The sequence below is a fragment of the Paramisgurnus dabryanus genome, chromosome 2 (assembly GCF_030506205.2).
Source record: "Paramisgurnus dabryanus chromosome 2, PD_genome_1.1, whole genome shotgun sequence".
Taxonomy (NCBI): Eukaryota; Metazoa; Chordata; class Actinopteri; order Cypriniformes; family Cobitidae; genus Paramisgurnus; species Paramisgurnus dabryanus.
This window is the reverse complement of record NC_133338.1, coordinates 55,304,672-55,448,850: the sequence shown is the minus strand read 5'-3', so window position 1 is coordinate 55,448,850 and position 144,179 is coordinate 55,304,672. Positions and strand designations below refer to the sequence as shown.

General features: G+C 40.9%; 1 protein-coding gene, 1 long non-coding RNA gene and 1 pseudogene across 2 annotated transcripts; 1 reads left to right on the top strand and 2 right to left on the bottom strand.

Annotated features, from left to right (window-relative positions):
* Window positions 1-24,772: 24,772 nt before the first annotated feature.
* On the bottom strand, window positions 24,773-117,728 carry LOC135743921 (macrophage mannose receptor 1-like). The gene is made up of 33 exons (XM_065261825.1): window positions 117,577-117,728; window positions 116,056-116,457; window positions 115,109-115,282; window positions 114,828-114,983; window positions 114,632-114,745; window positions 113,162-113,302; window positions 102,938-103,120; window positions 102,300-102,457; window positions 102,079-102,192; window positions 101,611-101,726; window positions 101,385-101,533; window positions 101,089-101,285; window positions 100,764-100,879; window positions 92,405-92,486; window positions 92,137-92,281; window positions 86,101-86,139; window positions 84,790-84,953; window positions 76,614-76,684; window positions 64,448-64,548; window positions 63,975-64,114; window positions 63,429-63,531; window positions 60,663-60,817; window positions 59,867-59,884; window positions 42,937-42,996; window positions 37,300-37,405; window positions 36,922-37,154; window positions 36,643-36,808; window positions 36,145-36,297; window positions 34,851-34,967; window positions 34,610-34,771; window positions 34,491-34,523; window positions 28,537-28,569; window positions 24,773-25,370 (listed from the first exon to the last, which is right to left on the bottom strand). The coding sequence occupies exons 1-33, from the start codon at window positions 117,647-117,649 to the stop codon at window positions 25,162-25,164; spliced, it is 4,383 nt and encodes a 1,460-aa protein (XP_065117897.1). The 5' UTR covers window positions 117,650-117,728; the 3' UTR covers window positions 24,773-25,161.
* On the top strand, window positions 72,254-75,322 carry LOC135743932 (uncharacterized; annotated as a pseudogene).
* Window positions 117,729-123,209: 5,481 nt separating the features above from the next.
* On the bottom strand, window positions 123,210-127,218 carry LOC135743937 (uncharacterized). Its single transcript, XR_010530613.2, has 3 exons — window positions 126,975-127,218; window positions 124,162-124,226; window positions 123,210-123,791 (listed from the first exon to the last, which is right to left on the bottom strand). It is a non-coding gene; the product is annotated as an uncharacterized lncRNA (long non-coding RNA).
* Between the last annotated feature and the right edge of the window lie 16,961 nt (window positions 127,219-144,179).

Genomic DNA, 144,179 nt, shown 5'->3' with positions numbered 1-144,179 from the left:
TAACAAGGTGTGGTGAGCTTGAACCTGCTTACATCACGAGGCATTTTTTGGACCCAACATCCAATACAAAAATTAAACTGCAGTAGCCACCGTTTAACCTGAAGAGGGCAGCACTCAGACGTTTTTACACCAGTATTGAAACACTTTTTAACCAAATGTCAAAAAACTTACTAAAATCAATGAACAGTACTAATAAAACCCCATTTTCACAGATCATTAACTAAAAAAAAGTTGGTTTATTGTTTATTACTCTTTAAGAAAACAGCTATACTGTTATTAAATGATTCTTCAGACTGTTTTTTAATCAACAGGGCTCTAAAATGAAATGAATGACAACTATAGCAGATTACGACATAGATTTCCATTGATTTCTTAAACCTGTTGCAAGTTGAGAACCTTTATAACATACCTGGGCTAGTTATTTTCAGTTTTATCACAACCAACTCGATTCACGACTGCATAAAAATACTTCCCTTGGCATATTGCGTTACAAAACTGGTGTACTGATCGCATTTCTAGTTTATGTTAATTAGCTTATACGGGCTACGTTAATTAAACAGCTTATAAGGGCTGACTTCGCATTAGAATCATAACACAAAACAGGGAACGTAAATCACCTTGTGTTTTTTTAAACTGAGGTGAACAGAGCGAAGACTTATTACAGTGGAAAGAAAAGATGTAACCCTCGTTCCCTGAAGGAGGGAACGGAGACGTCACGTCGTGACCGACGAATTGGGAACTCGCTTAGAGAGACCAATCTGCTTCGAATACTACTAAAACGCCAATGAACTTGGCATTGAGATATTTGCATAATGCTGGCACCGCCCCGCCAGGTGCCTATATAAGCAGCAGGTGCAAATATGGAAATTAGCTTCTTTTTCGCTGAGAAAGCCGGAAAGTGTGACCGGCCGTAACAGCAGGTGGCAGCACCTGTGGCGACGGGACGTGACGTCTCCGTTCCCTCCTTCAGGGAACGAGGGTTACATCCGTAACCGAGACGTTCCCTTTCAGTCGGTCACTACGACGTCACGTCGTGACCGACGAATTGGGAATCCCTACCAAAACGCCACTAGGGGCTGACCTCTTCCAGTGTCTGCAGAAAAAACCCTCTAAATCCCCTCAAGGAATGGAGAAAGGATAAGGCAGAAGGCCGGGCACTAGATGTTCCTTTAACCCCACAGAGGTGCCAGCGACTGGGAAGCGCCCTACCTGAGCGGGATAGGAACGCTGCGGAAGCCACCGCCCCTCTTAAGGGCTAATGGTGGACAATGAAAAATAAAGACAGCCGTGGCTGTGTAAGCAAAGCAGTGCTCTGCTAAGGGAAACGTGGGCTGGTAGGATTAACCCCACGGAAAATACTCACAAAGGAACCCGAGCCAGACACGTAGGTTCGCGAGGATACAGCTAGTGAAAGGCTGACAGCCAATGTTCCGCAACAAAGGCTGCCAAGGCAGCGGAGGAAGAACAATTCAAACCATTACGCATCTTTGCTCTGAAGGCCTTCCATACTGAAACAGTTATGAAGCATCAGTTGGAGGCTGCAAGCCGACCTGCGAGACTGCTCTCCGTGCTCCCCCTGATGAGGAAAGAACACGAGAGGATACAGGCTCGATACGAACACTGTAGAATCTAATGAACGTATTAGGTGTCGCCCAACCAGCAGCTCTGCAGATGTCTGTTAGCGAGGAACCACGAGCAAGAGCCCAAGATGAGGCAACACTCCGTGTGGAGTGCGCTCTCAAATTAAAGGAGCAAGGAATACCCTGAAGATTATAAGCCAGGGCGATAGTATCAACTATCCAATGAGACATCCTCTGCTTGGTGACAGCTTTCCCTTTCTGCTGGCCACCATAAATCCGTAAATCCCCTACTCTCTTCACGGAGGCCAATGCTAGCAGGGTCAGAGCTTTCATTGATAAAAGCTTCAGACTCGCAGACTGCAAAGGCTCGAACGGAGGTCCCTGAAGGGCTTTCAGCACCATGGACAGGTCCCAGGGAGGAATAGAGGGAGGGCGCGAGGGGTTTAGCCTACGAGCGCCTCTTAGAAATCTAATAACCAAATCATGCTGGCCAACTGATCTGCCGTTGATAAGTGAGTGATGAGCAGAAATAGCGGCGATATCAACTTTAATGGTGGAGGGTGACAGCCTACCGTCTAACCTATGTTGAAGATATAAAAGCACAATGTTTATAGGGCATTCTCTGGGGTCCTCGGGTTGCGAAGAGCACCAGGTGACGAAAAGGTTCCATTTAAACGCGTAAGCCCGTCTTGTGGATGGAGCTCGTGCCGCGTCGATTGTGTTAGATACCGCTTGCGGTAAATCACCTAAACCTTGCGCGCGCTCAACGACCACACATGGAGATCCCACAGGTCGGGCGCGGGTGCCATAATGTGCCCCCTCCTTGAGAAAGAAGGTCCTTCCTCAGGGAAATCCGCCAGGGAGGGGCTGTCGCGAGGAGCATTAGTTCTGGAAACCAATTCCTGGTCGTCCAATAAGGGGCGATCAGTAAAAGGCTCTCCTCGTCCTGCCTGACTTTGCACAGTGTCTGTGCGATTAAGCTCACTGGGGGGAATGCGTATTTGCGCATCCCCCGAGGCCAGCTGTGTGCCAACGCATCCACGCCGAGGCTGCCCTCAGTTAGTGAATAAAAAAGCAACAGTGGGTATCGTCCGGCGACGCAAACAGGTCTATCTGCCATTCGTCGGGGCGCGCAGCTCGGGAAAGCACGTCTGCTGCTGTATTGAGCGAGCCCGGGATGTAAATGGCACGAAGGGACCTCAGATGCTTCTGACTCCAAAGGAGGAGATGACGAGCGAGATGCGACAGGTGACGGGAGCGCAAACCGCCTTGACGGTTGATATACGCAATGGTCGCAGTGTTGTCGGTGCGTACTGGTACATCCTTCCCTCGCAGCTCCGTAGCGAAGCGTACAAGTCCCAGATATACTGCCCACAACTCGCGGAAATTGATATGCCAATGCAACTGGGGTGCTGTCCACACCCCTAAAGCTGTATGCTCGTCGTACGTGGCTCCCCAGCCCGTGTCGGATGCATCTGTGTGGACAACAGCATGCCGAGAGACCTGTCTCATGGACACACCGGCCCTGAGAAACGCGGGGTCTGACCACGGGGGGGAATGTTAGGCGACACGCAGGTGTAACAGCTACACGATGGATGCCAGCGCGCCAAGCTCTCCTCGGGACTCGATCGTGAAGCCAACGCTGAAGCGGTCTCATATGGAGCAGCCCGAGCGGTGTCACAGCCGCTGCTGCTGCCATATGCCCGAGGAGCTTCTGAAATTGTTTCAGCGGGACCGCATTCTTCCCTCGAAATGAACCGAGGCAAGTCAGAATTGACTGGACGTGCTCTTCTGTCAAGCGCGCCGATAAATCGATCGAGTCTAGTTCCATAGCGAGAAAAGAGATCCTCTGTGTGGGGCAGAGTTTGCTCTTTTCCCAGTTGACCCGAAGACCCAAACGGGCGAGATGCCGAAGCGTTAAATCTCTTTGTTCGCAAAGCGTCCGCCGAGAATGCGCTATTATAAGCCAATCGTCGAGGTAACCCAAAATGCGAACACCGCTCTCTCTGAGGGGTTTTAACGCCGCCTCCACTACTTTCGTGAACACACGGGGAGAGAGACAGCCCGAACGGTAAAACTTTGTACTGGTATGCCCGCCCCTCGAATGCAAACGGAGAAACGGTCTGTGACGAGGGAGAATGGACACATGAAAGTACGCGTCTTTCAGGTCTATTGCCGCAAACCAATCTTGGGGGCGAATTGAATTGAATATTTGCTTCAGTGTTATCATCCTGAAAGACCTCCTCTGCAGAGATTTGTTCAGAACGCGCATATCCAAGATCGGTCGTAACCCACCGCCTTTTTTGAGTACTATGAAATACGGGCTGTAGAAACCCGACCTCATCTCGGTTGGAGGGACCGGCTCGATCGCGTCCTTCGCCAGCAGGACTTCGACCTCTGCACGCAGTACATGTGCGTCGGACGCTTTCACCGTGGTGAAACGAATGCCCGAGAATTTGGGTGTGTGCCGGTTGAATTGTATTTCATAACCGAGGCGGACAGTGCGTGGGGCGGTGGGGCGGTGAAGCGAGACAGGTGGTACTGTCGATATGTCTGCTGTGACAGCATAAGTATTGTTGACAGCATAAAGTTGCCGATGACTGGTCCCCCTCCGTGGCCTGGAAGATGTTCTAGCGGGGGGGGGGGGTGGTGGGGGGGGGCTGGAGTTAGCCGCCGCAGGGCGCCCTCGGCGAGGAGCAGACGGGGCAGCTGGCGCTGGAGGGCGAGATGCAGGTCGCTTGCACCGGGGCATGATCTGGGAGATTGCCTCCGTCTGCTTCTGGGCGGCGGAGAACTGCTGGGAAAAAGACTCCACCGACTCACCGAAGAGGCCAGTCTGGGACACTGGACGAATTCCAAGAACTTATTCTTCTCCGCATCCGACATGTTTGCCAGACATAGCCATAAGTGGCGTTCCTGGACCACAATCGTGGACATGGCACGACCAATCGCCTGCGCTGTCACCTTCGTTGTGCGAAGAGCCAGATCAGTGGCAGCCCGGAGCTCCGAAAGGACAGGCGAGTCGTGTCCTCCCTCGTGCAGATCCCTCAAGGCCTTTGCTTGGTGAACCTGCTGCAACGCCTTTGCGTGCAGGGCTGAAGCCGCCTCTCAACATGCCTGCTGGGCAGCGCCCGTTAAACCGGACGACTGTCTGCAGACACGGGAGGGGAGGGTTGGGTGGTCCTTCCAGGAGGGAGCGGTGGCCTGACACAGTTGCATCGCGACTGCACGCACCACGTGGGGGATCCCCGTATAACCCTTAGCGGCTCCGCTGGTGAGGGAGGTGAGGGGGGAGGGCTGAAACGGCCATAATCTGGTTGAAAACGGCGACTTCCAGGTTCTTGTCAGCTTCTCGTGCACCTCGGGGAAGAATGGCACTGGCGGAGAGGGTTGTGAAACCCGGGCAGCTCCAAAGAACCAATCATCCAGGACGGTTCGGGCTGAGGGGGGTTAACAACAAATGGGCAATGTTTGAAATAGTTTGGCCGTATAGCCTTTCAATTCAGGACCAATAGATTAAAAACATTACCCATTTGTAGATGTTTGCATCTTAATTTATATGTGGTTTAACAAACGTAGCCTCTCTTGTTTTACGTTGTTTCATCGCATCTTTGTTGTTATATACAACAGACTCTCCACTTTATGTTAAAAGGTTTACTAAATAAAAACCTAATCAATCTTTATTATTTTGCAGACTTTGTTATGTACAACACTCTATTGGTGGTATTACCTGTTACAGATTCAAACATATTGCTATCCTAGTTTGTTTTGATGTAAAAGATTTATCAAGTAAGTCTAAAACACTTTGCCTTGTTGTTTTAAACAGGTAGTACTACCTTTAAGAGTTTGACAAAGTGTTACATAAACTACAGAAATGAAACCAACTGTGTTCATAAAACAATCACAGATATATGTTGTCACTTACAATAGAAAACAAGACGACTGATATAAGTATAATATTGTCTGTGCAGATACAACTAAGAACATTTGATGAGTTTACAAAATCTCAGTCATTAGTTGACACTAGCAAAGAATTTTTTTGAACGAGTGTATGAATAGACAAAAGTGTGTAGCCTAGCTAAGTTTGAAAAGCAAATGTTTGTTTAAGAAATACACATGTAAGAAACATCTGATGAATTTACAAAATCTCAGTCATTAGTTGCCACTAACAAATAAAAACTATGAACAACTTATGAAAAGACAAACGTATGAACTCTGCCTAAGTTTGAAAAGCAAATGTTTGTTTAAGAAAATACACAAGTAAGAAACACCTGATGAATTTACAAAATCTCAGACATAAGTTGACACTAACAAATAAAAACTATGAACAACTTATCGAAAGACAAATGTATGAAGACTGCCTAAGTTTGAAAAGCAAAATGTTTGTTTAAGAAATACACACGTAAGACCATCTGATGAATTTACAAAATCTCAGACATTAGTTGACACTAGCGAAGAAAAAACTTTGAACAACTTATCAAAAGACAAACGTATGAAAACTGCCTAAGTTTGAAAAACAAAAATGTTTGTTTAAGAAAATACACATGTAAGAAACATCTGATGAATTTACAAAATCTCAGTCATTAGTTGCCACTAACAAATAAAAACTTTGAGCAAGTGTATGAAGCGACAAAAGTGTGAATCCTAACTAAGTTTGAAAAACAAAAATGTTTGTTTAAGAAAATACACAAGTAAGAAACATCTGATGAATTTACAAAATCTCAGACATAAGTTGACACTAACAAATAAAAACTTTGAGCAAGTGTATGAAGCGACAAAAGTGTGAATCCTAACTAAGTTTGAAAAACAAAAATGTTTGTTTAAGAAAATACACAAGTAAGAAACATCTGATGAATTTACAAAATCTCAGACATAAGTTGACACTAACAAATAAAAACTTTGAGCAAGTGTATGAAGCGACAAAAGTGTGAATCCTAACTAAGTTTGAAAAACAAAAATGTTTGTTTAAGAAAATACACAAGTAAGAAACACCTGATGAATTTACAAAATCTCAGACATAAGTTGACACTAACAAATAAAAACTATGAACAACTTATCGAAAGACAAACGTATGAAGACTGCCTAAGTTTGAAAAACTAAAATGTTTGTTTAAGAAAATACACAAGTAAGACCATCTGATGAATTTACAAAATCTCAGACATTAGTTGACACTAGCGAAGAAAAAACTTTGAACAACTTATCGAAAGACAAACGTATGAAGACTGTCTAAGTTTGAAAAACAAAAATGTTTGTTTAAGAAAATACACAAGTAAGAAACATCTGATGAATTTACAAAAATCTCAGACATAAGTTGACACTAACAAATAAAAACTATGAACAACTTATCGAAAGACAAACGTATGAAGACTGCCTAAGTTTGAAAAGCAAAATGTTTGTTTAAGAAAGTACACACATAAGACCATCTGATGAATTTACATAAGGTCACACATAAGTTGCCACTAGTGAAGAAGTCTATTTACAATGTATGAAAAAGGCCAATATATGAATGCTGCCTAAGTTTGAAAAGAAAAGTTTGTTTCAGAAAAATACGCGAAACTAGGAACATCAGTAACAAACCATAGGTAAAATATAATTTCATGTTTGCTTATTATGCACTGATAGATGTTAACCTAAGTTGAACCTACCCCTCAGGCAAACCAATGGTCTGCTCAACTTCATAAAGATCCTGTCATTGCTCCTGTCATTGAGGGGGTTTTGTGCTGTAAGTCGTAAAGCTAAAGACGCTGATTGACCTTAAAACCTAATCTAGCCTATATCAGGTTAGTATGTTCGAATAGTATATTTTTATTTTTTTAATAAGTGTTAAGGTTTACCTATTTAATATGTGTACATGATTTTACCGTTATGTAGAGGTACATCCTATCTGGTGTTGTTGATATAGATAGTTTAATGGAAGCACACACCATGTTTAACAAAACCACACACACACACACACACACACAAAAAAAAGTCTAGTGTGTCTCTGTAAGCCATGGCAATTTTTTTTTTTTTTTGTCTTTAAAGAATTGTTTGTTGTCACGTTAGTGACAACCTGGCTTATGACATTGTCAACTTTGATAAATAATATATGCATACATTTTATTATTCCCTCAAATGGATAACAGCTGGGTTTAAGGCTACATTAATTAAAAATAAACACCAAAATGTGATATAAAATGTCTTAAACCTTTTAAGTTTCTTTAAATCGCAAATAATGGATAACATGATTTAATCAGTATCTGTGTAATGAAGACTAAATCTAAAAACCCCTTTACTTCTTGTCAATGAGGGGCACAGACTTAATATTAAAGCTTTAGTAACAAACAGAGACATCATAGACCCCCATGCAAACACACACGCTGTTTAAATCAGAGGCGTTCTAAAACTAGAAATGCTGACAGAATTGCATTTGTTGTATAATAAACACTTAGAGGTTGGGATCCACAGCGGACACAAAACCAGAAAATGGGGTCAAAATGTCTTAAACATTAAAAAGTTTTGTTTTAAAACCATAGATATGTGAGTGCATGTGTTTATTGCTCTATGCAATAACATGCTTTAATCATTATCTTATGAGTATGGGATAATGATATGCCTAAAATAACTTTTATATAGCCAGAGCTCTCAGAATTACATTTATTGTGTAATAAACACATATTCACAGTTGGTTTTAAGGTGTCATAAGATTAAAACAGACCCAGAATATGAGATGAAAATGTCTTTAATCGTTTAAAAAGTTTCTTAATGGCCTATATGTGCACGCAACCGCGTATGTTCTATTGTGAACGCCGGAGCCCCCGATCTTTAATGGCTTGAACAGAACCCTCTGCTTGAAAAGCTTCTCAGATCTCGTGAAGCGAATCAGCTTTTATTTAGTTTAAAATAAATAGACTTTCTGTCTAAAGAATAGTAGACCTACGGAGGTTTTGGTACAATTTATTGCTTAAATATAAACGTACTGAATATTTCATTAAATAATTTTGTAATGTTACATACTTTTAGATCCTGCAGTGTCTCCCCTAAATTAGGCTCTGGTGCTCTACCTAAAATCTAAAATAAACCTTTTAGTTATTGTCAATGGGGCTGAATTACATTTATTTATTTTACCAACCCAGAGGTTTAGAAACAGTACGGTCTGCTGAACACCGCTGTCCAGACACACTGGGGGTTGTCTGCTGGTTGATAGCGGATGGTGATAGAGAGAGAGAGAGACTGAAACTGATCGTCCAAAACAACAAACTTTTTTCCACATCAATAAATATGACGAACACTCGCAAGACAAGAAACACGCACTGGAATAACATGTTCAAGAAACCTTTTATTTTGACAATGCGTACCGTGTTACATTTATCGTAAATACACATGTACACATGTGGATGACATTAATGAATTCAACCCAGAAGAGGGTGTGAAATGTCTTAAAACGTTTAAAAGGCTCTTAACACCATATATAAGAGCGCATCAGCCTACGTTTTCTGACAACTTTGTTGCACGCATTCACATGTTTTTATCAAAGACTTGGTTAAAGAAAGTCCCAAATCTAAAATAAAACCCTTATTATACCGGAGCGGACAGAATTACATTTTATTGTGTAATAACCATATCTTCACATTTGATTTTAAGGTGTCATTATTTTAAAACAAACCCCAGAAGATGAATTGAAAATGTCTTTAATCGTTTAAAAAAGTTTCTTAACGGTGGATATGAACACGCATCCGCGTATGTTCTCTATTGTAAACACAGGAACGCAATCTAATGGCGTGAACAGAATATTGTGCATGAAAAGATTAAGATTTTATTTAGTTTAAAATAAATACCCTTTAGTCTAAAGAATATAGTATTGATGGGACCCCGGTGATTTTGGCATTGTTCATCGCTATACACATCTGAATATTTCATTAAATAATTTGTTACAACCAAATGCTTTATTTTTGTCAGAGTGACCTTATTACACATTACCATAGCAGTTTTAAAAGACACTAGTTTACAATCAGCCCCCCCTGTTGTGAACATTATCTCTTACACACCCCTGTCATAAGATCAGCATCAGAAACCTTGTGTCTGTTCAGAAAATAGACTAGTTCGATAGAAAATATCAGAATTAAGTTTAACCAGTACAACTAAGATAATTTATTCTTGCGTGATTTTAAAGAAGTCTCTTGACAAAACAAACGTATATATCAAGTTGTATTTATAAGATAGGCTACACGCAGACAATTCACCTAAAATCTAAAATAATACTTTATTTTTGTCAGAGCAAGCAATATAAGACTCTTTGTATAATATACACATTTTCACACATGGTTTTAAGAATCATTTAATTAAAAATAAACCCTAAGATGGGATGAACACGTCTTAAAAACATTTAAAAGTTTATTAACGTCATATATAAGTTCTCTGTCACCATCGGTGCATGTCTTAATCAGAGACTTGGTTAAAGAATCCCCTAAATTTAAAATAAACCCCTATTTTACCATAGTGGACAGAATTACATTTATTAAGGTTTATTTTAAAATGGCATATATGTACATTCATCCGGCACTTTGTCAGGCACCGCCGGATCTTTAATACACGGGAAACTATAGAGCAGGTCATGAAAAGATTCACGGAAGTCCTGAACCGTTTAAAATTTTATTTAGTTTAGACTATCGTCTAAAGATTGTAGTATTGACGGCGCCGAAGGTTATGGCTCAGGTCATTGCTTAAACTATACCCGTATACGGAATATTTAATTAAATAACTTGTGATGTTACAAACAAAAGTTTTAATCATAGCATTGTTCATGATTTGTCTAAATCTAAAATAAACATTTACTTTTTGACACCTTAATGGTGAATTATTTTACCAACATTGAGTTTTAGAAATCTTTACTCGCTTACAACACGCACCCCCTGTGAAAGAAGGCAGGGCTTGTGAGAAAGGAGGGGGGGATGGGTGAGACGCAGGCAGCAAATGTCAAAACACGAGCTGTCACACACGAGCTGTCATTAAACATGACAGCATAGGTTTGACATAAAACACACGCAGGAAAAACAAACCACTAAATGACATGTCATAAACGATTACACACTCGCTGTCTAAAGTTGACAGCTTGTACACCGTTTGATTGATAGTCCCGCCCCGTCAAACACAAGCTACCAGAACACGACCTGTCAGGGGGTGGGGGAGGGGGTCATAAAAGTTTGACGAGAGGTGGACCGCTATAACTACTCACATGTACTGCGTGCAGAGGTCGAAGTCCTGCTGGCGAAGGACGCGATCGAGCCGGTCCCTCCAAACGAGATGAGGTCGGGTTTCTACAGCCCGTATTTCATAGTACCCAAAAAAGGTGGTGGGTTACGACCGATCTTGGATTTGCGCGTTCTGAACAAATCTCTGCAGAGGAGGTCTTTCAGGATGATAACACCGAAGCAAATATTCAATTCAATTCGCCCCCAAGATTGGTTTGCGGCAATAGACCTGAAAGACGCGTACTTTCATGTGTCCATTCTCCCTCGTCACAGACCGTTTCTCCGGTTTGCATTCGAGGGGCGGGCATACCAGTACAAAGTTTTACCGTTCGGGCTGTCTCTCTCTCCCCGTGTGTTCACGAAAGTAGTGGAGGCGGCGTTAAAACCCCTCAGAGAGAGCGGTGTTCGCATTTTGGCTTACCTCGACGATTGGCTTATAATAGCGCATTCTCGGCGGACGCTTTTCGAACACAGAGATTTAACGCTTCGGCATCTCGCCCGTTTGGGTCTTCGGGTCAACTGGGAAAAGAGCAAACTCTGCCCCACGCAGAGGATCTCTTTTCTCGGTATGGAACTGGACTCGATCGATTTATCGGCGCGTTTGACAGAAGAGCGCGTCCAGTCAATTCTGACTTGCCTCGGTTCATTTCGAGGGAAGAATGCGGTCCCGCCGAAACAATTTCAGAAGCTCCTGGGGCATATGGCAGCAGCAGCAGCGGCCGTGACACCGCTCGGGCTGCTCCATATGAGACCGCTTCAGCGTTGGCTTCACGATCGAGTCCCGAGGAGAGCGTGGCGCGCCGGCATCCATCGTGTAGCTGTTACACCTGCGTGTCGCCTAACATTCCCCCCGTGGTCAGACCCCGCGTTTCTCAGGGCCGGTGTGTCCATGAGACAGGTCTCTCGGCATGCTGTTGTCCACACAGATGCGTCCGACACGGGCTGGGGAGGCACGTACGACGAGCATACAGCTTCAGGGGTGGGGACAGCACCCCAGTTGCATTGGCATATCAATTGCTGCAAGTTGTGGGCAGTATATCTGGGACTCGTACGCTTCGCTACGGAGCTGCGAGGGAAGGATGTACTATTACGCACCGACAACACTGCGACCGTTGCGTATTTCAACCATCAAGGCGGTTTGCGCTCCAGTCACCTGTCGCATCTCGCTCGTCATCTCCTCCTTTGGAGTCAGAAGCATCTGAGGTCCCTTCGTGCCATTTACATCCCGGGCTCGCTCAATACAGCGGCAGACGCGCTTTCTCGAGCTGCGCGCCCCGGCGAATGGCGACTCCACCCCCAGACGGTCCAGCTGATTTGGAAGAAGTTCGGTCGTGCGCAGATAGACCTGTTTGCGTCGCCGGACGATACCCACTGTCGCCTGTTTTATTCACTAACCGAGGGCAGCCTCGGCGTGGATGCGCTGGCACACAGCTGACCTCGGGGGATGCGCAAATACGCATTCCCCCCAGTGAGCTTAATCGCACAGACTCTGTGCAAAGTCAGGCAGGACGAGGAGAGCCTTTTACTGATCGCCCTTTATTGGACGACCAGGAATTGGTTTCCAGAACTAATGCTCCTCGCAACAGCCCCTCCCTGGCGGATTCCCCTGAGGAAGGACCTTCTTTCTCAAGGAGGGGGCACATTATGGCACCTGCGCCCCGACCTGTGGGATCTCCATGTGTGATCGTTGAGCGCGCGCAAGGTTTAGGTGATTTACCGCAAGCGGTATCTAACACAATCGGCGCGGCACGAGCTCCGTCCACAAGACGGGGTTACGCGTTTAAATGGAATCTTTTCATCACCTGGTGCTCTTCGCAACGCGAGGACCCCAGAGAATGCCCTATTAACATTGTGCTTTTATATCTTCAACATAGGTTAGACGGTAGGCTGTCACCCTCCACCATTAAAGTTGATATCGCCGCTATTTCTGCTCATCACTCACTTATCAACGGCAGATCAGTTGGCCAGCATGATTTGGTTATTAGATTTCTAATAGGCGCTCGCAGGCTAAACCCCTCGCGCCCTCCCTCTATTCCTCCCTGGGACCTGTCCATGGTGCTGAAAGCCCTTCAGGGACCTCCGTTCGAGCCTTTGCAGTCTGCGAGTCTGAAGCTTTTATCAATGAAAGCTCTGACCCTGCTAGCATTGGCCTCCGTGAAGAGAGTAGGGGATTTACATGCATTCTCTGTTGACGATTCGTGCCTTCAGTTTGGTCCTGCTGTCTCGAGCGTGACATTGAGACCCAGACCAGGCTACGTGCCCAAAGTTCCCAACACTCCTTTCAGAGATCAGGTGGTGAGCTTGCAAGCGCTGCCCCCGGAGGAGGCAGACCCAACCATGGCTTTGTTGTGCCCCGTACGCGCAGTGCGACTCTACGTGGATCGCACGCAAAGCCTCAGGACCTCAGACCAGCTCTTCGTTTGTTATGGTGGCCAGCAGAAAGGGAAGGCTGTCACCAAGCAGAGGATGTCTCATTGGATAGTTGATACTATCGCCCTGGCTTATAATCTTCAGGATATTCCTTGCCCCTTTAATTTGAGAGCGCACTCCACACGGAGTGTTGCCTCATCTTGGGCTCTCGCTAGTGGTTCCTCGCTAACAGACATCTGCAGAGCTGCTGGTTGGGCGACACCTAATACGTTCATTAGATTCTACAGTGTTCGTATCGAGCCTGTATCCTCTCGTGTTCTTTCCTCATCAGGGGGAGCACGGAGAGCAGTCTCGCAGGTCGGCTTGAAGCCTCCAACTGATTCTTCATAACTGTGTCAGTATGGAAGGCCTTCAGAACAAAAATGCGTAATGGTTTGAATTATTCTTCCTCCGCTGCCTTGGCAGCCTTTGTTGCGGAGCATTGGCTGTCAGCCTTTCACTAGCTGTATCCTCGCGAACCTATGTGTCTGGCTCGGGCTCCACATTGTGTCCCACCGGGTTCCTTTGTGAGTATTTTTCCGTGGGGTTAATCCTACCAGCCCACGTTTCCCTTAGCAGAGCACTGCTTTGCTTACACAGCTACGGCTGTCTTTACTTTTCATTGTCCACCATTAGCCCTTAAGAGGGGCGGTGGCTTCCGCAGCGTTCCTATCCCGCTCAGGTAGGGCGCTTCCCAGTCGCTGGCACTTCTGTGGGGTTAAAGGAACATCTAGTGCCCGGCCTTTCTGCCTTATCCTTTCTCCATTCCTCGAGGGGATTTGGAGGGTTTTTTCTGCAGACACTGGAAGAGGTCAGCCCCTAGTGGCGTTTTGGTAGGGATTCCCAATTCTTTGGTCACGACGTGATGTCGTAGTGACCGACTGAAAGGGAACGTCTCGGTTACGGATGTAACCCTCGTTCCCTGAAGGAGGGAACGGAGACGTCATGTCCCGTCGCCACAGGTGCTGCCACCTGCTGTTACGGCCGGTCACACTTTCCGGCTTTCTCAGCGAAAAAGAAGCTAATTTCCATATTTGCACCTGCTGCTTATATAGGCACCTGGCGGGGCGGCGCCAGCATTATGCAAATATCTCAATGCCAAGTTCATTGGCATTTTAGTAGTATTCGAAGCAGATTGGTCTCTCTAAGCGAGTTCCCAATTCGTCGTTCACGACGTGACGTCTCCGTTCCCTCCTTCAGGGAACGAGGGTTACATCCGTAACCGAGACGTTTTTTGCTATAATGTTTTGGAAAAAAACATTTCGGGTAAGCCTACTACGAGTAATCTTACCACATGCAGTTTAAGACTTATGAATGGATACAGTATAAATATGCATCATTATTAAAATATATAGGTTATGGCATGTTATTTAGAAATTAATAAATTGAATGTTTATCTTGTATGGACTTGAACTTGTTTTAAAGCGTCTTTGCTTACAGCCATTAGGAAACAGGTTTCCCTCGTAGATGGTTTACTTCTTTTAATTGCTAATAAAAGATTTCAAATAAATGTGTTTTTACTCGTATAGGAATAGCTGTGTAATAAGTGGGATAATGTACAAATAAATCCCTTCAGTTATATCACCCTGTCGAGAACGTGTCCTTACCTCCCCTTACACCTAACTGTGATACTTTCTAAACTATTAATCTTTCTCGACAATATTATTAATCAAACATACACTTAAATTGATAAGAATTTTTTTTTCAATTCAATTCAATTTTATTTATATAGCGCTTTTCACAAAAGTCAATTGTTTCAAAGCAGCTTTACATAAATAGAAGCAGTGAAAAGCACAGAAAACGACAGATAGCACAACAAAATACATGATAGCATGAGCAGTTAAATTTGCTGCGGCTATGACTCAATATTATAATTGCACGTATTACTAAAGCAACGTATAGAAGAGGAAGCTAGGTAAAGCCCAAAAAGGCTGCCTCCCCGGGGTGAAAAACCCCCTAGGAGAAAAAAAACCCGTGCTTTTATCCGAGGAAAAATAAGTCCTAGGAGGGAAAAACCCTTGGGAGAACGGAAATGGAGATTTAGCGGAGATTAAGCGGTTCTGCCGGTGATCGTTTGTCAGGTATCAGCTGGGCATTACGTTGAAGGACAGCCAGTAGATCAGAGGTGTGCCGACTTTCACATCTACCGGGACTGGGTCTGTTTGTCTCGTCCTCGGGTCGTGGACGAGACAGGGAGAGAAAAACAAAATCGTATTAGCGTAGCGGCCGTTCATATGTATTGAAGTGTCACACAGTGATGTGGTTTAACTCAGCTTAGTTCCAGACAGACTAAATATTGCGGCATAATTATGTTATCCACAGTTGAGGATTTAGCAAATTGGGGGCCCAATGCGAGGGTATATATGGTAAATAAGGGTCGCCTTCCGATCTTTGAGAGAAAATGAAACCTGACGACCAGTTTGACTAAGGCCTAAAGCCCCACTGTCGTCGTTAATGCAGGTTCAGTGGCAAACGGATCTATATTGTATACCATTTACAGGACCAGGAGAAAACGCCAAAAACATCGCAACCCGACCATACGTGTTAACCCGTTTGACTAAGGCCGGAAGCCCCACTGTCGTCGTTAATGCAGGTTCAGTGGCAAACGGGTCTGTATGGCATACTATTCATAAGACTTACGATAGCGCCAAAATCGCAACCTGACCATACGTGCCAACCCGTTTGACTAAGGCTGGAGGCCCCACTGTTGTCGTTAATGCAGGTTCAGTGGCAAACGGGTCTGTATGGCATACTATTCACAAGACACACGAAAGCACCAAAATCGCAACCCGACCATACGTGCCAAACCGTTTGACTAAGGCCGGAAGCCCCACTGTCGTCGTTAATGCAGGTTCAGTGGCAAACGGTGGCAAACTATTTAATGCAATTCATTTTAAGTGTTCATGCAGAAAAGGTTTTTATTTATTTATTTGGTTGGTCTGTGTTATGACCGTGAGTGCTTTGTTCCGTGAAAAAAAAAAACTATTGCGAGTTAAGAACCTTTACTAGACAAATTATGCGAATGCTTTGTTGAAGAGAAAAGTTTTAAGTCTAGATTTAAAATGATCGACTGTGTCTGATTCTCGGACATCGGTTGGTAAATCATTCCAGAGCTTAGGGGCTAAGTAGGAAAAGGATCTTCCACTTTTAGACACTTTTGATAGTCTAGGGATAATCAATAGGCCAGAATTTTGCGACCGTAGTGTGCGTGATGGATTGTATTCTGATAGTAATTCTCTAAGATATGAGGGTGCTAAGCCATTTAAAGCTTTGTAGGTGATTAGTGATATTTTGAATTGGATGCGATATTTAACTGGTAGCCAGTGTAAAGATGCCAGAATTGGGCTTATGTGGTCATACTTCTTAGATCGAGTAAGTACCCTTGCAGAAGCGTTTTGAACTAGCTGAAGCTTGTTGATCTGATTTGAATGGCATCCCCCGAGTAGCGAGTTACAATAGTCTATTCTAGAGGTCATAAAAGCATGAATAAGCTTCTCTGCGTCAGATGTAGATAGTATATGGCGTATTTTTGAGATATTTCTAAGATGGAAGAATGCTGTGCGGCAGACGTTGGCGATATGACTATCAAAGGATAAGTTGCTGTCGAACATCACACCTAAGTTCCTAACCGTGGAAGATGGCACCACAGTACAGCCATCTATGTGCAATTTGTAATCTGACATATTATGTTTGTAGCGATTTGGTTCAATAATAAGTACCTCTGTCTTATTGGAGTTGAGCTTAAGAAAGTTATGTGCCATCCAGTCACTAACATCGCTAATGCAGTCTTTTAGCTTAGAAAACGTGTGTGTTTCGCTGGGATGCGAGGAGATGTAAAGCTGGGTATCATCCGCATAGCAGTGAAAACTTATGTTATGTTTCCTGATAATGTCTCCTAGGGGTAACATGTATAACGAGAACAGGATAGGACCTAAAACTGATCCCTGCGGTACACCGTATTTAACCAGGGAGTGATATGACTCTTCCTCATTTACATAAACAAAGTGATAGCGATTGGTTAGATATGACCTAAACCAGGCTAGCGCCTGACCACTGATACCAACATAGTTTTCTAGTCTATTGAGTAGGATTCTGTGGTCTATTGTGTCAAATGCTGCACTAAGGTCTAGTAATATAAGAATTGAGATTTCACCACGATCGGATGTTAATAGGAGGTCATTTGTAACTCTAAGCAACGCTGTCTCTGTGCTATGGTGGGGCCTGAATCCTGATTGGAACTTTTCATATGTACTATTATTTGTCAAGAATGTGCGTAACTGGCTTGCCACTACCTTTTCTAATATTTTCGAAAGAAAAGGGAGATTTGAGATTGGTCTAAAGTTATTAAGTTCTCCTTGGTCAAGCTGTGGTTTTTTAATCAGCGGTTTAATAACTGCTAGTTTGAAAGCTGTTGGAATGTATCCTATTTCTAGCGATGAGTTAAAGATGTTTAGAACCGGGGTTGACACTACAGGGAATACTTCTTTAACACTCTGGGGTCGGCTGCGGCGCGGGCGCCGCAAACTCTTTAATTTTCGATCACTCCCCAAAGAGACTTAGATAACTCTGCTGATTTTTGACATACAGATATGATTTATACATCATTTAAAACGTAAAGTTGTCTAGTTTTTTTCTGTCCACTCCCAATAAAAACAGCATGTTGTGCTTTTCGCAAAATTAAGAAAATAAACATGATGCGCGTTTTGTTCTCTCTCCCTCAGTGAAGTCCTTTCAGAAACACGTCAGAAAAATGAACTGTAACTTAACGAATATTTGTCATATAAACAAAAGATAAATGTCTACATAATGCTTGGAATGTCTGCTTTTGGAAGATGTAAGTGAAATCGAAAACAAATATTGTAATTCGTTGTTAACTGTATTAGAAGAGAGAGATGTACCGTCTTTCTTCTGTTGCTTCATTATCTATAATGAGCCACGCCCCGCTCCATTGAAGAAAAGAGCAGAGATCATCCATATTCATTAGTCAACCCCACAGTCAATGGACATTCCATTCCGTCTCTGCAGCCAGCCATTCACTGCTGTGTTGAGTTTTAATCCGAGTGCTGGAAACATGACATCTACTTGTTTACTCGTGACTGTAACTAAAGTTATCTCCAGACGCGTGTGTGACTCGATCGACGTCCAAACGCACACACAAACACACAATGCCTCATATTTGAAGCGCTTTGTGGTATCATTATAAAAGATGCGATTGCACACATCACATGTTTACTCGCGCCTAAATCTCCAGACAGACGCGAGTGTGTGTGCTTCGTCAGTGTGACGGGATCCATGTCCAACATATAAATCCTTATTTACTTGCGGATGTGTGTCAGTTTCTCCAGACGCGAGTGTTTTCTTTGTCTTCCGTCAAACAGCTGAGGCGACGGGAACGCACATACACAAACACGCGAGTCAGGAAACTCGACGCGCTTTTTGGTATTCTTATAAAATACGCGATTGCAAACAGTACAATCCTTATTTATTTGCGTCATATCTCCGCACAGCAAGTTTATTAAACACAGGATCACTCGCATGTGCACACATTCACTGCTTTCATGATCAACACATGAGGTAATGGCGGTGGCTGTAAACAAACATTGATAAGTTTATCACGCGTGTCCCTGGTTGTGTTTCTACTATAATGATTACAAAAACACAAATAGGAGTCCAGACAACGATAGGCAGTTGTTCTTTTGAGCTTTTTACTGCACAAAAGTAAACCTCTCGCTGGCCAACCAAACACTAACCCTGTGTTGAAGTGTGTTCATTTTACGATGGCCAAACAGTATCTTTACCAGGATTAGGCTACCATGGATTTTAAAAGGTAACTTATACTTGTGAAATGAATAGAAAATATTTCAATAGAAATATATATATATATATATATATATATATATATATATATATATATATATATATATATATATATAATGTGTGTGTGTATTTACATTATATTGAAAAGTAAACCTTATCATGGTTTTACTACAGAGGTAGTTACATTCCTGTTGAACATCCCCACAAGGCTCATTATTCAATTCTTTTGTCTCTCAGCTGTCAATCACTGATTATTCAGGAGCTTTCCCGCCTCCACGCATACGGCCTCTCTCAAGCAAAAGTGTCTTAGAAATTGTAAATCAATATCTTGCTTTATGTGATTGAGTAGGCCATATGATTTTCACATCATTTTGAAGAAAAAACTCTAGACTACTAGATCCAGTTTGGAAAGTCTTGGGAAACATGTTAAGAATGAGTTTTGTGGAGTTATATCAGTGACTTAAAAATTTTGCTTTTTCAAAAACCACGCATAAACATTTTTCTCTCAAAAATACAAACATGTACATACATGTTGATTATATGATATTGTAGCCCAGTTTGTGATGAACACAGTGTTATGAGACTTTTGCCATTAATATGTTTTTAAGCAACTGAAAAAAGCACAAATGTCAGTGCATGTCAAAACTTCCCCAGGGCCCTAAAAACCCCTTAGACCCCAGAGGGTTAAGTAGTTTTGTGGGAACGGGGTCTAATATACAGGACGATGATTTGGATGATGTAGTTTAGAGAGCTCATCTATTGTAGTAGGTTTAAATGAATCAAGATGTTCGTATGGTAGTCTAGTGTTAAGTGAACTAATGGGTAGAGTGGTGGCTGCCTGGGTAGCTACGATGTTTTCCCTAATAGCCCAAATTTTGTTAGAAAAGAAGTTCATGAAGTCGTTACTATTGTGTTGAAGTTTACTATTGGTTTCTGTTTGTTCTTTGTTTCTAGTCAGTTTCGCAACTGTGCTAAAGAGGAAACGAGGGTTATTATGATTCTCATTTATAAGCTTGCTAAGATATGTAGATCTGGCGGTTTTAATAGCCTGTCTGTAGAGTTTAACACTCTGTTTCCATGCTGCGCGCCATACTTCTAACTTTGTGCTTCTATAATTTCTTTCCATTTTTCTAGCTGCCTTTTTAAGGGCTGCTGTGTGATGGTCATACCATGGAGCTGGCGGTTTTTCTTTGAATCTCTTTTTTCGAATGGGAGCAACGGCATCCAATGTGTTAGAACAGACATTGTTTAGGTTTTCTATTTCAATATCTAGATCGTCACAGTTATCTGCTACATGTTTCATTTGGGACAGGTCTGGAAGAGTGCTAATAAAGCTATCTTTAGTGGTGGAAATAATTGTTCTGGCTAGTCGGTAGCATGTTGTAGATTGAGTGATCCTATCTAGAAGTACAGTGTATGACACAAGGTAATGGTCAGAAACTGCATCACTCTGAGGTGATATTTCGACGTCATTAATATTGAGTCCGAGTGACAGAATTAAGTCTAATGTGTGATTACGAGTATGCGTTGGCCCTGTCACGTTTTGTCTAATATTGAGAGAATTTAGAACATCTATAAACGCACGTCCTAACGCGTCTTTTGGGTTGTCCACATGGACATTAAAATCACCAACAATAAGAGCTTTATCTACAGTGACTACAAGCTCAGATAGGAAATCTGCTATTTCATTAAGGAAATCTGCATGGTGGCCCGGTGGTCTATAGATTGTCGCTAAAGCAAAAGAAAGCTGTTTGTGGTTACGATCAGTTATTTCCATATTTAACAACATTACTTCAAATGATTTAAATTTTAGCTCAGATTTTTGGTTTACTTTAAAAATTGTGTTGTATATTGTAGCTACACCACCCCCTCTCCCCTTTAATCGAGGTTCGTGTTTATAATAATAGTCTTGTGGGGTGGATTCATTTAAACTAATGTAGTCGTCTGCTTTAAGCCAGGTTTCTGTTAAACAGAGTACATCTAAGTTTTGGTCTGTAATTATTTCATTGACAATAGGTTCTTTATTGGTAAGCGATCTAATGTTAAGAAGGCCGAATTTTAACATTCGAGATTCATCTGTTAATGTATTGTTTTCTAATTTTATTTGAATCAGATTTGTACCAGATGTAACAAGCGGTGCCCTGTATTTATTTGTTCGGGGAACAGATACAGTTGAAATGTGCTGATATTTCGGTAAGATTGACTCGAAGTGCTGGGATATAAGTGGTCTTGACATATCACGGCAGCTAACAGATGGACGGTTAAGCCGATCCGTCTGTTTCCTGACCTGGACCCTGGATAGTCAGACTATATCAGAATTAAGACTATTGATCAGATTTTTAGTGAGTATAGCACTTCCTTCCGATGACGGATGAAGGCCATCTCGGGTTAGGAGAAATGGTCTTCCCCAGAAATGCTTCCAATTGTCTATAAACCCTACGTTATGCTGAGGGCACCACTTTGACATCCACCCATTGAGAGACACTAATCTACTATGTGTTTCATCTCCCCGGTAGGCGGGGAGGGGACCAGAGCATATTACATTGTCTGACATTGTTTTTGCAATTTCACACATCTCCTTAATATTATCTTTGGTGATTTCCGACTGGCGGAGCCTAGTGTCATTCGTGCCGGCTTGAATAACAATCTTAGAAAACTTCCGCTTAGCATTAGCCAGCACTTTAAGTTTGGATCTAATGTCAGACGTTCTGGCTCCCGGTATACAGTCGACTATGGTGTTTGGTGCCTCAATGTTAGTGTTCCTGAGTATAGAATCTCCAATGACCAGGGCACTTTTAAAAGGTGTTTCAGCTGGTATACTCCTTATGGGATCGAATCTGTTAGAAATTGTCGTTACGTTATGGGTCTTAGAAGGACGCCTTATATGACTATGCCGCCTAACAGTCACCCAGTTTGAACGCCGACTTGACTCTGATGACGGAACCGAGCCATGTGTATTTTGATAAACACTATGCGCGCTCGATACAGTATTTGTAATATTTACATTAGCATCTGATGTCGGAACCGAGCCATTAGTCTTTTCGCTCGATAGATTATTTGCAACAGTAACATTAGCGGTTTTGCTATCCTCAACTAGCGTTCGGATGCGCGATTCTAGTTCAGCAACCTTCTCAGTTAACCTTAATACTTCAATACACTTAGTGCATGTAAACCCCTCTATGCTAACAGCAGAAGCTAAACTATACATGTGGCAAGTAGTACATGTTACAATAACAAGCGGAGTCTTACCGCTTTCATGCTGGGCGATGGCGTCTTCGTTTACCCGAACGCGGTCCCCGGAGCTACATCGCGTGGGGTGTTCGGTTGTGACACGCCTCGGTCGCCTGCGAACGTCTGGGGCCAGGGTGATGTTTGGCTTGCTGAATCTGCGAAGGCCGGGCAGCGGTTCCTCCACAGCTTCCCGATCGTTTTCATGTCGTTCACGGTCCGTGAAGCTGCATCGCGTGGAATGCATGTTTGTTGCTCGCTTGTGGACGTCGGAAGGCAGGGTGAAGTGGGCGCTGTACCTCGCCTTGGATCTGCTAAAACCGGGAAACAACTCCTCCACAGCTTCCCGCTCAGGTGAGGATAGGTCAGAAAAGCATATATCAGATGAATCCGCCATTAGATCGGAAAATGCTAGCTTTAGCCTCCACCGTGTGGATGCTAGCGGGCTATATGCTAACACTGGGTGTTTATTAGTGATAAAATAGTTTCACGTGGTAGTACTGCTCAATAATCGTCACGGTAAAGTATTCCTATGTAAAACTAATAAGTTATATTATATAAATAGGAATAAGATGGTAAAAATAAAGCTTTTAGATGATGAACTCGACGGAGCTACGATGCAGGATCTGTTCAGCGTGACGTCACAAACCGGAAGTAATAGTATAAGAACAAACGTTGGCGACCACAGGTTGCAACTAATTGCAGGCTGCAACAACGCAAATATACTGGTTCATTTGGCGGAACAAATTATATAAAGTGGGAGAAGCAAAAACTATCATTAACTTTTTTGAAATATTTCAGAAAATTTAAATAGTCTGGCGAAGTGGGGCCACGGGTTGGCACATTCCTGGGATGGTTTCATCTCTTATCTAAATCTGACCATGCTTTTCTGCTTTTCTATAGCACTCAAAGCGTTTTACATATGAAAGGGGGATTCTCCTCAACCACCACCAATGTGCAGCATCCACCTGGATGATGCAACGGCAGCCACCACACACCAGCTTATTAGTGGAGGAGAGACAGAGCAATATAGCCAATTAGTATGATGGGATGATAAGTAGGCCAACAGGTAAGTTTGGCCAGGATGCCGGGGCACACCCCTACTCTTTTTTGAAAGACAAACTGAGATTTTAAATGACCACACAGAGTCAGGACCTCAGTTTAATGTCTCATCAAAAGAACAGTGCTTTATTGACAGTATAGTGTTCCTGTCACTATATTGGGGTCACACATATTTAGGACCCACACAGACCACAGAGTGAGCACCCCCTGCTGATCTCACTAACACCTCTACCAGCAGTAACCTGGTTTTCCCAGGTGGTCTTCCCAGGGCTCAGCCCTGCTTAGCTTCAGTGGGCAAGCTGTCTTGGGCTACAGGGTAATATGGCTGCTGGTTAGAGTACAGAGTAAAGAGTACTATATTTGCCTCTTAAATGTACTTGAGTATAGTCCCGAGAGCTCCCCAAAAATGATACTCGAGTAAAGTACAGATCCCTCAAAATTGTACTTAAGTACTGTACTCAAGTAAATTTACTCTGTTACTGTACAACTCTGGAAAATGCCGCCATATTAGTCTCATCTGCATTCAAGATGAGAGCGTACGCAGTTTACGAAGGGTTCTCTGTGCTCCTCTGTGCCCCCGCCCTCCGCATTTGTCATACATCACTAAGAAAAGTGTGTACACTATGCTGATGCTCTCTCCTGAATACAGTGGAATCTATGATGGTGGCATTATCAGAAGTTTAAGTGTTTTAAACAGGTAACAATGGTCTGCTCTATCAAAGGACTTCTCTTGGTCTTGAGAGGATGCCTATATCTTGATTTTCTATGTTTGCTAATTCAATTGTATCTCTCAAAAGAAAAATATTATCCATAATGGTTCTTTTAGGAACACAATAAGTCTGATTTGCCTGTATCCCCAAGGTTCTCTTTAAGTCTATTTGAAAAAAAAAACTATGCAAGAATTTTATAATCGGTACAAAAAAGTGCAACTGGTCTCCAGTTTCATAAGAGACGCAGATCTCATGGGCTCTCTTCCAGCTCTGCCCTGGTCTCTCTGCTGGCTCTGCCTCCGAAGAAAGACTGTGGTCTTTGACCCTGTATCCACAACCAGGCAAGTCAACCTTCAAAGTCTAAGTTCTACGTTCAAATTAAGAAACTGGAATTAATCTGTGACTAATTTGTGTGTGCTTGGACTATCTTTAAGACTATACATATAATTTCCATTCACTGATCATGTTGGTGGTTTCTGTTAAGACTATTCAATAAACATCACAGTTTTTGTACATCTCTCTCTGCTGTCTTATGTGACATGATAACACTCACTAGTACAGTTTAATCTTAGCCGCTGTACTTTGCTACTTTTGTTTTTCCCTTGATTTTTCTGTGTTTTCTCTGGCTTTTATTAATGAAAAGCGCTTTGAAACATTTAAACAACTGTTAAAAAATGCTATATAATTTTTTTAAATTCAATATACAAAATTATTATACACAGTAAACAAACATATATGATGTATACAAAAACTTTTATTCTGTAATTGATTAGTTAATTAATAATTAGGCAGTCCTATACAGCCTCATCTGGTTATTTTCTAAAGTTAGAAAATAAAAATCACCAATAAATCTTCTGATGTTGTATGACTGCTTCATGTGACTGTCAATCAGGCAAAATTCCATTTACATCTGCATTTACAAACATTCATTTATCAGCTAAGTGTGACATCATTGACACTCAAGGGTATTGATTTTTACAAGTCACAACCAATTACAGTCTTAACAGTTTAAATATTTTAAGCTGCTCCCCCTGTAAAACATTTTGATGCATGAGACCCCTGAACATAATTATTGTGGAAGTTACGCATTACATTAAAACAAAAAGCTGTGTGTGTGTTTATGTGTTATTCATCTTGATTCTGTTCAGTGTTGGCAGCAGGTTCTTTACTATCAAAAACTGTTAGAGGCTGGGGGATGTTAATATATAATCTGCTGTCAAACCATCCAGTCAGAGTCCTGGGATTTCTCTTAAAGAACAGAAACCCGGCAAGACCTGCGACAGCGATTATGACCAACACGACCCCTACAGCGATGCCAGCCGATACCTGAAGATCTGCAATACAACATTAATCACAAATGACTGAGTAAAACAGATATCAAACTAATAAATTAACTCTGTTTAACTATATACATGTGCTGGTCATATGATTAGAATATCATCAGAAAGTTGATTTATTTCACTTATTCCATTAAAAAAAGTGAAACTTGTATATTATACTAGTCAACATTTGAAGTGGATCAAAAAAGTTTAACAAAGTTTTCCTAAGACAAGAACGGCTATTGGGTATTGGTTTTAAGACAACTTTTATGAAAAGTTTTGATCCACTTCAAATGTTGACTAGTGTATATTCATTCATTACACACAGAATGATATATTTCAAAGAAATTTTCTAAGATACTGATTTTGGCAAAAAAATGATCGTGCCTACATCCACAAGGTGGAATTCCTTCCACGATGCCTTGTCCCTTATCAGTGACATCCCGGCCCAAGATTTGAATACGCTTTGTACTAGACTGGACATCAGAGGCCCGACAGAGTGCGAACATCTATTTCTAAAGGAATACTGCAATGTTTTGAAACCGATGACAGTAGCACTGGATATCTTACAGGGCGAAGATAACTGCTACTATGGCAGTCTTCTACCAACCCTGAAAACCCTGATGTCAAGGACGCTCGCACTCCAAAATGGACTGTCAAGGATGACAGCAGACCTACCGGGTTTAATTGTACAGGTAAGACAATTGTTAATAGCCTATTTGAAAGTTAGCTATAGGCCTGCATGTTGTATCTTCATAGTCATTAAATAAAACAATTTAGTTTCATATATATGTTTAAATAGATGAAATATATAGGCCATTTTATTTGAATAAAGTGTAACGCATAAGTAGGCTAAGATCATAAATTTGCGCAATGTATTGGGAGACAAATTGAGTGGGCAGACATGATTTTGACCACTTTATTGAGTTGGTTTTTGTATAAAACCTTTCTTTAAAGTGAATTTCGTTTTGTATTAATTTCATCTTAATTTTAATCAATGTTTTATCAACCAATTGCCTGAATTTAATAAATAAGAAATAAATAAAAGAAAACGGTTTAGTTTCATATTTATGTTTAAATAAAATAAATAAAAAATGTATTTCATCTATGTTGATTATATGAAAAGTGTAAAGCATGAGTAAGATCATTTTGGGCACTATATCGGGAGACAAATGGAGTGGGTAGACATGATTTTGAGACACTTTATTAAATTTGTTTTTTTAGAAAGCCATTCTTTAAAGTGAATTTCGTGTTGTATTAATTTTATCTAAATTTTAATCAATGTTTTATCAACCAATTGACTGACTGAATTAAATAAATAAGAAAGAAGATAAATATAGCATGCAATATAATCATCACATGAAGGCACCGGTGTGAACTGGAGTCTCCGATAAGCTACTTTCCTCTCACAGACTCAATAAATAAATAGAAAGGTTGAAATGTGTACTTTTGAGAAAAAAAAAATTTGTTTAAAATCTTTCTTATTTCTCTAACTCTTTTTTTTCTACCTTGATAGAGTAAGTCGTATGTCTGAAAACTAAGCTTATCTTTATCATTTTGTTCTAGGCTATCAAGACACGGTTCGCACTGGTGTTGGAGAGCAGGGAAGCTTTATTGGCTGCCTTGACGTTGCCGAAATTTAAAGTTCGGTGGGTAGGGGGAGCGGAGTGGAGAGAAGCGGCGCGTGCGCTGCTCATCGCGGAGTATCGCACTCTACCCCATGATACAGAGCCGGCTGAGAATAAAAACAGAGAAGTTGCCGTACACAGCAGTGCCAATGAAAATTACTTTTTCTCTTTTAATGAGGAGGAGGAGGAAGACGCAATGGCCTTTAGTGCAGACTCGGAGGTACTTGAGTACATGAGATCAGGCTCAGAGTTAGAAGTTCTCAACCGTTTCCCCCGAGTAAAAGCTGTGTTCATGAAATACAACACTGCCACACCTTCCAGTGCACCGGTGGAAAGGCTGTTCAGCCTGGGAGGTCTTGTGCTTACCCCCAGAAGAAACAGACTTTCAGATAAACGTTTTGAAAAACTGCTCCTGATGAGGTATAATCACCTATTTTGTGCTGATGTGGAATAGGTTGCCTGCCCATAGACAACTCAAGCCTATGCCTAATATCCTCTTTTCTATCAGCCCATCATACTATGAACTTGGGCCAGAATATTCTGTTAACATAGTCTTTTTAGGCTAGTCATGCTTTAAGTTGTGCTTGATTTTATTTTGGCTAAAATGTCTTTGCCTCTAAGCTGTATTATGATATTTTGTTTCATTTACACAAGCCATCAACATCAAGCCATTTTTAAGTTATTCTTTTTTCTGTTGGATTCAGATGAGGCATGCACGTTTTATTTTGAGACATATGACCCGTTTTGAGGTTACCATGTTGTTCCTAAGGAGCTTATTGATACTGTTTTTTATAATAAAGAGCACAAAAGTAATACCTGTTATGTCCTTCTTGGTATACTTTTATGTACGCATACACATTTAGGAACAGATATTTGGTTCTGCCCTAAATCAAGCAACATAAAAGTAACGTAAAAGTAACGAGTAACGTAAAAAGTTACTTTTCAAAGAGGGCAACTGAGTAAAGTAACGGATTACTTTTTTAAAAAGTAACGAGTAACGAGCAAACACTACTTTTTAAAAGTAACTCCCCCAACACTGGTTGTCAGTTATAATCATTAAAATTAAAAGAAATAAACATTTGAAAATATATTCTAATTATATGACCAGCACCTGTATACCTCCCCTCAAAAATGACATATATTTTGCTGTCATGACAATCTTAAGGAAAATCGATACTCATTTCAGTTAATTTGAACCCTACTACAATATTATAATAGAGAGTACAAATAAATTGAATTAGTTTGATGCTCCATCTGGATTTGATTTATAAGTAAATCAGCTGACTGAAGGTTTTTCTCTAAACATAATAAATGTGTTAACAGTAGAGATTTGTTGTGTTAGCGCTGTTATCTCATGAACTCTGAACACTTTACCCAAGTCATACCACAGTAAAATCTAGGGCCACAATTACACAACAACATTTTTAATAAAGCATTTGAGTTGTTATTATTGATCTGTGTACGCATATTTGTTTACAACATTGTCATGTGTACATGAACCACAAACATTTTAGTACATTTACTACTTGTGACAGAGATTGAGTTCATCATACCTGGGACTGGTGACTTCGCTGTTGTAGGTGTAACTGAAAAATCAAAAAAGTACAAATAAGTGTAGTGTTGTTTCAAGTATCATTTGATTTATAACTAAACAAACTGACCAAAGATAATAAACACCAGTGCCCGAATTCATGGGGGGGATCCAGGATACCATAAGGCACCCCGTTTAAGAAGTAAACATTATACTTGTTTTTAATTTGGACAGCTCTTACATTTATCTTAGTCTTGAACTAGTCTAATCCCTGTCCAGGAAACCACCCCATATTTGTGTTCAAATAGGGTCATATTATAAGACTTTTAAAAGATGTGAAATAAGTCTTTGATGTCCCTAGAGTGCGTATGTGAAGTTTTGCCTCAAAATACCCCACAGATTATTTAAAATAGCATGTTAAAATTATCACTCTGTAGGAGTAAGCAAAAGTGCCATTTTTGGGTGCTCTTTAAATGCAAATCAGCTAATGAAATGCAAACACTGATCACCATAATGGGTAATTGTTGAAATTGAAACTCAATTGTGCTGACAATGTTTTTTCTCTCTCTCTCATAGCAGTGCAGTGACCACACCACACCAAGGTCTTTTGAGGACTTTTGAGCATTCCAGCATTTTACTGGACATTCTATTTGGCAAAGCTGTGATCATATACAATTTAATTTCACTGATTCAAGTGTTTTTGGAGCTGCAGGCACTGATCTGGATGAGCTCACTGACAATGATAAGCCATGGTTTACTGCAAAACCTTAAACAGCTTTGCCAGGCCATTGATGATGCCTACAGGAGTAGGGACAAACACACTGAATAAGAAGATACGAGTAGCTTTTAGAAAAGACCAAAAACCACTCCCATCTGTCAACTGGCTCTGAAACTCCAGACCAGCACTACTGAACGCAAACAAACCACAATAAACCAAATCATTAAAGAAAGTCAAACTTCTTATTTGGAACATTGGGGTAATAAAAGTACAAACCACTAAACAGAAAATACAATCCGTCAGAATATCTCTCAACTGCTAGAGATGTAAAGCAGAGACGAATCCCCCGTAAATACAGACTCAGTGACCACAGTCTGGCAATAAGAAAGGCCGACACAGACAAACACGGCTCCCAAAAGAAGAGCGAATCTGTGACCATTGTGACAGTGGTGAAATTAAGACAGAGACACACTTTCTCCTTTACTGTGGTAAATGTCATGATCCTGTCAGCCCTGTATGTCTTTTGTGTTTCATGTGACCGGATCATGGCAGCCCTCACTGTTGTCTTGTTTTGTGTGGAGAGTCACGTGGCCAGTGTTTGTGTTTTGTGTGCCTCGTGCTCTCCTGTCTTAAGTCTTGACCCCGCCCCCTCGTTCCCTTGTTAATTATTCATTATTAGTTAACACCCTTCACCTGTGTGTCCTCGTTCCCTAGTTTAGTTCTCCCCTATTTAATGCCCTTGTGTCTGCTGTCTCGTGCTGGATCATTGTTCATCTATGGTGATGTTGTGTGTTCTTGTTTTGTCTCATTCTGCCCTGTTTAGTGTCATGTTATTCTTTTGGATTATTGTCTTTGTTTTACCCCCTCGAGGGTGTTTTTGTTATATAATAAAAGTCTTTTGGTTGAGAGCTGTCTGCACTTGGGTTCTGTCTCCCCACACCTGACAGAATGATCCAGCCATTCTAGAACCCAGCAGACAGCTCTGTTTTCGTTTTGTTTTACCTAGTTTATTTTCGCTTCTGTCAAGAGTGTTCCTGTCGTTTGGTGTCTCCAGTTTAGTGTTCGTGTCCCGGGAGGATGAGCCATGTGGCTCCCGGGCGGTAGACGCGAGCCCGCGTTCCTGGTCGGTGAACCGCGGGTCCCTGAAGGGAGGACCGTAAGAGCGTGTTCTGCTCGGGGAGCCGTGAGATCCTGGGCGGTGAGACGTGAGCGCGTGTTCCGGGATGGTGAGCCGCGGGTGCCTGTCCTGGGATGGCTGTCTTTGTGCCGGTTCTGGTTGGGGAGCAGAGGAAGAGTTCCTGCTTCCCGGAAGGCGTGCTGCGAGTGCCGGCTTTTCTGGAGGGAGAGTTCCTGGTGCCTGTTCCCGGTTGGCGAGCTCCGCGGGAGTGTTCCCGGTCTGTGAGCCCCGCAGGTGCGTGTCTGTTCGGCGAGCTCTGCGGGCGTGTTCCTGGTTGGCGAGCCCCGCGGGGGCGTGGTTGGCCGGTGAGCCTAGAGCGGCGCGGGATCCTGTGCCCACCTCCTTGCGGAGATTGGAGTCCCGCTTCTTGTCTTGGGGGTCCGGATCCTTGGCACTGTCTTGCCTTGTTGACTTTTTTATTGTCATGTGTTATTCTTGTGTACCTGTTTCCTGGGGACACCAGGAGGCGTCCGTTAAGAGGGGGCTACTGTCATGATCCTGTCAGCCCTGTATGTCTTTTGTGTTTCATGTGACCGGATCATGGCAGCCCTCACTGTTGTCTTGTTTTGTGTGGAGAGTCACGTGGCCAGTGTTTGTGTTTTGTGTGCCTCGTGCTCTCCTGTCTTAAGTCTTGACCCCGCCCCCTCGTTCCCTTGTTAATTATTCATTATTAGTTAACGCCCTTCACCTGTGTGTCCTCGTTCCCTAGTTTAGTTCTCCCCTATTTAATGCCCTTGTGTCTGCTGTCTCGTGCTGGATCATTGTTCATCTATGGTGATGTTGTGTGTTCTTGTTTTGTCTCATTCTGCCCTGTTTAGTGTCATGTTATTCTTTTGGATTATTGTCTTTGTTTTACCCCCTCGAGGGTGTTTTTGTTATATAATAAAAGTCTTTTGGTTGAGAGCTGTCTGCACTTGGGTTCTGTCTCCCCACACCTGACAGGTAAATATAAATAAAAACACTTTGAAAAAATCTCAAAGCTCATACCAGAGTTTCATAACTCTTCAGATTCAGATCAAATGAAGATGTTACTGGGGGAAGATAGACACCCATCACCTGCTGCTAATTTTTTTTTATCAGATACACACCATCAAAAAATAATCTAAAGCCCTTGTAGTACGGCTGGTAAATAATCAACTTTAAGTTTATTTATGAAGAGACACTATAAAACAATTAAACCTCAGGTGGTGTTGCTAACCCAAATTTGACTCTTAGGTGAAACTCTTTACAGACATGCAACTCTCTGTTCTCCTAATCTCTTCATCACAAAGGCTTTGGCACTGTTAGCCTTAAGGCTCACATCACTGAGTATCTGCTGAAATATATGATGTAATGTATACATATTAGGTGGTTCTAAGATTGTAATTTAATATTAATGTTTAGTATTATTTTGAAGGTCATGGTGCAATGAGTAAAAAGGTCTCATTTCTATAAATCGAAGATATGATGGATTAAGGTTTTAGAACTTTGGATAGAAGATGCATTTCTTGTAGAGGTGGGGTTTTTGCCTTGATATTTCTGGCTAGTTTGACCAGGTGCTCTTTAGTATCACTTGGTACAGGTCAAACTAGATTTTGGTAGTTTTCTCAAGCTGTGTATAAAAGGTGGCCTGGTAAAACATTCTGGGAGCCATTCTGTACCCAGAAGCTCCCACACTCTGTGTGTATTCAAACCGTATGGAGGCATCCTGTAACCAGGAGCTCCCACACTTTGTGTGTGTACTAAAACATCATGGAAGAAATCTTTAACAAGAATCTTCCTACACCATTTTAGGTGTATTATATCCACGATGGAAACACTCTGTAACCAGAGTGTCTATTGCCAGGCATGACTTTGTAACTTTTGCAACTGTTGATCATTTTAATTAATTGGAATTTAATCATATTCTGTATGATATTCTTTAATTGATGTTTGAAGCTGGAACCTGCCTGGTATAATAAATTGTTACATTTGATTCATCTAAATTCTTCAGAAATTGTATTGATTTATTTTTATTCTTTCAGAAATTATTATTTCCAGTAGATTAGAAGGAGTCTGGTATTACCGCAAAATAAGTATGTCAGGATATGATCACACTGGTGTTTTGATGTTGAATGGAGCATGGGGCACATTCATTAAAACTCTAAGATTTATGTCTATCACCTGCCTTAGCAAGTTGCATGATCGTGACTAAAGTAACTATTTTTATGATCGGAGCAAGCATGGAGCGGCCAGACGTAAAAATATTAGTTTACCCGGCAACCTCTGACTAAGACCAGACTGGCAATTTTGTGTCCGTGAGATATACGCAACGGCCGGCATATATCCTGTGCGATATCGGGTCCCTAATGAACGAATAACTAAGACTATGGGAATTTATAAATAATCAAACATATAAATTATGATCAACAGATAATTGGAATAATGCACTTAATTCTTACTATATTAAATTGGAGTCAGATTATAATTTAAACACAGAGGTCAAAGAAATACATTTGAAATCTAATAAATGGAGTTATTCTTCTAGAAGCGCTAAAGGAAAACGAGAACACGAGACCCCTTCATCAGGCCATTGGATACCTTCGTTGGATATGGGTGGCGTCTTACACCCTGATCTTGTATTGTACTTTAAATCTACCTCTCACATGCCTCTGTTAATGTAAATTTGTATACTAAAACTGTTTATATAAATAAAGTCTATTTTATTTTACTTGTAAATATTCTCTGATTCTATTTTATTTGACTTTATTTGATGTTTGCCAGGTCTTCAGAAAACAGAAAATAAGAAAAGGCCCAGACAGTGTCTCACCAGCCTGTCTCAAAGCCTGTGCTGTCTAGCTGTCATCCATCTTCACACTGATCTTCAACAGATCACTGGAGATGTGTGAGGTCCACTCATGTTTTACACAGGCCACCATTATCCCTGTACCCAAGAAACCAAATATCTCAAGAATAAATGACTACAGACCTGTTTATTTGACATCTGTGGTTATGAAGTTCTTTGAAAGATTAGTGTTTCCCCCCGAAGGACATTACTGGACCCTTGCTGGAACCCCTGCAGTTTGCTTATCGAGCAAACAGGTCTGTGACAATGCAGTTAACATGGGATTGCACTTCATTCTCCAACATATGGACAAACTAGGGAATTATGCAAGGATCCTGTTCATAGACTTCAACTCTGCTTTCAACACCATCATCCCAAATACCCTTCTGTACAAACTGAAACAGTTCTCTGTACCCACCTCAATCTGTTGGTAAATCATCAACTACCTGCAAGCTCTTGAAGTTTGCAGGCTACACCACAATAATTGGCTTCATTCAATACGGTGATTAGTCTGCTTACAGACAGGAGCCTGAGCAGCTGGCTGAGTAGTGCGGTCATAACAACTTGGAGCTTAACATGCACAAAACAGTAGAGATGATCGTAGACTTTAGGAGAAAACCCCCTGCACTCCCCTCACTTAACATCATGAACAGCGCTGTGGCTGCAGTGGAGTCATTCATGTTCCTGGGGACCAACATCTCCCAGGACCTGAAGTGGGGCAATCACATTGACTCCAGTGTGAAAAAGGCACAACAGAAGTTGCACTTTCTTCATCTACTGAAAAAGTTCAACCTGCCACAGGTACTGATGACACCGTTTAATTCAGCTGTTATTAAGTGGGTTCTGTGGCAGCAAGAACGCAACGGACTGTTAGGACAGCTAAAAAACATTAATGTGCACCTGCTCAACCTTTAGGACTCCAGAGTGAAGGAACAGGCAGGGAACATCATCATTCATCACAGACCCCTCTCACCCCGGCCCCAACCTGTTTACCCTTCCCCCCTCAGGCAGATGTTGCAGATCTCTGTGCACTAGAACATCTAGGCATTAAAACTCTAGCTTGAACAATTAACACCACATTATCATCTGTCCTTATAGCATTACCATCACTGTCCTGAATACTACTAAATAAGTTTTTTATGTAAATAAAATGTGTGTGTGTGTGTGTGTGTGTGCACTTTGCAAATAAACCAAATTCTGATTCTAATTTCAGCACTGTTAACTCGTGAACACTTTTCACAGGTTATAAATAAACCCAGCAGATGTAGTTCATCATACCTGAGACTGATGGCTTCTCTGCTGGTGGTATAACTGTTAATAAAGACACATGTAGATATTAACATACAGTAAGGTGATGTGATATTAATGCAGATTATTTGTAAGTGTATTTGTCAGACCTTTAGCAGTCTTGCAGATATAACCTCTGCGATCATTACAGCTGCTGGTGCTCCACATCCCAGTGTCTGACTGAACTTCAACACATTTTTTAACATCATCTGGCATCTCCGGTTTCCAGTTTGTGTAATCCACAACCGTATTATCAATCCACATCCAAACACCTGTCACACACAAACATCAGTTCAAGGTTTCTGTGATTTTAAATGTGTTGTATTGATTTAGATGAAGGCTCGTTCTGACCCTTATTACTGGGGTGAAGTCCAATCCAGACTGACTTGACTTCATCCTGCACGATCTCCATGTTTTTTTGGATAAACTTTGATTCTATTGGATCCTCAATACTCACTAAAGATGCACCTGAAATGACAGATAACTCACTGTATCTGCTTTTAAAAACAATCATTCAGCCGTTAAACTAAAGTTCTGAATTCAGTGTTTGTCAGATTTAAATGTATGTAAATGCTTTTAATATTTGGAAACATGTGATCTTTTTAAAGGGGCCAAAGAATGCATTGTAATAATCTGTTAAATTATTCTCTGAAATCTACCAGGAGGTTTGTTTCTTTATTAAAAGAACAGTATGTAGGATTGTGGCCAAAACTGGTACTGCAATCACAAAACTTGTGGCCAAAACTGGTACTGCAATCACACAACTGGTGGCCAATAAACAAAATGACAACATAAACATCAGTTGAGGGCTGCAACTCAACTTTTTAAATGACAATATCCTGGCCGGACCACTGTTGTCGGAGATATAATTATTTGAAATGAAAATGATTTCTTAACGTCTAGTGACATATCAGGGCCATTTTATAATTAATTGATATTAATTTCTTACATACTGTTCCTTTAAGTGCAAAAATTATCCAGAGTCAGTTTTTCCTGTCCATTTACAACCCTAGGATTTGCCTTTAGAATGAAATGGTCTATTATTACCTTATTTGAAAGGGTCATGAATAATAAATGTTGAGCTCTGCTCTGATTGGCTGTTTCTCAGAGCAGCTCATTCAGTAGCTCTGTGTGTGTGTAAAACAGATCTTATGTTTGAGTCTGTATCAGATAAAACATTGAGAAATAATAAATTGTTTGGAGATTGTTAATGGACGTTTCTGAGTGATAAGTTTGTGTTTTATTCAGTATGGACCTGCAAAACGTAACTGTAACGTCAATAGTAGAACTTCAGCCTAATCGCTTGCATATAGCATTAACTAGCATATAGCGTTAACCCAGCAGTCACAACCTTGTTTTTATCATTGTAACAACTTAGTTTTTAATTCAATGTGCAATTTAATGTTGGGGGCGTACATCTCGACTGTAGTGTCACAGTCTGTGTTTTGTTGAGATTGGTTTGTTTTCCAGCGGTCTTTTGTATGCACGGGGTTTACATAAGGAGGAAACAATCGTGTTTAAGGCTCATTATATGTCATTACCATGTACAGACCTCTTATTAATGATCTATGTATATATATAAATACAGTTTTATATTCTAAAACACCTTTAATAATCTCATTGGGAGGAGGATGAAGCATCTCACCCATTCTCATACATTCTACTGTGGCATGAGCCCAGTTTTCTCTGGTGGAGGTCATGAACGTATAGCAGTGTCCTCTAAATGGTATCCAACTTTTCCTCTGATTGGATTCGGGGCAGTTACCCGGCAGCTGAGGAGGATCTGTAGGGGCAAAAACTGTGGACCGTGTGAGGGGTTAGTAGATCAGATCTCTCTTAAACTGAAACTGTCAATTAAAACCATATGATAAACTTTAAATATATTAGTAAACAACAGACATCTGCTGCTTCAAATTTAAATATTTCTAATTTAAATATAAATTCGGGCTCAAAATTTGAGCCTAAAGCCTCTACAACTTAAATGTTTGAAACTTCTTCTGTAAACAAAAATTTAGTTTATGCCATTAAAGTATCTTTGATTTTAAAATCTTTCAAATGACCAAAAAAGTTTGTGCAAAGTTTGTGGTGTCGAGGTTTATCTTTTAAAGGGCCGGATTATTATAAATGATTATTTGTAAAATACCTGCTGATCGTTTACAGAGGGAATAATATGTGTTGTTACACGCTGCAGTTTTCCAGTCTCCATCCGTGTCAATATAAACACAAGCTAAATTGTTTTTGGGTTCTCCTGTAGCCCATTTACTGTAGCTCAGAAACCAGTTATCCACCCAGCGATAGCGTCCAAGTGTCTGAAGAAACCACATTACCACACTCATATGTTAGTAAAATCATTTCTGCAGTGTGTATAGAGTATATGATATTACATGAATGTGTTTATTGTGAAGAGAGATTAATTTATTACCAGGTTACTGTTGAGTCCGATCCACAAAGGTTCTTTGAGTTTGTCGACTTGTAGGCTGGTGTACGCCTGACTGATGGAGTTCAGTACACTCGCAAGATCAGCATCATCAGCTTTACACTGTCTTCTCGCTTCATCCCAGCTCATCTTCTCCAGCTGGACCTTATATGAATCATTGCCCAGACTGAAGTATTTCTGTGGTACTGCTGTGGTCACGGGAGCGGACAGCTGAGAGTCTAACACACAAACAAAATACTTACAGATTATCTACAGTAAGAGATCAACAAGTGACCGATAAAGTCATGGGTTTTCTTCAATCAGTGTGATTGGATTGAGTTAGAGTTATGACATTTATACATTGAGGTCTTTTCTTCATCTAACCTGTGTTCCTCTTGCAGATGAAACCTCTCTCATCTCCACAGTCTTCAACTTTCCACTTACCAGTGGACCTCTCTGGGTGTTTTACCATCACAACACAGTCATAGGTCTACATGGAAAAGAGTTCAGACTATTTGTGTCTAAAGTCAAGAATTTAGCAACACATATTACTAATGATAAACACTTTAAATAAAATAATTAAAAAACAATTCACAGTGGGAAAATATCTTTATGGAGCATAATCTTAAATTTTTTGGCATAAAATAATCAACAAATCATCTACATATGCCCCTTGCCTATAAGGACATAGAAATATCTTTATAGAAATTGAAGTTTTTTTGAAATAAAGTCTCATAATCTTTTAGATATTCAGGTGCTGGTCATATAATTAGAATATCATCAAAAAGTTGATTTATTTCACTATTTCCATTCAAAAAGTGAAACTTGTATTGTATATTATATTCATTCATTATATACAGACTGTCACAGTTATCTTAACTCAAAGATGACAAACAGGCAGGAATATAAAACTAACAGGACTTTAATCACGTAAGACAGCAAAACACGATGACAACATTCAGACGAGATCAGACCATGGACAGGAACATGAGGGCAAACTATAAAGGGTAAGTGATAATGATTAACAGCTGTAACTAATGATGATAATTTACAAACACAGGTGAGACTAATAAAAGGTAACAAACACAAAGAGCAATGATGAATAATGATAACAATTACTAAACAGAACCAAAACCCTGACAGTACGCCCCCTCACGGTAGGCGCGACCTCGCGCCGTAGATGAACAACAATAGAGGCGAATGGGAGGGACAAACAAACAAAAAAGAAAGTGTCCAAAAAACTGTGATGAAAAGGTGAGGGAAGGTCTAGAGCAGGATCCAAAGACCAGACGAGACGAAGCCCCAGGGTGGAGACGCTGGCGGAGGGCACCAGGGTGATGAAAGTCCTAGTCCCACCCTGGGGACAGACGACAGCGTAGACACAGGAGGGAGGATCCAGGGCGGGGCCACGCGAGCGGAGAACCCGGGGGAAGCCGAGGATCCGGAGGGACAGGGCGGAGCTGGTGGGTCTCCCGACCGAGACGTAGGCGGATTCCGGGGCCACGAGGTGGAGCCAGAGCTAGGGAGTCCCATGGTGACGTCTTCGGGAAGGAGGAGCCCAACGAGCCGGAAGGGTGGAGTGAGGGATACACAGGGGAACGAAGAAAACCCGGAGGTGAGGGCGGGACGACGACTGACCAGGGGCGGAACCAGAGGGGTGACCGAAGCCTGGTGACGTCGAAGTGGGGACGGGAGCTGACAAAGGGGAGGGAGGAGAGACCCGAAGCGAGGCCGCTGGTCCGACGAGCCGAGGCGACCTCTGGGTCTCAGGGAGCGGGGGAGGAGAACAGGGAGCGGGGGAGGAGAACTGGAGAAACCCCCGAGACAGTGGGCAGAGAGGCACACCTCGGCTCCGACGAACCAGCGCCGATGACGCACTGAGGATGAGCTGAGGTGTGACGCTGTGTCCGCTGATGTAGCTTCGGATTGGCTGGTGCGGGAAAGCCGAAAAGGAAACCGGATGGGACCAGCAGCGCTGACCAACAGTGACTTACGAGGGGCGGGCTGGACGGAACCAGTGGTGACGATGAGGGGTGGGGAATGTCCAAAGCACAATCCAAGCTGATGTTATAAACCCCAGGGACCATTATTGGCTCACCCTCAGCAGCGGGGAGATGGACGTCCTCCCTGACATCATTAGCAGCTCCCGCGGCGGCACCCCGGAAACTCTGGTCATGCAACCTGGTCAGGAGGAACATCCGGGGTTTCGGCGACGCTGGGCTCCGAGGGTAGCTCTGGCTCGCAGGTCGCACTGCCGGGTTCTCCACCTGCGGTGGGCAGGAGTTCCGGGTAGGGTGAAGTCTGTCTGGTCTCTGGGGGTGGCGATGGTCCGTTGGACCGTCCGAAGTTATCGGACGGTCTGCCTGCTCCAAACCGAGTGCTTGTTTTAACGAAAAACCCATAAAAAATGCTAAAAACGAAACTGATTTTTTCGGTAAACAATAAACTCTAATTTGTAACACGGGGGAAAAACACTAACATGCCACAAACATTTGGTCTGATCTTCTGTCACAGTTCTCTTAACTCAAAGATGACAAACGGGCAGGAATATAAAACTAACAGGACTTTAATCACGTAAGACAGCAAAACACGATGACAACGGTACATTCAGACGAGATCAGACCATGGACAGGAACATGAGGGCAAACTATAAAGGGTAAGTGATAATGATTAACAGCTGTAACTAATGATGATAATTTACAAACACAGGTGAGACTAATAAAAGGTAACAAACACAAAGAGCAATGATGAATAATGATAACAATTAACTAAACAGAACCAAAACCCTGATACAGACAGATATATTTCAAATGTTTTTTTTTTTTTTTTTTTTTTTTTTTGATGATTACAAAGGACAACTTAGAAACATCCCAAAATCAGTATCTCAGAAAATTAGAATTTGTAAAAAGTTCAATTTTGAATACACCTGGTGCCACACTCTATTCAGCTAATTCACTCAAAACACCTAAAAGGCCTTTAAATGGTCTCCCAGTCTAGCTCTGTAGGCTACACAATCATAGGTAAGACTGCTGACTTGACCGTTATCCAAAAAGCGACCATTGACACCTTACACAAGGAGTGTAAAACACAAAAGGTCACTGCAAAAGAGACTGGCTGTTCACAGATCTCTGTGTCCTAACACACTAATAGAGAGGCGAAGGGAAGGAAAAGATGTGGTAAAAAAGTGTACAAGCAATAGAAATAACTGCACCCTGGAGAGGATTGTGAAACAAAACCCATTCAAAAATATGAGGGAGATTCACAAAGAGTGGACTGCAGCTGGAGTCAGTGCTTCAAGAACCACTACGCACAGACGTATACAAGACATAAGTTTCAGCTGTTGTATTCCTTGTGTCAAGCCACTCTTGAACAACAGACAACGTCAGAAGCATCTTGCTTGAAGTGAAGTTGGACTGGTTTTAGGTGGATTTTATTGTCGCCATGGAGTGTCGGTAAGAAAACAGTCAGGAACCCCAGTTCAAAACTTTAATATCCAATAAAGGTTGCATGGATACAGGTGAATTATCATCTGTTGCATGTTTGTCTATGTGTGAGGATTTGTGTGTGTGGTCTAAACAAAGAGGGAAATAAATGAAATGCTAGATTAATATCATAAATATATCTACCCTGCTGAAAAACCAGCAAGACCAGCATATGTTGTGTTTTGGTGCTGGTATGCTGGTGACCACCAGCTAAACCAGCATCAAACCCGCATAGACCAGCATAATTCCCATGCTGGTCCATGCTGGTTTGATGCTGTTTTTTTCAGCAGGGATAACAATAACAGGACTCATATAACACCACTGCAAACTACATGACATAATATATACATATTTAACTATGTGTACTTCAACTTCCAATCTCAGTAAACTAAACAAATGCACTTTCACACGAAGAACTATTACTATACACATACATGAAACTGAATAGGTAGCGTTTATTATTAATAGTTAAATCAATCTTTCATACGGAGAATAAAGGAAATTGTACGTTCGTATAACGACCTCTGACGCAACCTTGAGCTCAAATACATATCATCCAGTTAAAGTATTGAATAGTTAGCATTACTAGCAATAATCATATTTGGGTTTAAGTGTTTATATTTACATAAACAACTGCTTACGCGGAGCCGCAAATCTTATATTATCATCATAATATCAATCGCTACTAACTGCAACTAATCATAGATGTCCAATAATGATAACAACAACAATATTAACAACATTTATTTTTAGTTACAGACGCACACAACACTGGATGAACTTAGAACAAACAACAAACACTTTACATCTTACGAAACTAAAGTTCTCCTCAGCATCATCAGATCGATACTGTGCTCTGATTGGCCACTCGCTCACGCGACTGATGCATGATCACTGTGGAAATTTCCGTGACCAGCACGTGAGCTGTGCATCTATATGAGTGTGTCCGATACCCGGAGAGCAAGTGTCCAGCAGAGGCTGCTATAATTCTTCCTTTTCTACATTGCTTCTGGACTGCTGCTGAGTGGTCCAAAGTTATTTGTGGTCCACTGTGTTTTCTGAGGTCCAGTGTCAATGCAGCCATATACCAGGAAGTTTAAGAGCACTTCATGCTTCCTGCTGCTGACCAACTTTATGGAGATTTAGTGCCAAAGCTAGCGGTATCTTGTTTAAGGGCCATGGTATCCCTGTTCTGAACTGGCCAGCAAACTCGCCTGACCTTAACCGCATAAAAATATGTGGCATTGTGAAGAGTAAAATGTGACAATGCAAAAGAGCTGAAGGCCACTATCAGAGCAACCTGGGCTCTCATAACACTTGAGCAGTGCCACAGACTGATCGACTCCATGCCATGCCGCATTGCTGCAGTAATTCAGGCAAAATGAGCCCCAACTAAGCATTGAGTGCTAAATGCTCATACTTTTCATGCTCAGTTGGCCAAGATTTCTAAAAATACTTCCTTTGTATTGGTCTTAAGTACTGAATTTGGGATTGTCCTTAGTTGTCAGTTATAATCATCAAAATTAGAAAAAAAATAAACATTTGAAATATATCAGTCTGTGTTTAAGTAAGGGATAATCCATGGCTAGCCATGCATTAAGTAAGGGATAATGTAGAGGCCGCCGGTAGTTATTGGGAAATAAGCCCCGACAGTGTGATCAGGACCCGACGCGAAGCTACATTATCCCGCTTATTACACGGCTACTTGCCACATAAGAAAAAAAACTGGACATGAATATGAATTTGAAACATTTTATTGGCATATTTGTTTTAAATTAACATTTTTATCCTTCCGCGAAACTTTGCACAGATGCATAAAATGATCGTAATACCTTATTAAGATCCTCTGCTTCATACTTGTCTGTCTCCATTTTTTCTCTTTTAGCCAGTCTTTGAGAAGTTTTAATGCCCATTCTGTATTTTTTTGTGTGTTGGCTTCGTAGCTGTCATGCTCTATTTTGTCAAGTTCAGTCTCAGTAAGCTGCCTGTGTCTTGTCGTGGTTGTCGAGTGTTTGTCACAAGATGGCGCCAAACAGACAGTAATCTTTATTGATCTTTATTGGCGCGGAGCGATTTTACTCGTGCAAGTAGTCCGGCTATGCGTTATTATTTTGGAGCGGTTATTATTTGAAAAGAACGAACCTGCAAATGTCTCAACTGACCAATCAGAATCAAGCATTCCAGAGAGCCGTGTAATAAACGGTTTTAATGCACACCTTCCAGCCAATCAGAATCGAGTATTTAAACAGACCATGGTATAAAGAATGAATATAATATACACATTTCACTTTTTGAATGGAATTAGTGAAATAAATCAACTTTTTGATGATATTCTAATTATATGTATAAGATATAGGTAAAGATACGGCTTTAATACTATATGCCGAAATGTTGGCACCAGTAACAATATACATAATGTCAATGACTTTAAGAAAATCTGTTCATAGACTATGAAGACATTTATCTGAGTATTACAGGATAATGGTTCAGAACTATACTTAGGTTGTTTGGGAACAATCAAAAACACATGAAAACCTACCGTATAGTCAATTGGATAGTGGTTAGTTATACGGCGCCAAGGTCCAGAAGCATATATGTCCTGAAATACAGTAGAAAAAAAATCTAAATCGTAGGAACATATTTGTAGTTTTCAACATTTAAATATTCATGGATACAGTTAAGATCAAAATTAATAGTCCTCTTAGAAAATCAGATCAGATGCAAGATTGAAATGTAGGATACATGTATTTAAGCATTGAGAAACACATTAGTACAATAAGTGAAAAACGATGAAAAAATTTTCATGTAAAAAGGATTTAAAAACACAGACATTTAACAAGAGCATCAAGTTAGCTTAAAGGTGCATTGTGTATATTTTATAGGGATCTCTTTACAGAAATGCAATTTAATATCCATAACTATATTATCAGTGGTATATAAATACCTTACATAATGAACTTTATTGCTTATATTACCCAGGTGCAGATTAACCATATGGGCAAACTGGACTCAAAGTGCCCAGGGGCTCCAAAGTCTTTTATAAAATTATGAAAGTACTTGTTCCATCTGGTAATAAGTACTAACAACTATCTGGAAAATGATTGGCACGACAGCTGAAAGTGCCAAAAACAATGAGAAGTTGTCGGAGAAGCGAAGCAGTTTCGTTCCTACATTCAAATGTGAAGCACCGACCATAAGCATGCCACTTGCTACTTTGGCGGGTTGAACCTCCTATACCAGTGTTCCCTTTCAGTCGGTCACTACGACGTCACGTCGTGACCGACGAATTGGGAACCGCTCCGCGGCGACCTATGTACTTTGAGAAACTATAAAAACGCCAATGAACTTGGCACGCAGGTATTTGCATAATGCAGGCGCCGCCTCGCCAGGTGCATATATAAGCCACAGGTGCACAAATACCAAATTAGCTTTTATTGCTTCGAAGCCGGCAGACATCTGCTTACGAGAAGCGAACTGATCTTCGTAGATCCTTTTTTTCTGAAGAGAAATATATCTCAGCTTGCTGAAGTTGGTTGGGCTAAGACACCTCAGTGGAGGCTCGCAGTGTTTTCTCCACCCTTTCTCTCTCTCTCTATCTATCTCTTTAATTTAGGATTTGAGTTCGAGTGAGTGCGTTGCCTCTCCCTGTGTGTTTCACCAGCTTGCACAAAAGAGTGATTTCTCTAAAAGAGCAGCACGTTTGAGCTTTGTGTCTTTTTAACACTCTGGGGTCGACGGTGGCGCAGGCGCCGCAAACTCTTTATTTTTCAATCACTCCGCAAAGAGACTTAAATTACTCAGCTGATTTTTGACATACAGATATGATTTATACATCATTTAAAACGTTAAAGTGTCTAGTTTTTTTCTGTCCACTCCCAATAAAAACAGAATGTTGTACTTTTCGCAAAATTAAGAAAATAAACATGATGCGCATTTTGTTCTCTCTCCCTCAGTGAAGTCGTTTCAGAAACGCGTCAGAAAAATTAACTGTAACTTAACGAAAACTTGTCGTAGAAACACAAGATAAATGTCTACATAATGCTTGGAAAGTCTACTTTTAAATGATTTAAGTGAAATCGAAAACAGATATTGTCATTCGGTGTAAACTGCATGAGAAGGAGGATAGGTAGCGTCTTTCTTCTGTTACCTCATTATCTCTAATGAGATGAGATCACCACACCCCCGCGCCATTGAAGTGAACAAGCAGGAACATCCATATGCATGACTCGTGCCTCCTGCAGTCAATGGATATGCAATCCACAATCCAGTCTCTCCATTCCTTGTATTTCCATCCGATTGCACCAAACATGACATCTAAATCTTTATTTCCTTGCGTATGTGTGTCAGTATCTCCAGACGCGAGTGATTTCTTTGTTCTTCCGTCAAACAGTTCACGCGATTGGAACGCACATACACAAACGCGCGAGTCAGGAAACTCAATGCGCTTTTTGATATTCTTATAAAATACGCGATTGCAAACAGTACAATCCTTATTTAGTTGCGTCTAAGCGCATATCTCCGCACAGCAAATTTATTAAACACAGGATCACTCGCATGTGCACACATTCACTGCTTTCATGATCAACACGTGAGGTAATGGTGGCGGCTGTAAACAAACACTGATAAGTTTACCACGCGTGTCCCTTGTTGTGTTTCTACTATTATGATTACAAAACACAAATAAAAGTCCAGACAACGATAGGCAGTTGTTCTTTTGAGCTTTTTACTGCACAAAAGTAAACCTCTCGCTGGCCAACCAAACACTAACCCTGTGTTGAAGTGTGTTCATTTTAAGATGGCCAAACAGTATCTTTACCATGATTAGCCTACTATGGTTTTTAAAAGGTAACTTATACTTGTGAAATTAATAGAAAATAATAGAAATATATATACATAATGTGTGTGTGTGTATTTACATTATATTAAAAAGTAAACCTTATCATGGTTTTACTACATAGAAAGTTACATTCCTCTTGAACATCCCCACAAGGCTCATTATGTGGCTCATTATTCAACTCTTTTGTTCCTCAGCTGTCAATCACTGATTATTCAGGAGCTTTCCCGCCTCCACGCATACAGCCTTTCCCAAGCAAAAGTGTCTTAGAAATTGTAAATCAATATCTTGCTTTATATGATTGAGTAGGCCATATGATTTTCACATCATTTTGAAGAAAAAACTCTAGACTACTAGATCCTGTTTGGAAAGTCTTGGGAAAACATGTTTAGAATGAGTTTTGTGGACTTATATCAGTGTCTTAAAAATTTTGCTTTTTCAAAAACCACGCATAAACATTTTTCTCTCAAAAATACAAACATGTACATACATGTTGATTATATGATATTGTAGCTCAGTTTGTGATGAACACAGTGTTATGAGACTTTTGCCACTAATATGTTTTAACTAACTGAAAAAAGCACAAATGTCAGTGCATGTCAAAACTTACCCTTAGACCCCAGAGGGTTAAAGACAGCCACTCATTCGTGTCACAGTCGGGTGCGTCTTTTTAAAGATGGCATTCCGCCCGTGCTCCGTTTCTGAATGCGGTGTGTTCATTGCTCCCCGGGATGGCCACGAGCATTGTCTTTCGTGTCTGGGGCTCCAGCACGCAGAGGCAGCATTCCATGATAGTTCATGCTCCATCTGTGAGGGCATGTCTATGGCAGATTTGCGGAGACGGGCGTTGTCTCTCCGGGAACGGCCCCCGCCTTCCAAGCCTAGTGCTACTAAGAGCACAGCTACGAGGCTTGCGAAGGATGATCTCTGCATAAAGGTGCTGGGTCGGTCCCGATGGAGACGAGTGGCCCGTGTTCTACGGTGTCCTCGCGCTCTGTCGAGCCTCCACCAGAGACGTTGTCCACCGTAGCATCTGAGGGGGGGCTGTCAACCTCGGACGCTGATCCAGACCCGCTCCCTCCTTTGGGTAGGGTTGTGGGACCTCAGGCTCGCTCGGGCGGCGGTCGGCTTGGAGTGGACTGAACCTCCCCCACCCGAAGCGTCCCACCTCGATGATTGGTACTTTGGGTGTGCCAGGGCTTCTCAGTCCTCGCCCCCGGTGCCCTTCTTCCCCGAGGTGCATGAAGAGCTGACGCGGTCGTGGAAAACCCCATTTTCCTCCCGGAACCGGCCGTTTCAGCCTTCACCTCTCACCTCTCTTGAGGGTGGAGATGCCAGGGGGTACACTGGTATCCCGTCAGTGGAGCGGCCGGTCGCGATGCAGTTGTGTCCGGCCGGTGTCGCTTCCAGCCTACTCTCCCCTCACTGGCCTGTAAGCATTCGTCCACTCTAACCGGCGCTGCTTACAAAGCCTGTGGGGAGGCAGCTTCAGCCCTGCATGCCATGGCATTGCTGCAGGTTCAACAGGCTAAGGCTCTGAGGGACCTGCACGCGGGAGGTCACGATTCGGCGGAGTTCTCGTCGGTCGTGCGATGTCCACCCTGGTGGTCCAGGAACGCCATCTCTGGCTGTGCCTGGCGGACATGAAGGATGCTGATAAAACCGGCTCCTGAATGTTCCGGTTTCCCAGGCCGTCCTGTTCGGCGAGACGGTCGAGGAGTTCGCCCAGCAGTTCTCCGCGGCCAAGAAGCAGACTGAGGCCATCGCTCAGATCATGCCACGTCAGAAGCATCCTGCACCTGCCCCGTCCACGTCGGCGCCTCAGTCTGCCCCTCGCCGAGGGCGGCCGCCTCCCCAGGGTTCTTCTAAGAAGCGAGGAACCGGTCGTCAGGAGTCTGCCCCACCCGCTTCAAATGGTGGAAAGAGGAAGTCAAAGCGGCCCTGAGACGCGCGACCTAAAGATGGAGGGGATCGCTCTTCGGGAGATGGTGAAGGCACCACTCCCCCCACCGGAGGAGGGCCGGTTGGGGAATCCTTTGTTTTATTTTTTTGTTCCGCCGACTTTTCAGTCGGCACCCACACAGTCACAGAAAGAGCGAATTCCACTTTCATCTCTAGGTCTTCAGATGAGCTCCGGAGGCACGAGCGGGCTCATAACCCCCCCTCGTTCTCCGACTTGTCAGAGGAGTGCGAGAGTCACGCACGAGCTCATAACCCCTTCGCACTATCCGACTTCTCAGAGAGGAGACACTTACGGGCTCATAACCCATCGTCCTCCTCCTTCCCCAGAGGGTGCATCGAGTGGCTTGAGGTGTCTTCAGCAGAGCCTCTCCTGCTCACCCACCCATCAGCGGACTCAGGTGAGTGTTACCACACACAACACTGCTGTCGGTGCGGCCGAAACGCTCACACCGGCGGTCACCTTCGCTGCGCCCCGTGGGTACACCGATCGTGCCATTAGTCCCCCTCGCACAGTGTCTGGCAGCGTGGGAACAGCTTCCCAGCCCGTCGCGTTGGCTTTTACGCACGATTCGTCTCGGCTATGCGATCCAATTTTCCCGGCGTCCCCCCAAATTCTCTGGCGTTCGTTTCACTGCGGTGAGAGCTGCCGATGTGCACATCCTCCATGCGGAGATCGTTGTTCTACTGGCGAAGGACGCGATCGAGCCGGTCCCTCCAGCCGAGATGAGGTCAGGGTTTTACAGCCCTTACTTTATTGTGCCCAAGAAAAGCGGCAGCTTGCGACCGATCCTGGACCTGCGTTCGCAGAACCGTTCACTTCACAGAATGTCGTTCAAGATGCTGACGCCCAAACGCATATTTCCATGCATTCGTCCAAACGATTGGTTTGCATCTATTGACCTGAAGGACGCGTACTTTCACGTATCGATTCTCCCCCGGCACAGGCCGTTTCTCCGCTTTGCGTTCGAGGGGAGACCATATCTGTACAAAGTCCTCCCATTCGGGCTCTCTCTTTTGCCCCGTGTATTCACCAAAGTAGTGGAGGGGGCTTTAACACTCTGGGGTCGACGGTGGCGCGGGCGCCGCAAACTCTTTATTTTTCAATCACTCCGCAAAGAGACTTAAATTACTCTGCTGATTTTTGACATACAGATATGATTTATACATCATTTCAAACGTTAAAGTGTCTAGTTTTTTTCTGTCCACTCCCAATAAAAACAGAATGTTGTGCTTTTCGCAAAATTAAGAAAATAAACATGATGCACGTTCTGTTCTCTCTCCCTCAGTGAAGTCCTTTCAGAAACGCGTCAGAAAAATAAACTGTAACTTAACGAATACTTGGTGTAGAAACAAAAGATAAATGTCTACATAATGCTTGGAATGTCTCCTTTTAAATGATATAAGTGAAATTGAAAACAGATATTGTCATTCGGTGTAAACTGTATGAGAAGGAGGAGAAGTACCGTATTTCGCCAGTTACCTCATTATCTGTAATGAGATCGGATCGCCACACCCCCGCGCCATTGAAGTGAATGAGCAGAAACATCCATATGCATGACTCTTGCCTCCTGCAGTCAATGGATATGCAATCCACAATCCAGTCTCTCCATTCCTTGTTGTTCCATCCGATTGCACCAAACATGACATAAATCCTTATTTCCTTGCGTATGTGTGTCAGTATCTACAGACGCGAGTGTTTTCTTTGTTCTTCCGTCAAACAGTTCACGCGATTGGAACACACATACACAAACACGCGAGTCAGGAAACTTGACGCGCTTTTTGGTATTCTTATATAATGCGCGATTCCAAACAGTACAATCCTTATTTAGTTGCGTCTAAGCGCATATCTCCGCACAGCAAGTTTATTAAACACAGGATCACTCGCGTGTGCACACATTCACTGCTTTCATGATCAACACGTGAGTGTCATGACTGGGTAACAGGAAGTAGGACGCATACGCAGGGTTCACCATGAAATAAATAACATTTAATATAAAATGAACAGAAACAAAACACGAGGGGCAACACAGGAACATCCAATACAGAAACCAACAGGAACAGACAAGGAAGTTACGACAATGATCCGGCGACAGGTGAGAAACAGACAGCAGTATAAATACACAACACTTAACAGGGAACAGGTGTGATGAATCAGTCCGTGAATGTCCAGGTGACGTAATCGGAGAGACAAACAAAACATGACACGGATCACCGTGACATGACCCCTCCCTCTACGAGTGGCTACCAGACACTCACAAAAACAAAACCAACACAAAAGTCTGGTAGCGAGAGTCCAAGGGAGGGGTGGAGGGCTTGGGGACCCTGGCGAAGCCGGCAGCCGCTGGGATGAGACCAACAGGAACGTTAGGCCGGACTGCGCCAGGAGAACCGGAGCGATCGCTCCGAGAACCGAGGCAGACGAATTACCCCCCTCCTGGGAATCGCCGACGATCAGCTGCCCCCGGAAGTCATCTCCCATCCCCTCGCGGAAACGGAGACCCTCTCACGGTAGCCACCCCGGGGAAATGATCGGGCGTGGTCCGTTCCGGATCCCCCTGCGAGCAGGATGGTGGTCCTCCGAGGGACCGTCAACGACGACTCAACCGTTGGGGGACCGCCTGGGTCGATCCTCATCCTGCATGCTCGCAGGAGCGAGCGATCGCTCACGGTGGTCCCCAAGAGACACCGGGGCTGATGGGGAATGAACCCCGATGTCACTACTCCCCCTCGACGAAACTCCTGGGGGAGCCGCCCTTCGTGAACCCGCTGCGTCCAGTCTGGCCGGATCATTCTGTCATGACTGGGTAACAGGAAGTAGGACGCATACGCAGGGTTCACCATGAAATAAATAACATTTAATATAAAATGAACAGAAACAAAACACGAGGGGCAACACAGGAACATCCAATACAGAAACCAACAGGAACAGACAAGGAAGTTACGACAATGATCCGGCGACAGGTGAGAAACAGACAGCAGTATAAATACACAACACTTAACAGGGAACAGGTGTGATGAATCAGTCCGTGAATGTCCAGGTGACGTAATCGGAGAGACAAACAAAACATGACACGGATCACCGTGACAGTGAGGTAATGGCGGCGGTTGTAAACAAACATTGATACGTTTACCACGCGTGTCCCTTGTTGTGTTTCTACTATAATGATTACAAATACACAAATAAGAGTCCAGACAATGATAGGCAGTTGTTCTTTTGAGCTTTTTACTGCACAAAAGTAAACCTCTCGCTGGCCAACCAAACACTAACCCTGGGTTGAAGTGTGTTCATGTTAAGATGGCCAAACAGTATCTTTACCATGATTAAGCTACTATGGTTTTTAAAAGGTAACTTATACTTGTGAAATTAATAGAAAATATTTCAATAGAAATATATATAAATATATATAATGTGTGTGTATTTACATTATATTGAAAAGTAAACCTTATCATGGTTTTACTACAGAGAAAGTTATACCTGTTGAACATCCACACAAGGCTCATTAGTGGCTTATTATTCAACTCTTTTGTCTCTCAGCTGTCAATCACTGATTATTCAGGAGCTTTCCCGCCTCCATGCATATAGCCTTTCCCAAGCAAAAGTGTCTTAGAAATTGTAAATCAATATCTTGCTTTATGTGATTGAGTAGGCCATATGATTTTCACATCATTTTGAAGAAAAAACTCTAGACTACTAGATCCAGTTTGGAAAGTCTTGGGAAAACATGTTTAGAATGAGTTTTGTGGAGTTATATCAGTGACTTAAAAATTTTGCTTTTTCAAAAACCACGCATAAACATTTTTCTCTCAAAAATACAAACATGTACATACATGTTGATTATATGATATTGTAGCCCAGTTTGTGATGAACACAGTGTTATGAGACTTTTGCCATTAATATGTTTTTAAGCAACTGAAAAAAGCACAAATGTCAGTGCATGTCAAAACTTCCCAAGGGCCCTAAAAACCCCTTAGACCCCAGAGGGTTAAAACCCCTGAGAGAGAAAGGTGTGCGCATTCTCGCATATTTAGATGATTGGCTCATAATAGCTCAAACACATCAGACGCTTTGCGATCACAGAGATTTAACTCTAAAACACTTTGCTCGTTTGGGTCTTCGGGTCGACTGGGAAAAGAGCAAGCTTTGCCCCGTGCATGGAATCTCTTTTCTCGGGATGGAACTGGACTCGGTCGATTTGACAGCTCGTCTAACAGAAGCGTGTGTACAGTCGATTCTGACTTGCCTGAATACATTATGGAGAATAGGCTGTCACCATCCACTATTAAGGTCGATATCGCTGCGATATCAGCTCACCATTCATCCATAAACGGTAGGACAGTGGGGCAGCACGACCTGGTCATTAGATTTCTCAGAGGCGCTCGAAGGCTGAATCCTTCGCGTCCTCCCTCTATTCCTCCTTGGGACCTGTCCTTGGTGCTGAAATCACTCCAGGAAGCCCCATTTGAGCCTCTGAATAGTGTGAGTGTTAAATTTCTTACTATAAAGACTTTAACTCTCCTTGCTTTGGCTTCTGTTAAGAGGATAGGGGATATTCATGCATTTTCGGTCGATGATTCGTGCCTTCAATTCGGGCCAGCTGCATCCAGCGTAACACTGAGAACCCGGCCCGGCTTCGTGCCCAAAGTTCCCATCACTCCTTTCAGGGATCAGGTGGTGAACCTGCAAGCGCTGCCTTTGGAGGAGGCAGACCCAGCCATGGCTTTGTTGTGCCCTGTTCGTGCACTACGTGTGTATATAGACAGGACGCAAAGCTTTAGGACCTCAGACCAGCTCTTTGTTTGTTACGGTGGCCAGCAGAAAGGGAAAGGTGTCACCAAGCAGAGGATGTCCCATTGGATTGTGGATACTATAGCCCTTGCATATCAAAAGCAAGACGTGCCTTGTCCATTTAATTTACGTGCTCACTCTACACGCAGTGTGGCATCATCTTGGGCACTGGCTCGCGGTTCCTCGCTAACGGATATTTGTAGAGCTGCAGGCTGGGCGACACCTAATACGTTCACAAGATTCCATAGTGTTTGTGTCGAGCTGGTATCCACTCGGGTTCTTTCTTCTAACTAGTTAAGAACATGGAGAACACAGAGGGTTGGCTGGTGTGTCAACTTGGAGCCTCTTTTTTGGTGCTGCACATTTGCACCATTATGGAACGTTTTGCTCTCCTCCACCGCCATGATAGCTGATGTTGCGTAGCATCTGCTGTCAGCCTATCACTGATGTATTCTCTGTAGACCTGTGTAGGCTAGGCGCCCACATTTGTCCCCTACGTGGGGTTCATTTGTGTGTATAGTCCGTGGGGTTCTAATCCTCCACGTTTTTCCTTAGCAGAGCCTGCTCTGCATCTCTCTGCATACCATGTATTGTTCAGAGACCTCTATATGAGCAACCCGTCGGTTTCATATTTCTTATGTCATCCAGCCTACCTTCTTAGGGGATGGCTTCCGCAGTGTTCCTAACTCCGACCAGTTTAGGTCGCTTCCCCAGTTCGCTGGTTCACTATCGTGGGTTAAGGAACGGGTAGTTACTGGCCTTCTGCACTTCACCTCAGGTTCCGCCCCCTACATGGAGGGCGGAGGGCTTTCGCAGGCACTGGAAGGGTTAAGCTGCAGTGGCGTTTTGGTAGGGATTTGCAATTCGTCGGTCACGACATGACGTCGTAGTGACAGACTGAAAGGGAACGTCTCGGTTACTTATGTAACCCTCGTTCCCTGAAGGAAGGGAACGGAGACGTCACGTCCCGTCGCCACAGTTTGCTGTTCCATTGCAGTTTTTAGGCCGGACACTGCTGCTCGGCTTTCTCAGCAATAATATAGCTAATTTGGTATTTGTGCACCTGCGGCTTATATATGCACCTGGCGAGGCAGCGCCTGCATTATGCAAATACCTGCATGCCAAGTTTATTGGCATTTTTATAGTTTCTCGAAGTAGATAGGTCGCCGCAGAGCGGTTCCCAATTCGTCGGGCACGACGTGACGTCTCCGTTCCCTTCCTTCAGGGAACGAGGGTTACATACGTAACCGAGACGTTCTTCACTCCCAAACCTGGAGAGCCGGTGCCCTGCAGAGTTTAGCTCCAACCTTAATCAAACACACCTACCTGTGATTTTCAAGTGATCATGAAGACATTGATTAGCTTGCAGGTGTGTTTGATTAAAGGGGACATTCCATTAAAATCAGACTTTTTCCATGTTTAAGTGCTAAAATCGGGTCCCCAGTGCTTCTACCAAACCAGAAAACATGAAAAATAGCAACCCTGTAACTTTGTTTTGGTAAGGCTCTCTCTGTAAGCATGTGAATAAATAGGTCAAGCGGATTTCGCTCCCCCCATGACGTAGGTAAGGGATCTTATTATAATTATACCGCCCCTTCAACTGCACTATCCAACCATGACGCTACCTCGAGTGCGAGTGACCGAGAGAAAGTATGACTGACAGCATGAAGCGTTTGTATTCCCTCAAACACAAACAGGAGCCTACAATCTTATAACTTGTAGTTTTAATAATATTTCTAAAGATTGAATTAACATTCTAAAGGATTAACCTTACCTTAGTGCAAGAGAGAGAGAGCGAGTGAGTGAGAGAGAGCGAGTGAGCGAACGAACGAGAGAGAGAGAGAGAGAGAGAGAGAGAGAGAGAGAGAGAGCAACGTGACGGTTCGCTTTCAAGTAAGTTATGTTTTTTAATATGTTTCTCTGAAGTTTATGGGGCGGTTTCCCGGACAGGGATTAGACTAGACCTAGACTTAAACACTTTTAAGAGCTCTCCAAACTGAAAACAACTTGCACTGACATATCTTAAAATACATCAGTGCCGTTTGTTTTACCTCAAAATGCAAACAGGTAATGTTTTTAGTAAGACATGTTTGTTAAAACTAGTTATATTTCCTAATTAAATTAAGGCCTAGTCCTGGATTAAGCTAATCCTGGTCCGGGAAACCGCCCCTATATGAATGAACACGAGGATTAATGCACTGCACGAGACAGAGTGAGTGAACAACGCGTATTCACTATCATACACATTAAGTAAATATGTTGTTTAATGTTTCTCTGAAGTTTCAAATGAATACGAGGAGTTACAAGATAGATGAGAGACTGACAGAAATGCAAATGTGTTCAATATGTGTACACAATAAACTTAAACATGTCATTTGATCTGTTTCTTTAAAGTTTATTAAACGTGTTGTTTTATTACAAATCATTTAAATGTGCTTGTGTGGTTTGGTCAAAAAGTAAACTTCTGAGTGTTTGTGGACGTGTATTGTATTTGAAACATGCTGAAAATCATTGTGAAAATCATTGTGCCTGTTTAATACACTGGCAGCAGCATGAGAGCTAAAAGTCTTTATTTTTATTCCACACTGTTCCCCATCTGCTAATAAACATGTATTAAGTATGCATAAAACAGATGATTGACTTTTTAAACTTGTTCAAATATATAATGCTGAACATCGCTCACTAACTTCTTTCGTGAGAGAATCTTCCTCGATGCTCTGTCATGTCTACGAGCGCTTGAGACTCAGCCCACCTGAGCAGCTCGTTTGGATTTAAAGGGATACACACAAAAACGGTGCATTTTTGCTCAGACCCATAAAGTGCCTATTTTAACATGTCACAATAAATTACCTATATGGCATTTTGAGCTAAAACTTCACATATGTACTCTGGGGACATCAAAGATTTATTTAATATCTTAAAAACGTCTTGTGGAATGTCCCCTTTAAGGTTGGAGCTAAACTCTGCAGGGCACCGGCTTGCCAAATGAAGTTGATCCTGCACACAGTGTGTAGCTCACACGACACTAGAAACAAACAGTCCATGTAGAGAAGTGAACGAGTGGAGCAGTGCTTGAACATAAAATCCGGAGAGTTAACAATGCACATGTGACTGAACAACATTTAAATCGTCAGTCCAGCTTATTACTTTATCCGGAGGTAAGGATCCACATGCACTAAAATAAAACCAAGCTGATGTTCTGATGGTTTTTCATAAAATCCACAATCTGCCTTCAGTTCGTATTTCAGTATGTTTGCTTGTGCTTCAAAGTGTTAAACTTCCCTTCTGTGTTCATTTTAATATCTACGTTCAAGATTTTAATGTATATGATCTTAAACTTCTGTGAGGTAATTTAAAACTATTACACCATTAAATTACTGTATGTTAATGTTGGCCATAGTCAGATAATAGCTATTGAAAGAGTTTTTTTTCATGCATGTGTTAGCCATGAAGATTGTTATCAGTTTATTAAATTATTTTGAGTAAATTTTGGCCCGGAGTTAGATGTTGATTGATACTAAACCGGTCTAAAAAATCAGTCCAGTTTCCAGAGGTGGAAAGAGTACTGAAAATTTGTACTCAAGTACAAGTACAAGTAGTTGCTAAAATAATACTCAATTACAAGTAAAAGTACTGGTGTTAAAAATGTACTTAAGTAAAAGTACAAAGTACCCCTCTTAAAAACTACTCAAGTACAAATTACTTTTTAGCCGGTGATATTTATTGAATAAACATTAAATCCATTGAATGAAATCAGAAATATGAATGGATTAAAAACAGGCAATTTGTGTTTTATACGAATAAACACATAGTACAGGAATTTTGTCTGTGTAAAGAATGTTTAATGATTTTAACAGCAGCTATTATTATTATTATTATTATTATTATTATTGTTTCTTCATATAATTTTTATCAAGTTATAAAAATGGTCTAATGTTATTATTATTAATGAATTATGATGCAACATAAATAAGCTTGCTGGGTTATTTTATTTAAAAACAGATTTTTTTACATTAACTCATTCCCCGCCAGCCATTTTTTTTTAAAAGTTGCCCGCCAGCATTTTTTATGATTTTCACAAAAGTTTTACAAAATGCCTTCCAGAAAAATTTTCTTCTAAAAATATATAAACATACAAATATATCAAATGAAAGAACAGACCCTCTACTTTCAAACAAACAATAAAAAAAGTGAAAAACCGCTCCATCCTATTTTAACTCTTAAATATTGGTATTTTTCTTTACAAATACAATTTTTTTTAGCAAAAAGCTGAAACAATTGCATTTTTGTGAAGAAATTTAGTTAGAGATCAGATTCAGAACGAATATCAAACATAAAATTACTAAAAACGTTTTGGCTTCAGTTTATCCATAAATTGGGTAAGTCCGCTATCTAGTGGACAATCGCGGTATTGCACATTAACATAAATTCTTCAGAAACACGTTTTTTTCTTAATTGACAAGATAACTCGTCAATGGCGGGGAAAAGAGTTAAGAAATATTATTGGACAAGAAAGCTTTGAAAAAGTACCCTACTAATATTTCAAAAGTTATCAGCATTTAGCACTGACATATGTGTAATTTAGACAGGCTGTCAGTGCAGTTACACTGCTATGCCAGTGGGACGCGGCAACAGACGAATTGGATAAAAGAGTCCTTATTAGACTATTTTTATTATTATAAGCTTAAAACACTGATTCAATATGAATAATACAATGTTAACAATGAAATGAAATTCAACTTTGAGCGCCATTTTACAATGCTAAACCTTTTTTACGGTCTATGTGCTCGTCACCTAGGTAACTGAAGCTCATGTTTCAAGTGATGTTTTCATTCACATTATCGTGAGGTCTACCCAACAATAAAAACGAAAACGATCACATAAATGTGGTTATAAGTCTTCTTACCATAATGTGCTTTTTGAGATTAGAGGCTGAAGTATTGTAAGCCGAAATCACTGCAGATGGCAAACAAAGTTGGCATTACATTTGCACGCGGTCTCCTTTCCTTCCTCTGTTTGTGAACAACTCAGGTGCGGCCATGGGCACTCATCATCCGGTATTTCTTTGGAATTTTAAATTAATTCAGCGTCCATAACGCCATAGTTCTTTGACATTAAATACAACGTCACAGTGAAGGACGCGCGAGGATCGATTGAATAGCTCTCCAGAGACCGAGCTTTTTTCCGGTCCAAATACAAGGGTTTTTATTGGCCCGCCCATGATCAATTATTTCTATTGGATATCCATATGCTGTCAAAGATTTGAATATTAATTTAATTCAAATTCTACAAGTACTTAGTAACGAATGTGATTTTCAAAGTAGCGAAGTACATTACTTACCTTAATTTGTACTTGAGTACAAGGAAAATTACAGACTTAAAAATGTACTCATAAAAGTACAAGTACACGAAAACACTACTTAATTACAGTAACGTGAGTAGTTGTAATTCGTTACTTCCACCTCTGCCAGTTTCCCCAGCTGTAAACCCATTGGCTGTTAAAGTCTTTTCCTGCTTATAATAAACTGACATGATGATAACACTTTCAATGTATGTGTTTATGAGTACACTTTCAGAATGCTCTCAATCACATGAGATCCATACTGTATGCAGCTGAGTGTGGTGCTTATGGGGTCGCGCTGGGATGAGTGAGCGTAAGGGTGAGAGGGAAAAATCACACTATACTCACTACAAAAATCTAAACTGCACTATTGATTCTGAATCTGAACTGGTAAGGGACATAGATTTCGAAAACATCATATGCCCGTTTGCTTGGTTAACACTCTGGGGTCGACTGCGGCGTGGGTGCCGCAAACTCTTTATTTTTCAATCACTCCGCAAAGAGACTTAAATTACTCTGCTGATTTTTGACATACAGATATGATTTATACATCATTTAAAACGTTAAAGTGTCTAGTTTTTTTTCTGTCTACTCCCAATAAAAACAGAATGTTGTGCTTTTCGCAAAATTAAGAAAATAAACATGATGTGCGTTTTGTTCTCTCTCCCTCAGTGAAGTCCTTTCAGAAACGCGTCAGAAAAATAAACTGTAACTTAACGAATACTTGTCGTAGAAACAAAATATAAATGTATACATAATGCTTGGAATATCTGCTTTTAAATGGTGTAAGTGAAATTGAAAACAGATATTGTCATTCGGTGTAAACTGTATGAGAAGGAGGAGAAGTACCGTATTTCTCCAGTTTCCTCATTATCTGTAATGAGATCGGATCGCCACACCTCCGCGCCATTGAAGTGAATGAGCAGAAACATCCATATGCATGACTCGTGCCTCCTGCAGTCAATGGATACGCAATTCACAATCCAGTCTCTCCATTCCTTGTTGTTCCATCCGATTGCACCAAACATGACATCTAAATCCTTATTTACTTGCGTATGTGTGTCAGTATCTCCAGACGCGAGTGTTTTCTTTGTCTTCCGTCAACAGTTGACGCGACGGGAACGCACATACACAAACACGCGAGTCAGGAAACTCGACGCGCTTTTTGGTATTCTTATAAAATACGCGATTACAAAGAGTACAATCCTTATTTAGTTGCGTCTAAGCATATATCTCTGCACAGCAAGTTTATTAAACACAGGATCACTCGCGTGTGCACACGTTCACTGCATTCATGTGTCATAGAAATTGTAAATCAATATCTTGCTTTATGTGAATGAGTAGGCCGAATGATTTTCACATCATTTTGAAGAAAAAACTCTAGACTACTAGATCCTGTTTTGAAAACTCTTGAGAAAACATATTTAGAAAGAGTTTTGTGGACTTATATCAGTAACTTAAAAATTTTGCTTTTTCAAAAACCACGCATAAACATTTTTTCTCTTAAAAATACAAACATGTACATACATGTTGATTATATGATATTGTAGCCCAGTTTGTGCTGAACACAGTGTTATGAGACTTTTGCCATTAATATGTTTTTAAGCAAAAAAAGCACAAATGTCAGTGCATGTCAAAACTTCCCCAGGGCCCTAAAAACCCCTTAAGCCGAAAGTATACTAGGGACGTCCGCGTATGCTCGCCGTCCGCATGACGTCATTTTCGTCATCAGGAGGGTCCGCGGTGCAGCCCAAAATTTGAGACCGCGCGGACAGTTTGCGTACAGTCCGCGTGCAACAGCGCATGCGCTTGAAAATATTTAGACAGGACACTCCACTATAAACAATTATACAAAGGAAATAGACAGCATTTGCACACACACTCTCGTTTTTCTTCTTTAACTTTTACTTCTTCCAAGAACAGAAAGCTGTGGAGCATGTTTGTTTGATTCCTGTTCTTTGTTGTCTTGTTGTTTGTTCTAAACTGTGTTTGCAATGGTGGATCAGTTACTTTTGTTCACCTATCCTAATGTTTTAATGTACTGTAAATGTCGCCAACAGGCCCTGACAGCCTGTTAGACTAAAAATTTGAATAAGAAATCATTTGTATTGCGTATAGTGTTGAACGTGGCCATCCGCGTGTAGCCGCGGGGACTATACTCGGAAAGCTGCGCGGACGCGTGCGCGCACGAAACTGACGCGGAAAAAAGTATACCCGGGCCTTTAGACCCCAGATGGTTAAATACAGAGCGCATTTCATCCCTATGTTGTCTCAGATGTTGACTTGTTTGTCCTTTGGCGGCTACCATAGCTTTACGATGCATTGAGTTCATGAAATGGTAAAACATTTACATCTAAGATCAGAACCTTGTAACAAAAGTTTAAACTGAAACACGCTGCCAGTGAGAAGAAAATATAATGAGATGCTTATATTAACTGCTGTGATCAAACACAAAGCTTTTAGTGACAAATACACAACAAACAAAAGAGAAGCTTTGATGATTGTTCCACATTATTAGAATTTACAATAAACTAATGCACACTTACTATAATCTCTTCGTAATCCTGAAACAGAAAAGATCAGAATTGTAGAAACTCATTTGTAGTATTCAACATTTAAAGATTCATAGATCCAGTTAAAATCAAAGTTAATAGTCCTCTTATAAAAACTGAACACATGTTAGATTTATCATTAGAAATAATCAGAACCAAAAGTGTTTATTATAAAATGACAAAAACAAAATCTCAATGAAGTCTCTTCTGATGAAGTTATTATAAGGATGCACTGAGTTTAAACGAGGACAAAAAAGCCGGTTTAACAACAATCATCTTTTTTTCTGAGGTCCTGACTTAAAAATGGTCACTTCTAACAATTTGCCCCATTGGCTGGTAAGTTGTCACACTAGATTATCTAAAAAGAAGAACACAACTACTTAAATGTGATAATTGATTTTAATGTTTAAATTCAAACCAGAACTGGAAATATTAACTCTAGGGCTTTTCACAATGCGCTTAACCCTGGGTTATCTTCGTTCTAAACCCTGCTTTTAACCCTAGGTTGAGGATTGTTTCACACTTGTAATTTAGAAGCGGGGTTATCCCTTAAATTAACCCAGGTTTATAAAATCCTGCTCAGCCTGCTGTTGGGGTTAACCCTGCATTACGGTGCCAAAACGCACACAGTGTGAAACGGAGCAAATTTACTGCTGTGATCAAACACAAAGTTTTTAATGTAAAAAACAGACAGAAAACTGACTGCCAAAACAAATACACAACAAACAAAAAGTAGCTTTGATGATTGTACTACATTATTATTATTTGCCATAAACTCATTCACACTTACCTCCATTCCATCTAACTCTGAAGGTTCACCTTTAAGCCAGTTTGTGTATCTGACAGCTCGATTGTCGGTCCACATAAAGTTTTTCTCTGAGACAATCTCATTTAAACCGATCCACACGTCATCAACAGCACTAAGCATTAAAGTTGTGAGAAAAACTGAGAACGCAAAAAAGGGGATTTTTAAATTAATTTAACATTAATAACTTTTTGTATTTTATTTACAAACCACTCACACTCCAATTAAAGTAGTCTGTGCTGGTCAAGCACTAGTTCACAAATTTAATTAAAGTCAATGTAATACTTTTAATTGCAAACATGTTAACTAGTTTTCATTTCTTTAAAAATAAATCAGGTTGAACAGATTGAACAGCATTACACTCTGAAAACAAACGTGGTTCTTGGATCATAATCATAGAGCACCCATTTTAGTGACAGCCCAGCCAGAGTCGTATAATAATAGAGTTACGACACTCACATAGACGTCCGTTGTAAGAATGGAATGCGGAAGTAACAGCGTTTCATGTAGTGACCGGTAGTGACGCATAGTTCCAAACGCAGCACTGAAGTCCATTCATTTCAATGGCACCTGCTGGTAAATCGATGAAATTACCGTTTCTCTTTACATTTTCGGACATTTCATTAATATAGTCAACAGTGTTATTTTATGAACTCTGCTGTAGGTAATGATTATCGTTAATAATAACTAGTAACATTTTTATATTTTAATGAGTTGTGTATAATGTGTGAATAATATAGATTTAATGGTTTAATATTTTATTACTGGTGGCCATCTACTTTATACTTATCTTTTTTATATATTACGAGTAACACTAGGGGGCAACAGCGACAAGCTATATGCCTTATAAGAAAGTCACACTGCTTCACAATGCTGCTATGTGTTTCATTGTGTTTGGTAAGTAATATGAGTGATGTATCCTCGAAAATCATGTATAATTATATTAACATTTAATGTGTACTATAAATGCAATTAAATATGAATTCAGTGTGTTTCTGTTATGCTTCACTGTTACAAATAACCGTGTTGGCGATCTTTTTTGTGATTTTAATATAGTAAAAGTGTAGGAATTATGTTTTTAGCAGATTGATAGCCATTTATATAGCCATATTTTGCTACAAAAATAAAAGATAAACTGTGTTGCTGTAGTTGGTATAGATAACCACAGTTATCTTTGGGTCACAATTAACTGTTTATCTTTATTAACTGATTTACTGTATTTCCATCACTCCCTAGTAAAAAAAAACGTTATAAACATAGTAAGTATAATGATCAATTCCCATTACAAGCTAATATTTACCTAAAATAGCTGAAAACCTATGCAAACAGATTGACAGCCCTGCTTGGTTTGGAACTGTAGAACGTTACATGAATCACGTGACCGCGCGGCGGCGAGATCAAAGCGTTTCGTAACTCTGTTATTATACGACTCTGAACCCAGCTAACAGAAAAAAGTTCTAAGAACTTTGGTTGAGATTCATACTCTGATTCTTGAGGTTTGTGTGTCCCAATTATACAGCAGATATTTTTTGTGTTAAGTATCTACAACACATCCTCATCCCATGGCGTCAATATTTGACGCCACTTGACCATGCGTCAATATGTTACGCGGAGGGTATACCCTTCGCGTCATTTTTTGACGAACTGGGGACTTCAATACTATTAGGTACGCGAAATTAAACAGTTGTCGCCTGACATTGGGATTAGGGATAGGTTTGGGTAGGGATGTCATTATGTAAATCTAACCCTAAATCGACGCGAAAATGGTAAGAAAATGGTACGAAAATAGGAAAGAGAATGCAACGGACTCAATAGTATTGAAGTCCCCAGTTCGTCAAAAAATGACGCGAAGGGTATACCCTCCGCGTAACATATTGACGCATGGTCAAGTGGCGTCAAATATTGACGCCATGGGATGAGGATGGGCTGGTATCTAAAACTCCTTAATGACAAACTGCTGTGAAAGTGCTGGATCTAATTTACATCATTGACAGAAAATACACTTTTGATTAGTAAATTAATTAGGTGATGATCTTTACCAACTATCACAGAATTACACCATTAACTTTACATGTTCATAACAAATGTGGTGTATTAACACAAAGTTAACACAACCAGGGAAAAAACAAGCAAGCAAAAAGTCAAGAGTCCAACTAAAACAAACACTAATCACAATAATGGTGACTTAAAATTAAACAAAACATCAACATCTAAGCCTAATAAGTGAATTGTGTTTTCTACAGCAATATATTTACTAAATATTCAGAAATAATGTTTTATAAAATAATAAAATGCAATGTTTCTCTATAATTTACATAATAGTCAAACAAGTCAGCATAATAAACAGTTGTTGTTTTAAACATTGTGTGAACATTAAAACATGACATTGTCATAACGTTTAAAAATGGTAAAATGTAACATTCCTCTAACGTTGAGACAACACAAAAACGTTCTTAGAACGTCAAGAAAACTGGACACTTTTTCCATTGGCAGAACGTTTTTGGGAACCTTGGGAACTTTCAGGGAACGTTCTTAGAACTTTTTTCTGTTAGCTGGGATATAGCACAGATGAAGTACCTGTGTAGCACCAGTGTAGAACCATATTGTGGTGCGATAGTGGTGCTATATGACCCCCATTTGGTTATTCATAGGTGCTATATAGCACTAAAAATGGTTCCTCTATGATTGCAAGCCAAGAACCACTTTAAGTGCCATTTAGCACCGTTTGTTTTTAGAATGTGTCATACTCACATTGCTCTGTGTGACTCCGAACGGACACCAGATTGCCGCCATTTGAAATGCAGTGATCTCGTGATTGTCGCCATGACATTTTATTATTGAAAAGCTTGTAACACTATTTGGAAACACAAACAATCAGAAATAAAGTGCGGAGTTGTGATTAACAAAGTTTCTTTGTCAGAAAATTAGCAGAAAAAACTTTTAATGCATTACATTTTTGTTGACTTTTGATTTCATCTAAAATATGTTTACAATATTTTCGCATCTGTATCTCAAAACAGAGACTGTACACTGATGCTAAACCCGTAGACCTTTTAAACAATGTATAGTAATGTTAATATTATTAATGTTTGTAGACAGTAGGCTTTATAGATATTGTTGGCAGCGTTAAAAGAGTTGATGTCATCCTGCCCCCGAGTTAGTGCGGTTAATGGAAAACCAAGGGATCCCTATAGGTTCTTTTTTTAGGGACTAACCGCATCTCTTAATGCGTATGGGTGGTCCACAAATTCAAACACTGGTTCAAAGCAGATGTTTTTGCACAGTAATGGTTCTTACTTTTCCTCTGAACAGAGTCCATTCAGGAGCGCAGCCGCCCGCTGATACAGTGGTTGGAGACATGGTGGTGTTGACAAAATTTGCACTTCTTTTACAGATCGAGGCTAACGAATGACCACAATTAACATCATTCCAGAATCCTACAGAAACATACACATGTTATCCATCAGATCATGTTTACTTTTAAAACAAAGACATTAGACAAAACATACAGTATACTATATATGTGTCATATAATCTTGCTGTACAAAAACAAGCTTCTGAAATATTAAACCTAATGGTAAAAATGAATTCATTAATGCAAATGAGAAAACTTCCTACAAGGTCAGCTCCAACACTTTATTTAATCTAAATCAACAGATTATAATCTAGATGTGATGTCTCTGGGGCAAGTCTAAGCTGCCTCAGGATTAGTGGATGTTGTTCTTCGTCTATTTGCTATATCATATACAGCTGTAATGAGAAGTCCTTACCTGTGCTTTTCAAAACGATCACACAGTTCTCATCATTGTTGGAGAAACTTGGTTCATTTTTTGACCATGCAGTGTATACAACAGGTGAACCGTCCACCCAACTACACACAGAGACACACACACAAATTAAATAACCAATAACTAATATCATCCCATCATAAAGATGTTAAACTCTCCCCAAAATCTCAGGTCATATTCTTTTCCCAATTACACTATCCACATGTATATTCTCTGGGATGCTTGATTCTGATTGGTCAGTGGAGACATGTTTGTTATTTACAGATATCAATAATATTAATAACTTTACCTGGGTACTGAGAGTCATCTTCACAAATGCAGTAATACTTTCAAATACATTCAATATAAATAAGCATAATCAATAAAATACACTCAAAAAATGCTGGGTTATTTTGTTTCTACCCAAATGCTGGGTTGAGTCCTTTGGGTCATTTGGGTTGTTTTCGTAGTCTTGGGTAGTGTGGTGCAACCCAATCAGTTTCACTGACAGTTGAATAAATGCATCCCTCCCAGGACGCATCAACTCAAATCCTGGGTCAAATTAACTCAGTGTGTGGTTCTGTTTGAATTTACTTCAGGTGTGGAGAGGCTGTGGTTATTACACGGAATGTTTTATATGAATCAACAAGGTTGGTATCAATATATTTATACATAAAACCATTACTGTTTACTAGAAAAAACAAATATGTGTGACAACAATCCAGTTTTCTTTACATGAAACGTTATTACATGCACTGCTATGATTATTAGCGTTTAGCTTATTCGATAAGTTAAGCCCACAGGATCGGAAATGCGTTGGTTACTCTTTTTTGGACCTCCTCTAATCAAAATCGGACTTTTTCGTCATAAAATGACTTATACAGCAGCCATATCACTGTGTAGCCCAAGACAGCTTGCCTACTAAAGCTAAGTAGGGTTGAGCCTGGTCAGTACTTCGATGGGAGACTGTAATACTGGATTATAATTCATCAACTTTAAGTTTATTCAGGAAGAGACACTGTAAAACAATTAAACCTCAGGTGGTGTTGTTAACCAGATAAACTAGGTTTATTTATAAAAAGACACTGTAAAACAATTAAACCTCAGGGGGTGTTGTTAACCCAAATTTGACCCGTAGATGAAAGAGGTCTTCATATATACAACTCTTTGATGTCTTAATCTATTCATCACAAAGGTTTTTGAACTGTTAGCCTTTAGGCTCACATCACTGAGTTTCTGCTGAAATGTATAATGTAATGTATACATATTATGTGGTTCTAAGATTGTGTTTTACATACATATTCATGTGTAATATTATTTTAAAGGTCGTGGTGCGATGAGTAAAAAGGTCTCATTTCTATATATCTAAAGATGGTTCAAGGGTTTAGATAGAAGATGCATTTCTTTGAGAGGTGGGGTTTTGCCAGGATACCTCTGGCTATTTTGACCAGATGTTCTTTAGGATCATTTGGTACAGGTCAAACTGTAGTTTTTTACGATGTCTTTGTTCTGGTCAGTATTTAAAGTACATTGGCAAGGGATTCAAGGAAGCATTCTGTAGTCAGATCTTCCCGCACTGCTGTGTGTCTTGAATTGCCAGGTATGATTTTTTTTATATGTAATGTTTATTTTTCTATGCTGATCTTTAGTAAATGTTTTGATATATTTGTAATTGATTGCTTTATGCTGATCTTTTAGTAAATGTTTTGATATTTGAATAACCAAATGATTGATTTAAGTGTAGCCTACCTGGCAAAATAAGTTGTTAACATTTATTCATTTTAAAGCTTGTCAAGTCTTGTCGCGAGTCTCCAGCGCGAGAGAGTACGTCACACCAGCGCGACATTCCATCCAAAGCGAAGTATTCCATTCATTCATCACGGAGTATGAGGTTTGATCTTCCACTTCTTTGTCTTCAGCTGTGTTGGTAAGTTGATTTTCTTTGCCTTTTAGAAGTGTTGAGGGAGAGCATAAGTGCACCATATAGACACATTTGTAAAACGGGACGGTTTTCCCAGTGATAGACCGGAGACCGTAGAAATCCGGTGGGGCATAAGTTTTAGAACAACAACAACATGGCTTTTCAGGGTGATGATAGTGGCAGTGTAGATAAGGAGATAATGAATTCCCTTGCGGTGCGAATCAAACCTCTTCTCTTGCGTTTACACTCAGAAGGAGTGGATATGACATGGACTAATGACCAAACTCTAGCGTTGTACATTGCAAAAGGTCGTAAATTAGAGTCGAAACGCACTTTCCGGAAAATTCCCGTGGCGATTGTTTATTTGCTTCGTCGAAACGATCTCGCAACTATATCGGAAACCGGTAAAGTATTAGCAAATATCCGTGAACTAGAAAAAGCCCGGTCGGAGGAAATGAGAAAGCTTCGTGCTCAAGTCGATGAGTCTATGTATGATAAACAAACCTGGGTAAGACAGGGGGACGCGTTAGAAACACAGGTTAAAAAACTTGAAACGAAACTTAAACTGGACAAAGAATACACAAAAGCCCTCGAGTATTGTTGCGATGGCGCGGGATTTCCACTCGCTGCGATAAAACAGGCAGTAATAAACTCTGTTAATGGAAATATACAAGATGATAGTGATGACGAGGACGTTGCATTAATAGAAAATTCGCACGGTCGAATAATGATGCAGGAGCCAGCACAGAGAGTGCGAGAGCCTTCCCCAGAAGCAGAGATAAACATTAGAGCTCACGAACGAAAAGGCCGTAGTCCCATAAGAACGAGAACTAAAACAGGCACAGTTTCTAGTAAATCAGCGAAGGTTGCAGTGCTCAAAACAATGAAAAATGCGGACGATGAGATAACAACAATCAGTCGCCCTTTAACATGTGAAGAATGTGCTAGGCACAAGGAAGTAGTCGGTACGATGCCAAGAAAAGGCCCGTTTCAGCCCTATTGGGATAATTTAATGCTGCAAGCCTCGGTGTACAACCTAGAGCTTCGTGATGTGTGGCAGGTAGCTCTGTTAACTATCCCAGCTGAGCTAAAAACTAAAATGCCTGACAATTTAAGAACTGGAGAAATTATAGTTAAAGGAGAGGATGAAGAAGAACTGGGGGTGTATGAGAGATTAAAAACAGCATTGTTGGAGTTAAGAGGTCCAACACAAGCAGCGTGGAATAGAATATTAGACATAAAACAAATCAACAGAGAACCGTTTGAAGTATTTGCAGAGCGGCTGTGGGTAGCATATAAAGAACATTCAGGAATGGAAAATGCAGAAAGAGATCAGGAAGTTTTGTTACAACTCCTTAAAAATAATGCAGGCCCACACATCCAGCAGGCATTAATCCATGGAGCCGAGCCTCCTGAAAATAAATATCTAGCACTGGTAGCCTGGGCGTCAAAAATTGAAAATAGGCTAAAGCAAAACAAAACCAGACAAGTAGCCACAACCCAATGGTTAACCGAAGGAAAAGGTGCCGTGCAACCTGAGACAAAACCGCAAATCCGGTGTTATTTCTGTAGAAGAAATAATCACACTGCGCGTAATTGCTTAAAATTAAAAGCACTGAATAACCCAGGAAGAACAGCCAACAATGATAGGGAGACAGTAGAAAAACTCAAACAATTACTCGAGCAAAACAAACCCTCCACTAATGCTTCCAAGCAAAATGAAATGCAACCCCCGAGCGGAAATAGCCCATATGCGGACTTATGCACAGAGTTGCAAAACATGCTGGCAAAATATCGGGATGAAAAATAGGGGTGCGTGGCCTCCGCTACGGTAGGAAGCATTATCAAAAGCGGAAACCGGATTAAAATAAGAGCTAATTTAGGAGGCCAGTTAGCTAATATCCTTACTGATACCGGTGCTGCATGCTCCTGCACAAACCTTAACTTTCCTTTAACCCAAGAAACCATACAAATCAGAGGCATAGGTGACACGTTAATGACAGCAGTAAAAACACACCCTGTTCTAATTGATTTAGGCGTGACAGTTTTGCAAGAACCATTTTGGTATTTGCCAAGCAACAGCGAAGGGACTGTGATGGGTATGGACATTATGAAAAAGCATGGATTTGTAATTCATTGCTTTGAAAAAACAAATTGAATTGCAAACAAACAAAGCAATTAAAAATTGTGTTAATGTCAGCAATGCCAGTATAATGTCCGTTTCCACTACAGATCCAATTCAGCTGTTGATTGAAAAAAACACAAAGAGGTGTGGGCAAATCATGAACATGATTGTGGTTTAATTGATTTTGAAGTTAGCATTGAGGGTGAACCACCCCCACCGCAAAAACAATATCGCATAAAACCAGAAGCAGAAGCGGCCGTTCATGAAATAGTGAAACAACTTGAGATGAGAAAAATTGTTCGGCGATGCAGTTCAACCACGAATTCTCCGTGTCTGCCAGTGCCCAAACCTAATGGAAAATGGCGATTATGCATTGATTATCAACGACTTAATCGAGTGATACCCAAAGCTACCGCTATAGTGGCTAATCCTTCCACTATTTTGACACAAATTTCAACAAGCGCTACATGGTTTACTGTACTTGACATTAAAAATGGATTTTGATCTATTAAGGTCAAGAAAGAGGATCAATGGAAATTTGCCTTTACAGTAAATCAAATACAATATACCTGGCTTCGAATGCCACAGGGATGGCATAACAGCCCTTCCATTTTTCATAGAGCGGTCGCAGATGTGCTCAATCCCTTACTAGGGAGCGGCCAGGTAGTGCACTATGTTGATGATATACTCATTGCTACTGAAGGTTCACTTGAAATTCACTTAAAAGTGGTGGACAAAGTCCTGCAAACGCTAGGCGATGCAGGCTTTAAACTAAACAAGGAAAAAGCTCAAATAGCTCAAAAAGAAGTGCACTACCTAGGGTACAATCTCACTCAAAGTCATCGGGCATTGACAGACGACAGAAGGAAATGCATTGCTGAACTGCCTCGTCCGCACACTTTAAATGCGCTTCAAAAGGTGTTAGGGACTGCTAATTATCTGCGAGATTTTATTCCAGACTTTGCAGACATCGCCGCACCATTGTACGTTCTTTTGAAAGGTAAAACCAAACCATCAGATGTTCTTGAATGGACTGAGGTACATGTAAAAAGCATTTACAAACCTCAAACAACGTCTGTGCTCTGCGCGAGCCCTGGGCTTACCCAACGTTACCAAACCGTTTCACGTCCAAGTTGATGCGTACGAAAATACATTAAGTGGTGTATTAGCACAGGAACATGGAGGGAAATTGCGTCCAATTGCATATTACAGCCGGAAAAAATCACCAGTTGAACAGGGGTTTGATCCATGCACACAACATGTACTGGCTGTCCACTGGATGTTAAACACAACAGAACCCATCGTTGGTTTTCAATCAGTGATAATACATACAGTGCACAGGCCAGTACAAATGCTGCTGCAAGGCATAATAAAAGGAGTGTCATCTCAGAGACTTGCCAGATGGTTAGCTGATATACAGTCACGTGACATAACAACAGACAACACACGCATTTTGCCACACATACTCGGGGACATAGATGGTCATCCGCACACATGTTTGCCTGAGAAAGAGATATCCAGCCCTGTGTTTGATCGGGAGATTCCTGGTCAGACACAGGTGTATGTTGATGGATCCAGGTTTAAACAAAATGATAATTTCTATACTGGATGTGCGGTATGGACACCTAGTCTTCCCGAGTCAAATGTACTACGGCAGATTTTGATAAAACTACCATCAAACATGTCTGCTCAAGAAGCCGAGCTCGTCGCATTACTTGAAGCTATTAAGGCACATTCTGAGCCCGTGTGTATTCATACGGATAGCCGTTATGCCTTCGGCGTCGTGCATGATTTTATGACACAGTGGCAAATGCGAAAAATCCTCACATCTGCAGGAACCCCAGTGAAACATTTCAATATGATAAGTGAAATATGGAATCCTGTAACAACGCGTGAATCTCCCATCTCTGTCGTTAAAGTGCGTGCGCATATAAACAAAAACCCGAACGTGCATGAACAAAACAACAACATTGTGGATCAGCTAGCTAAATTAGCAGCTATTAAAGGTGACATATGGGAGGAAAAAACATCTGTAAACATAAGTGCAATTCAAACGACACCAATTGACCTTAAACAATATCAGCAAAGCTTGTGGGTTTCTGAGGGAGAACTAATGTCACCTCTAAAGGAAGATCAGCTGATTACTGTCAATGAAGGCATTGTGTTGAGAGATGGAAAATATGTGGTTCCTGAAGCTTAACAGAAACCAATAATCAAATGATATCATGATTATTCCCATGTGTCTTCTGAAAAAACATTGCAGTTGATAAGAAGGCAATTTTGGTGGCAAGGGATGACAGCTGACATTGACAGATGGTGTAGTACATGCATTGTGTGTGCCACAGTAAACCAGGGCAAGCCGGGCCGTACAAATTTTTGCAGACCAGAACCACCAAAAGGGCCCTGGGAGTCTTTGCAGTTGGATTTCATTGGTCCGCTGCCAAGTGCCAAGGGGGGATATCGTTATTGTCTGGTCATAATTGATACATTTTCAAAATGGGTAGACGCTATACCTACAAGAAATAACACTGCAGTTACAGTGGCACGGTTCTTAGCGAACCAAATCATCCCCCTCTGGGGAGCCCCAATTCAAATTGAATCTGATCAAGGTACTAATTTCACTGGTCAAATAATGAAAGACATGAGTAAAATGCTGAATATTAAGCAGAAGTTCCACATTCCATACAGACCACAAAGTTCTGGTATGGTCGTGCGCGTAAACCGCTCGATTAAAGAAGCTATCACTAAACAGATAGTTCAACATCAAAACAAATGGATTGATGCTCTGACCACTGTTCTAACTGTCTTGCGAGCAACACCATCTAAAGCTACAGGTATAAGTCCATATGAACTTATGACTGGAAGGGTAATGAAATTGCCTATTGACCCAGAAATTTCTCCAGCAGACTTGGGCCATCTTATGGTTGCAACACAGCAGACTGTGCTAAAACAACTGCAGGAAAGACTGAAAGTATTGCAAGCTCAGGCGGTGCTGAGACAACAACAGTCAGACCTGAATAATGATGCACATTTCAATCCAACATTTGAAACGAAATTTGCAGAAGGAGACATGGTGATGATACGGGTCGTTGTGAAACAAAGCACATTTGCACCTAGGTGGCATGGGCCTTATGAAATTAAAGCGACTTGCAATAGCGCTGTGGCCGTGTCCATTAAAGGAAAATTAAGATGGTATCACATGTCTCAATGCAAATTGTTCAAAGGATTGAAAAAATAAGTAACGATGTCGTTGTCTAAATGATTAACTATATCTCATTGTCTCTGTTTCAGGGTGGTCACAGCGATCCCATGGCGACCGGACACAAGGAAGGTGTCAGGCCCCACCTGCATCAACTTGGGCCACAGGGTATTACTTGCACACACCCTGAAATGTGGGAGATGGGTCTGGAGGTATAGCAAGGGGCCATCCACATCTTATATCACAATTCCGCCTAGAGAAGTAGTTACATGGCCTCCCGGTTTAACATCGGAACCAAATTGCGCAACAAAAATATGCTGTAAAATAGGTTCCAACCATCCTCCCATATTGAACATTTCAGGAGACACCCCGGCACGCATATATTCACACACTATAACAGCCTGGTATCAACTTAAACTTGAACCAGGAGCAAAAGTTGGGGGTTTGCGCACCCTATATGAGAAAATTAACAATGGTCTAGATCCTAAAATTTGTTATTTTGTGAAAGATCTAGAGCCTGCCGTATACAGGTGCACACATACTGAAACAATCAACAGCACACATATGAGTTTTGTAGATTACAAGTTCAACATCACTTCATATGTAACGGATGATAATGATCCAAAAACTTTTATTTGGACAAGCCGGAAAGAAGGAACATATTGTGTGGGCAAATGTGAACCTGATGTAAATAGTTACACGAGCCCACAAAATTGTACGTGGACTTTAAAGCATTGTTTTAATCTAACCACTTGTGGGTATAGTAAACCCAAGCAATGTCCAAAATTATATCCAATCCCTCCTGGTGGTTTTATCAAGGGAAATATTAACAAGACTTTGCTACATGATGTTAATTTGGTAATGACTCACGTAACATATAATATTTCTAATATTTTATCTGCTTATGTGAAACATTGTAGTGCTGATGATAAAACATACGCATGGCTACAGTCACGAATCGATGATTTAATCTCTGATTACAAAAGTAGACTTGCAGTCCAGATTCCAACTGTACGTTCTAAACGAGACCTGCTTGGAAATGTAGCAGGTCTTTTTGGATCAGCTAATTCACTTGCCAACACGTAAAAAAATAACTGGACAATCACAATTTTCAGCATGGTTGGCGAACCAGGTGGCCACTGGTTTTCAGCATCTCACCAATAGTAATGAGAAAATTATTAAAGCTGTTAGATCTGAAGCGCAGGCGCTTCTATTGACCAGCAATTCATTGTTCAATCAGACCCGTACCATCGAACGTGACTTAGCTTGCAGATCATTTGCACAAGATTTATTTACTATAGCTAGACAAGAAATTTTAGACTTACGTCTTCTCAAAACACCTAGACATGCTCTAAAGGATTTAATAGAAATTTTGGATTTACATAGGTGGGTTACATCTGAAAAGATGAAAGATATTAAATATTCAGAATTATTATCAACATTAATGTTATATACTGGAAATGAATGTACTGGTTGCATTGAATTCTTTGCCAATTTTCCTTTGATACACCCAGAAGTGTTTTTTAATTCCACTACTATACGCTCTATAGGTACAGTAGTGAAGAATCAGATTGTTAAATGGGACCATCTTACAGGATATATGACTCTAAAGGGAAATAAGACCTTATTTACTACTCGCACCTGTTGTCATGAAACTGCAAGTTATGTGATTTGTACATGCAATACTTTACAACCATTTTCTCCTAATGATACTAAGCTCATCAGTGTTCAGTCATTACATGGGCATGCTGATGCAATGGTGTGTGGTCAGTGAGATGAATTCCTTCACCTATGGAGGTCTGACCTGTCCTGCAAACCATAGCTTTTGTCTTGAGGTAACAGAGGATTTTACAATGGGTCAGATAAATATCTTGGGAAGGATTCCACTAGTCATTGACTGACACCATGAATTTGGTGCAACAGATGATTCAACAGACTGAGTATCATCTCAACCAGGCTCAGGTAGAAACAAACCTGGCAAAAGGAACAGCGAAAATTTTGTCAAGTTCATCTATTCGGTCTGCACAGTATGTATACACTTGGTGGGACTGGATGTTTCGTGGGTGTGTAATTGGCAGTGGACTTGTGTTTATGTTCTCTTTGCTTCAATGCTGGTATTTCAGATCGACAATTCGCTCTTTACGGACATCTGCCAATGCTGCTATTTCAGATCGACAATTCGCTCTTTACGGACATCTGCCAATGCTGCTATCACCCTAAGTCCCCTACAAGTGCCCGCCATACAGAGACTGTTACAATAATTAAAAACCCACGAGGATTTGAATGACCAGTAAATGGCCCTAGGGACTATTCTGAGATTGCCCCAAAGGGCCAGGGAAGGACTGTAATACTGGATTATAATTCATCAATTTTAAGTTTATTCAGGAAGAGACACTGTAAAATAATTAAACCTCAGGTGGTGTTGTTAACCCGATAAACTAAGTTTATTTATGAAAAGACACTGTAAAACAATTAAACCTCAGGGGGTGTTGTTAACCCAAATTTGACCCGTAGATGAAAGAGGTCTTCATATATACAACTCTTTGATGTCTTAATCTATTCATCACAAAGGTTTTTGAACTGTTAGCCTTTAGGCTCACATCACTGAGTTTCTGCTGAAATGTATAATGTAATGTATACATATTATGTGGTTCTAAGATTGTGTTTTACATACATATTCATGTGTAATATTATTTTAAAGGTCGTGGTGCGATGAGTAAAAAGGTCTCATTTCTATATATCTAAAATAAGATGGTTCAAGGGTTTAGATAGAAGATGCATTTCTTTGAGAGGTGGGGTTTTGCCAGGATACCTCTGGCTATTTTGACCAGATGTTCTTTAGGATCATTTGGTACAGGTCAAACTGTAGTTTTTTACGATGTCTTTGTTCTGGTCAGTATTTAAAGTACATTGGCAAGGGATTCAAGGAAGCATTCTGTAATCAGATCTTCCCGCACTGCTGTGTGTCTTGAATTGCCAGGTATGATTTTATTTTATATGTAATGTTTATTTTTCTATGCTGATCTTTAGTAAATGTTTTGATATATTTGTAATTGATTGATTTATGCTGATCTTTTAGTAAATGTTTTGATATTTGAATAACCAAATGATTGATTTAAGTGTAGCCTACCTGGCAAAATAAATTGTTAACATTTATTCATTTTAAAGCTTGTCAAGTCTCTTTATGTTTTGTAAATATTCCGGAGGGGGGTAGATTAGGAATTACCTCGACTGAAAATATGACTGGAGTTAATTCCCACTTTTGTAGGTTGAAGGTTATAATGACTCAATCTCAATATAGATGGATCCTCATATTTTATAGTGTGTTTGGATAACCCTCTGACCTTATGTTAAGAAGGAGAAATGCCTCTACACCCAGCTGTATGGAACTGCCTTAAGCACCTCCAGAGATACAATATATTCTCTATGTGAATGTAATTCATTCTAAATAATTAAGAGAATAAAAATATAATAATAATTATATAAATTGTGATCAGCATCAGAATAACATTGGTAACTAATAAATTGGAGTCAGATTATAATTTAACCACAGAGGTCAAAGAAACAAATTAAATAAATGGAATTATTCTTCTAGAAGCGCTACGGACGGAAAGAACACGTTATACCTTCACCACGCCATTGGACTTCGACGTTGGGCCAATTGGGTGGAGTCTTACAAGACCTTCTGGGAAAACCAGGTTGCTGCTGGTAGAGGTGTTAGTAAGACTAGCAGGGGTGCTCACCCTGTGGCCTGTGTGGGTCCTAACACCCCAGTATAGTGATGGGGACACTATACTGTCAAAAAGCAGCATCCTTTGGATGAAACGTTGAACCGAGGTCCTGACTCTCAGGATGTCATTTGAAAAAGAGTAGGGGTGTGCCTCGGCATTCTGGCCAAACTTACCCATTAGCCTACTTATCATCCCCACATATACTAATTGGCTATCAGTCTGTCTCCTCTCCACTAATTAGCTGATGTGTGGTGGGTGTTCTGGTGCAATATGGCTGCTGTCGCATCATCCAGGTGGATGCTGCATATTGGTGGTGTTTGAGAAGATCCCCCTTTCATATGTAAAGTGCTATGAGTGCTATATAAATGTATCTAATTATTATTATTATGACTTATGTAAAGTTTTTACTCCATAGCCTATACAAACCTAAGTTGCACCTTAACTGTGTACAAGTCAAATCAACCCCTCTTTCAAGTTACTTGTCATGGGCATTTTGGACCATCATGACTCCAGTTACAGGCTGTAGCACTCCTCAAGAGTATATACTAAAAATGTTTTCTGTTGAAACAAATGTTTATAAACATATTTTTATTGTGATTAAGTTTAATTCTAAGTTTTTAGATATGACTGATTGATGTAAACTGTATTACAACACATGAAATGTGAATTATAACACATGTAATGTTATTAATAAAAAAGTAAGGGGATACCATGTTGGCATGTGCTTTTAATTTGGTGTATTTGACATCTGCAATAAAGTAACAAAATGGATAAAATTAAGATAAAATGAAAAATTATATATTTTTATTTTTTTAAATACATTTAACCCATTTATAAAGTAAAATTAAATGAATAATTATCATTATTTCAGAATGAAACATTAATTTGGGTTAAAAACCTTTGCTGATCAAGTTAGCCCAGCGCGTGTTCTGTCCTATATTCACCCAGTCGTTGGGCTAAAAACAATCCAATTTGGGTTGTTTATAACCCCATGTTTTTTAGAGTGTATAAGAGATTTTTTATTTATAGGTTTGGGCTTTTCTTACAAATGATCAATGTCCAGATATTTACTCATGTGCCGCCTATTAGCTAATGTACGGCCAGATGATTTGGCCTGAGGACATCTCTCACTTGGCAAAATCAGTTCGAGCTTATAAAGTTCAAATGGTTTGCTTGTAGTCTTTCATACTCACCTAAATGATTTGTCCAACTCTACAGTCATCCCAATGTAGTACTGAGTTTGTGATATTTCACTTCTAGACATCTATAAAACAGCATCAGTTAGTCCTACAAAAATGCTTGTGAATTCCTGTGAACTATAGTAATGAGCTAAAATATTGTGAAGCCCAAACTGACAAAAGAATTTGAAACACTTAAAATATTTCTTTAACACAAGTGTCATGATTCTGCCCTCTCGTCCTTGTTTTAGTATTAGTCATGAAGCAGGATCATGACAGACCCATGTTTTGTGTGAAAGCACTGGCGATAGGTGTGTTCGAGATCATCCGGCGCTGCGCAGGCCGATCGGTGAGGTTTGCTGCTTGCAGTCGAGGGAGGAACTGAAGACCTGCTGCTTGCCGTAGTGACGTGTGCGCTGTGTTTCCTTGTTTTTAATCGCAAATGAAGTGAATTAGATGCTGAATTTGATAAAAACAAACCTTTTAATAAAAAGTTGCAACCAGAAACATTTTATATCGAATATATGAAGAGCTCTTTCCCAAAACGCGATAAACGCCATTTTTAAAATAAATGAGTTTGTCATGTCATTTGGCTGTGTACTAAACCTATTCACTGCTCCATGAATGTTTTATGTCAAATCATTACATTTCCTTGTTAAAATGTAGGTACAAGATGCCGTTCTTTTCCAAAACGCGATAAGCGCCTAGCCTATTTTTAGCCTAAACGCGATTTATCCTCTCGACCAATCAGAACTCGATGAGCGTTTGACGCAATCCAATGGCGGCGCTCTGAGCAGATGTTTGTTTATGTTCATTCATTACTCAAAATGAGGATTAATGTCATGTTAATACATCACCCGGAGAAGGTACCCGTTTGCAAGGCGATCTTCATCAAAGTGTTTGGTATGTACAACTTTCATTTCAGAACTGGCTCGTTTAATACCGTTTTGTACGTTCGCGATAAAGTTTTTTTCCTGTGAAGAAGCCTGCTAACGTAACATGAAAAGTACTGAATAGTTCGATAGCCTGCTGATAGACAGACATGGCGTTTGATACATTGACCAATGTCGTGCAAAAGTACAAAATGTGGCTATTGAACAATGCAGGGACTTCTGTAAAGTTGTGCTTTTTGGATTGGACATTATGAGCGCGTTGTTACATGGTATGTCATTGAGAGCAGATCGAGGGGAGATGCTGTGTGTGCGTGTGAGGTTAATACAACTGTGTGTAGACGAGAGAGAGAGAGAGAGAGAGAGAGAGAGAGAGAGAGAGAGAGAGAGAGAGAGAGAGAGAGAGAGAGAGAGAGAGAGAGAGAGAGAGGTGAAATATATTAAGCAAAAGGGGTTCCTAACACCCTGCTAAGGAGAAAACTGAAATGGTGGAGGGAGTAATAGCAATTTAGTTATGTGTAATTCTGTGTATTTCATACTGGCTCCAATGTATATCACAATCTGAATAATTTACTTATTCATTTATAGTATGAAGAGTCCCTGAGTATATGTTGCATATTCTCTTATTTGTTTTTTTTGTTTTTGTTTTTTAAAGAAAAAACATACATTTATGGAAAAAATATATGGATTTGTAGCGTTTTGAAAAAAAATTAAATTAACTTTGAATTTATAATCAACAATATTGTTGTTTGATTTAATAATCATTATTCAACATGTTCAGATTGAGCAAAAAAAAACATTTTAAAAGAATAAATTGAATAATCACAAAATGTGTGGGTCTAGGTAAAAAATGTACTTTTTCTGAAAACTATTGAAATGGATTTATAGCGTTTTGGAAAAGAGCTCTTCATATATTATAGGATTCTTTTCCTTGTTCATGATTATTGCGATTATTACATAAGAGACATTGGATTATTATCTAATGTCTCTTGCGTGATACTCCACAGATTTGCAACATTGCCATCTTTTAGACGATGTACTTTTGAAATTTGAAATGCGCGCAATGACAGAGAGAAGTCAGATTAATGTTCTCGTGGATTAATAACTTTAATATTTCCCTGTACTTTATAAACTCCATCATTTTAACTACTTTTGGTAACGCTTTTGAAAATTTGCAACAAATAAATTATTGTGATTACACTTGTCTGTCTGTTATGCTTTTCAAACAATACATGATTTTAACTGTTTTAACAGGACTGTATTAGCGACTTTAAATGCTATATTGTTACAAAATTTTACACATTTCTTTCCATTACTTTGCATAATATAAAAATACATTATATATTTTTTGTATTAAAAGGGTTTGGGTTTAGGGTAAGGTCTGGGGTAGGGTGGTAACATTATCGATGAAATGGTTAAAGGGAAAATATTCAACAATCTTTAGGGTATGAAAGATTTGTAAATGTTTTACGTTTTGTAGCTGTAAAAACTTAAAAAGGTTGTGATAAAATTTTGCAAATATGTCTACATTGTACGCTTCAGCATCTATTTAAAAAAACATATGTGTTGTGTTTCTGAAATTTACATAGTAATACTACATATTAACAGTGAGACCAGACTGGTCAAAGAGAGGTCTAGTGGCTTTCTAATGAAAGGACATCAATGGTGAGATGGTGCCCACAACTAAAGTTTCGTATAGTAATGGCCAGACAAAGCAAATGGAACTATGCATAGATCTTCACCATAAGGGAAAACAAATTATAACTATATTATATTTTAATTATTCAGCGTGGTCGCTTACAGGCTGGCAGGATCCCTGCAAAGAAACAACTTGATTGACACATCAATACAGAAAGCAGACATCTTAGGCTTCTCCGGTTGTGTAGAACACGCTAGTATCATCTGACATCAGATACAGGTCGCCAAAAAGGAGGGAACAGATCTTTACGTGGTGTTCCTGGATCTCGCAAATGCCTTTGGCTCAGTCCATCACAACCTCCTGTGGACAGCCTTTGACTACTTTAGAGTCCCAGCACCTCTCACAACCCTTATAAAGGCCCATTTCAAGGACGTCCAGCTCTGTGTGACAATAGCAGAGTACACAACAGCGTGGCAACACCTGGAAATGGGAATCATGGCCGGCTGCACCACATTCCCACTGGCCTTCACCCTGGCAATGGAGGTCATCAGTCGGACCTCTAGATGGACAGTTGGCGAACAGCGAATAATACCTGGGCTGAGGCTGCCGCCAGTCAGATGACCTCACAACTCTCACCACGACCAAGGTTTGCACTGTACGGCTATTAAGTAAGCTCCAGGAAAACACTGAGAGAGCTCGCATGAAGATCAAGCCAAGCAAGTCCAGAAGTATTTCCATCATCAAAGGGAAGCTGTCAGACCACCGCTTTCACATTGGCAAGGAACCCATCCCAACTGTTTCCGAGAAGCCAGTGAAGAGCCTAGGTCATTGGTATGATGACTCCCTTAAAGACAAACAGCAGATATAGCAGCTTAGGAAGGAGGTAGCCAGCGGCCTGGAGAACATCAACAGAACTTTGCTTCCGGACAAGCTGAAGCTCTGGTGCATTCAGTATGGACTACTTCCATGTCTCCTGTGGCCATTAATCCTCTATGAAGTCCCACTCTCAAAGGTGGAAAAGCTGGAAAAGAGATTGGTCAGCTCATATGTAAGGAAGTGGCTTGGCCTTCCAAGGTGCCTCAGCAGTATTGGACTTCATGGCAAAGGGATTCTACACCTGCCCATTACCAGTCTGGTAGAGGAGTACAAGTGTCAGACTGGAGATGATGCTTCTGGATTCGAGTGATCCATTTGTAGCCCAAGCTGCCCCCCATCTTGGCCACCGGAAGGTAGTGGACCCCATTGGCTGCAACTGAGAAGGCAAAGGCAGCACTCAGACATAAGGACATCATGGGCCGGGTGCAGGAGGGGAGGGGTGGTCTTGGACTTGGGGCCAGTACATCAGAGACGCAAGATGGTGGTCCCGGAGGTACGTCGGGAGGAGGAAGCAAGAAGGTGTGCCCAAGCTGTGGCAGAGGCAAAGCAAGGGCAGTGGATGGCATGGGAAGGAGTACAGAAGAGGAATATCTCCTGGAAAGAGCTATGGGAAATGGAGGCATTCAGGGCAAGCTTTACTGTCAGGGCTGCCTACGATGTCCTGCCTTCTCCTGTAGTACAGCTGGTATACAATAAACTTTAAGTTTATTTATGAAGAGACACTGTAAAACAATTAAATCTCAGGTGGTGTTGTTAACTCAAATTTGACCCTCAGGTTGAACTGGTTACAGACATGCAACTCTTTGTTCTCCTAATCTCTTCATCACAAAGGCTTTTGCACTGTTAGCCTTCAGGCTCACATCATTGGGTATCTGCTGAATATATATGATATTATGTATATATGTTATTCTGAGATTGCAATTTTATATTTATGTGTGGTTTCATTTTAAAGGTCATGGTGCGATGAGAAAAAAGGTCTCATTTCTATAAGTCTAAGATAAGATGGATCAAGGCTTTACAACTTAAGATAGAAGATGCATTTCTTTTAGAGGCGGGGTTTTGCCTTGATACTTCTGGTTGGTTTGACCAGGTCACTTGGAACAGGTCAAACTGGATTTTGACCAAGTGTATTTTAGGGTCACTTGGAACAGGTCAACTGGATCTTGACCAGGAGTCTTTTAGGGTCACTTGGTACAGGTCAAACTGGATTTTTGTAGTTTTACAATGTCTTTGTCTCAAGCTGTGTATAAAAGGTGTCCTGGCAAAATATTCAGGGAGGCATTCTGTAACCAGAAGCTCCCACACTGTGTATTAAAACATCATGGAAGCATCTGTATTCAGAACTTCCCACAATACGGTGTGTCTCTGATTCCCAGGTATGATTTGACTTTGTGACTTTTATTTTCTATGTTGGTCTTTTTAGTTATATTTTATTTTGGATGTAAATGTTGATATTCTTGATTGATGAATTTTAATAACCAAATTTAAAAGGGACAGAGAATGAAAAACCATTTTTACCTTGTCTTTGTTGAATAATGGTAGTCTACTCACATTCACAAACATACAAAAAGTGCTAAACATGCTAAACATCTCAGTCTCATAGAAATTCCTCTTTTAGAAATGTCAGCCAGAAAACGGCCCAATCTGAAAAACTGATGCTTATGACATCACAGGCATCTCACTGCCCCTCCACTTTAAAATAATTGGCTACATTTTTTGAGTGGCAGCAAAGTCAGCCAATCAGTAATGAGATTGCTAGTTAAGCCAGTAGGGGGAGCCAAATAGGTGCAAAACCACTTGTTTAAAATCCCCCACTCTAATAGAGCTATCTGAGAGAGGTTTTTAGGAAGCTTTTAAGGCATTACAGACCCAAACAAAAAAAAATTCTACATGTCACATCACAAAACAAGGATAAATACTCCGTTCAATCATTCTATGTCACCTTTAAGTGTAACCTGCCTGGCAAAATAAATTGATATTATTGATTCATTTTAATTCTTCAGAATAGAAGGAGTCTGGTATTACCGCAAAATTACGCATATCCTGTGCGATATCGGGTCCCTAATGAACGAATAACTAAGACTATGGGAATTTATAAATAATCAATGATTTAAATTACAATTAACATAATGTGTTACGTTTGATTTCATAATTTGGAGTCAGATTGGGAAACTCACAGAGTCAAATAAGAGTAAAAGACTAAATTCAAATTAATGTTTTCATTCTCAAAGGAGGAGATTCAGAACACGAGATCCCTTCACCCACGCCATTGGATTCCGTTGTTGGGCCAAAAGGTTGTTCCTTACACTCCCACAAACCTAAGCCAATGGTATGCCGAGGGCCCTGCATGCCCTCTTTGCCAAAGTCTAGCAACACTGAAGCACATCTTAGTGGGATGCAAGATCAGCATCACCCAAGGCCGTTACATCTGGCAGCACAACCAGGTGCTGAAATGTCTTGCTGCAGTGTTGGAAAGTCGATGGACAAATGCCCTTCCTCCCCCATCATCCTAGTGGCAGCCAACACTATTTGTTTGGGAGGGTGAGGGTCAAGCCACCCTCACCACCAGGGCTTGACATTAACACCAAATGCGGGTAGATTTCGGCTGTGGCGGGTAAGACATCCAATCCCACTAGCCACTTTGGCAGGTTGAACATCATTTTTAAATTGTAGTTTTCTTAAAAGTTATGCGAAATGATAAACAATGCGCAATGCGACACCCGAAACTACAACTCCCATGAGCACTCTGCACCCAGCGCAACGCACAGAGACCGTTGGTTGAGACACGCGCGATCAGCGGAGCGTTGCGGACCAAAGCTGATTTGAAAATGATATTTTTACTGTGTTTAAATTGTATTGTATTTTACTGATAAATTGGTGTACTCCTGACCAGGGACAGCAGATGAAATGTAGCTTTGTAGATAATTCTGGGGTAGTATCATTACTGTCCATTGTCCCTGTCAAATAAGGAAAAAAAAGAGGTCGCAGTCTGAGCACATACACACTTCAGGAAAGTTAAAACAATTGCATGAAAGTAATTGAAGAGATATAAATTGCGTGCACACTCAGGGGAAGAGCGAAGAGAAATTCACCTGAATGCACACGAAATCAAAGGAAATCACTTTTAACAGAAACCATGATCAAGCTTATGAAATACAATCTGCATAAACAAGTTGACAGTAAAATTCATGTACATTTCTTGACAGTATTTACTGCTTTTGTTAATAAATATTTAAAGTGGTTGTCGATGGGGTTTGTGTTTATCTTTTCAGTTAATCTTCTACACCTCTGTTCCACTTTTAATATATTCAATCAAAGTTAAATCTATTTATGCCTTACTAGCATGTTTTTCATGCACCTAAATATATGATATGATCTATACTGATATGCCTTGTATATACCAGCTAATAAATGTTGTCTTAATTTGGGTGATCAGACTGCATTTGAAATTCAATCTGTATCTAATTTAGCTAAATCAAGTAAATTTGCTCGAATTAAAGTCATTTTAGGATGCCAAAGTTAAGTTTAATCATATACAATTTATTTTACCAGCAACAAAATTGTGGCCAGTGAAAATGCTGAGTGGCCAGTAACTTTGGAAAAGAATATGTTAATGTCAAGCCCTGCTCACCACCATAAGATCAGACTCTGGTCAACTAGGCAGAGCACGGGACTGGAAGCTGTTGGCAGACTTGGACAAGAAACTCTGCTTCCCAGCTGAAATTGCAGCCACCAACCTGCGACCAGCCTTGCTCAAGCTTGTCTACATCATCGAGCTCACCGTGCCCTGGGAGGGTGCAGTGGAGGAGGCCTATGAACGGAAAAAGCTGAGGTACGCTGAACTTGCAACCGATGCGCAACAACAAGGCTGGAATGTGAAGGTACGCCCAGTGGAAGTAGGTTGCAGAGGGTTCATAGCCACCTCAACGTCCAGGCTAATCCGGGGAATGAGAGTGCGAGGAAAGGCCCACCAGCAGGCAGTCAAAATCCTTTCCGCGGCTGCAGAAAAGGGAAGCCAATGGCTGTGGGTGAAGAGAAAAGACTCCGCCTGGGTCTTCAAGTGAGTTGATGGCACCTAGGGAGTGAACCTGAGATGCTGGGATTCACTGCTGAACCCTCTGGAGGTGTCGTGGGCCTATCAGCGAAACACCCATGAAGGATGGTGCCCACTTGACAACCCAAACGGTGCCATCACTCAATTGACCATCCCACAGAGTCGCAACAATGCCTCAGGTAAGTATTAAGGGATATCAACATCAAGTCCTATACAATAGACCGGTGTTGTTGGGTAATTGCGGTAGTTTACCACTGAACCTGCATTAACAACGACAGTGGGGCCTCTTGCCTTAGTCAAACGGGTTGGCACGCATGGTCGGGTTGCGGTGAGATTTTGCCATTTTCTTGTGGTCTTGTGTGTTGCAGTAAATAGTATGCCATACAGAACCGTTTGCCACTGAACCTGAATTAACGACGACAGTGGGGCTTCTGGCCTTAGTCAAACGGGTTGGCATGTATGGTCAAGTTGTGGTGAGATTTGTGGCGTTAGAGTATGAGATTAGATCATGTCAATGGTTTATGCACTTAAACGAGAAAGGAGCAACCTCAGGAGATGGAAGGGCTGAGGAGTGGTGTGGCAGAGGGTAACTCAATTAACTATCCCACAGAGTCTCATCGGTGCCTCAAGTATGCATTAAGGGATATCAACATCAAATCCTATACAACATATAAGCATTTAGCAGCAGAGTGCAAGAGAAACTGGAAAACATTGTCAGTATTTTTATTTTACCTGTTTAAATAAAAACCTCCTCTCAGTCTGACCATTAATGACAGCAAGATCAGCATGATTCTTCTTACAGAAGGCACGAGCTTCTTCCATAGTGTGCGGTTCATTATTCATGAAATACTGACTGCCATTGTACTGAATCCAGCCATCAGACGTCTTGTTAAATTCTATAGTGAGAGGTAAAAGGATAAAATCTTGATTTACGTCATCTACAGCTGCAAAACATTTCTGAAATGTTCTTTTCAACACATGTGGCTTCAGTAATACAACATTATAAGATAACAGCTATTAAATTTTATGGAGATGTTTAGTAGACTCACATCAATGCTAAAGAGAAGTGTTTTTTTAATCTATAGGCAACAACAGTATTGCAGAGGGGCACCAATTATTACTAAAAATAATAATAAAATTGTTGATATATGAGAGTTCAGATCCAAAAGCCGCTAAACGAGCCACCTCCGTCCAAAATGAGCTTTTTCCATCATGGGAGCACGGATGTCTTTTCTGTGTCACTACCATGGATTTCTCGTGTTACTTTATTTATTGTTTTCTCATTGTGATATCCATGCCCGCGTTACGGAAAAAACTAAATTCTGTGACATGGACACAGATAAAGTGATCAAATTTTTTGTGACTATAACACAGATTTCCATGAGATCATGTGGTTTTAGGCAATCTATTAATAGTCATAAAATATAAAAATAAAAATGTTAATTAACAAAAAATCATGCCAGACAAACTAGAATTTTGAATCTGAACTTTTCGTATGCAATAATGTCTAGTATAGAAGTGTAGTTCTCCATCAGTGGGTTGTGCTGCATATGAGGGGGGGTGCGTAGAGAGATCGCAAAGAGGTTAAAGACTTTTTCAAGAAGAAACAGATAAAGAGCATCAATTGGGTACTCTTAAGAAAAATATACATAAATGGAAAAAATTCTGCATGAATTAATAATAAGACGAATTCCCTCTCTCTTACATTGGCTTTCTAAATCGCCTTCTAGTGGCAGTGATAATGAACTTTTAATTTATTTGAAAACTTGATTTCTCACATCATAACCCCTTTAAAGGTTCGACCGTATAAGACTCTTCTATGTGACTTATGCTGGTTAAAGTTTGTGTACTGATGTTTTAAATAGCATAATCTTGTTAGATGAGATAATATGGAGAATGTTAATATTGAAGATGTATCACTCCATATCACAAAAACTCACATTAAACATGAATCTACAAGAGAGCTACATATAGATCTAAAGTTGAGCAACACGAGAAACAGATTAATGCTGTTGTATAACACATACATGAGTGAATCGTTACCTTGAATGACTGATGTTGGTGGGGATTTTGGATGTGTGCCTGTAAGAAAAAAAATAATTAAAATAGTTTTCCTGCGGTGGTGTTTCAAAATCCTTCCCTGCATCTGAAAGAGGTTTGTTAAGTAAATGATACTGTACATGCAAATGCTTTTATCCAAAGCGACTGAAAAGATTATCACAAAAGTAACACAGGGTAATCAAGACTTGCACTCTGAATGTGTTTGTCTTAAAGTAACAAAACATTATCCCACTTATTATACAGCTACTAGCCAAATTAATACATAACTGGACGTAAATATTTTATAATCGCATTGTTAAGTAAGAAATAGGCTCGAGGCTGAGCTGTATTGTGAATAAGTCACAGCTAAAAGGCATTGTTAGGCACGACATGAGTCAATGCAACACCTATAGCAGCAACTTATTCACCATACAGCACAGCCCCAAGTACCTTATTGCTTTTATAATACAGTTACCACACAATAGAAATATTAAAGCAAAAATATAACTTTGCAACTTTCATGAAGTAAAATCACTTAAAGTCTTTCTCCTGTTGGAAAAAAATTGTCCCTGACCGACTATGAACAATAAAGTCCCATTCAGACGGCCAGTGACTAGCAGTAGCAGAGCGACGTGATCTCATTCATTTCAATGGAAGCTTGGCAATTTCGGCACTCAAGTGAAAGTCTCTATTGGCAACCGGATGGGCGTGTCCAACAACTTTATGCAAATGATGAGCATTTTCAGGAGTGATTACACTGTAAAAAATATGCAGCATTTTTTCAAATCAACCAAGTGCAAGACTATGGGCTCTATCTTACACCCGGCGCAAAAAGTGTCTTTTGCTAGTTTCCACCCTGCGCAATTATCATTTTCACGTTTAGCGCCACGTTTTTTAAATAGCAAATGCATTTGCACCCCTTTTTGCGCCCATGGGCGTTCTGGTCTGAAAACGAGGTGTGTTCAGGCGCATTGTTGGCGCGTTGCTATTTTGAGGCAACTAAAATAGACTACGCCATTGACCAACAAAAACCTGATCTAAAGTCTAAAGTCGCAATATGTTTTTTGTTATTTAAAGAGTGCATTAGTAATATGCGCCTATAAACGGGACGACGACGCGGGTTTGCTTATCACACAGCTACATGAATGCACAGCAGCACAAAAACGCGTTTAAATATAAAAGATTAAAGGATTGAATGTAAAATATTATTATTGAGTCTCTTAAATGAGGACTAATTTTGAGACGTTAAGGCACAAAGAGCTGCTTCACCTGCAGCCAGGTAAGTAAATAAATGCTTTGCTTTAAACAAATGCATCTGTTTTAAATGTTTTTTAAAATGCTACCTCACGGATTTATTGTATATGATGACTCTGTACCTGTGGATATGGTGGGATGAGAAACATTTTTAAGTAATGCAAAAAAAATGACGCTGTCCAAGTGCTGAAACGTGCTGAGAGCCGTTTGTAAATTCTTTACCTCCTGTTTGTTACAAAGTAAGTATTTTTAGAGTACAAACCTTTTCTTACATACTTGTAAATAATTTTTTTATGATATTGGATAGCCATACATTTAAAGCAATTAAAAGCCTGCTTTTTTACTTCCATGACTAAAAGAAAACGGGTTTTAAAGGTTGTAATAAAAAAATTACAATTTCAATACAAGTGAAAAACAACACAATTATTTAACATTAATCTTAAACTGGGGATCTTGTTCCTCCACTTAGTTTTTCAGTTTACAAAGTTCGTCATCCAAATAGGGATTAGACATAGCGCCAGCTCAACTGGCTTTTAAAGGGGATGAGAGCTGAGACTCTCATTGGTTTTTAATGCACGTTACGCCCAAAATACTCCCATTACTCATTAAAAAAAAGGACCAACTCTTTTCGACCATGCGCTCGGCGCACAAACCATTTTTTCGTCGTTAAACTAGCAAAAGTGTATTCGGACACGCCCATTTAGACATTGCGCTGTACGCTTTAGACAATGCGCTTAGATCGTTAAAATGGGGCCTTTAACTCACAGGGGTCCAAAAACACGGCGATGCGTTTTGACGTGTTTTCTTCTTATCATAGCAGAATCAACTTAAAATACTCCATCATTAATAATCATACACTTACGTGTTTGACATCATTTGAAACTGTGAAGGGTCCTCTTTAATATGTGTACATTCACAATAACAAGAGATCTTTGTGTTTTTGTTAAATAAAGAAAATAAACAGGGTGTGCATCCAGACATTTCTGTCTCCGTCAGCTGTCTCTCAAATCACGTTACAAAAATCAGTTGAACCTCCGCGAATACTCGTCACACAAACATGATACACATATCCAAAGAAAGCCTGAAATGTCTACTTTTAAACAAGCTAATTATAATTGAAAACTAATATTGCCTGTTTAAAAAATCTGCATTGAAGTAAAGAGAGTACTGTTTTTCCTGGCTGACTTCATTATCTTTAATGCGGTCACGCCCACAGGCGGTACACGCCGTTGACATGGAAATCAACAGACGAGCAATTCGAACCATAACAATCAAAGCGTAAAGTTTTATCAGATTTAAAGACTTTACAGCATGTTTGGATGATAAACTTTACACACACATGAGGAATATCTTCATTTATGTCTGGACATTGAGGAAGAGAAGCGTTTATCTTTAACGTTACCTAAGAAGAAGAACAATGGAGGATGCAATGGAGGAGGATATTTTCCTGAAGAAACTGTAAGTCATTTATCTTCATTTATATTTGCTATCATGTAATATGTTATGGCTTGTGCAGTTCAGCCTACACAAGCGACCTCAGCAGACTGCACGCTTCTGATTGAAAAACTTTCGCATTGTTTACAAACGAGGACACGTGATCGTCACGTAATGGCGGATCTAGATGCTGTGTTAGACACAGTTATTCACTTTCGTTTTCTTCATGGCAACTTTCAGTTAGGCTGCACTGCAGGATCTTTTAAGTGTGTGCTATAACATGATTCCATTATTGTTCCATATCAGTGATATCAGTGAAATTTACCCATCAGTTATGTATGTAAGGGTATTTCTGTGGACAATTTATGCTAACAGCTGTTTCTAACTCTCTTACAGGTCTGCATCCCTCTCATCAGTACAAAACTATGAAGTGGAAAAACAAATTCACACTTTTTGGACATAAAGTTATATGGTAACATGAGCCACATGAAGTTTACAGCTCTGTTGTTTATCAGTTTCTTAGTTTATACAAGTTAAGTTTTTGAATAGGGTTTGTTTCCAAATAAACTGAAAATGTCCTACTGACCTTCATTTCTATTTTGATTATATTGTTCACTCCTTGATAAACCTCAAACAAACATGTATACATTTGTCCTCACATTCTTTACTGTAGTTCCCTCTCACATTACTGCCTCATTATGCAGCTCATTATGCAAGCCTTTGTTTGGTAGCTGTCAATCAATCCTTCTCGCATACGGCCCCTCTAAACAAAAACTGTCTTACAATTTCTAAATCAATATATTGTTTTATGTGAACGAGTAGGCAGGATGATTTTCACATCATTTTAAAGAAAAAACTCAATTCTGTTTAGAAAAGTCTTGTTGAACCATATTTAGTATGGGTTTTGTGGACTTATATCAGTGACTTAAAAATGTTGCTTTTTTTAAAAACCACGCATAAACATTATTCTCTCAAAAATACAAACATGTACATACATGTAGCTCATATAATATTGTAGACCAGTTTGTGCATTCTTATCAGACACTTGCCATTATTATGTTTTAAAGCAACTGAAAAAAGACCAAATTTAAAGCGTCTCACAACCTCTGACAGTGTCCCAAAATGGTCGGACCCCAGAGGGTTAATGTCACGTGTCTTTACGGGATCTTTACGCAATGTGTGTTAATTCAAGCACAGGTCCTGGAAACTCATTGTCAGTGCGAATGAACCAAAAATCAAACGATCCCGGACGCATTTTTCTGTGTATTTCCATAATCTCTGTGTGATAAAGAGCTTTAGTTATATGTTGTTAGGGCTGCACGATGTGAGTAAAAGTTGCGATGTGCGGTGACATTGTTTAAAATGTTGCGATGACAATGTGAGTTGCGATAAATATTTTCAATTTTTTCATGTTTTAGGGGCCATTCACATGTCATGTCGTGCCTAAAAACGCGTGGAAAACGCTAGACACTTAGGTTATTGAGACATGACCTGCACGCTGCGCTTGTGTTATTCTGAAAAGTTCAAATGTTTTTGAACAGCCTCGCAGCGCTTCCAGAACGCACATACTGCGCGCCTACATTTGAAATAATGAACTTGAGGGCACAATAGACGCAATATGTGGATCACCGCTTACACAGTACCTGTGTTTGCGGCGTCATCTCTCCTAAATCCAAAATAATTCCATGATATAGCTGAAGTGCTGTTCCTTTTCACCACAAGGTCTTCGTCTGACAACGCATTTTCCTCACTCTTCTCTCCTTCCTCCGCCATCGTTTTTGCTAACAGGCACAGCGTCGCAACTGACACCTCACAAATCAATCTGAGCATACTGTAGCTGACTTGGGGGTTCCCCTGATTGGCCTAAAAGCATGAACTTGCAAACCATGTCTTCAAGATTAAACGTGATAGGTCAAACGTTATTAGAAGGGCTTACCGTTTTCCTTTCATTCATCACGTCAAGGCTGTCTGTTGCGATGTGTTCATCGCGTGAGTTCATATCGCGATGACAATGAAAATTCGATGTATCTTTCAGCCCTATATGTTGTATTTGGAGTTCTTTTTAAATTAATGATGTTTATTGATTGTTACCATGATTGAGAGCTGTGTGTTAGTTTTAGTTTTATTCATTCATTTCACACTCATCATCATTCTAAAAACAGTGTAGAGGGCCAGCCTGATCTCACGAATTTCCGTGGCATTCTCATAGATCAAATGTTTTGTCCTATTTTCTTACCATTGTCGCTTTGGTTTAGGGTTAGATTTACATAAAATGACATCCTTACCCAAACCCAACTCTAACGCCAACGCCAAGCGACAACCCTGCTGAAAAAAACAGCATCAAACCAGCATGGACCAGCATGGGAATAATGCTGGTCTATGCTGGTTTAGCTGGTGGTCACAGCATACCAGCACCAAAACACAACATATGCTGGTATGACCAGCATGGGATGCTGGTGCTAATGGTGGTTTAGCTGGTGCTAATGTTGGTTTAGCTGGTGCTAATGCTGGTGCTGGTTTGATGCTGGTTTAGCTGGTGTTCACTAGCAAACCAGCACCAAAACACAACATATGCTGGTCTTGCTGGTATGCTGGTTTTTTCTGCAGTGAATTGTTTAAAGTTTAGAAAATATTATAAAATAAATCAGAAACAATAGTATAAACCAATAGTTAAAGTGGCATACTAATGCAAACATCAAATCTAGCCCTAGATCGAAGCAAAAACGGTTTGAAAATTGGTAACCAATCTGTGAGAATGCCACGGAAAAATGAATAAAAAATTCCGTGACTATCCCATGGAACTTTGTGAGATCATGTTGCAAGGGCAGCACAGTGGTGCGCATCACTGTTGGCTCACAGCAAAAAGGTCGCTTGTTCAAGCTTAGGCTGAATCTGACCAAGACTTTGGTCAGGAGACCTTTATATTTGAAGTTTGCTTGTTCTCTCTGTGGTATTGTGGGTTTAGTCCAAAAACATGCAGGTTAGTTGAACTGGATAAATTGCCCTTTACCCAACTTGTATGTGGATTAACTTTAAAGAGAGATGCTGAAATGGTGTTTATACAATCGAAATCCTTCTGAGTAAACTCAGAAATTTGCTTGTTGCCTAATCAATTTAAGTTGGTTCAACTTGTTGGTTTAAGTTGACATTTACATCACCCAAACGTTCAAAAGTTGTGCAGCAAGTTGCCTTTAAAATTAAAGATAAACTTTTTCTTTTTTTACAGTGAATCAGAAAGACACATCCCACAGAGCTGTGTAATAAATCTAAATATTCATCAAAACATTAATTCACTGACACAGTTTTTCTATACTCTGTTCTGAATATACTTGCTTATATCTGCATGTGTACCTATTGGAATCTGACAGATCCAGTCTAAATAAGTATCACAATCACGATCATTCCACTGGCGTCTATATTTACTGCCATATTCAACACAGTTCTCATTATTGTTGACGTTGCTTGGTTCACGAAAGGCCCAGTTCCGATAATCCGACTAAAACAGAAACAAACATACAATCACAGAGAAAATAACATGATACAAAATGTAAAATAACATTAGAAGTAAAGCCTCAACAAAACAACACAAATAGACAGAGATGAATGAGAAATCACTCACAGGAGTTTGATCTGACCACACAAAACCAGAATTACGGTCCAATGAATTGAAGCCGATCCACGTCGGGTATGTAGGCCAAAACCTGATAAAAAGGTCACGTGACAAAACGGGTTGTTTATTAAAAAAAGTCTCCTCACTCGGTGAACATATTTCATATTTTAATGCTTCTATGCAGCTATTTCAGTCACATAAGACAACAGTCCTATACTTGAATGTGGATACACGGAAAAAACTGATATCTCTAAAATTACTTTGTAGAGTTGGGTCCGAGTCCACCTTTGTTGAGTACGAGTCAAGACCAAGTCCAGAAAGTAATTAAATTGAAAAAATGAAACAAAATTAGTTTTGTATGTTATGTAGCGTAGAAGTAAATAATCACCAATAATCACGAGGAATCATCTTTTATTATTCAAGCAGCCTCATACACCACATGCTTCATCACTATTTTTCTACCCTTTTTCTCTGCTACTTCGTATAACATAGAAATATAACATATTCACCTTTTACTCAAAACAATTCTTCCTAGTAATTCACATTAAGAACAAATGCTCAGTACTTAAATATTGTATGTAACTTAGAAAACATACAATACAAAAACTAACTTCTATTTCTGGAAGCACTATGAATGAAATTATTTAAATGCATATCCAATTCTAAATAAGCACCAAATACAACAACGGGTATGAATGCAACAACAACATCAATTTACCTCAACATTAGTTAATACATTATTTTCTCTTTAATGAACATACTGTAGTCTTTTAACCACGTCGGAGAGCAACTCACACGCTGAGGTCGAGGTAAGAAAAAATCACCAGAACCGGGTCTATGAACATTGACCGGCGCTTGAGGTGGCTAAGTAAGCCAATCAGTCACAGTGGTTGAAACTGACCCACTAGAAAAGAATGCCAGCTGTGAAGCGTGCCATTTCCTACCATCCGGAATGAAAGTATTCTTTCCCACTTGTTGCCTGATTTCTTTTGGCTCTGAAAATCTTTGATGTCCTTTTGATACATGCCAAGGAAGTTTAACACGCACTTTGTCACCTCGTTGTTGCTTCACTTTTGCTTGTCGCGCTGTTACCCGTTCGCGCACAACATCCGCCTTCGCACTAGATGTCAGCGGGACCATTACGTCCAAACAAGTGCGCATTTTCCTTCCGTGTAGTAATTCAAAGGGGGTCACTCCAGAAGTGAAGTGAGGAGTTGCTCTGTAGACTTGAAGAAATTCAGTGACAGCCGTTTTCCAAAGTTTTAACTCAATTATGGCAGACTGAATGCAACTCTTGAGAACCCTGTGAAAACGCTCTATTGCTCCATTAGCAGCCGGATGGTACACAGGCGTACGCACATGATCAATGTCCCTTGACTTAAGAAAGGCAGAAAATTCTGCAGCAGTAAATTGAGGTCCATTATCCGTTACAATACACTCCGGGTTCCCATGCCGACTAAACACTGATGTGAGGAAATTAACAACTTGCTATGCGCTCACTGAAGACACAAACGCCACTTCAGGCCATTTGTTGTGGTAATCTATCAGTGTCAGAGCATAGCGGCAATCCCAGGTAGCTGATTCAAATGGGCCTACCATATCCATTGCAACTTTGCGCCATGGCTCGGCCGGGAAGGGAACAGGTTGCAGAGGAGCAGAATTGAGTTTAGCAGTTTTATCTGAAACCTGACACAGTTGGCAGGATGAAATAAAGCATGTAACAGACTCGTCCATCCGTGGCCACCAATATAAATCATGTAAGCGTTGCTTTGTGCGCACTATACCCTGGTGTCCCTTGTGCGCGAGCATCACCAGTCTATGACGTAACAAAGCAGGTGCGACTAAACGTGATCCCCTTAGAATAAGGTCATCCGTTGCAGCAATTTCGTTTCTCAGTTTGTAGAATGGCAGCAAGAGAGGGTCCACATGCGAAGAGGAACGCGGCCAGCCTTTTTGTATCTGCGCACACAACGCACACATCTCAGGGCAGGATGCAGATGCAGTAGCAAACTCTTCTGGTGTCACAGCCATCAGCGCAGAAGTAAGCAAAGCTACTTGTTCAGGCTCAATGTCCGAATCAGGGCACGTAGCCTCAGAAGGCAGAGGAAGACGGGACAGGCAGTCCGCTGTTGAATTATGACAGCCCGGCCGGTACTGTACTTCGTAGTTGAAACATATGCACTATACGCATTTCCGCACGGTCACCCCCTTTTGAAGTAAGCAAAGTGGTTAATGCCTGATGGTCTGTGTGTAATGTAAAGGTCCGCCCCCACAAATACGTCCTCCATTTCTCTACTGCCCAGATGCATGCGAGGGCTTCCTTTTCCACAGTCGAATATTTTTTCGTTCGGATGTGGTGAGGGTTCTCGACGCGAATGCCACAGTGCGCTCTGACTTGTCTGGGTGTATTTGTGAAAAAACGGCTCCGAGGCCGTAATCCGACGCATCGGTCGAAATGATTGTAGGCAGGTCAGGGTTATAAAGAGCCAATGCAGGACTTTTAACCAATAACTGTCTCACCTCAGAAAAGCTGTATTGGGCCTCATTTGACCATCTGAACTCCGTATCCTTCCGCAAACAGGCGCGTAATGGTTCCACAACGGAGGCAAAATTAGGTATGAATTTACTATACCATGATAACAAGCCCAGAAAAGAGCGCAAGTGGACTGCGTCCGTGGGAGCTGGTGCCTGTAAGATTGCACACAGATGTTGCTTGTCGGGCTGGATACCCTGTGCTGTGACTGTGTGGCCAAGGAACTGTAAACTGTAAAATTTTGATTCATTAATTTGCAGTCCAGCATCTCGTAATCGTTGCAGAACGCCTTGCAGAGAACGTTCGTGTTCCTCAGGTGTGCGTCCCCATATTATTATGTCATCCAAATAGTTTGCCGCATTTGGTAAGGCCTGTAAAATAGTGCACATCATCTTTTGAAACGCAGACGGGGCTGAAGCCAGGCCGTATGTTACTCGGCAGAGCCGGAATAGTCCATCGTGCGTGATGAAGGAAGTTAAGTCTCTGCTATCAGGGTGCAACATGACCTGGTGATATGCGCTCGTCCATGTGTGGCAGGGGATAACTGTCTGTCACAATGGCCTAATTGGGTTCTCTGAGATTGACACATAGACGGATGCCGCCCATTTTCTTTAGCGTGACAACGATCGGTGATACCCAGGGTGACGCGTCAATTTTTTCAAATATGCCTTTTTTGAGGAGACAGTCCAACTCGTTGGAAACAGCAGAACGAACTGACAAAGGCAAGCGTCGTAGTTTTTGGCGAACCGGAACAGCATTACCGGAGAGCTTAACTTTATGGACAAAACCTTTTGCGCATCCTAATGCGCGTTGAGGTGAGGCTGATTTTGTAAGACACATGACAGCACTAGACGAAGCCTGTGATTTAGCATGGGCTAACGCAGGAAGTAGTTGTTGCCCTTCGAAGCGCAACCGTAATCCTTTTATTAGATCCATTCCAAGCAATGCAGTGCCGGAATCAACTATTTAGAGTTTTGCGCTGCAGGTGACTTCATCTCTAGACAAAATTTTTCATGACCCACAGCGGAAGCATGTGCGGGATGTAGATGACGATGCCACAGAGCCAAGGGAAGTGTTAGGAGGCTTACGTGAGTGTGCGTCTCCGTTGACCAGAAGTATCCTTTGACCGCGATTGTATAGACTGTACAGGTAGGGGCTGATTCCCTGCGATACTCTTTGCCTGTTCTGCGGCAGCCTCAATCTGAGTGGCAATTGTAATAGCCTTCGTTAACGTCAAATCGGTCTCTAGTAACAGCCTCTCGCGTTTACAGTGACTCGCGACATGTTCAATTAACTGATCTCTAATCATATCATCAGCATTAGCCCCGAACTCACATTTGGAAACTAAGTCTCTTAAAGCTGCAACGTACTGTAAGTGTCACACGGTGATGATTACATGGGGCGGAACCAAAAACTAGGAAGATTGGTTCCGCCCGGAGATGGTTTCCGGAACTTCCGGGTGAACCCCATGAGGAAAATCAAGCCGATTGAGTGCAGGAGTGTGTAATAAACGCGGCGATTGGGGATTGGATGACGTGAGGAAAGGAAGGAGTATAAAGAGAACATGGAAACCCAAGGTTAGTGTTGTGTGTTTTTGTGGTACAGTCGACTCGTTGAGCTCGATCGGTAGGGTGCTTACCAAGCGGTTGTGGTGTGAAAGCGGAGAGCTGGGTGAAACTACGTCCGGTAACAACAGAAGAGGATATTTACTGGGCGTAGAGAGAAAGAGGATATATATTTATCACTGGGCTGAGTATACTGAAACTTCCTTGTTGTTTTGGACGAAATGACATGCATGCTTCATAGATGTGTTTATATGACAGTGGGATGAATACTTACCAGATCACGTGCAGACTGAAGAGAAACCAGCCAGCTTGAAGGCGGAGGAAACGAAGGAGAGAGTGTTATCATTTACTGTGAGTACAAGGAGTCTAAATTTGGATATTATTGTGGAAAGGGCACTACTCAACGTGTGTTGTGAGTCCCCAGCAAACTGAATAGCGGCCCTATCATGAAGCAGAGTGGTGGGTGAGCCGGGAAACGTATAAATATTGGGAGGAAAGGCAGTCGCGGCAGCTACGTCCATTTACTGGTTCTTCACCATTACAACGCCCAATCGATTCCCAGGCAAGTTCTATGAAGTCCGTGGCCTGACCTTATCTTTTCACTTAAAGTGTGTGGAGTGCTGTGGGTGAGTCCTTGACTTTGCTGAATGTGTGTGCACTTGACGTATTGCAGTGGAATGCTGTGTCTATGTTGTCAGAAGCCATTATAGGTTGGAGTTAGCCGTGGGAGAACAAACGACCTTGAGGCTGGTGAAACGTTCTTAAATGATATGCTGTCCAGCGACGCTGTGTGAAGACAGGTGTAACGTCCTTCTCCAGCCCTGGAAATTGTCTTGGCTCTGTGGAGACGGCGGTGAATCGTACTGGGAGTTCGGACCATACGTGAGTAAAGTTCAAAGGTGGTTTCACATGTATGAAGGAAGTTGTATTGCTGTTCAAGCACGGTGTGGATTAACTTTGCCTGTTGCGGAGCCTCTTCAAAGGTGCGCCCCTGTCTAGATCTCTGGAACCATACGTGGAAGAGAGGAGAGGGCAGCGTTCGGCTCGACTGTGACAGTGTTGAATTCCCCCGTCGTACCAGTGGCCTCTGGAAAAGGCCTGTGTGAAGACGTCTTACCACAAAAGGTCTGTGAGTAAATCTACCTACTGTATACCTGTTGGTCCATCATAAGTCCACCGCCCACGAGTAGCATTTGAGGTAGAAAACTTCTAAGGATAGAGAACCTGAAGAGTCAAGGGTAAAGGTTTCCCGCCACCTGTGTATACTTACCACTGTGTTTCAGCCACGAGCCCTCCAAAGGAGAAACCTACAAGCCCCGTTTCCTGAGAAGTACCTACCGTATCCACTGCTATCAGCCACCTGTAAGAGAGAGAAGTTGCAGTTATCTGTAAAGTATCAGTTTGTTTTTCAGCCACGAATCCTCCAAAGGAGAGAACTACGAGCCCCGTTACCTGAGAAGTACCTACCGTATCCACTGCCACCAGCCACCTGTAAGAGAGAGAAGTTGCAGATATCTGTAAAGTATCAGTTGTGTTTCAGCCACGAGTCTTCCAAAGGAGAGAACTACGAGCCCCGTTACCTGAGAAGTACCTACCGTATCCACTGCTACCAGCCACCTGTAAGAGAGAGAAGTTGCAGTTATCTGTAAAGTATCAGTTGTGTTTCAGCCACGAGTCTTCCAAAGGAGAAAACTACGAGCCCAGTCACCTGAGAAGTACCTACCGTACCCACTGCTACCAGCCAACTGTAAGAGAGAGAAGTTGCAGTTATCTGTAAAGTATTAGTTGTGTTACAGCCATGAATACTCCAAAGGAGAAAACTACGAGCCCAGTTACCTGAGAAGTACCTACCGTGTCCACTGCTACCAGCCACCTGTAAGAGAGAAAAGCCTCAGGTATCTGTAAAGTGTTACTCTGTGTTACAGCCACGAGCCCTCCAAGGAAGAAGGGTACGAGTTCAGCTTGCCTGAGAAGTACCTACCGTGCCAGTTGCTACTAGCTAGCTGTAAGAGGGAAAAACTTAGTCACCAGTTAAGTGTATCCTGTGCCCACAGCTACGAGCCGGCCAAAAGAGTGGAGGAAGGCCTAGCTACCCATCTACTACTTACCTTGTGTGTGTTGTGCTTCAGGATAGCAGTGTGGATCGCCAGGAGAGTCCATAGCAAGGCCCCAGTGGATTTAGTTCGCTATCAGATAGCGCAGCGACCTACAGCGACAGGGAGCAACGACGATTGAGTCTTACCTCAACTAACACCTCTTCTTCTCAAAACTCTGCCTCCAGGAGAAGCGGAGGGCGCCACGGGTTCAAGAAAGGACATTGAAGGAGCCCCGTCCCCTCTCTCTACGAGGAAGCCCTACCTGGAGGCCAGAAAGAACATTGTTTTAAACTGCCCCTTTCCCTTCACTGAAAATCATTTTTACTAATTTAATAAAGTTTTTTTTAATATTACTTGTACTCTGTGTGTCTGGTCATTAAGGTGGCTTTGGGACCTCCTCGAGGTGGAAACTTGTAAGGGGCGTGGCTTGTTACACCTTTGGTCCACCCCGACCTGTGACATAAGACTGACTCACTGGGGGCTTGAGCACGTTTGCGAAATAAATGTGTCTCCACTACCACGTTGACTTTTGGATTGAAGTATGTTTGCAAAGCAGCTATTGCCGAGTCCAGCGTGTCACCTGTGTCTGGCAGTGTATAGAAGAGTCGTCGTCCCTCCCTTCCGAGACAATGAAGTAGGAGAGCCATTTTCCTCCGTTCAGGCAATTCGTCACCTGTTGCAATAATGACTAGAAGGTAATTGCGGAAAATTTTCTCCCACGTTGTAAATGGAATAGCCGGCTATCCTGGGCATGGAAGGAAGGGACTTGGAAATGGGGCGTTTAACGCTGCCATCCTCCTTCAGTTTTGTGCTCAGGCAGTCACGGTCGCCAATTTTGTTATGTAGCGTAGAAGTAATTAATCACCAGTAATCATGAGGAATCATCTTTTATTATTCAAGCAGCCTCATACACCTCATGCTTCATCACTACTTATTTTTTCTACCCCTTTTCTCTGCTACTTCGTTACTTAACTAACCTCCTCAGCGACACCTATTGACGGGGAGAAATATAACATAGAAATATAACCAATGGCAATATAAAAATGTAATAAAAATACCTCTATTGCATCTTGTCATTGCCATTGAACATTTTTATTTTATGTCAACTAGTTTCCTATCAAAAATGATTTCAAAGAAAAGAAAGGGATATGGAGGTATCTTCTTTTTACCAGATGTCTTGCAAATAAATTCTCTATGATTTTCATAAGCAAAACAAATTATTGCTGACTTTGAGGACTTGTGCTAGCAGCCACGCATTGATGTGTGTGTTTGTCTGCACGTCAAAGACAGGGATGCAAGACAGTGAGACATTAATTAATTTCTCATCACAAGTTTATGCTGGTTTTATTGTTACACATGACGCGGACTCGACTGTACTCTGAGTCCAAAATGTCCAAGTCCGTGTCAAGTCTGAGTACATATATTTACCCGAGTGTGTGACAAGTCCGAGTTCATTCAAAATTGGACTCTAGTCCTAGTACCCCAACTCTACTACTTTGACTGTATTGAGCATTTCATTTTTCATCCATAACACTACTACTGAAACGTCTTATTCAGGCGCCACAATTTCTTTCTGCACAACATCACGCAACCCTTATGCCACGTACACACCAAATGCAAAGCATCATGTTCCTCGCTCTAGATTACTCACAGGATTAAACTTCGTAGCATGCAAATTTTTCACTTGAATTTAATATTTTTGCATTTAAAGTAAATATTGCATGTTTTTGCGGCAATTTGTGGCTAATGCACATAATTCACATTACCCTTAGCAAGTTTGCATCTTATTCGTGTCTTTGCATTGACTTTGTAAGTAATCTACTCATGCAAATCATTGAATTCACGTTTGGTTTGTTAGGTTGTGTAGTAAAGGCAGTTTACAACTTGATTAAAATTAATCGAGCACATCTGGCACCATTTATTTTAGTCTGCTCCTATTGTTTGCCATAAAGAATTAAATTGAGACTTAGATGTAATTGTGATTCTGAGAAGTTCAGAATAGAGAAGTTTCAGTAGAAATGACAGTGTTAACATCAGGGTGTTGTTGATGCAGTTTAATGTCTAACTCATGAACTGATTTAAAATTGTATGTAACCCTGCTTGCATCACCCTACAAAATAACAATAATGATAATAAAGAATATATTCTGTGTATTAGAACTTGTGAGAACTTACCATACCAAAGCCATTTCATCTACTGAATGAAAGCTCGCTAAATCACCACCAACAGCTCGACAGAAGTCACGCGCTTCAAACCAAGTCTTCTTCTCATCCTTTGCCTTTCTGTAGGCCTAAGAAATACAAAAGGTGTGATTCTCCTGAACACAAATAATGTTATGTGTTTTATTTGTTAATAATTATATTAATATTAATGTTACATCCTTATATAATGTTAAATTTCTAGAGTTTGTGTCTGTGCCTTCTGTGACATTTTTAAAAGTGTGTTAATGCTGTTACAGATGCTCAGTGTTTCAGGAGAATCGTGTGTCTTCACATTTACCCGAATACAATTTCCTGGATCTTTTTTAATCCAATTAGCCGGGCAGCTGAGAGGTCGTGTGGTCGGAGGCTCTCGGGTTGTAGTGACTCCTTCTGCCATTTTCTTACAGATGTATTTCTGTTTAGTGTTACAAGCCAATACATCCCATAATCCTGCTGAAGTTCCTGTTAACATTGCTACACAACCTCGGTGCTTATCTGAGTGTGAAAATACAAAGATGTGAGAAGTTAAACTCTTGTAGATTTGACTTTGATTGATGTCACACAGACCGAACACAATGAAACTAATCAACATACCTGGCATGCCTACATTAAAGTGTGTAAACTTGACTTTATCACCATTGATCCACTGGAATCGCTCATTCTGATGAGTATTAGACAAACCAATCCAGAAATATTTTTCAGGTCGAAGACCAACCAGACTGATGAGAAATGCGCTCTCATTTCTAATAGCAAAGATACCACATTGTATTATTCATCTTACTGTAATTTAGTAAAGTATTACTAAATATCATCTACTCACCTGCTGCCAACATCAACCAGGTTAGCTGCGGTCTGCTCACACGTCAGTTTGGCATCATCAAAAGTTTTGGTTTCCATGGCAATGCTATAACAGTAATAGCCAAACCTAAACCAACCCTGTAAAAAGACATTCTCACTATCACCAAATGTTCTTATATATATATATATATATATATATATATATATATATATTTACACAACACTTAATACACAACACCACAACATCAGTAATGTCTCATGACCACATAACAGACAGAATATATTTATATTTAACTGTTAGAATATATTAACAAATAGACTGAAGATACTTTCATGATATATGTCATATAACTGACTTTACTTGGCTTTGATTTGTAATTTGTCATTGTGTTAATTGTATGACTTTATTGTGGTTATTAGTTGACTTTCTTCATTATTTAATGTTTGTTTATTGAAGTAAAATAAAGAGTATGAGGTGATGCAGACTCACAGCTGGACATCCAGGACTGATGACCTCTGGAGATCCTTCAGGTTTAATGGAAGCTTTCTTCTTACAGATGAAACCATGAGCTGATTCACACAGATGATCTGACCACTTTCCCTCCTATTACACAAATGTAAAGCATCACTAATGAAGAATTATGACCATAAAACAATCAGAAAGAAACTATAGTGAGAACAAGATGCAAAAAGTAAATAAAAACAACCCACCTGTCCTGTGATAAGAACACAATCCTCCATTCGATTTGTGATGTGTGAAGGTTCTCCAACAAACCATTTAGTGAAGGTGACGTGTGATCTATCTGACCACTCAAACAGATTCTGAATCCTTTGATCATTAAGACCAATCCAGAGCTCATCAGTCGACACTACACAACAACAACAACACTCAATTTTATACCACCAACTGATATTAAATTATTAGAGATGCAACAATAACAACTATTTTGATAATCAAATAAACAGCCAATGATTGCTTTATGTGTTGCCAAACAATCTTCTTCAAACAGGCGTCATAATGTGCTTTAGTGTCAAGGTCACCACCATATTGGACCTGGCAAGAGCGATCTACAAACAAACCGAAGTAAACAGAGCTGTGGGGTTTTTAAAAAGCAAACTAATATAAAATATATTTTTCCTGTTATTATTAACGGTATTGTGGTTTCTATCCAGAAATGCTTCAGCTCCACCATTAGTGTTTTAGGACAGTCCTGTCCTGTCCAATATGGTGCTGAAAGTACCTTGTGGGACAGGACACTGTTTGCATTTATGTATTTTTTATTTCTTTTATCAGACAACAATGTGTAGGTTTTTTGTGTTACTAAAACAATGTAGTTGTGCACACGTACTGTATCCAGTCTGAGATATGATGAAACTGTGTTCTTCTATGTTGTGGATGCTGGCCAGATCTGATCCTTCTCTGTGACACTCAGCCAAAGCATCACTCCACGTCTTCTTGGTGCGCTGCAGATAATAACAGTGACCGGCGTACGGCACCCACCCCACTGGACAGAAGTTAGGCTGATCTTCACCTGAAAGAGAGAGAGAGAGAGAGAGAGAGAGAGAGAGAGAGAGAGAAAGAAAGAGATAAACAATAAGATTGACCGAATATGGGGTCTGTGAGTGTGTTCCCAAAAAGTTAATGAAAGATGTATTAAAAAATTATCAAAGAGGTATATTATGGTGTACCACAGGGATCAGTTCTAGGCCATATCCTCTTCTCATGATACATGCTACCTTTAGGAGACATTATTAGGAAACATAACATTCCTTTGAAACTGTCAAAACCAGCTGGGTTCTCAAAGTGGGGTCCAGGGACCCTGGTTGTCCACAATCCATACCCAGGGGGTTTGCAAAATAAACTGCTATAAATTATAAATTTGTGCTGTATTATTAAATAGGGAAAGTGTGGTGTTGTATAAAGTAATGAAGAATAAAAGAACCGGCAACTTTCAAATAAACTTGTGTTTAATGTCCGAGAGCATATCTGCACAACTTTCAGCAATACAACACTTCACTTTCTCGCTTACTCTCTTTTGCATGTACTTATCTGTGTTCTACTGCCATCTAGTGGAAAACTCAGAACATTATTGATTCACAGAACACAACAGCAAGACAATACACTCTTTATGAGTGATGCCATACACAGGTATTCAACAGGTGGACCGCATTCTGGATACAGACCGTGAGATACAGACAACCATTTAAAAATATATATATTTTTTAGTTTAAATGAGCAGCATGGTCAATTGTGCGCTCAGGCAATTATTGTAATGATCTTTTGGTTTAATATATTTATATAGTCCCAAAAGCGAAATTGGAGAAATGTTTTTCTCTTGTTAAAGACGCCCTACATTAAGAACTGCAGATAACTTGCTTATTTTATTAATCAATATTAATATTAGCTCATTCCCCGCCAGCATTTTTTTGTGATTTCCTAAAAGTTTCACAAAATGCCTTCCAGGAAAAATTTTTTCTAAACATATATATAAACATACAAATATATTCAATGAAAGAACAGACCCTCTTTGAAAGAGTTTGCTTTCAAACAAACAAACAGGGAAATATATATATATTTTTTTCTTTGCTTAAAAACGTCTCGGTTACGGATGTAACCCTCGTTCCCTGAAGGAGGGAACGGAGACGTCACGTCGTGACCAACAAATTGGGAACTCGCTTAGAGAGACCAATCTGCTTCGAATACTACTAAAACGCCAATGAACTTGGCATTGAGATATTTGCATAATGCTGGCGCCGCCCCGCCAGGTGCCTATATAAGCAGCAGGTGCAAATATGGAAATTAGCTTCTTTTTCGCTGAGAAAGCCGGAAAGTGTGACCGGCCGTAACAGCAGGTGGCAGCACCTGTGGCGACGGGATGTGACGTCTCCGTTCCCTCCTTCAGGGAACGAGGGTTACATCCGTAACCGAGACGTTCCCTTTCAGTCGGTCACTACGATGTCACGTCGTGACCGACGAATTGGGAATCCCTACCAAAACGCCACTAGGGGCTGACCTCTTCCAGTGTCTGCAGAAAAACCCTCCAAATCCCCTCGGGGAATGGAGAAAGGATAAGGCAGAAAGGCCGGGCACTAGATGTTCCTTTAACCCCACAGAAGTGCCAGCGACTGGGAAGCGCCCTACCTGAGCGGGATAGGAACGCTGCGGAAGCCACCGCCCCTCTTAAGGGCTAATGGTGGACAATGAAGAATAAAGACAGCCGTGGCTGTGTAAGCAAAGCAGTGCTCTGCTAAGGGAAACGTGGGCTGGTAGGATTAACCCCACGGAAGAATACTCACAAAGGAACCCGGTGGGACACAATGTGGAGCCCGAGCCAGACACGTAGGTTCGCGAGGATACAGCTAGTGAAAGGCTGACAGCCAATGCTCCGCAACAAAGGCTGCCAAGGCAGCGGAGGAAGAACAATTCAAACCATTACGCATTTTTGTTCTAAAGGCCTTCCATACTGACACAGTTATGAAGCATCAGTTGGAGGCTGCAAGCCGACCTGCGAGACTGCTCTCCGTGCTCCCCCTGATGAGGAAAGAACACGAGAGGATACAGGCTCGATACGAACACTGTAGAATCTAATGAACGTATTAGGTGTCGCCCAACCAGCAGCTCTGCAGATGTCTGTTAGCGAGGAACCACGAGCGAGAGCCCAAGATGAGGCAACACTCCGTGTGGAGTGCGCTCTCAAATTAAAGGGGCAAGGAATACCTTGAAGATTATAAGCCAGGGCGATAGTATCCACTATCCAATGAGACATCCTCTGCTTGGTGACAGCCTTCCCTTTCTGCTGGCCACCGTAACAAACAAAGAGCTGGTCTGAGGTCCTGAAGCTTTGCGTGCGGTCCACGTAGAATCGCAGTGCGCGTACGGGGCACAACAAAGCCATGGTTGGGTCTGCCTCCTCCGGGGGCAGCGCTTGCAAGCTCACCACCTGATCTCTGAAGGGAGTGGTGGGAACTTTGGGCACGTAGCCTGGTCTGGGTCTCAAAGTCACGCTCGAGATAGCAGGACCAAACTAAAGGCACGAATCGTCAACAGAGAATGCATGTAAATCCCCTACTCTCTTCACTGAGGCCAATGCTAGCAGGGTCAGAGCTTTCATTGATAAAAGCTTCAGACTCGCAGACTGCAAAGGCTCGAACGGGGGGGCCTGAAGGGCTTTCAGCACCATGGACAGGTCCCAGGGAGGAATAGAAGGAGGGCGCGAGGGGTTTAGCCTACGAGCGCCTCTTAAAAATCTAATAACTAAATCATGCTGGCCAACTGATCTGCCGTTGATAAGTGAGTGATGAGCAGAAATAGCAGCGATATCAACTTTAATGGTGGAGGGTGACAGCCTACCGTCTAACCTCTGTTGAAGATATAAAAGCACGATGTTAATAGGGCATTCTCTGGGGTCCTCGCGTTGCGAAGAGCACCAGGTGACGAAAAGGTTCCATTTAAACGCTTAAGCCCGTCTCGTGGACGGAGCTCGTGCCGCGTCGATTGTGTTAGATAACGCTTGTGGTAAATCACCTAAACCTTGCGCGCGCTCAACGACCACACATGGAGATCCCACAGGTCGGGGCGCGGGTGCCATAATGTGCCCCCTCCTTGAGAAAGAAGGTCCTTCCTCAGGGGAATCCGCCAGGGAGGGGCTGTCGCGAGGAGCATTAGTTCTGGAAACCAATTCCTGCTCGTCCAATAAGGGGCGATCAGTAAAAGGCTCTCCTCGTCCTGCCTGACTTTGCACAGTGTCTGTGCGATTAAGCTCACTGGGGGGAATGCGTATTTGCGTATCCCCCGAGGCCAGCTGTGTGTCAATGCGTCCACGCCGAGGCTGCCCTCGGTTAGTGAATAAAATAGGCGACAATGGGTATCGTCCGGCGACGCAAACAGGTCTATCTGCGCACGACCGAACTTCTTCCAAATTAGCTGGACCGTCTGGGGGTGGAGTCGCCATTCGCCGGGGCGCGCAGCTCGAGAAAGCGCATCTGCCGCTGTGTTGAGCGAGCCCGGAATGTGAATGGCACGAAGGGACCTCAGATGCTTCTGACTCCAAAGGAGGAGATGACGAGCGAGATGCGACAGGTGACGGGAGCGCAAACCGCCTTGACGGTTGATATACGCAACGGTCGCAGTGTTGTCGGTGCGTATTAGTACATCCTTCCCTCGCAGCTCCGTAGCGAAGCGTACAAGTCCCAGATATACTGCCCACAACTCGCGGCAATTGATATGCCAGTGCAACTGGGGTGCTGTCCACACCCCTGAAGCTGTGTGCTCGTCGTACGTGGCACCCCAGCCCGTGTCGGACGCATCTGTGTGGACAACAGCATGCCGAGAGACCTGTCTCATGGACACACCGGCCCTAAGAAACGCGGGGTCTGACCACGGGGGGAATGTTAGGCGACACGCAGGTGTAAAAGTTACACGATGGATGCCGGCACGCCACGCTCTCCTCGGGACTCGATCGTGAAGCCAATGCTAAAGCGGTCTCATATGGAGCAGCCCGAGCGGTGTCACAGCCGCTGCTGCTGCCATATGCCCCAGGAGCTTCTGAAATTGTTTCAGCGGGACCGCATTCTTCCCTCGAAATGAACCGAGGCAAGTCAGAATTGACTGGACGCGCTCTTCTGTCAAACGCGCCGATAAATCGATCGAGTCCAGTTCCATCCCGAGAAAAGAGATCCTCTGCGTGGGAAAGAGTTTGCTCTTCTCCCAGTTGACCCGAAGACCCAAACGGGCGAGATGCCGAAGCGTTAAATCTCTGTGTTCGCAAAGCGTCCGCCGAGAATGCGCTATTATAAGCCAATCGTCAAGGTAAGCCAAAATGCCAACACCGCTCTCTCTGAGGGGTTTTAACGCCGCCTCCACTACTTTCGTGAACACACGGGGAGAGAGAGACAGCCCGAACGGTAAAACTTTGTACTGGTATGCCCGTCCCTCGAATGCAAACCGGAGAAACGGTCTGTGACGAGGGAGAATGGACACATGAAAGTACGCGTCTTTCAGGTCTATTGCCGCAAACCAATCTTGGGGGCGAATTGAGTTGAATATTTGCTTCGGTGTTATCATCCTGAAAGACCTCCTCTGCAGAGATTTGTTCAGAACGCGCAAATCCAAGATCGGTTGCAACCCACCGCCTTTTTTGGGTACTATAAAATACGGGCTGTAGAAACCCGACCTCATCTCGGTTGGAGGGACCGGCTCGATCGCGTCCTTCGCCAGCAGGACCTCGACCTCTGCACGCAGTACATGTGCATCGGACGCTTTCACCGTGGTGAAACGAATGCCCGAGAATTTGGGTGTGTGCCGGTTGAATTGTATTTCGTAACCGAGGCGGACAGTGCGTAAAACCCAACGAGATGGGCTGGGAAGCTGAAGCCAAGCCCCCAGGGACCGTACGAGGGGAATTAACGGCACTACCGGGGTACCCGCGGTGGGGCGGCGGAGCGGGACAGGTGGTACTGCCGGTACGTCTGCTGGGACAGCATAAGTATCTACAGTATGTGTGTGTGTGACACTGACCTGAGCCCGCTGAGGTTGACGGTCGTCTGGTCTCCTCAGCGGAGAGCACAGACTCCGATGAGGGCGCTGGTGGTCCCGTCTCCTCAGCGGAGAGCTGGGACTCCTCAGGACACCCGCTGGCGATAGAGGAGAGGGAGGAAGAGCATGTGAATGCCCGCTCACATCTCTCTCGATCCTCTGGAGACCTGGAGAAGGAATAGGAATGCACTCTTTTTGTGGTTTTGTGGGTGCCGGCTGAGAAGCCGGCGGAACAGAAACAAAACGAAACCAAGGATTCTCCACTCGGCCCTCCACCGGTGGAGGGAGCGATGCCATCACCGTCTCCCGAAGAGTGATCCCATCCAAATCCAGGTCGCCCGTCTCAGGGCCGCTTCGATTTCCGTTTGCCACATGGAAGCGGGTGGGGCGGGCGGGGTGGGCTGCCGACGGCTGGTCCCCCTCCGTGGCCTGGAAGATGTTCTAGTGGAGGGGGTGGAGGCAGCCGCCGCAGGGCGCCCTCGGCGAGGAGCGGACGGGGCCGCCGGCGCTGGAGGGCGAGATGCAGGTCGCTTGCGCCGGGGCATGATCTGAGCGATCGCCTCCGTCTGCTTCTGGGCGGCGGAGAACTGCTGGGCAAAAGACTCCACCGACTCACCGAAGAGGCCAGCCTGGGACACGGGAGCGTCTAAGAACTTGTTCTTCTCCGCGTCCGACATGTCCGCCAGACATAGCCATAAGTGGCGTTCCTGGACCACCATCGTGGACATGGCACGACCAATCGCCTGCGCTGTCACCTTCGTAGCGCGAAGAGCCAGATCAGTGGCAGCCCGGAGCTCCGAAAGGACAGGCGAGTCGTGTCCTCCCTCGTGCAGATCCCTCAAGGCCTTCGCTTGGTGAACCTGCAGCAACGCCATTGCGTGCAGGGCTGAAGCCGCCTCTCCACATGCCTGGTGGGCAGCGCCCGTTAAACCAGAGGACTGTCTGCAGGCACGAGAGGGGAGGGTTGGGCGGTCCTTCCAAGAGGGAGCGTTAGCCGGACACAGCTGCATCGCGACCGCGCGCTCCACAGGAGGGATCCCCGTATAACCCTTAGCGGCTCCTCTGGTGAGGGAGGTGAGGGGGGAGGGCTGAAACGGCCGTAATCTGGTAGAAAACGGCGACTTCCAGGTTCTAGTCAGCTCCTCGTGCACCTCGGGGAAGAAAGGCACCGGTGGAGAGGGTTGTGAAACCCGGGCAGCTCCAAAGAACCAATCATCCAGGCGGGACGGCTCGGGCTGAGGGGGGTGAACCCACTCTAACCCTACGGTCTTCGCCGCTCGAGCGAGCACGGCCACCATCTCTGGATCGAACTCCGGCGTCCCAACCCGACCAGAGGGAGGAAGGGCGTCGGGGTCCACGTCAGGGGAAGGAGGCCCACCCTCGGATGCTGCGGCGTCGGTGGACCCGGAGGGAGGCACAATGGATTCTAGAGACATCGTAGAACACGACGCTGAAGTCTCCATTGGCACATCAACCGGCTGTGGATGAGGAGGCTGAGAGCATGAGGACGAATCCCCCGACCAGCTCAGCACAGTGATGCGGAGGTCGTCCTTTGAGAGCTTAACAGCCGCACCGTGGCGGCGCTCAGCACTCGCATGACGAGGGTTGCGCTTTTCCCGGAGAAAAGACAACCGTCTCCGCAAATCCACAAGGGACATGTTCTCGCAGTGAGAACACTTACCCCCAGCGAACGCTGCCTCTGCGTGCTCGATGCCCAAACACGAAAGACAACGCTCGTGACCGTCCTTCGGACCCATGTATTTGCCGCACCCAAGATCGCACGGACGAAAAGCCATCCTGAAAAGGACGCTGATGTCCGGATATACGAGAGAGTGGCTGCCTTTAACAAGGCACAAAGCTCTCTCGTATCACTCTTTTAGGGAAATTCACTCTAATGCTCAGTTGATGATGCGCACAGGGAAAGGCAACGCACACACTAAACTCAAAACAACAAACAGATGCAGAGCCGTGGAATACTGCGATGCGTCCGCTGTGGTAGTGCCAGTCCAACCAACTTCAGCAATCGATCCCAACAGAGTAAAGTAGCTTCTCAGTAGCAGATACTGCCGGCTTTCGAAGTGATAAAAAGCTAATTTCCATATTTGCACCTGCTGCTTATATAGGCACCTGGCGGGGCGGCGCCAGCATTATGCAAATATCTCAATGCCAAGTTCATTGGCGTTTTAGTAGTATTCGAAGCAGATTGGTCTCTCTAAGCGAGTTCCCAATTCGTCGGTCACGACGTGACGTCGTAGTGACCGACTGAAAGGGAACTCTTAAATATGGATATTTTTCCTCAAAAATATAAAGCTAAAATAATTGCTTTTTTTGAAGGAATTTTGTTAGAGATCAGATTCAGAACGATTATCAAAACATACACAGAGTGTAAAATTAATAAATAGTTGAAGAGTTCTGTGGCAAAACGAGATAACTTAGTTTTTTTACTTTTTCAGAAATCTCGTTTTTTGGTTGTGAATTTATATCAATTCAACTGCAGTTGGTTTGTTTTGATTTAAACTTTCATTACTTAAAAAATACAGCTAAGTAGCACCATAAAACAAAATAATAACATGATAACATAATAATTAACATGTTATCTCGTTTTGCAACGAAACTAATCATTTTTTGCTTATTTTTTTATAAATTGGGTAAGTGCAGATTAACATAAAAACTACAGATGCTCCGATCGATCGGCTGCCGAATGGTTTCGGCCGATAATGGCATTAAATGACTCAGTCAGTACATGCTAAATTTGCCGATCTCGTGTATCAATCTTTGTGTTTACTTTTGTCACCATAGGGATCCTGAATGCGGCTGCAATTAGGGATCCATTTTTTACGTAGTGCGAGCATTTTTACAACCCATTGTTCATGTGCGATGTGCAGATTTGGATTTCTCTCTCTGCCTTTACAGAGATATGTGTATTTTCTATGAGGACGCGCTCCGGTCAACACGTCTTCACATCCCCATAAAAAAACAATGTATAGAACATAGATATATTGTGGACAATTGCATCCTCATGCCAAAAGTTTACTATTTGCATGCATTTAAAAGTTTTGACAGTTTAAACTTTCATTTTCCTCACAGCTGCTCTTGTCTGCGTACACCCACCACGTGCACAAACAGCTGCCTGTCATTAGTTGTACACTTGAACAGAGCGATCTTTCTCACGTCTTAAAGTTGCAGTATCCTAATTTATCTCTCAATAAAATATTTGTTGTGCTTATTTAATTGATTCTCTATTAACACAATAATATACCTAATTACTGCAAGCAATAGAATAATGGCAACATCGATTGTATTATTTTATATAGAAAAAATGTTAACAGTTACAGTCATTTAAGAGCTTGCATATCAGCTTAAAAAAACTGTATCGGAATCGGTATCGGCCGAGCACATATATAACAAATTGGTAATCGGTATCTACTGCAAAAAACCTGATCGGAGCATCCCTTATAAAAACTCATCAGGAACACGTTTTTTATGCAAATGTTTTCTCTTAATTGACAAAATAACTGGTCAATAACGGGGAAAGAGTTAATCAGCTGGTGCCAGAGTATGTGAGCGGAGTGGAGTGGAAAGAATTTGCGCTCCGCGCTCAAAGCATTTCATAATAACTCCGCTCAAGCTCCGCTCTGGGTGTACAATATTCCGCTTCTCGCTCCCTCCTTATTAACGCCTCGCTCCGCGTTCGCTCCATTGTAAATTTTAATTCTCTTTCGAACACCAACCTCGTCGGCTCGTTAAAATATCAGAGTCCATTGCAGTTCTGTAACAGAATGCATGATTTATTGTCCAACTCTAATAAAGCATATGGCATAAGTGTGTCACAGACCGAGCTGTAGCAGGGTAAATGCCGCAAATTATTTACAAATTTAAATGGCTTTTTCTTTTTCTGTGTTGGTGGTTTAGGTTGTTAAAGCTGTATTAATACCAACCTTTAGATTTTCTTTCCAAGTGTTAGCAGAAAACTTGTGTTTTCTTCACACGTGCCTTTTAAGATTACACAAGGAATCTTTTGATGTTGTAATCACCTTCCCGCACTTGCGTTCTTCTTTGTCATCATAACCTTTTAAAATACATTTGTATTTTCCCCCCTTGAACTGTAGTATTTCAGAAACTCTTTATTTCTGTCTTTCTTTAACTGTGCTTATTAATAACTTATGAATTCGTCCATCATATAATGCAAAGGCAGAAATCGCAAGGGGGTCGGTAAAATATAATTAAAAACATAATAAATAACATGATATTATATTAATGTTTGTGTAGATAAACAATACAAAACAAATGCAATTGGGGCCAAAATATATGTTTAGAAACATTTTCAGCGTCCCTCCCTTGTCTCACAGTGTTTTTGGTTCTTGCTCGTGACTGAGCGATAGTGGCGCTTTTTCGGAGCGAGAGAAAATCACGACGCTCCGACATTCAAAAAATCTGCTCCTCGCTCCTGGGAAAATCACGCCACTCCACTCCTCGCTCCGCTCCCACTCCGCACCGCTCACATACTCTGGCTGGTACAAGTGCACTTCGTAATGTACAATGTTAAAAAATATCTAGACATACAATCAATTAATCATATCTATACATATATAATATAATATAATACCACTCAGTAAAATAAGTTCAAAAGCTCTTTAAAGGCGGGGTGCACAATGTTTGAAAGCCAATGTTGATATTTGAAATCACCTAAACAAACACACCCCAACCCCAATAGAATTTGGACCTTCTTTTGTTAGACCTGCCCCACACATATGCAACCATGGCAAGGATCTCGGTTAGTAGACACGCCCCTTACTGCTGATTGGCTGAAGTGTGTTTTGTTAGTCGCCCCGACTCCCTTTTCCAAAGCGTTTTTCAAACATTGTGCACTCCGCCTTTAAGGTCTTTAAACAATTTATGTATTAATTTGGAATCATTATGTAGCTGTGAACTGTGATACTTATATGCACTCTTTAAGTAAAGATGTACCTTTACAAAGGTGGTGGATGTTAAAGGTTCTTTAAGGAACCATGCATCCACAAAAGGTCAATCTATGTACCTGTTGACGGTGTGATATCTGTTGAATTTCCCTTGCGGCAAATGTAACCTAACTTCTTACTGCAGGCCAAATTTTCCCACTTGGATGCTTTACCAGCGTTTAATGCAGCACAGTTAAGGCCTGGCTCCAGAGAGGGATGACCTATAGGAATATAAAGATGACATCCAAACATTAAAAACATTTACATCAGTGCATTCTGGATACGATTTATTATTTGTTGATACCCAGCATGCATTGCAGCAAGAAGCTTTTCATTTTATTGTCACCATTGTTGAGATCCATATTCTGATTCTTAATGTGTGTGTGTCTAAATTAGACAACAGTTAATTTTTAATTGTCAGTGTTTTAAAATTCATCAGAATGACAAACTGATATGAGAGTGACAGATCTCATACTTTAGAGAGAAATTATTGAGAGAAAAAATACTTCTGGTGGGTAAGCAAACACTAAAATCTGTGTTTGGCTTTTTAATGGTTTCTGCAACGTGCTTACGTTCTATGGGTGACTGGGCATTTTCTTTGTTTGCTCCCAGGCTCTGGAATACTCTTCCTATTGAGATTTGACAGGCTGACTCTCTAAGTATTTTTAAATCCTCACTTAAAACTTATTTTTTTAGGTTAGCATATAAGTGATTTTATTCCCTTTGTATGCAACTTCTTTTATATGTTCTTAAATTTGATGTATGTGAACTTTATAATGTATTTTTATGATTCTGTAAAGCGCTTTGAGATCCAACTCTAAAGGCGCTATATAAAAAAAAGTTTATTATTATTATTATTAAAATAATAAATCAGTTTTTTAGATGATGTTGTTGTTTGACATTATATCCTAACCACCACCATAGAATTGCACTACTATCTGTTTTTTGCCACAACATGGCAAATGTTTTAAACACACAAAGTTATAGCAGCCAGAAAAAAAAACTTAACCAAGAGTCAAGAGTCCAACTGAAACAAGCACTGATCACCATAATTGTGACTTTAAATAAAAGCCAACATCTAAACATACGCTAATAAATAACTCTACAAGTAAGATGTAAAATGCAATTTTAGTTTTTCGAACAGAGATAGCGATAGAGAGGATAAAGTCACAGATTGCGACTGCTTCAGTGTGGACCTATATAAATACTGAGCATTGTTAAAGGGATAGTTTGCCCTTAAATGAAAATTCTGTCATCATTTACTCATTTGTCATGTTGTTATAAACCTGTTTAAATGTTTTTGTTCTGATGAACATGAAGGAAGATATTTTGAGGAATCTTCATAATCAAACCGTGCGTGAGCCCCATTCACTTTCATTGTATTCTCTTTTCCTACTATTGGAGTGAATGGGGCTCACAAACGGTTTGGTTAAAAATATTACTCAAAATATCTTCCTGTTCATCAGTACAAAGAAATTTGTAACATTTTTGAGTAAACTTTCCCTTTAATTTAACACTGTGGATTTTGCTGTGTCATGAATGTTTGTTACCAGGAGCCCAGTTGAGATATCTGAATGGGTTTCCATTACTCCATTGCCATCCACTCTCAAAGTCAAGACTGTTGAGTCCGATCCATAAAGCTGAACTCAAGAAATCTGTGAAGCCTAAAATATAAAGTTCATGAAATGCTGCTTTGTTTAGTGAATGAAATCATTTTAGTTTAGGATAATAGTGGGATCTGTGTACCTGATATATAAGACTGTTCATGTAGTTCTGATATACTGAGAAGATCTGCATCTTGTTGTTGGCAGCTGGCTCGAGCTTGATACCAGGTCAGTGCTGATTGTGTGTTTCTCTGATATAATACACCAGTTACTGGATCACTGTCCCATCCAGTGACGCCTATTTAGTCAAACAATAATTTAAATTATAATCAGCTTCATGTGCGTTTTAAAAATGTTTTGCGTGTAATTTATTATATATATTTATTGTTTTATTATATTTATATGTTTTATTTATGGTGTTACCTTTGGTTGGACAGAGGCCCCACTTCTTGTCCGAATCATAATCTGTCTCAGTTGAACACCACAGTTTGCCGTCTGATCTTTCCTCCATGATGCACTCAGCGTACCACTTGTCATTAAACTTAAAGGGAAACTGACATGGCTTTCCAAATGAATTCCCATCCAGAGTATAAATCTCTATAGGACACAAAATTAGAGGAAACTGAGAGAAATAATGAGGTACGAAACAAATGAATCTGCACTTATGGGTTGTGACTCTGATTGTTTTTTCTGATGTGGGCAGCAGGGCAATAAACAATGCTAAATATATAATGCAACTATGTATTTACTATAACCTAAAAGTACAGTCAAATTTATATTAGGGGTTCCCAATAAATGCGTTACACAGGGGATTAAGGTGGGCTGTGCAAGTCACCTGGCTTGACTGTGCATTACACTTAAAATATATAAAAACAAACTGTTGTTCATTAGTTCACGAGTTTATTGTGCTTGGACACTGGATGCGCAAGCAGCGTGTTTACAATGCGGATAAAGCTTAATGGACGCATTTCTGGAGCCGTGCCTGTCTGTTTTCCTTTACTGTTTAAGAACGACCTAGAGCTAAGAAGGTTTCGGGGAACTCAGCCCAGGACTTAAACATTACATAAATATTTTGCAATAATGAGCAGCAGGGTAAAAAGCAAAGAGAAATTATATCAACATCATGAGGTGCACCCCGTCACAACACATCTACAAAATAAAAAAGTGACGTCTTAAAGATTTTAGAAGGACTATTACAATAAAAGCCATAAACAGAATTACAAAACACTAAGATAAGCTAAACCAATGTTAACAGTCTCACAGCAAAAAATCATGAAAATTAAATAATAAATTTTTTATAGTTTTTGCATTTACTCAAATTTCAGTTGCTATCCAAAGGTTGCATTAATTACTTAATATTGAGGATGTACCTTGATATCCATGAGAACACAGATTGTCTGTAGTCCCATAAATCTGCCAGCGACTCCAAGATCCATTTCCCTTAAACAGCATCACACTTGTCTTATCTTGATTACCGTAGTTCAGATGTAACGGTTGTCCCTTTAAGCCAAACAAGGTCTCATTCTTACATTCCCAGGTCTGTAGAGGACTGAGCTCTTTACAGGTCAGAAGGATCACTTTCGCAGAGTCTTTAACGTTTTGAGCTCCCAAACAGAGTTTAAGAGAGACGCTGATAATTCTTGAAGAAGAAACCCATCGGAAACGCTGAGCGTCAGAAGATACATCACACGTTGCCGTCTGTATAACACTGTCATTAATGACTTTCACACATCTGTTGTGATCCTCATTGTAGATGAGAAAAGAGCTGGAGTCTAAAGAAAAATAAATATCAGACAAGTCAATGATATTTAATATTGCACTGACTACTATGTTTGGTTTAGACTCAAGTCATTCAGTTAAACCTGGAGTGCCACTGACATGCAGAACTCATAAAGCATCTATATTATTTATATCTACTGTATTTGGTTGAGAATGATGCTCAACCTTTAACACGACATCTAGGTAGGCCAGGGGTCTTTAACGATTTTCGTGGCAGGGACCCTTAGATGAGAGTGGCATGCAACAGGGACCCCCTGATACTAAATGTGTAAAATAGAGATATTTAAGTAACCAGTAAGGTACGAGAAGCTGCTTTTTCGTATTAGTAAAGTACTGAGCAATCAGAATCAAGAACTGGAACTGTTTTATAAATAGAAACAAACCATGTTGTCACACAGCCATACTATGTTAAGACAATACATTAGCACTATTATGCTGTTGTTGTACAATTATACAATTACACATTTACTTGAACCTGGGCTTTCAGTTTATAAAGATGACTGATCATGGTGAATGGCACAAAGACTGTCTATTCTGGTGAGGATAGAGGTTGTGCTATAATCTGAGGTCCATTGCCTTTCTCTTGGATCATCGTTGTCACGAGTTTGAGTTACGCCAGTTTATTTTCTGCAGAGCATCATATTAGACTCAAGAGAATAACATGCAACAAGTCCACAGCATCGCATTGGGACAACTTTTTGAGAGGCGCTAGTCTGGACACTGGATTTCAATCTGACTTTGAATAGTGCACCAGGCACCATCACGGCGCGTGTTTCATTGATATTTAATTGCGTTGTCACAGTTTAAAATGCAGACACGGTGTGGTGTCATTTGCCTGTCGAATTAGCGCTCTAGCAATAGTCCAAGTTCAGAAATATAGATGAGACAACATGTCGCACTGATTCTAACTGGTTTAATCGCGGACCCCTGTGGCCCGTGGTTGAAATCCCATGAGACAGATACATAGACAGATATGTCATTTTTTTATGTTACTGTAATTAAACGTAAAAAAAGATATTAAATATATTAAATATCTTCTTTGTCTAATACATTGATAATATCTCCCAGTAATTATAACATACAAAATAAATGTTGAAAATAAACCAATGTACCTGTTTGACTGGACGGTTGTACTGTAGCATACAAACAAATCAAAACAAACAGTTGACTACAAAACATCTTCATATCTGACTTGTGATCCCCACTTGAAGAAGTCCAGTTTGTGTTTGAGGAGTGAGACACTCATATACACTCTTGTTAAAGTTTCTATCCTGTCATGTGGTTAAAGGGGTTCTGGTTTACAAGTATGTCCAAAGTTCCTTCCTCATTTTAACATCTTAGTGAGTTTTCCTTTTTTCCTTGTGTTATGCAATATATACACATTTAAAGGCCTTCACTGGTTTCTCCAAACATGAGATGATTCAGTGACACAAAAGTAAATACAAAAATGTGCTGTTCACAAACACATCATTGTTATGTTTTTCATCAGTAATATATCATTCACACATCAGTATCTTTGGTACCAGTAACCTCTTTTAGAAAGCAAAAGGAAGGTGATGAGGTAGGTGCAGGCCCATCATTTGGGGGCACTATGGGGTAGGTTCCCACCCAATTGTATGGTGATTGGCTGATCTTTGAATTTGGATCCTGTCTTATACCAGTAATACAAGCTCTCTTCAGCATTTAAATTTGATTATTCATTTTGATTAATTATTAATATGCAGCTACTTTATTTAAAAGAACTCAAAACAATACTGTCATGGGCTTGCCAGACCTTTTGTACTAGACTCAGGTCTGAGTGTAGTTGGCAAGACCATGACAGTACTATGTTCTATGTGGGGACACGGGGAGTCATATTGTGTGTGTGGCTTCCACGTGTTCCCAGTGTCTTGTCGTTGTCATGGCCTTGCCAGACCTTGGTGTAAGATTCAGGTCTGATTTCTGAGGGCAAGGTCATGGCAGCATTGTGTTTTGTGTGGGGACATGTGTGTTCACATTATGTATTTGTGTCACGTGTTCCCAGAGTCTCGTCACTTTTACCCTACTCCCTTATGTACTCGTGTCTTACGTAATTAATTATGTTCACCTGTTCCCCATTGATGTGGTGTCTTTACAATGCCCTCTCGTTCTCTGTCGTGTGCGCGTTCGTTGTCTAAAGTCAGAGTGTTCATGTATTCCGTGTTCCTGACTTATGCTTCAGTGTTATTTTGGTTTCAGTGTTTTGTTCCTGTGTTTCGTGTTCCATCACGTGTTTTGTTATCATCAGTTTTACCCCCACGTGGGTCTTTGTGTTTATTATTTTAATAAACCTTCAGTTAATTTTACATCTTGTCTGCGTTTGGGTTCTCCCTCTTCTGTGTAAAAGCCAGTCGTGACAGAACGAACGTGCCAAAATACAGAACCCAGCGGACATGTATTCCGGTAGTCGCCTGGCGATACGGGGAAGGGGTTCCCGTCCCGCATACGAGTCTGGTTACGAGTTTTATGACCCGCTCGTATGCGGACCCGAAGCTAACGCCAGGCGGAAACAAGCCGGACCTGCCAGATCCCGCCTGACTCCGTCCATTCTGACCGGGGCGATCAGGTTGGGGAGGTCGACTCTCGTCTCTCCGGCGCCAGAGACTACGCACGCACCCAATCTCCGTCCTGCATTACCGGCCTCCAGACAGAGGAGGACGAAGGGGGCTTTGGAGTCGCTACCACAACCGGTGCAGCCAGAGAGACGTCACCCGCCGGCGCAGCCGGAGACTCGTCACCCGCCGGCGCAGCCGGGGACTCGTCACCCGCCCAGCGCAGCCGGGGACTCGTCACCCGCCGGCGCAGCCAGAGACGCGTCACGCCTCAGCGCGGCAGCATCAGAACTTTAGGACTCATTCGTTTCACCCCGGACATTTTGTACACCCTGTTGTTGCCCCACCCCCCTCCCTGATTTGTTATTTTTGTTGAATCATCCTAACCCTTTTGTTACATATGTTTGTCTTCCGCTTATGTTTGTTGTAATTGTTTCTTGGGTATTCTCTGTTGTGCAGTCTCTTGTTTCTCGTGTTTAATGTTCTGTTTGTTGGTGTCTAGTATCCACCTTTAAAGAAGGGGGTACTGTCATGGGCTTGCCAGACCTTTTGTACTAGACTCAGGTCTGAGTGTAGTTGGCAAGACCATGACAGTACTATGTTCTATGTGGGGACACGGGGAGTCATATTGTGTGTGTGGCTTCCACGTGTTCCCAGTGTCTTGTCGTTGTCATGGCCTTGCCAGACCTTGGTGTAAGATTCAGGTCTGATTTCTGAGGGCAAGGTCATGGCAGCATTGTGTTTTGTGTGGGGACACGTGTGTTCACATTAGGTTTTTGTGTCACGTGTTCCCAGGGTCTTGTCACTTTTACCCTACTCCCTTATGTACTCCTGTGTTATGTAATTAATTATGTTCACCTGTTCCCCATTGATGTGGTGTCTTTATAATGCCCTCTCGTTCTCTATTGTGTGCCCGTTCGTTGTCTAAAGTCAGAGTGTTCATGTATTCCGTGTTCCTGACTTATGCTTCAGTGTTGTTTTGGTTTCAGTTTTTTGTTCCTGTGTTTCGTGTTCCATCACATGTTTTGTTATCATCAGTTTTACCCCAACGTGGGTCTTTGTGTTTATTATTTTAATAAACCTTCAGTTAATTATACATCTTGTCTGCGTTTGGGTTCTCCCTCTTCTGTGTAAAAGCCAGTCGTGACAAATACATGGTGTCGGGGCCATCTTGAAAACAGCCTCGGGCGCCGGGGCATCTTGGAAAGAGATTCTGACGCAGCGGCCATCTTGGAAACAGGTTTGAGCGCAACGGCCATCTTGGAAACAGGTTCAGGCGTGATGGCCATCTTGGGAATAGGTTATGGCGTGGCTGCCATCTTGAGAACTGGTTCAAGCATGAGTCTCGGGCTTGCCACCATGAGTGTGGTGCACACAGCATTTTGTGACTGATCTGACTCTACGACACACAGAGCCTGTTGCCTACTGCCGCCCCAAAAAACTGTTTAGGCAAGCATCAGTCTCTACCTCGCCCACAGTTAAGGGAGATTCGCTTAACACTACCTCACTTCCTAATAAAGGACTAACTATCTTTCTCTATTTCCCTTTATCTTTATCTGTACATTTCTTTAAAAAAAAATTACTAACCAACCCTTGTCTATGTATACTGTGTTGGACTTGATTTCCAGTGCACTTATGTATTGCTGTTCTTGTGTTGCTATAATTGCTTCTATTGTTTACCTCACTTGTAAGTCACTTTGGACAAAAGCGTCTACTAAATGACTAAATGTAAATGTAAACAGCAGGGCCAGCTACACAAATATCATAAAAACTCCCTGAGGAATATATCAGGTAAGTTGTGAACGTAGTGGATCTTTTAAACTGGCACAGTAAAAAACAATAAGTGACTTATCTGGGAAGTGGGTATCTGGAACATGGTCAAAAAAAGTCCTGAGTGTTGTCCTCAAGGGGGCCGGAGCCCTGGCAGAGCATGAGTAGTCTCATTGCTGGAGACTTAAAAGCAGCTGAATCCATGTTTGGTCAGTCTATCTGTTACGTTGGTAGGAAGTAGTGATGTTCGGTTCTTGAATGAATTATTCTTTTGAGTCGATTTTCAGGAAGTAACCAGTCGAGCCGGTTTACAAATCGAACTTTAGGTCCGGCCTGATGATGTGAAGCCGGGTTCCCCAAATCTTACCCTGGAGGGCCGGAGCACTACAGAGTTTAGCTCCAACCTTAATCAAACTTACCCACCTGTGATTTTCTAGTGAACATGAAGACCTTGATTAGTTTCCTCATGCCTGGCTCACACTACAGAATTTTTAAAATCCTGGCAGATTATGAAATCTGGTTGCAGCACACACATAAGGAGAATCTTGTCAGATATTCTTCTCTCAAATCTTAAATATGCTCACACTACAGGATTTTAAAATCCTAGTGCGTCACACACTACAGGATATTATTAAGATTATCTTGCCAGAGCAAGCACTTCACATCACCTCAGGAGAAGAGGTTATAAAGGAATTAAGATTATGACACATTTATTATGATTTCTTTTTAAATATTTACATTTGCTAGCAGCTTTCTATTTGACACCTTTGTGACTTCTCCTCCTCAGGTCTTGTTATGCAGGCAGTATTTTAATGCATATTGTTTGTGTGCACAATCTAGCACCAACTCAAGTCTAATCATCATGCCAAATTTATTTAAATTAATTATATATAACTATTTTTTTGCACATTTAAGAGTTATTATTAAGTGATCTAGGCTATTTCTTTTAATGCTCTGTTTTCCTGTAACATGAATATTATTGTAGGTTATAAGCGTTGCTGCTTAATGACTGATGCTTGGTTAAACTTGATTTTGCACTGTTGTTTGCATTATTTAATTCCACTGTATATATACTACTCTGCAGTGATATTATTTTGTTGCTATATACTATGTGGATTCTATTTTTGTTGTTTATTCTTCTGAGGCTGCTGGTCTTTGAGAGCTTCTAAACAAATTTCATGATATTTTTATAATGACAGTAAAGTTTATATTCTATTCTATCTTGCAGTCTAGTGTTAAATTCAGTATTTACATTACCAATGGTTTTGGACAAATATGTAATTTAATGTGAAACATTGTAAGTGTGGACATCAGATTCTCAAGTGAGCAGTGTTTCAGCAATCAGTTAGTTTTTGTGCGTTTGTGGAGCGTGTCACAAAAAATGAACTGAAAATCGTCTTATCATTTTAAATTCGTTTTGTTAATATGCTAATTATTTAAGTGCAATTCCTTTTAGGAATCTTATCCAAGTGGTAAGCTAGTGGCGAGGCTACATTTAACCTAAAATGGGGAGGCAAGCATATTTTCAACTAATCTATGCCCCCTCTAATATATTTATTACTTAGATATTACACTTAAAAAAAATCAAACTATACATTTAGGGGATGAGGGGCCTCCAAAACCTTTCAGCCCCAGGGCCTCACATTAGGTTACGGCGGCCCTGCTTACCTGCCTGGCAAAATAAATTGTTAACGTTTATTCATTTTAAAACTAGTCAAGTCTTTTATTATATTTTCAGTGCACTGTAAAAAAATTCCGTAGAAATTGCAGCTGGGTTGCCGGTAACTTACTGTAGATTTAAATTTATGTTTTTTACTGGCAACATTTTGTTCAAAGTGCAATGAACATTAAACATTTACAAGTCTTTGTCTTTATAGAGTAAAACTAAAAAAACAGCATCAAGCAAAACATTCTGGGAAACAAAATCTGAAGCAAAAAAACTGAAAAGGTTGATGATGATTTCTGGTTCCCAGAACACTCTAAAAATGGTTGGGTTAAAAACAACCCAATTGGCAACCCAGCGCTGGGTAAATATTGGACAGAACACATGCTGGGTTAAAGTAACCCAACACGCTGGGTAACACATTTTAACCCAGCAGGTTGGGTTGTTGAAAAAACCCAACGTGTAGTCATTTTAACCACTTATGAGATTAATATTCTGGGTTTGGGTTATTCTTGCTGGGTTATTTTTATCATGTGCTTTATTGTAAATCAAGACCATTGTGAACACCAAATAAATGTTTATTTGACTTCAAAATAACTACAAACTCTTAAATTTTTACAGTTGGCAGTTGCAAAATCATTTAAAGGACTGCTGCTTACTGACATCAAGTATAAATATATTTATTAAATATCAGAAATTATGCACATTGAAGTAACAATGTAACAGGTTAAATCAATTTGTTTGAATTTAAAACAGAATTTGTATATAAGTATATACAATATATAAATGAAATACTGAAATGTACATAAACAAAACTGCAGCAGTGTAAGAAAATAAACAATGTAATTGTTAAATTAAAAGTAAAATAATTTACAGATGTTTTTTACAGAACAGATGTTCCAAGTTTCAGAGTATGGAATGTATTTGACTAAAAATACTTCATTTATTAAAGTTACTCCTCACGAACAAAGATGTACAAAGGAACCGAACAGCAGAGGATTCATCCATTTGGAAAATGACAGACTACAGTAGATGCACATTGCCTGGGGTATTTATTTTCAAGCACGTAAAATGCCTTTAAACCATAGACTGAAAAAAAATATGAAAGTAGTGTCCGTGATGTCACCCATTGATTGTGAAGAGCATTTTTGAAGCCTAAAGTAGGCGGTGCGTGCCGTCGCCATCTTGGCTGAATTGCAGTTTAAGTCACTTCCGTATTGGCTCCATCAGAGAGACTGATTGCATGTTTCCCATGGCCAGGAAATAAAGGAAAGGATTTCGAGGATTCTGTCCAGAGAAGAACTTCCACCACATTTGTTGCAATCTACAAAAGAGGAAAAAACTTTTAGTGGTCTGAACTAAATGATCAGATTTAAGTGTTCAGAAAACCATGTGGGCCAAGTGAATTATACATTTTATAAAAATTATAAGACTTTCTTTTGCATCCCTGGCCGCTTTACCACCACGTGTGAGATTTTTCCCCCCAAAAATGCAATGGCCTGTCATCGGTTTGCATAAGACTTTGGTGTTACACTCCTTTAACTGTTGTGCCAACAACAAAGGCTGCAAACCACACAGACTGACAAATAGGATGATCTGACTATAAAGAATTAAGTGCTGCAGAATAAAATGCAGCAGATAATTAAGACATTCCCAATACATTTTAAATAGGAGTTATTAAATGTTATACTTACTGGCTGAAGTTGTATGAAGGTCTTGCTAGCCTTATTAATGGATGGACATAAAAACTCTGCACTCTCTAGACAAAAAGAATGGGAAAACAACATCACATCTGATCTCTGCTAAAAACATAACATATCTGATACAGTATCAGCCACAGATCAGAGGGTTGGTCAATATAAACTTGAAATCACAGGAGACAACCCAAGAATATTATTAAATTAATATAAAATAGTAACTAAATACGACTCAATAACACATCTTCATTCATATAACACATATAAATGTTTGTTAAACTGTACACGCAGTGACACGCAGTGTCTTGGTGACAAATGCATTTATGTATTCAAGTTCATGTCCAAACACTGACATTATTGTTTCATTTTAAAAGAGAGGACCAAGCAATATACATATAAGACACCGGTTCTTGGAAACGCTGTTTCGTTTTCATTTATTGACGCGTTACCCGCCGTACCGACTGTGAAGTGAATGTGCTGCTTGTCCCTGCCTCTCAGTGACAGAGTAGACGCCGGCTCCGCAATTCTCCGCCGCCGGTTAAGTTAACTTGTGCTCGCGCCTCGCGGTCTGTCTTTCCATATCGAATGACAAGAAAGCAACTCGTTTGTCATCAACTTTAATTTAATAGTGTCGCTATTGCTAAGCTGGGAAAACTATGCGCGTGTGTGACACAAAAAGCCGAAACGTTGCGGAGGTCGACTCGGTACCGGTTTGACTCGCTTTGTTAACCCTTTAACTGCCACACCAAGAAAAAGGCATTTGAAAAATTTTTTGTTTGCATTTCTTATCTCCTTATGTCACCACTTAACACAATCAATGTATTTTTTTTCAACACATCCCATAATTTTTTAAAAATCGGCCTCTACCAAACGGTTGATATGTCACTTAAAGGAACTCAAACACATTCTATGGAAATTAGAAAATATGAACTATAATACTAATTTTTTACAAACATAATCCAAATAAAATGGTTTTGTATATTAAATCTTCTTTATTTATTGAAGTATAACATATTAAAATATTTCAGGTTTTTATTTTAACGCAGGACATGACATGTTTTCATGTTTTTTGCAATAAAAATGACCAAAATTAACAAAAATAAGGATATTCTGCATTTAAAACCTAAAATAAAAGAAGGCCAAAGATAGTAATACAATGGCATATTAGTATTTTATGATTTAAGAAACACACTGTCAAGTTTGGTAGTGCAAAATAATTTTTTTTGTCTTTTTTTAGATAAATTAAAGGGGTCACGGCATGAAAATCTGAGATTTTCCATGTTTAAGTGCTATGATTGGGTCCCCAGTGCTTCTATCAACCTAGCAAATGTGAGAAAGATCAACCCAGTAACTTAGTTTTGGTAAACCATTCTCTGTAAGCATGTGAAAAAACAGGTAATTGAAATGTGGCTCCCCTTGTGATGTCAGAAGGAGCCCTTATTATAATAATACCACCCCTTAATTTGCACTTTCCAACCACAGCACTGCCATTTCCAGTGTTTTAAACCAGAGAGGGAGAGACAGAGAAAATAATTCACAGCACAACTAAGTTTCAATTTCAACAAACCACCATCATTGTGATCGGTGTTTGCACTTCATCCGCTCATTTGCATTTTAAAGGACACACCCAAAACTGCACATTTTTGCTCACACCTGTAAAGTGGCAATTTTAACATGCTATAATAAATTATTTATATGATATTTTGAGCTAAAACATCACATATGTGCTCTGGGGACACCAAAAATTTATTTGACATCTTAAAAAAGTCTTGTGACATGGCCCCTTTAACATTTATTTGTAAACCAGCAATGCTGTGTAGAGTAAGCCAACATTGCAGACAATCCTTCAAACAATTTAAAACATAATTTAAGAAGTAATTATTGATTAATTAATGAGTAATTATGATTTCCATACATTAATTATATGAATTCATTATAGTTATTTCAAAAAAATATCCAGAAGTGGCAAAAATACATACTTAAGAAATGATCTCAATATATTAAATAAGAAATAACAATAGCTGTGTCATATTCATAGCTGTGAATGATCAGAAATTTATATTTCATAGCAAATAGTACACTCTGACTGCAGAATTGGATGATCTGAAAACATTACCCTAGCTTTTCTACTTTTACCATTAAGTGACAAATCAACCGTTTGGTTGAGCATGTTTTTGAAAAATTATTCAAAACACATGAAAGTTTTTTCATGGCACCAAGTAACATAATTTTGTAAAGTTAGGGCTCTTACAGTGTAATATGTCAAAAAAATATGGTTTCCTTGCAAAATTTCAACAAGAACAGTTCATATAACAGAAGTGATTTTTTAATTTCTAAAATCCACATAACAAGATGTGTTGTGACAAGTGCTGTTGATTGATACATTGATATCTAGTGGATTTTTTTGGCAAAACATATCTTACACAAATAGTAGAGATGGCTCAATCAGCTTGAGTTAAGTTAGGTACTCCTCTCAATAAAATATAGGGACTCAAAATGTGCTCAACCGTTTGGTTGAGCTGGCAGTTAAAGGGTTAAAGGCTTACAGAAATTGTCATGAGTTAACGTAATCAACCGTATGATGGGGATTTTGTAACATCGATTTTATTAATTTTATTAATATGACATATTAAACATCTTAGAACGATTATTCGAGTCAATTTTTGTAAATGGGGATCTGAGGTAACAGTCGTCATTCCTCTAAATTACACCCGTCGTCTTAGTCTGTATAAATTAACACGTTGCTGTCTCGCAAAATGTTATAATCTTGTTTATATTCATGAAATGTTTACAAAAACATATAAACTTACCTTGAAACAACTGCTTCCAGTGACTCTGTCCTTTCACGACGACCGTTGCTGAGCACATTCAAACATCAAAGGCGCGAAGCACGTGAGCCTCTTCAAACAACCCAGTATAATAACCCAGCAGTTTTAACCCAACAACCAGAAAACTGAAACTACCCAAAAAGTGTTTAAAATGTTAAAAATTAACCCAGCAAAACAACCCAACAGACTCAACCCAGCATTTTGGGTTAAAAAATAACCCAGCCATTTTTAGAGTGAATACTTCGCATGAGGCTGTTATTGAATAGTTTTATTCTGTAAAGATAAAGACTTGTTAATATTTTAAATTTATTTAACTTTGAACAAACTCTTGCCAGTAAATATCATAAATTTAAATCTACGGTAAATTACCGGCAATCCAGCTGCAATAACATTATAATTTCTACGGAATTTTTTTTACAGTGTACATCACAAAATGCATTTGTTTCTTTTGAGACATACAACAGTGAGTTTTCCCTCTTTGACCCAGAAAACACCATAATATATTGTTATTAACATATCACTGAGCCCACTTGAGCATAAACACAAGACACTTTATTTAACAACCACACACACAGCAACTTGTGGTGATAATAAAACCAAAATGTGTGAAAGTATATATGTTTATAAGCTTGATGTTTTTATTGTTTTTGGAATATACAACTTTGCAGAATATTGCGACTCACTAACTAAATGCTCACAAATAGTTTTAAAAATATAATAAGTTAAAGTTAGTTTTAAAGTGAAAATGCACTAATGATAACAAAAGATAAGTCTTTATAGACAGAATTTTGTTTTTTAATCAGTTATTTATTTTGTAGGCTATTGAAGATATAGTATGCATTGTATTTAGTATTTATGCATACATAAGCATGTAAAACGAACAAGTATGAATATGCACAAAACAGACAGGGAACATACCTGTATATAAGATCTTTAGATAAGGAGATTATAAATATGAATGGTGCTATCAGGGGATGATCATGTGAGATGGTCTTGTCGCTCTTTACTTTAGACTTGCACCTTTACCGTTGCGTCTCTTTCTTGTCTTTCTAAACCAACAGATGTGTGTACTGTGAGCTAACTTCGCGTCAAACTACATCGCTCCAGCTGCGGACGCATCACTGATATAAACGCGAGTAAACTTAAACTTTATAACAACTAACAGCATTATGTGCGGGAACTCCTTTCTTTATTTGGCGGCACAGTTTCTTGCGCACGTTTAGAGAGACTTCTGCTTGCCAGAGACTCAGCTGCATGAGCACAGAGAGAGCGAGCGCGCGCGCGAAAGAGAGAGAGAGGCCTGCACCTCACTAGTGCTTATTATGAAATTTCAGAAATTTCTCTTTCATTTGAGTGGTGTAGTCTACGTGATACGCAGGACTACGCCGTATACCCACTAGAAATTGTCAAGGATTTCCGTATACCCACTAAAAATAGCGCGAGGATGCGTAACAGCATGGTTTTGTGACATTTTTAAACTTTTAGTCATAATATACATGTGAAGCACTGACCATTAGCATGCTACACTTGCTACTTTAGCGGGTTGGTTGAAATACATAATAGGCTATATACTTCCTGTCGAACTGCGCGATCCGATCGGCGTATTAATTTCTATGAAATCAAATTACTATAGTGAAGCGAAAGTGACTGGGGAGCAGACTGGTGTTGCGCCACAAGCGAGTGATAGCAAAGTACCGCTAGAGAGACTCCAGTTATCACATGGAGAAATCTGCTTTGAATCGCTCTCGCGGTACTTTGACATCACCAAGAGGTCTGCTTTACGCCAAATGAAGTCGAACCTGGAGTGTAGCTGCTCACGCGACACTGTAAACAAACAGTCCATGTGGAGAAGTGAACAAGTGAAGCAGTGCTGCAACATAAACTCCATAGAGTTTACAACGCACATGTGAGTAAACAACATTTAAATCATCAGTCCAGTTTATTACTTTATCTGGAGGTAAGGCTCCAAATGCAATAAAATAAGCCCGTGATTATATCCTGATGGTTTTTAGCTGCCTTCAGTTGCTCTGCATGTTTGCTTGTGCTTCACAGTGTTAAACTTCCCTTCTATGTGTTCATTTATATATCTACGTTCAAGATGTATATGATCTTAAAGTTCTGTGAGTAAATTCATGTCTGCGTTGATGTTCAGTTCAGACTTGCAAATATTAGGCTAGATGGTCTTGTAATAATAATTAAGTATAAGCCTATTTTCAGTTTTAGACAATGCTCATATTATATGCAATAATAAGCTTTTATATCAATGACTAGCAAATAAGAGTTAATTCATGGTCATCTTAAATGTGTATTAATTAAAAACATTTACACCATTAAATTACACAAGGTAATGTCAGGGGCGCGGGAAGTGGGGGTGCTGGGGGTGCTGCAGCACCCCCTGGTGGCAGAGATTTAAAACTGCGATGACAGTAAAATTATATCTCATAAATGTCTCTTGATTTTGGTTTGTTTCTGTACAAAGACATTTTGTATGCCATGTTGGGTGTGTGATGAAGAGAGGGATAATTTTAGTAATTTTAAAATGATTTAATTTATTTCAGTGTGTATTAGCCAGATTCTATCAGATTCTGTCTTGACGACGTGATTGCATTCAGCCGATATGCTGTAATAGGCATAAGCATAACACACAAGCACGTACACTCACAGCCACATACTGAACGCCGAATGAGTTTATCTATCAGCTTCGCAATGTCTCAAAAGAGAATTTTGGATTTTTTTCAATCACACAACGCAAAATTCCCGAGGACTAGTTATTAAGGTATGTATTGCTAATACATTTTTACAATGATTCGCATTGATTTACAATGGTCGCACTATATAAATAGCATTTTAGTTTGCATGCGTAAAAAGTGCATGCAACAATGAAACACATATAAAACGAACATGAATGAACTGTGGAGTGTGGTTGGCCTATATTAGAAGGTCTACTACTCTTAAAATAATTTAGCATGGTTTTAGAATATATTTTAATCAAAATATGTTGGCCCATTTTGATATTTTAAACATATTCCGATGGAAAAATGCGTCCAAGCTAAGCTAGGTTCAGTAAACGATTTTCTAGTTCGTCATCTTTTTAAAAATATTTAAAAATATAGCCAAATTGTTTTGCGGTGTTTAACGCACTTGTAAATGTTACAGAACATGTGCTTTATTGAATGAAAGTATAAACGGTTGAATTAAAGTATTAAAACGACGTAAAAGGAACTAAATTATATATGTACAATAAGGAACATGCATGCGACATTTAAAATGTATTTCAAAAAATATATATAAATTATTCCCATGCATCGATTTTAATGTTAAACGTCTATAAATTCAAATGAATCCATTTGGAATATATTCCGACAATTTAGGACATGATTTTGGAATTTTAAAGTCGAAAAATATCTTATTTTTACACCGCAGGAGGCATGGTAAAGTGAAACAAAATGTAAAGACACAAATATTACATTTACGTGTAAAATAGAATTAAATGAAACCCGTGAATTGAAAGGACCACTATAATCGCCTTAACTCGAGTAATGTCAATAAAGTTATTATGTTAGAGTTTAGAAATATTAAAAACTTAACCAAAGGACAACAAAAAGGCGTACTACTGGGACCAGTGAGAATGCATATGTGTACATAAACTGGTTCCATACCTCCGACTTTCCTCCAAACTTGCTCAAAGTTAATTCTCCTGTTTTTCTTTTTTCTTTACATCTTCAAACTCTATGTTGCACTTAAACTCCACCATATACCGCACAGCATGCCCGGTGCGTGATGCGTGCCAGAGGAGACTCCGCACCTGACTCGCATTGCATTTTGTAACTTTTAGAAATCATTTTGTAATTTGTAATTTGTGTAACTTTTTGGAGACATTTGTTACTTTGGCCTAAATATAGTCATAATATTTCTGATTATGGCATAGCTTTCTCCCCAATTGGGGTAATAAAGTAATGATTCAAAATATGCTTATATCGGCCCGGCCCGAGGATAGTAGCGGAAAATAACGTCCTGGGCAGAGAATCTCTACTATGTTGCAAAAGGCTATATAGTTTGTATGCCCCGTCAGCTCAGCTGTAGGCTACTTTATGGATGGGAGGGGCGAGTGATTTTTTTAAAAGAAGACATAGGTAGAGTGGTCTGCAGAATACAGAGCTTGTGAACAACATTAGAATTCTATAACTCTATTCTATAACACCCCCCCCCCCCCCCCGCACCCAGCACCCCCTACCGAAAATATCTTCCCGCGCCTCTGGGTAATGTTATCAATAGTTGTCAGATAATAGCTATTGAAAGAATTGAATATTTTTATCACCTTCAATGCATGTGTTTGCCACGGATTGAAGATTGTAAACAGTTAATTTAATTTTAATTAACAGTTAAGTAACTTTTGTCCCTGAGTTAGATGTTGATTAACACTAAACCAGTCTAAATATCAGTCCAGTTTCCCCAGCTGTAAACCCATTGGCTGTTAAAGTCTTTTTTTTCTTATAATAAACTGACATGTTGATAACACATTCAGTTTATGTGTTCATGAGTGCACTTTCAGAATGAGCTTAGTTACATGAAGATCCATACTGTATGCATCTGTGAGTGTTGTGGTGCTTATGAGGTGTCGCGCTGGGACGAGTGAGCATAAGGATGAGAGGGAAAAATCACAGTATACTCACTACAAAAATCTAGACTACACCACTGCGATGGTGGATTATTTCCCGTTTCTCGTTCACACTCAGTCTAACATGCAGGAATGCCAAGTTGACAACGCGCACTTAATTACATTATGCGGAATAGAAAAATCTGTTACGTCTGATATTTTATTTCACGGTAAGTTACCACGGACCAATCAGCAGCCATGTAACGTGCAATTAGAGTGATTGACAGAAAACCTGACAAATTACAAAACAATATGACCTTTTCAGCTCATCATGAACGCGAACATGGGAGGCCCCTGAACTTGGGAGGCCCCTGGGCTTCAGCCAAGGTAAGCCCGTGCATTAAGGCGCCCTTGCAGGTAAGATTACACTTAAATCAATCATTTGGTTCTTTAAATTCAGCAATTAAAAATATTAACATTAATATCAAACATAAAGATCAGCATAGAAAATAAAAAGTCACAAAGTAAAAGTCATACCTGGCAACAACAAGCTAATAAATCAAACAGAATGCTGTTTGTTGAAAATCTAAGTTATCAGAAAGGTTTCTGTGATGGTTGGGGTTAGGGAATGGGGTAGGTAAGGGGAATAGAATATACAGTTTGTATGGTATAAAATGCATTACGTCTATGGAATGTCCCCACAAAACATGGAAACCAGAAAGCGCGTGCGTGCGTGTGTGTGTCAGATCGCGTTAACTAACGAGTAATGCAAGCACGCGATCAAGAACAGAAGTAAAACTGCGTCGTCTATCTGAGGTAAAAACACAAAATCTAATGACAAGAGTCTGCATTTATCTGCCTTCATGCGTTTAATACACAAGATGGTTTCAGATACACAGTCAGTGTTTAATTCAATTCAGATTTTTACACCTCTATAATGGCTTTATAGGTGCACAGGAACAATCCTTCCTAAAATGCATTAAACTTTCGTTTACAAAGACGTGAAACTCACCGAGTGGTCAGGGGTGTTCACTGATATGCTCACACAAAAATCGCTGCAAAAGATGCTTTCCAACAGGTGTTTTAGCATTCGTTGTAAACTTGTGGACCTATTTTTCCAAACGCCTCACACCCGTATATTCTTCCGTTGAGAGCTTGAATAATAAACACTCCAGCCCAGCTGGTGGCGATAATCTGCCTTTGCCAATTGCAAGAATAGAAACAAAGTTCCCGGCGCGGAGTAATACCGTACCTCACAGCACATCTAATACAAGTCAATGGAATTGGACAAAACTACGATAAAACCTGTTGGAATGCGTCTTTTGCAGCGATTTTTGTGTGAGCATATCAGTGAACACCCCTGACCACTCGGTGAGTTTCACGTCTTTGTAAACGAAAGTTTAATGCATTTTAGGAAGGACTGTTCCTGTGCACCTATGCAGACATTATAGAGGTGGGAGGTGATACAAGAAACACCCAAAAATTCTCAGGCCAGCATCATATGTCGAAATTTCAGTCAAAACCGTTCTATTTCATCATAAACAATCTGAAAACAGGGCTTTAAGTGTAAATACCGAACTTGTCCTTTAAGAGTGTCCGAACCTGATCAGAAGAATGTCGGAGCCGCCCCGATCACGAATCATAAATATTAAACTTAATCAGAAATCCGGATGTGTGGGGGGCAGTGTTTCCGCTATATACATTCTACCATGGCGGCCCGCCACGCCTAAAACATCCCCGCCACGCCTTCGGTTGTGGATAGAAGGGATACAGCAAACGAAATCTTGCCCGATGAGCACTGTTTTATCCTAATCCTTCACCCAAACCCAACTCTAAACACAAAATTTCACACGATTGTAGGATGTATTTGTATCTCATTTAGCCAGAGCCGCTGTTTTCAACCTAATAATCCTACCTCCAAATCTAATCATTAACTTTCTGCATTTGCTGTATCCCTTCTAGACAAAACCCGCGGCAGCTCGCAAAATAAATAGCCCGTCAGACTGTCTGTCTTTAAAAATAAATAAATTCCTTTCTGGATTCGCGTTGTAAACTCATTTATAAATAAATCGCCTAAAATATCATAATTTCCCCCATGGGTTTAGTTTCATGCACAAATAGATTTAAATCAACAGATGATGATTAGGCTACGTCTCTGTTTTGAGAAATAATAATAAAATAAATAAGCCTACACGAAATATGTAACACTTAAATAATTATCAGATTGACAAAACGAATAAAAAAGTATTTGAGTTTCTTTTCTTTTTTGTGACGCGCTCTAAAACCAAAGCAGCAGAAAGCACGTCATGTTTTTAATTGTATTAAATAAGCACAATGTTTTCTCCTTATTGTGAGTTTACACAAATAAAAATACAACATTTACAGTTTCGAATGTTGTTTTATTTTTATCTGTATGACAATAAATTTAGGGTAATTTAAGGTGCAAGGTCATCACGCGTATGATGTTCACCGACGCAGCGCAGGGCTGCGAGAAATGACATAATTAAACTTTCGATTTAACATATTACGAGTTTTTTGGAAAATCATTTGTCATCACTGTACTCATATTATCAACTTATCAGGCCATTAGTTATTCAGAATATAGGCTATAAACGCAGCGCACTGCTGACCACTCAGCTGTTAATCTTCTGTGCTTTAGATCGACACAAAGTTTCACATTAAATGATAAGATATTTGTCTGAAAACAAAAGGCTAAATACTGAATTCTACTTATATGGGACTGCAAGACATTAATAGTCGAATCTGTTTGTAAGGAAACTTACATTATTCCTGTGGGAAGAGAAGTACGTTGGTAATAAAAACTTGAGGCAGAAGGTGATAGTGATGGGCAATCCGGCTCTTTTCATAGATTCGGCTCTTCTGGCTCGGCTCCCTTAGAAGAGCCGGCTCTTATGGCTCCAGCTCTTTATTAATTTTTAGTATCTGTTAGACTTCTTTTTAAAGCCAAATGTAGCAATTGTGAATGGTTTGTGAATTGGTATGCAATTTTTGTATCAATTGTTTTTATAAAAGCTGTATTTTTATGATTTTTTTGTCAAAAACTACATAGTTATTTAATTAACATTATAATAAAACTTTAATTAAACAATTGAACAATGAACACAGAACCACAGCAAACCAAATAAATAAAGTCAAAATTAGTCATTAGTGCAGGTTAGCATTTAGAAATATTAAATGCCTCAGCTTGCCTCAACTTTCTTCTTCTTTTAGTCCCAACGTGCTTACATTATACTGGCCTGTACTGTACCACTACACTGGCTTTTTGCAGCATATATCCCCCATTATTCTTTCACATAACAGTATAATCCTAGTCTGTTTTCCCATTTGATTGGATGCATCTTGTGCCACATACAAATAGGTCCCGTCCCGTCCCTGCCTGCGGCTGAAGATTCGGCTCTCGTTGACAGGAGTCGGCTCTTCTCGTTCACTACAAAGAATCGGCTCTTAGAGCCGGCTCGTTCGCGAACGACCCATCACTACTAATTGTCATTTTTGTGTCCTTGCATTCTCTTTTGCCCACTCCAAACTACTGAGTAACCCAACCAATAAATGTTGTTCCTTTGTAAAAAAATTAGCTGTAAATATGCAGCTGGTTGCCAGTAACTTACTGTAAAAGATAAAGACTGAAAATGTTTCATGTTCATTTATCTTTGAACAAACTGTTGCAAGTAATTAACATAAATGTAAAATCTACAGTAAGTTACTGGCAGCTAGTTGAATTTTTTTTTTACAGTATAGACATTTTCTAAAAAGGTTGTAACAAACATTTTAAGAGCCCACAAGCAAGCAAAGTAAACAAAGCTAAGTTTACAGGTGGAAAAGGAAATGAAGCAATGCGTTTGCAGAAACGTTTATGTAATATACTCAATAATACTCAGTGGATCTTGTTTTCTAAAACAAAGAGGAACAGAAACAGATATTTCAAAATCGTGGGTTTCTCAACAATTAATACTGTAATATAAGCAATGATCAAATCAACTTTACAGAGCAATCAGGCAATCAGGGGGCACCAAGTGCTCAAACTGTGACCAAATGGAGTTTTTGACACAACACGAGCAGCTTTTAACAAGTGTTCACGCATGTTAAGTCTATTTAGTAATGCAGTTATTTTGGGGAAAATGTGAATAATTGCATTGCAGGCTGATTTAAAGTGTGCCCAAAATTTTCTGCTTGCGCATTTTCTGTCAGGGGCTACAGTGCTCCTAATAACAAAAAAGTTAGCCATGAGTGACTAGACTAAACTATTATACAATCTCCTATTTTGATCTTTAATCTCCTATTTCCCCCTCTTCTCAATGACATACATAAACATGTTAACCAAATAATAAAAATTAGCCCAGAAAACCAAACAGAATAGATTTTTTTCTATAAACAAATTTTTATTTAACTTTATGTATGCAAAGCAGAGGAAAAATAAATATTAATATATTATACAATTAAATAAGAGCTACTACACAAGAGCAGTTCACAAACACATGACTATTAATAGGCCTAATACAGACAACTTAAAGCCAACTTAGAAGGCCAAATATCCTTTGCACTGTATAATGCCAAGCTATCATAAAATGTCATTTTTCAATCATTAATAGTGAATAAATATAAAGCTTTTAAGATGATTATTATGTGATATTTATTTGGAGGGCTACCCTCTTTCAGTTTCAGCACATGCCCCTCAAAAGGCCTGTGCACGGCCATAGTCTCTGATAATTATACCTAAAGTATCCACTGATGGAGGATGAGGTTCGTCCCCATTTCTGTCTACTGTATGGTAAAATCTAAGGTAGAATTCCAATCACCACCCAAAATCAGAAAAATACTCTTATTAAATTCCTTTAAATGTTCCTTTAACTTTAAATAAAAACTAATTCACTCTGCTTCATTATTTGGGGCATATATATTAATAAATACAAAAACTAAACTCATTATTTCAACTTTAACAATTAAACCCCGACCTCTTTCTATCTCACATGTAGAGATAATATTTATATTCTTTCCAAATAAGATAGCAACACCCCCACTCACATTAGAACCATGACTAAAAAATTACATTCTCCAATCTACCTCATCTATGGGTTTCTTGTAAACAAATAACATTCATATTTTTGGTCTCAATATAGTTTTTATACAACAGCCCTTTTATTTCTATCTCTTCCTCGTATTTATGTTAATAGATCCCACTTTTAAGCTCTCTATAAAAAGAAAGGAGAAGAGAGAGAAAGATAAGACAAATACACAAAACAATTTAATAAGGAAGGAAAAAACACACCCTTCATGCCATTTAACGGATTTACTTATGTTTTTTGGGTTGAGCATTTTAATCTCCTTAATTTTCTTGAGTCTAAACTTTTTCCTTCTGCTGAGTTCTTCAAAGGCTACTGATTTCTGTATTTTTACTGCGGAAATCACACATTTCCTAACATCAGGGAAATAATCTTTCACTTCAACTTTTCGGCCAAATGTTTTATCCAGAAAGTACTTAATGTCCTTTACTGTGTACAATTGATCATCTCCAACCTGAGATGGGATATCTGACATTTCTGACATATTATCATCATCACCACTGACACCACCACCACTATCACCTCCACTTTTGTTTAATCCATGACCAATCCTTTCCTCGGTTTGTATTTTAGGGAAATAATTCTCACTTTTACCCACATTAGCAGTACTGGAAGTGATTCCAGTATTGTCTGCCTCAACACTTTTCTCATCATCATTAACAACTACTTCACTGACTGTGCTTATTTTTCTATTATGCTCAGTGTCAGTACTCTCATTTTCATCTGTGTACACATTTTCTATATTTGTATTTCTGCTGTTGCAACGACTTCAGTTTTTCGTATTTTCACTTCTCTCAGCCCGCATTTTGTGTGAACAAGCATGTTTTTGTCACGATCTCGTTCTATCGACTGCTCTGTCTTTTTTCCTTCTCTGTGTTTGTGTTGTTTTGTGTTTTGACAGTTCCTCAAGTGCGCGTCTGTCACCAGGGCGATCTCATCATCACTGATTTCCTACACCTGCGTCCCTCACCTGTTCCCCATTTTCTCCCCAATTCATTTGGTATTTCTCCCTTGTTCTTTTACTCCTCGTAAGTTCTTCATAGTTGTGTGCCTCTGTCATGTTCGCCGTGTTTGGATTATTTCGTATTTTGACCTTTTTGTCCTTTATTATTTCACCCGGCCTGTTGTGTCTGCATTCTCTGCTCTGCATCTCTCATTAGGATTACAGCACCTCCGCTTCGCTCCAGTTTCCTGATTATCTTCTCTCTGCCCTGCCGGTGTCCAGCTACTCCTCATCCTGGATGTGACCACTGTCCAGCAGCACTGAGGGATGATGTCACAGAGTGACAATTTCTAAGGGGCGGAACCAAAAGATGGGGAAGATTGGTTCCGCCCGGAAGTGTTTCCCACCCAGACGGCAAAGCGGAGACACCGGAACTTCCTGTAAGTGCCGCGAGGCGAAATCAAGCATGATCAAACACAGGTGTGAGCGATGGACGTAGCGATTGGGGATTGGAGGATACACAGGTGAAGAGCGATATATAAAGGAGCTTCAAACACAAGTGGGGGACACAGTGCGACTGACTTTGGGCAGACACCGTTCCGCCTAGCGCGGTTGCTAAGGGGAAGCCCCTTTCTCGCCAAGGGCGGGCCAATGAAGACACGCTCCTTCTGAAGAGCCCGTAGGCGCCGACGATCCGGGGATCGTGTCTGAAGCGAGCGGAAAGAGTGTGGGCCGTAGAGGCGAAAGGAAGGAGTCGTGTGCGAATTTTAAAGGAACAGTTGAGTACATTGTTGTTCGGGGCAGCTGTGTTGTGTCGTTGGACCGCTCTGGTGTCACCGAGTGAAGAGTTTGGCTAAGTCACGCTGGTAACGATAGGATTCTACGGTTTGCTGGAACTAAGGACAAGAAGAAGAGGGAGACACAGGCTGAGTATATGATGCATTGAAGGCTTTTTGAGAAACGAGTTGCTTTGTGTACGTCATTGATGTATGTGTGATGTGCTAGAAGCCGACTCACCGTGAGAGTACTGAAGGAAACGGCAGATGTGTATATACATCGGGGCGAAGAGGAAATTATCTGTCCTATGGAGGTAAACAAAGGAAAGCAATCATCAACATTGTCAGTACTCAGTATTTGATTCAGTGTGTTATTGTGGAATACTTGTCCAAAGTGCATTGTGAGCCTCCAGTGTATGAGACTACGGCCCCACCACGGAGCAAAGCGGTGGGTGAGCCGGGGCGCAACGATTCCGAGAGGATTGAAGGGCCACAGCAGCGACGTTTATACCACTAGCCTACAACAGCTCTTTCCAATCGGCCCGAAGACAGTCGGATGAGGTTGGGGCTGCGACCCTATTGATTCACGTAGAAGAGTGAAGAGTGCTGTGGGTGAGTCTGAGACTTTGCTGTGAGAATACACTTTAAATTATTGCAGTGTGATGCTGTGTGGTGTTGTCGGTAGCCCCCTTCGCTGAACTCGTCGTGAGAAAACGAGAGGCTGTGGAGGCTGGAAATTTACCTGCAATATATGCTGTGTGTAACCCCCTGTGCTGAAGCCCACGGCAGGAGAGAGAGCCTGAGTCATTACCTGTGAGATACCTGCCTGCGTGCGGCCCCGAGCGACCAGTGAAAGTCCCAGCGTCTGAAATTAACCCTCTGTGTTACAGCTATAAGCCTACAGCAGGAGAGAGAGAACCAGAGCCCGTTACCGTGAGATACCTACCTGTGTGTGGTCACCAGTGACTAGTGTGAGCCCCAGTGTCTGAAATTAACCCCCTGAGTTACAGCTATAAGCCTATAGCAGGAGAGAGAGCCTGAGTCCGATACCAGTGAAGAACTTACCCAGGGCATCCTAATGCCCCCCCCCCCCCTTGCTACGAAGGTTCATGGACTGATTTTTGTTTTAATGTTTCTATTCCCCCTCCCTCTTCTACCATTTTTTTTTTATATTTAATAAAGCTGATCTCCAGTGTTATCTACTATTATGCTCCCTGGCTCAACCCAGTGGTTTTCTCTGTCCATTATTTAAGCCTTTATTAAAGTTTGTTTCATCTGCATTTGGATCCTTGCATCTGTGTATTTTTCTAGATTCAATTCCTGACAGTTTTTTGTGACCAATATCACCACACTCGAAACAAAATGACACCTGTCTGGCCATATGTAAAACCACAGTATCAACTTTGACAATCTCAGTGTTTAAAACACAATGTTTTTTTCAGTAATTTTGTGAAAAGTAGCGTTTTTTTGGAAATGACAGGTATCAATTGGACAGCGATAATATTTTCATTGCCTTTTGTAACGTCGCATGGATGGAAAATTCATATTAAAATGATATGCAGACAATATTATGCCCAGTAAAACTAAGTGTTGTACGCTACATAATGGTTGTTTTGAGGAGAAGAAGGGGCGGAGATGCACGTACGCACAGTATTCTGCTGACTAGGATTTATCAAATGAAATTACACACTTTCATTTCCTTATGAAATGTTGCTGTTTTTTATAAATAAATTATCTGTGCGCTGCATTATTTAAAAAAAAATCATGTGCACTCATAATCTTAAAACAAACTTTTCATGAAAAAAATCAAGAGAGGAAAGAAAGATTGAATATATTTTTATTATGTCTTTGTATGGTTATCTGTTCAAGCTGTCAATCATGTGATTGACATACAACTGCTTTAAATCTTGCATGCCCTCTAGATGAATTGGTACTGAATTTAAACATAGAGAAAAGCATATTGTTTATGTTAAATGTGCATTTTGTGTGGTCTATATTGCCAGTGTATCTTATGTGGATGTTTTAAAATATCTTGTGAAGTGACCAACACGACCGTACAGCGATGCAAGTCGATCCATGAGACGTCTCATCTATCTGAGGATCTGCAATAACATTAAACACATATTACTTACTAATAACACAGGAGAATAAAAATTGATTTGCACAAGTACTCTGGTTTGTCAGTGTTTGTTGTTATTTTTCTACAGGTGTGTATATATATATATATAAAGAAATCAAACACTTTTCACAGCTTATATTCAACATATATTCATCAAACCTGAGACTGATGGCTTCTATGGTGGTGGTCTAACTGTTAAAAAAGACAAATGTAGATTTTACATACAGTAGGTGATAAGTTAGTTGTTACCTAAACAAAATGATCTTATGGCCATGATATATTTTCATGTTACCATGAGTTAAAAGGCCGTGCCCTTAAAGTCGCCATGAAACGGAAGTAGCGATTGCCTTATTTTCCCCGTGGTGACGTATATCCGAATGAAACGGCTTTTGAGATGAAATAAGGCAGGGCTGGATTTGAATTTGTCCATCGAGATCTGATTGGATCGTTTGAAGTTGGGTCGTGTTGCTAATTGCTAATCACTGCGATCTTCTCCCGGACCCCGCCCACCTGCCATACTTTTGACCGGAAGTGAAGAGAGATCGTTTTGAGGAGGGGAGGAGATTTGCATTTTTGATTAAAGATTATGAGCACACACGAATTTTTAAAAAATAATGAAGCTCACAGATAAGTCATTTGTTAATAATACCACACTATTAAAAATACATTTATAGTTTTTCATTTCAATTTCATTGCGACTTTAAAGGGGACATATCACGAGAATTTTTACAAGTTTAAGTGCTATAATTTGGTCCCCAGTGCTTCTATCAACCTAGAAAATGTGAAAAAGATCAACACAGTAACTTAGGCTATGTTTACATTAATGCGTTTATCCTTTAAAACGCGTTATTTTTGTTACGTTTACGCCTTTCATCTACACTACATCACCGTTTTCGACCCTCATAAACGGATTCGTTCGCAAACGCTGAAGACCCTGTTTTAGTTTGAGAACTCAGACGTTGCTCTGAGTGTAAATGAACGTAGACGGAGTCTTATGTAACCGAACAGCTGATGTTAGCATCATTTTCAAAGTAAAAATTATTTTATTCATGTAAATGTTGGTTTGCAACGGAGGTTTTGCCAAAAATAGTAAACATCTACCAACCAGCTATTATAAACACTATATCGGATTGTTTTAACATGTATCCTTACATATAATGTCTGTTTTATATTAATGTTTGAGTATTGTTGGGTTTGAGTATTGTTGTAATGTGTTTATGTTTTGTTTAAATTTAGTTAGCTTACGAAAGATAGACTGTAATTTTAAACGCCATATAGGCGTTGTAAAGGCCAATATGAAGGGGGAATTGTAATGGGTCAGACATTATTGTGATGTGGTTGCAGATGAAATAATATCCCATCCGCGCATCTCTAATCCAGAGATCCCATTGGTTGGCAGTTTTACCACAAGACACGTCATACACGTGTTGCTGCGTTACCATTTCCGCATTAAGTCGTAACTAAATTCAATTCAATTCAATTTTATTTATATAGCGCTTTTCACAAAAGTCAATTGTTTCAAAGCAGCTTTACATAAATAGAAGCAGTAAAAAGCACAGAAAACGACAGATAGCACAACAAAATACATGAAAGCATGAGCAGTTAAATTTGCTGCGGCTATGACTCAATATTATAATTGCACGTATTACTAAAGCAACGTATAGAAGAGGAAGCTAGGTAAAGCCCAAAAAGGCTGCCTCCCCGGGGTGAAAAACCCCCTAGGAGAAAAAAAAAAAACCCCGGGCTTTTATCCGAGGAAAAATAAGTCCTAGGAGGGAAAAACCCTTGGGAGAACGGAAATGGAGATTTAGCGGAGATTAAGCGGTTCTGCCGGTGATCGTTGGTCAGGTATCAGCTGGGCATAACGTTGAAGGACAGCCAGTAGATCAGAGGTGTGCCGACTTTCACATCTACCGGGACTGGGTCTGGGTCTCGGGTCGAGGACGAGACAGGGAGAGAAAAACAAAATCGTATTAGCGTAGCGGCCGTTCATATGTATTGAAGTGTCACACAGTGATGTGGTTTAACTCAGCTTAGTTCCAGACAGACTAAATATTGCGGCATAATTATGTTATTAAGTTATTCTTTTGACATAAAAACAAACTTTACTTATGACTACAATAAAAGTAGTGCCTTTAGGGTCAAATGTAAGTTTTTTGCTATAATGTTTTGGAGTAAAACATTTCGGGTAAGCCTACGGCGAGTAATCTTACCACATGCAGATGTCCCACGGTGACGATTTCCGGGGGTGGAAACCCAAAAAAACGAAGATTGGTTCCGACCGGAATGTTTCCCACCCGGAGGTAAAAACGGGAACACCGGACTTCCGGGAAAACGCCGCGAAAGAAAATTAGACAAACAAGACACAGGTGTGACGAATAAACGTAACAATCTGTGATTGCAGGAGGAGACGGATAGAAGGAGGATAAAGAGGACCTGAAAACGAAGGTTAGCGTTGAGTTTTGCTGTGGATAGTGGCGGTGCAGTTTGGCTGTCTGGTAGGCTGTGCATTGTGGTGGTGCAGTAGGAACATTGCATTGGAGTAGAAAGCGAGTATCTGGGACATCAAGACGGATAAATCTTTGGCTGGTCTGAGTATGATTCTAACCCCTGTTGTATGTAAGATGTCTGACTCACTTGTCATATAGAAGCGTATGTGGAATCCTTTTATAACAGTTACTGAATTATGTGATACACGAAGGAAAACCGAACGGTGGAGGAGCCAAAGAGACGAAGAGAGGAAGTAATATTCACCACCTGTAAGTGAGAGAAAGTTCACAGTTAAGGGTGAAGTGTGATTTGTGTTACAGCCCTGAGCCCTCGTAAGGAGGAAAACGACGAGTCGGTTACCTGAGGAGTACCTACCGTATCCACTGCTACCAGCCACCTGCAAGTAAGAAAGTCACAGTTAAAGGAAAAAGTGTGATTTGTGTCACAGCCCTGAGCCCTCTAAAGGAGGAAACCGAGGAGTCAGTTACCTGGGAAGTACTTACCGTATCCACTGCTACCCGCCACCTGCAAGTAATAAAGTCACAGTTAAATGAGAAGTGTGATTTGTGTTACAGCCCTGAGCCCTCTAAAGGAGGAAAACGACGAGTCAGTTACCTGAGGAGTACCTACCGTATCCACTGCTACCAGCCACCTGCAAGTAAGAAAGTCACAGTTAAAGGAGAAAGTGTGATTTGTGTTACAGTCCTGAGCCCTCTAAAAAAGGAAACCGACGAGTCAGTTACCTGAGAAGTACCTACCGTATCCACTGCTACCCGCCACCTGCAAGTAAGAAAGTCACAGTTAAAGGTGAAGTGTGATTTGTGTTACAGCCCTGAGCCCTCTAAAGGAGGAAAACGACGAGTCAGTTACCTGAGAAGTACCTACCATATCCACTGCTACCAGCCACCTGCAAGTAAGAAAGTCACAGTTAAAGGAAGTGTGATTTGTGTTACAGCCCTGAGCCCTCTAAAGGAGGAAAACGACGAGTCAGTTACCTGAGAAGTACCTACCATATCCACTGCTACCAGCCACCTGCAAGTAAGAAAGTCACAGTTAAAGGTGAAGTGTGATTTGTGTTACAGCCCTGAGCCCTCTAAAGGAGGAAAACGACGAGTCAGTTACCTGAGAAGTACCTACCATATCCACTGCTACCAGCCACCTGCAAGTAAGAAAGTCACAGT

Excerpts from the sequence above, each read along its gene's own strand:
- LOC135743921 (XM_065261825.1), bottom strand. The coding sequence starts at position 117,649 with ATGAAGATGTTTTGTAGTCAACTGTTTGTTTTGATTTGTTTGTATGCT. Across the intron at positions 114,746-114,827 it reads TGAACAGTCTTATATATCAG|GCTTCACAGATTTCTTGAGT; the intron begins GTACACAGATCC and ends TTTATATTTTAG. Across the intron at positions 101,286-101,384 it reads CTTTAATGTAGGCATGCCAG|ATAAGCACCGAGGTTGTGTA; the intron begins GTATGTTGATTA and ends TTTCACACTCAG.